The sequence below is a fragment of the Paramisgurnus dabryanus genome, chromosome 1, assembly GCF_030506205.2.
Source record: "Paramisgurnus dabryanus chromosome 1, PD_genome_1.1, whole genome shotgun sequence".
NCBI lineage: Eukaryota > Metazoa > Chordata > Actinopteri > Cypriniformes > Cobitidae > Paramisgurnus > Paramisgurnus dabryanus.
In genome coordinates, this window is record NC_133337.1 from 54,749,245 (window position 1) to 54,871,499 (window position 122,255).

A 122,255-nucleotide genomic window follows, 5' to 3' on the forward strand; every position below is an offset into this window, starting at 1 on the left:
ACGAAATAACTTGTCAATGGCGGGGAAAGAGTTAAATACTTCAACTTGTTTTTATAAGTTATGTCAACGTATCACAAGTCAAAACTACAAACAGTAGGTTGAATTGACTTGCAAACCCAAGCTGTTTTAACTTCATACAGATGATACAGATATGTACATTTGAGGTACAAACTTTAAGGTGCACTTTTTTGACAGGGTACCGCCCCAGTGACAGTGTATCTTGATGATAAGAGATATCTTATATCTTTATGTATTTTATACTCCCATGTTACTGGTACTTTTGTCTTACTATGTTCCAATGATCTTCTTGATCAAAATCCTAATCAGACTATAACTGGAAGGCAGAGAAATGTAAACTCTTGTAAAATACAAAAGTTCCAGTTTTATTGTGTGATTGTTAATCAAACAAAATGCAAACATGTGGATCAGCTCTTTATAATCAAACTCACAATAAGCAGCACATAAAAAAACGATTCTGAGAATCTGTGAGAAAAGCGACAAAGTTCCACCAGTCGGAAAGATCATAAGAACAAGACCCGCTTCCAAACCATGTTCCCATGGTGACAAGTGGGCTGGCATACAATAGAAGAGAAAAAGGAGGAGTGCAAAACAGAAAGGAAAAATAGAGAGAAGGGCCGAGGGGCACACGGGAAAGGAACGTGGGATAGGGGGTATAATGAGCTGTTCTGGTGAAATTTAAGTGAGAAAAAGTGCGATTGAAGCAACTTTTTCTCTCATCGGGTGCCCTGCTCTCTGTAGATTCTTCCAATCAATCCATGCCTTGGCATCATTTTGCTATAGATTTCGTTAATAGGCAGAGTTTTTAGCAGCTCAGTTTTAGTCCTCCAAACACAATGAAATAAAAATGTATGGTTTAAATTCAGCTATAGATTGAAGTGATGTGACATATAAGTAAGTAATAGGTAAGGTGAACAGATTTTTAAGATGAAAAGCAGGGACAGTTCTTGGTCAAAATATCATTGAAATCTTATTTGTTTTTATCTATGAAAAAACCCGGGACAAAAGCTTTTTGAATGTTTTAATCTTTTTATTGTTGTGGGTTTGTGTTTGACTGTCCCTGGAAAGTGGGACATCTGGTCACCATAATATAAGGTCAGTTTCCCAGACAATATTTAGATTAATCCAGGACTAGGCCTTAGTTATATTAGGACATTTAAGTAGTTTTTACAAACATACCTTATGAAAAACAATACTGGTGTGCATCTTGGGACAAATGGCACTGATATATTTTAAGATTTTTTTTGCAGTGCAAACATGCTTATAGTCTGGGAAGATAAGTTGTGTCTGGGAAACCACCCCATAGACAACATTATAGACTATAGACTGACAAACTGACAGGCTTTCTAAGAATTCTCAGTAAGAGACACTTCAAGCAAAAGTGATCATGGATAAATTTGATGATTGAGTCCATACAGACATATTTGACTTTTTATTGCAAACTTTGTAGTCTAAGCAAAGTTTGAGACCTTATTCTTACTGAAACTGTATCGATGCAATTGCTACACCTGTGAATTTACTATGGCCTGTGAAGAAATACATATGCAAAGGTCTCAGTTTGTTCTCTATCCAATCTCAGTGCCAAGAACCAACTGAGATACCAATGAGATCTTATATGAATTTATCTTTCCAATAAGTTAATTTGGCGACAAAAAGCAGGGCACAGTGAACGTTTGTCCAACGCTTACAGCTTTGATTCTTTGTGTAATAGTGTGAAGGCCAAATCTGTTACAGAGGACAGTCTGACAAGCTTCTGGCTTCTCGTTCGGTCAAAGACGTCAAATGTTTACTCGTCTTTTCCACTGTCTCTCTCGTGTCTTTGGTCAACGCAGTAAAGGGTAGAGAAAATGTGAACCAAAATGCATGCCGTTACCCTTCTCTTTGATCTCTCTTTTGCCTACCTGCCTTATTTAAAGAGTTTCACCCAACTATCTCTCTCTCTCTCTCTCTCTCTCTCTCTCTCGTTCCACTCCACTCCTCTCTCATGCTCTTTATCTCTTTCTCCTCCATGTCTCTATGCCCAAAGTTTTTTTTCTTTTGGCATGGCTCCTGTTTGTTTTCAGCCATTTTGGGGACTGGCAGTGCTCGTAACAAACTGCTTAAATGGCGTCCTCTCACTCGCACATTCTCTCCCTCGCTCTGACTCTCCCTCCCTTCCTTTCTATCATCAGACTTGGTGTATGTAGACAGTGTGCATGGTGTAAGTGTGTGTTTTATTCTAATGAATGCAAACGTGAAATAAAAAGAGAACTGGAATTAAAATGAGCCTGAGAATGGAGGGGTGTGGATGAGTTAGGCTGTGGGAGATAAAAAATGCAAAAACAGCCCAGAATCATGTATCAGTGGCGAAGTGAAGTGTGAGTGAGAGAGAGAGAGAGAGAGAGAGAGAGAGAGAGAGAGAGAGAGAGAGAGAGAGAGAGAGAGAGAGAGAGGAGGGGGGCGAGTCAGAGTGCGAAACAGTCGATCCTGCCCTCTGTCTCTACATAACGCTGCCCGTGTGCACGAGCGCGCCTTTCCCTGTGTTCTCTCCCTCTCTCACTCACGCACGCACACGGGAACACACAGACCAGGACACACAGACCGAGGGTGGGAGAGTGAGAGAGTGAGAGAGAGAGAACACATCGCAGCCGAGATGCAGCACAAGGTTTTTCAAGGTACGTTGTTGTGGTGCGCTTGCCTAGCAGAGAATGAGAGACTTTTTCCTCTGAGCTATCTCTGTCTTCTTCTCTTCCTGCTTCTTGTACGTCTGTACCACTCTTGTGTCATGTCGATGTTGTTTTGATCCCATGTAATCACTAGAAATGAGTGCGTTTGCGTGTAGGTTTGTGTGCTTGCTAATCGAGGCCTGTCTCCCTTATCCTCGGCTGTTGTGGGTGAACCACGCAGTTCTTTTTCAGGGCTGGCGAGTCGCTCGGAGATGACTGTAAAATAGTGCGAATAAAGCTTTATGGAGTTTTGTATCATAATATCTACCTGTTGGTTGTAAATACGATATTGTGGAAAGTTCATATGATGAAATTATATAAATAATGAAGGACTTGGTTTTAAGATGGATCTCAGGCCAGTTTGTTTGAAACCAAGTGATGCCTTGGATTATGGAGTTTGTCCAGTTACCTTAAACCAGCATCCATCTATGTTTTGTTTAGGCACAGTGGATGATATTAACAACATACGGATTTATTAAAATGGTAAAGTGTTAATGTCTTTTTTAAGGGGTTGCCATACTTAATTGTACACCACAGCCCCAGCAAGGCCGTAGGGTCAGAGGTCATTAGAAGTAAAACAGCCAAGTTGCATGATCTTACTGAAGTGAGTTTGTTTAAATGGCAGAATCGAATTAAATGACTGTCACCACTCAAGAGTTTAAATTAGTTAGACTGGATTATTTGCTATTCATACGTTCAATGGATTGAACACGTAGAGCAATGTTTTTGATAACAAAAAATCATACATGTTTAACTCTTCCTAACCAAATGGGTTAGAAACTCTTCAGCGACATGGAAGCAGGTTCAGACACGTCTTGAGAAAGCAACTTTAGCCAGGTCACCATGGGACTATTCCCATTGCTTCTGTGTATGCAATTTCTCTTGATCATATTACAGCAACAGATTTATAGCAATCACTTGTCGAATTTAAACTCAGCGGACCATGTCAAAGACAGGATGTAATACAGGCAGACTCACTCGTGCATGGCATGTCATGCCAAATCACTGAGATACCATAAAATGTTCAGGGAAAGCAGGAAAATTAGGAAACTAGGAAGAAGACTGGAAGCTACAATGATCCCAAACTCGCACCATCCGCCCTCCATCTCCCAACTGCTTCCCTCACTCTTCCAAAACGGCCTACTTTTGCACTTTTCCCCTCCCCTCATCTCTCCTCTGGCTGGCTTCACCATGCTTTTGGCCGGAGGTTGTGCAGAGTTCAGTATCCAGCGACAGCCCCCTTCTCACAGTCCGTCTTACCCCGATGGGCCCCGTCATGGCCACACGGAAACAGGCGGCCTTCACTGCTAACCTTTTGCACTGCCAGTTAGTCCTCAGCCTGAACCAAATGAAGACCTTTAGCCCATTGTCCAACTTCCTTAGTGATTCATCTGAGTTTGTAACCTGCACGGATTACATTTTGATTTACATTTATGCATCTGGCAGACGCTTTTATTCAAAGCGACTTACAAGGTACATTACACAAGGGATCAAACATGCAACCTTTTGTGCTACAAACGCAATGCGCTACCACTGAGCCACACAGATGAGCACATACAAAAACCCATCCAAATAATGAGAATCTCCACCTGGAAATCACTCATTTAAAAATGTACTCTGTTTGGAAGAAAGCAGAATAGCAAGTTGGGATGTTTACAAGGAGTCTTTTACATTTTACTCTATTTTGAGGGATGCAGACCCTTCAGCTCCAACTCTTTCAGTGGTATGTTTGAGTAGAGGGGGCAGCAGAGGGGGAGGCAAAGGCCCTGTAACGCTTGGCCAGCCTCTTGCGCCAGGGACTGTTTGTTAAGAGGCAGTGTGTGCGTCATACGCGAAGAGAAAAGGAGGGCGAGGGGGAGAGATAAATAGGGACAGACATAGAGAAGAAGAGGGGCTGGCAGATGTGTTTGTCCATTCACTATGTGAATGCCATGCAAAATTGTGTCATTCTTAGGCCTTGTTGTGTCAACTGATTTGACGCCATAGCAGTGTTTGCCTTAACAAGTGCGGGACAAATTTAAATAGTGTTTATCTTGGATAGCTGCTACTTCATTATCAGGACAGTTATTTAGGCTCTTCCTATATACTTCCTGTCTGTCTAAATGTACTCTTATGTAACATCTATTATTATACATGTTTTTTGCTATGCTTCCTTTGCACGCTCCTAGCAGCTGCATTTGTTGTGTGCTGGGTAAAGCTAGCCGTCAAGCTGCTTGTTTACAGACCAACCAGCTCATATGTGCCTGCACGCCTGCAAATGTGTTTGCACGTTGAGGGGAGTGTGCATGCGGCCGGTTGACTGCCTGTCAGTGTGTGTTTCTGTGCGTGTGTGTGCGTGTTAGTGGCTGTTCATGTCTCTAGGCCTGGATCTCTCTTTCTTCTCCACCTCTCTCCACTGCTCTGCCTGTCTCACGCTCACTCTCTCTCCCTCCTCCTCTTCTCTTTCTCTCTCTGCAATAACAGTGCTGACCTAGTTTCAGTGTGTTCAGGGCTGCTTGTGGAATTTTACAGAGGCCTGCCTGCCTAACTAAAACGCAGACGGAAAACCATGACTGTGGATTTTCACTGGTGTCGCATCATTACTGCTAACTAAGAACAACTCTCTTAAGCGAAACAGGCAGAGCAAAAGACCTGGTTATTAAATAAAGCTATATGTATAAACACTTATTCATTTTTTACTATAAAACCCCTGGACAGTATGAACCATATGGCTGAATGCATTCAAAATCTATAGTTGCCAAAGATCAAGTTCGGGAACCCTTTTAGATGCAACATGTATGGGGCACTTTAATGAGTTTTGACAATATATATTACATTTTGTTGGGAAATTCTTGCATAAATCTTAATCATTTAAGCTCCACACTTTCAGATTTTGCTGGTTTGGCATAAATCCAGAAAACAAAAATGACTGCAACTCACCTTTTAAAATAAAGTTGCTTGTGTCTGCGTACCATAATATCTAGCTTATTACGAGCTGGCTGTATTTTATAGACAGTAAATCTGTTTTCAATCCTGATTTGCCAGCTGGCAATACATATTTTCTGTCACTTGCTTTCATTCTAATACTTTCTTCTGTGGTTGTGGATGTCTAATAGCTACAATGTGACATAAACAATTATTTCAAGACAATTCTTTTCTGTTCTCTTACAGGATTAATAGCGAGGTTATGGTGTCGGGAGAGGATGGCTGAAACCCTCTCCACATCTGCACAGCACTGTTGGAGCTGAATGTGCGTAGCAACCCTGTCCTGTTTCATAACAAGATAATCAAGGACGCACAATGTCACATACATCTGAGAGTCATTGTTTCTGGACTTGATCTCTTTGAACTGCCGTCTTCTTGATCTGACACTCCTGTTTCTATCAATCATCAACTTCTGTGGTGAATATATATCTAAAACGGACACACTTTTCACGGACATTTCTTGGCCTTTGCTTGACTAGAGCCACACCTTATTTTCTAGGGCTCTGTTATAGACAAACTTCAGCCTTGAAGAGGATCTCAGAGGTCTTTGGATAAGGATTCAATGAAACACAGAAATAAACACATGAGAGGAGGCAGGATGGGAGAGGGCACGGATGAGGTAGATGATGGCAAAACTACGAGGATATCTCTCAGTTTTCCTCTCAGCACTGGATTGCCTGGCTTTTCTGCACAGAGGCGTTGCTCTTCATCCCAATCCCCTTCTTCTTCCGATGTTTGTGAAAGAGATGGTTCTGATGGCGCAGCATGGATAGGGGAATCATTTAGAGACAAACAGTTATCCAGAACAACATCAAAAACTGACCATCTGGCATGTTCTTCCTCATCCTCCTTCCCTGTTGATCTAGCTTCCCCAGTCAGTAAAAACTGCAAGTCATCTCTGTCATTTTCTGTTGATGGTAGCGGTTCCCGATACCCAACACCTCCGTTACAACACTCCAATAAAATGGACTATTCAAAAGAGACAGCTGGGGCTAGTCTCAATAATGGGTATAAAGAGCATTCGACAACAGAAACAGCACACATCCTTTTCAACCTCAGTGCAAGAGCATATCAAGACCAGAGTATGAAGGATACAGAGAGTTCAAAAGGCAAAAAACGGAAGGCCAACAGCCTCCATGTTGAACTTAGCCTTCCGCTCCCTAGCATTAACCCTCATTCTTCCTCATCAACACCTCCTCCTTCCCCTTCCCCTGTCTGTCTTACATCCTCCCCCTTGACTCTCCCTGCTCCCTCTTTCCATGACTCCTTTAGGGCAGTGCGGAAGCCAGAACTACTATGTGGGGTGTGTCACCGTCTGTTCAGTACTGCCTCGTCCCTCACTGTCCACATGCGTCTCCATCGGGGGGGACGAGTACTCAGCTGCCGCCACTGTGGCAAAGCCTTCATCCATAATAAAAGACTGCAATCCCACGAGGCCACCTGCAGGCAAGGGCTGCCAGCTTTTCCAGTACAACCCAAAGAGGAGCCCCTGGAAGGGGGTGAAGTGGAGGGGGAGACAGCAGATGAGGTTGCAGAGCCAGAACAGCTTGGACAAGGAACAAGGCCTGGCCGACCCATAAAGAAAGTACGAGACCTTCATGACCATCATGCTGAAGCATTGAATTGCGAGGATACCCTAGGGGAAGAGGATCACTTTGTAAAAGTGGTGGATGGACATATCATTTACTTTTGCTCTGTGTGTGAGCGCTCTTACATGACTTTGTCCAGCCTAAAGCGACACTCCAATGTGCATTCATGGCGACGAAAGTACCCTTGCCACTACTGTGATAAGGTGTTTGCTCTGGCTGAATACCGCACCAAACATGAGGTGTGGCACACTGGTGAAAGGCGCTACCAGTGCATATTTTGCTGGGAGGCGTTTCCTACCTACTACAACCTTAAAACTCACCAAAAGGCTTTCCATGGCATCAACCCTGGACTGATTTCGAGTGAGAAAACAGCTAATGGGGGCTACAAACAAAAGGTCAATGGTCTTAAGCTGTACCACTTGCTGCCCATGCGCTCTCTAAAGCGACCTTACAAAACCTATACTGAGCCAATGGCTGATGGGCTACTTGCATCAGGTTCATCAGTTAGCCTGCCTTTATCTCTGGATGGCAATCTGCCCTCACCTCTGGACACAGAGAAATTGGAATCTTTCCTTAAAGATCTTCAAACGACAGACATAAAGACTGAACTTGAGGGATTTCCTATTAGGGTGGGTGTAGAGCAGGGTAAAAAGCTCGGGGCTTCCCTAACAGATATGGAAGCACAAACAAGACAGACAGAGGGGTCAGATTTACGGCTTTCATGTAGTAGCAAAAGCAAAACCCTGGAGTGCCCAGAAGGAGCTGTCTCATCAGTCATTACGTTTGCACACAGCAAACCCTCGGTTATCATGCACAGTACTGCAGTTTCTTCCTCTGTTATTGTACACAGAAACAAAACGTCCTCTGATGAGAGAAAAAGAAGTCCAGAGAATAATGCAATTACAAAGAAAGCTCCAAAACAGATAAAAAAACAGAGAGAACACACTGAAGCATATAAAGAGTGGAATGCTGCCAGTTTAGATCCAGAGGTTCCAAAAATCAGACAGTCAACAGAGAAACTTCACAAGGGACGAAAAACTCATAATAAAACTGAGTCAAGTAAGACAATACCAATAGCAGTGGGATCAGATGTCAAAGGCAGTGGACCACTTTGTCAGATTACTGTGCGTATAGGGGAGGAGGCCATTGTCAAACGGAGCATTTCGGAAACAGACCTAATGAGAGACAAAAGCGCTACACGGAGCAAAGGCAAAAAGAGTAACCTCTCACAGGACGATAAGAGAGAACAAAGGCACACCCATCATCATCAACGTAAACACCGCAACTCTAGCCAGGAAGGAAAGGAGGGGGAGCCCAAATGGAAAAAAACTAAACTGAAAAGCAAGGTGAGGAAATATTTCTTCCGCCAGGAGGTCAGAGAGGATAGAAATGACCATGATGTGGAGGACAACCTGTGGAGGCCGTACTACACGTACAAGCCCAAGCGGAAAGCCCTTCATATGCAGGGGACTAAAGCTTGGAAGCGTAAAATACACTTCAAACGGTCCCTGAGGCCTATAAGAAAAGCTGAGAGGTTCCTGAAAAATATGAATAACGAAGTTGATGGGCAAGATGGAGATGACAAAGAAAGACAAGAAATAAAAAAAGAGCAAAGGAAAGTTAATGATCTACAGAAAGGTGAAAGTGAAACACCCCACTTTTTTCCTGTCCTTTCAAAAACAGAACATAAAGAGAAAGAAAAGGCAACTCATGGAAAATCTGATCTCTCGCTTACTTCAACTGTTCCTCAAACTACACTTAATCCTCAATACACAACATCTTCTATCATCAAGCAACGGTGGTCAGAAAGTCAGGCCTCTGAGTGTGGAACATGTGGCTGTTGGTTCTCCAGCCCAAGGAAGCGAGATAAACATGAGCTGACACATCTATTTGAGTTTGTTTGCATGTTTTGTAGAGCTCCTTTCTCCTCACAGTCAAAGTTAGAGGAACATCAGAGAACTCAGCATCCCAAAAACAAGCCCCCGTCTGGTCCTACTTTATTTACTTCCCAGTCAACAAGAAAGGTAGGGGAAATGAAAGATGATACAAATGGAATGGACCGACAGCACATAGAAAAAGGCAGCCCAGTTCGCTTTGGCAGAAAGCCTCTGATCAGATATACATGTTCACAATGTGATAAGGTCTGCAAAACCTCTGCTGCACTCAACTGCCATCTCAAGCGACACGAGCTAGGCAGTTTAACTGAGGTTGAAGACTCAGAGAAAAAGCAAGACATACCAAGTTATACACCTTCAGTAGCAGAGTCTACACCAAGCAAAGATTTCAATACCAATACTGAACAAGTGCAGCCTGTGTCTGTCATATATTTTTCAAAACAAGACTATCATATCCCTGACAACCAACTTGGTGAGAAGATGCAAGAACACCAAAGAGTCAGCAATTGTGAAAGCCCTGAATTGGCATCCACTGAAAAATCCCACAGTCCACAGTGTGCACAGTTCTCGCAAGTTATACACAGACCCACTTTAGACAGGTTTGAGGCCATCTCTCCAAACCCCCCTAGTGTACTAGTAATGAATAGCTCAGAGTGCATAGACTACAGGACACCAGAGAAACAACATTTAGACACATTAGATCAACAGAATAGAAGTCCAGTGCCGAATGATAGGCAAATGCTGCCAGACCCTCAGATTAGAAGAGAAACAAGTCCAACCGGGCCCATATCTTTAAAAACAGTCAGATGTGGTGTGCTTAGCCAAGGAGTGGGAACAGTCACAAAGAGAAATTGTGGCGTTATTCAGAATGAAGATTTCAGTGATTCACAAGATGCTCAGGATCTAAGAATATTTTCTCAATCCAGTAACCAAGCCCAAGATTTATCCATGCCAACAATACTAGCAAAAAAGAGGGAGCTTGATCAAAAGATTACACATTCATCCAACCTCTCAAAAGAGCAATCGCGCAATAAGGAGGTATCATTGCTAGTGCCCAAAGAGGAACCACTCAGTCCTGTACCATCTCCTACATGCTCTGTTATTCAAACCACTCCAAAAAGACCTTCTCAAAGGCACTCAAAGTCGCCGTGTCACTCCCCAGGACCTTTAGACCTACAGTTGCGGCCTCAGCTTGACCAATCCCAATCACACAGAGGAAGGCACAATACAGCAATGCAGGATCTTATTCTGCCTGTAAATTCAGCTGGGGCAGGTGATCCTCCTTCTTCTCAAGCGCTGCTGCATTCACAAGTGCCCACAGCAGAGCCTGAAGCAAAGGACTATACCTCTGTCACTCCCACAGAACACCACAGGGCCTCAGGCTATCCGGTCCAGGAATTTACTCTTCCCTTAATTATCCCGGGTGGGTACTGCTCTGGTAAGAAACAGGAGGATCAAATCCTGATGTCTTACCCAGCTGGACCCTTACCATTTCCACCACTTGGAAAGATGGTACCCCATTCCGACTCAACTAAACTGCCCTTTTACCATGACCCCTATCACCTACTATATGGCCCACAGCTACTGCCGTACCCCTACAACCTTGCTGCCCTTCCAATGGCTCTAAATATGATGGCATCAGGAGACAAAGAGCCTTTGCCTTTCTTGCCTTTTTTCAACTACGCCGCTGCTGCTGCTGCACCTCTAACAGGGACAGTGCCCCATCCTTTAGTGTTGAACCCCAGCCTGTACAACAGTGGTGGCAGCAGTAGCACAAAGCAGGACAACCCATAAGTGAGTACACAAAGGCAGCAAGGGAATACATCTGCGACAGATCTTGGATATTTGTTTTCTGTTTGTTAACTGAACACTCTAGCACAGCTCTTATCTTTTGTAAAGCGACAAACGCATAGGCATAAATAGGAATCAAATGTGGTGGAAAGATGGAGAGGTGTCTTGATGACAGAAAGAAGGATGTAAGGGGGTAAGGAACAAAAGATACAACAACCCCTTTAGGCACTGCAAACAAAGATGCACCTCCAACACACCACTTTCTGTCTCCCCTGTAGAGTTTAGAGCTCGGATTTCCATCCTCTTGGAGTCATTATGATATGAAATGTGAACAATAACAGCTAACAGGATTTGTGTTTTGCAAAATAAGTTGGGCCTGCTTTCCATAATAGAGACAGTATAACAATAATGATTATAGTAATAGTTATGTTAATAATACTGCTTAAAGTAATTAAAAGGGGAGCTTTCTACTGAAAGTAAAATGCTATTACCGAAGAGGCTAAACACATTCAAGACACAGTAAAAGAAGAGGCAGCAGCAGTTTTGTGTGTGTGTGTGTATTTGTATGTGTGTGCATGCATGAGTGTGTCCAGTGTGTGACTGCGTAATGCAATTTGGGGTAGATCATAGTGTCACACAATTACAAAATCAGTACTTCAGTCATGTGTTTCAGTATTTTGCTTATGTGTGCCTGCAGGTTTTTGTATGTGTTTTTTGTGGGATGTGTTGGGGGTGTAGGCATGCACAGTTGAAGTCATGTGCGCTGCATTAGCCTTGGTCAGTTCCATGGAAGTTCACATAAAAACATCATTCCTGGATAAATGTTATAATCTTAATAGGTCAGTAAATAGAGAACATAGATAAAGCTCTTCTTTCGTCAGTCATAGCATAGCATCTTGATGGTGTAGCTACGTGTCATTTGGATTAAAACATATTCTTATGTAATGCCTTCACTAGCCAGGATCATCATGACAGGGTCGAAAATATGGTGATGAAGAATCCACCATACACTTCACCTGGTTGTGTACAGTACAGTATAGAGGCAGATTGTGCTTCAAATAGTTTGGTTTGTAGGATGTGGGTATATTAATCCTTTTCGATAATCACTCATCAAACGCTTACGAAATATGTCTGTGTACTTCCGATACTCCTGCCAACCGTTTCATCTCTTCCAGCAACATACAAGAAATGTACAAGTCGACTTCATGTTTAGTGGCCTTCTCCTCCCCACTGCCCCCTTGTGTCCACCAAAGACACTTCATTCACTTGACTCGATTTGAGACAAAGCGAGAGAAACCAAGTGAGATAACGAAACTGAGTAAGAGAGCATGATGAAATGGGAGCAAAATGAAAGGCAGTATGATAGCATGAATGAAGCTTCCTTCATAAAGACAGGGAGAAAAGTAGTTTTGTAAGAGTCAGTAAATGTTAGTTTTAAAAAGACATGGTTTAAAGAGATGTATTACAAAGTAGATTCTCTCTCCTCCCCAGCAGAAAGAAGAGAGGAAGAGGATGTAAGTTAGTTTTGATGCCCATGCAGGGCCTGCACTATGGGACTTATAGCACTGGAGTGACTTAAACACTCCCTTGTACTTTCTTGTTTTTTCTATATCTTTTGTTTTTCACAATATTATTTGTTTGATTGACATATTTTTCCCTTTTGGTAGAGTGAGACGAGGCTTGCGCTTGAAGATTCTCGTTCGAGCGCAAATATGAATGTACTTTTAGTCATGAGGTTAAAATACAGTAAAGACAGTATAGTAGATCATTTCTGTACGCTGACTTGAAAAATAACATGTAATATTGAACCGCTATGAGGTATACATATATATATACTGTAGTCTTAGGGACATGTCAAGGAAGTTGGTTTCAATATAACCACAACGCATGAGCAACAATAGCTTCTTCAGTATCTGCAGGTGTTGTGTCACAAAACTCTCAGTTTTCCTACATACTTCATTTGACTCTGTTTCTTTTCTCCCGGAGGCATGTCCTCAAGAGAAGCCCTCAATAGCAAAATTTCAGACCTAAAACCAAAAAGAAAAGCTTCTGTGTTGCCTTATTTCTTTTCCCCAAGCACTACAGATGTTTTCCAACAAGCATCTCTTTCTTGTCCACACACCCTTTCCCATGCTATCTCAATATTTTACCTTATCCCCTTGAAGTCTGTCTGAAATTGTGCAATGTAGCAATAGCACTGTTCATTTCCTAAGGGTAAAACACAATGCAATGAACAGTTGTGGATTATGTAGCTGCACTCGGGTGTGTGTGTGTGTGAGAGAGAGAGAGAGAGAGAGAGGGTGTTTGGTGGTAAAAGAAACCAAAACACTACAAATCCCCCTTGATGGTTTACATCTTGTGTTCAGCTTATTTTTGCTGTATTTATTCCCCCATGACATCATGCTATAACTCAATTAGCTATAATGATGAGGTATGAAATAAAATGTTACATTTATTAATTTGAAAACTACATTGACAAAATTCTAAATTTTGGAAAGTTTTGATCTTTAGACAGCATGTTAACCAAACAAATGACCAAATCCAAAATTCATCAGCTGATGTTTACATAAAAGATGCCTTTTTATTTAAATAAGCTAAATAGAATATGCACATAATCTGAATGCACCTTAGAAAGCAAATTTTTGTGATACCATTTTCTATAAAAACATTCTTAAAAGTAACATCATAATAGGTTTTTGTGTTTCTTGTCAATTCATGAGAAAACATCCAGACGTTCAGTGGATAGTATTCAGCCCTACATTTTAAATATTTCATCAGCATCTGGATAGACTACTGAATATTTGCACAGGACTATGAATAAGAAGTTATGCTTAGAGCCAGATGTTTTGAAAGATGTACAGCAGATCTGTCCACTGGGTTTATTACACTACCTGAACTATAAGAAACACCATCCACCCAGAATAAAGTCTTCAAAAGAGGCTTTAATTGTGAATTAAAATGGGTAAATTCTACCAGCTGCATATGTTCTGCACTTGATCATAGTTGTAGGCATGTGACCAAATTGGTATTTTGTGAAAATGTAATATTGTGCCATTGTTTTAGAGGTCCACATTATATTTGGGCAGTTAAAAAAGTGAAATGTTCGAAGTTTCTTTGTGTCTTGTTGACTTTGTGACCATTTAATACTGACGTTTGTTGGCACACATTGCCAATTCAAGTATACAATTTACAGTTAATTTCTTTGCTCCTGTTCTCTTTACTCCCTCTGTCCACGCTACAACAATACAAATAAAGTATTAACCTGATGACGTGCAAAACAGCTTCGAATCCTTTATTTATGTGCAGTGGACGATATTAAAAACAACTAGAAGAGATTGTTAAAGGGCACATATTTCATGGCTAAGAAACAACGTTATTTTGTGTATTTTGTATAATACAGTGTTTTTGCGTGGTTTTTGGTTAAAAACTGCCATCATTTTTGTAGCTTCAGATATTCTGCATTCCCCAAACGCATTGCTTTTGTACAAAACTCATCGATCTGAAAAGCGCAGTATCCCTGATTGGCCAGCTAATCTATGCGTAACGATTGTCCTGAATTCCTCTGACATAAGCCGGAAATGTGACGCTCCTTACCATGTTTGAAAGATTCGCTAACAATGCAATGCTAACAGGAGTTAATTTACAAGCTGTCCAAGCAGGAGGAATTGGTTGAATTATGATAATGTCGGTCTTGTCTATACGTCAACATGCCCCAGGAAGTAAATTATTACCTATAATCCGTTTGTTTGTTGTAGTCCAAGAAAACAGATTTACGTTGGAGACGATAACTCGCGTCTTCGTTTACTTTGGGGTTTGTACCTTTTGCATATCGTTAACATGTACTAATACACAGTTACACACCAAATGAAATGAAATGAAATCGTGAATCGGACCATAGTTGCTCTTTAAAATTCACAGAGTGGGCCTATAAAATCATATTTTTATATAAACAACAGCTTTTAAAATTTGAGATGATTTTGAAAAGTGCATTATGGGATTTGCGTAAAGCATGCAAATCATTTATCAAAATAAAAAAAGCAATTGAATCGATTTAGAAGATTACATAATAAAAAATTATTTAACTATGTAAAACTGTGCTTTTCTGAATCGTTAATTCATATTAAGTTTTAATTTAATTTTTTCATGTTTCATGAAACACTGCAGCTGATGATTTAGAATTTCGAAATGATTTGTGTTTAAATCAACACTTAAGCACAGACAAAAACACCTCAAGGTTTCTCTGTACCGGACAAACAAATATTATTCAGCTTTCAAAGTTCATTTGTTATGTAATCAGACACTTCGGTGAATTTAGGCAGGGGACAGATGAAGTCTAATCTTAATACTTCACCTATTACAGAATAATATTTATAAACTTTGCTAGAAATTTTCCTGTAATAAAATTTTAGTTATGTACTATGAGAGACAATGTGGTCACAAAATTTATTTGGTAATTTGGATACTTATAATTTGCAAAGTTTTACATTGTGTGCTAAAAAACTAAAACAGAAATGCCTAGCATAGCCTCATTTTTACTTTCAATTTTGCCTATAAATATATTCACGAATGCTGGGTATTGGTAGAAAATTGGTAGTGTTTCCTAATCCTGGTCCTGGAGTGTCCCAACACTGTATATGTCAATGCCTCCCGTTTCTGACACACCGAATATATACTTTTGGTAATAGATTCAATTAAAAAGGTCATGGGTTTGATTCCTAGGGAACACATATACTGATGTGTAGATTGAATGCATTGTAAGTTTCTGAAAGCATCTATATGAAGAGTTTTGTTGCAAAACGAGATAATTGGTTGTGCATTCCAACTAATATCAATTCAACTGCAGTTGGTTTGTTTTGATTTAAACCTTCATAACTTAAAAAATACAGCTAAGTAGCACCATAAAACAAAATAATAACATGATAACATAATAATAAACATGTTTTGACAAAAATGTTAAAAACTGAGTTATCTCGTTTTGCAACGAAACTCTTCATATATACATATGGGCATTCAAACATAACAAACATATAATGAAATACCAAAAATATTACTTACATAAAATAAATCACCATGTAATCAGCACACAAACCTCCCACGCTCAAAAAAAAGTGGTGAATCGATATTTTGAGCTGTGATGACATTCTCATTCTCTGATACTCTCACTTCACAGAGAGCGAGAGCGAGAGCGAGAGAGAGAGAGAGCGAGAGAGAGAGAGAGAGAGAGAGAGAGAGAGAGAGAGAGAGAGAGAGAGAGAGAGGTTGGCTAAAGCGAAGCCATCTAGTTTAGCCTTTGATTCCATCCCCTTGTTCCTCTACTTATGGTCTAATCTCTGGAGTTAACTAAAAATGAACTATCTAAAGGAAGTTGTGGTTGTGCTGCTGTTAGGTCCGTACCTGATTTTACTAGCCAGGGGAGTGACAGGTGGTCAGGTATGACATCTTTTTAATTTCAACTAGTTACAGTGCACTCAGAAGTTAAAAAAGGAAGACTAGGGGGCAGTTTCCCAGACAGGGCTTATCCAAGTCCTAGACTAAAATGGCTAATCGAACTGCCTTAATTTAAAACACCTTGTACTGATCTTAACATATATTAGTGCCATTGTTTTGTCTCAAGATGCATGGCCTTGTCCTGGATTAATCTAAACCATGTCCGGGAAACCATCCCTAGAAGTTTTGAACTTATTATGGCTGAAGTTTCTATGTGTACTTATACTGTATGAGCCTATCAATCAATCACCTTTTTCAATAACATAAACTCTCAAATGAAAGTGAGTAAAACTGAAAGTTTTAACCATTTAAAAATATTTGATAATATTATAAAGCAGAAATTTGTTTTTCCTAGCTTCGTAAAAATAAACCAGTTTATCTCATTTGAAAAACTTTTTTTTTAATCACACATGATAACATGCATGACCCTGAACCGGTATTGGCATGTTAAGTGAAGTACTGTACCTGCTAAAGGCATGAGTCCAAATTCATCATTATAGATCAGAGATGTTTTTTTTATATATTTATCAAGTATATGTACTATATCAGAGTACTTTACTTTTACTTCACTATTCTAAATCACAATATCATACTTTTACTTTACTGCATTTCATATTAAATTAAGTTTAATACCTAATTACATTCAAATAAGAGTACCTAATTACTCATGTAAAACTAATTAAACATTTTATTCAAGTGTGAATAAGAAAGTACTAAATTGTAATATAAAGTTAAAAAACAACTTGTTCATCAGTTGTTATGCATCAAAATGTAGTAAAGTAAAAGTTTTCCAAAGAAAAACAGTGTTAAAGTACAAATACTTGAGTAATAAGTAAAAACACTTCACTACAACTTTATTACAGATCACAATTTTATACCCGGTAATCAATAATATTAACTGACTGGTCGGTTTGGAAGAATTTTAGCTGACAAAGTATTTGCAGGATTGGCTTATATGACATTCGATTCGCTGAATCCTAGTTCCACATTTGCTTAGTGTGGCGATATTTACACTAGCGACTCGTCTGGGATATAGCAAACGCTTGTGTTTACCTAGACTTTAGATACAGAATCAGAGATAAGTGTAAATGTATTCTGAGCATGCATGGTTTATGAGTTATGTGATGTTTGCTGTATGATGTCAAAACTATTTCTTGACTATTGTGCTGACTGTGACAGATATCTGGCAGGGGAGTCATCAATCTCGCACACAGACAGACGGCATGGACTCCCGTAGTACAGACAAGCGCAAATCTCAGTGAAGTCACAAGGTCAGTCGACTCGAAATCTGAGGATTTCACCTCGCTGTCTAACTCATTATTTCCTGGTACTTGTGATGTGGTTCATTTGAACATCCCAGTGGTGATTGTGCAATAACTTATGTAATGTCATATATCTCACTAATCGCGAATGTCTTACCTCGCCTCCAGCATCCGATCTTTCTTCGAATTCCGGACTTTTGACCCAGAAGGGGCCATCTTCTATGGAGACACAAAGGAAGGAAAGGACTGGTTTGTGCTTTCACTGCGTAATGGCATACCTGAAATGCAGATTGGGAAAGCAGACATTTTAGTTAGTATAAAAGGAGGCCGCAGACTCAATGATGGGGCCTGGCACTTGGTAAATGTTTTTGCTATTTTTCTGACGGCAGTTTAAACCTTCTGTTGTAAATAATCCACAAGCAGAAAAGCTATCCAGCATGAATGTGGCTTTTTGAGACCCGCATATTAAAGCTCTGTTTAGAATGATTATCATTTCATTATCATCCATCTGTTTAGTGCAACAAATCTTTTGAGCTTTCTCTGTTGGTTTTTGACAGCTGGAATTGCGCAGTGAAGGTAAATTTGTGGTGTTAGAGGTAAACAACGAGGAAGAACTTGTAGTCGGACTCCATTCTGAGCTGACAGAGGATGAACTTACAGGAAAAATACGTCTGGGACTCGGCGGCATGTTGGTGGACAAACAGAAGCTCTTTAATCCTGTAAGAATATTTTAGCCTTTTTGCTTTTTTTTAAAATAATGATGATCTGATTATTGGATTGTTAGTTCACATATAAAGTGCAGAATATTGTCCTTCTCTAAAATCTCTTTTTTTCTCAGTTTCACCCAGATATGGATGCTTGTATAAGGGGTGGATACTGGCTAAATCTAAGCTCCCTCTGGCATACAGACCCAATGTGGGAACCCCAACCTTGCTTCTCTGAGATCAAAAGAGGCAGTTACTTTCCAGGAACTGGGATGGTTACATTTAATACGTCCGGTGAGTGAAAAGTGTACATTTAAGGTCTAGCCGAAAACATCAAATGTTATCCTCTATGCTATCCAATGCATATGTATCAACAGATCTTCCTGGACTTAAGACGGAAGAGGCTGGTATCACAGTAAAAATCTTTGGATCTTGGACTGGGACAACCCTGAGTCTCAAAAGTACAGACTTTGACTATGTTTTGGGAGAGTTGGACGGACATAAAGATGTCAAGGTGTGCAATGCAAAAGAAAATCTGTATCAATGATCTGTTGGCAATGATAATCATCCAGTAACTTGATATACATTAACATCCGACCTTACATTTGTAAATTATGTAACAGCATTTCTCTGTGATGTCACAGGCGGTTCAGTTGGGCTTGAAAGAAGGATCAGAAACCACTGCCCTTCCCCGTGAACCTGCAGCACTTACTTTCAACATACTGAAACATTTACTTGTGGTAAACGGCAAACCAGAGCACGAAACGGAAAGTCTGGACTTTTTCTCCATGTGGAAAAATGGGATGCTTCTGACTTTTGGGGGAGTGCCAGGTACATTTGAAAGCAATGATTTCTGGATTTCTGTATTCAAGTACCTCCAGTAACCAGTGTTCTCTTAAATTTAAATTTTTCATAGTACTTTTTACCTGTTATGAAAGTGTGATATATCAGAGGGATGTTTAATAAACCATTCTACTTTATATTGAAAATGCTGTAAAGAAATGCTAGTTTGCAACAATTTTGAAATTCCCTGTATCTCTTTTTATCAGGTGAGAGTGAGGCGGCAAAAAGTTCACATCGCCTGCGTGGGTGTTTGGAGAAAATCCTTGTCCAGGACCAGGTCATTGATCTTGATCAAGCTTTATACAAACACTCAACAGTGTCATCTCATAGCTGTCCTAAAGAAGCAATGAATGAACTCAGTTAACAAAGACGAATGGCTGTCATCCTAGCGGACCAAAATTCCTCCATTACGGTCCATGCATCTTATATCTGAAATATGTATGCCTATTTAAAATGCTCAAAGATCACTGATCAGTAGATCCATAACCATCAAGATATGAGCGGATGGGCTGCCATCTATTATTTTTTACATATAATCACATTTTGAGCAATAAAAAACATTTTAAACGAACATTTTGTATTGTTAATCCATGACTGTATAAGAAAAGTTCCTTTGAACAGCATTTACAAAGACATCTTAAATCAAGATCAATTAATGTTCCAAAATAAATCAAGATCAATAAATGTTACAAAATGTATCTATTAATTAACAAAGCAAATTAAAAACAATAAAATAGTGCAGCTTCTGTACTGGACGCATGGTGTAAACAAACATTGATAGTCGAACAGTGCTTCAAAGAAACAAACCATACTCTTTTATGTAATTATACTTCAAGATTAGACAATTATAATTATACAGTTAAATATTTGTGCGCTTAATTAAATTAAACGTCATAAAAGGCCTTCAGTCTGTATTTCAAAGGACTTGTTTGACTTAATGCGGCACCTCTAAAACTGACAGGCGGATGACCTCAAAGTACCGCAAGAGCGAAACGAAATTAGACATCGTATGATTTCTCGAATCGTTCTCGCGGTACTTTCGCGTCATCCACATATCGGTTCTTGCAGCACTGCATGAAGTCGAACAAGCCTAACTTGTTTTAGACATGAGCTTCATACAACATTTCTGTAATACACTGCCATCTAGAGGAATTTTTAAACCTATGTGATTTGCTACTCGCAATTTTAAAATGTGATATTTCTTTATTAAAGCATTAAATTATTTAGCTTTCTGCTCATATATCGTTACTCTGTTTACCAAAGTACAGATATTGATAAACAGTGAAAAATAAAATAAAAAGTTAATTATAGTAAATTTTATAGTAAAATTTTTGTTCAGTGTTGTTCAATGTGATGTTATAAATGGTACTGAAGCAAGTTACATGACTACATTTAATATTACCTACCTCCTGACATCTTTCCAGTTTTGATCAGTCGTTGCTCCTTTGCTGTTGTCTTAAGCAATTTTATTTCATATGTAATGTTATTTATACGTATTATGTTTTCCATTTTCTTAAGTTAATAGCCCAAAGTATTACTGATTATTAGTTAGGTTAGCCAACAAATATACACAGAATCGGCAGCCAATCATCAATTGCCGACAAACTGCTCTCAACGGTCGCAAACCGACTCGGAGTGTCGTGCACCGCGCCGCCCGTGCAAAGATGGCGGCTGAGCTGCATCCGCGCAGCGGAAAACTGATCGGTTTGTCGAACTCAAACCGAACCGCTCAGAGAAATCAGCCGGTACAGGAATTTAATCACGGCCTGGTCCTCAGCCGGGAACCGCTGAGAGACCGCGATGTCTTCACTGTCCGCATCGACAAAAAGGTAAACAAGCATGTCCCACCAGTGCCCAAAGAGAGAGAGACCTAGAGTGGAACAGAGGGAGAGAGAGATCGAGAAAAGGGTGGGAGTGTGTGTGTCAGATCGTCTGCAGTGGTTCATCATTTTGGAGGGTGCGGGGTTTGTCAGATTTTATTCATAGGTCATTTGTGTAAGGTCTACTAATGTCCGAGGATGAATGGGTATCTGACATGATTTGTCAGTGCTGTTTATGTTTGGAGGCTGTGTGCAGTCCTGTACAGATATTCCTGGAAGAGGCTTTAAACATCAGTCGGTTCTAGTCCTACGATATAGATATATTAATATTAACTTACCATGATAACATATTTTTGTGAAATATGACACATTAGTGCACTGTGTAAACGTGTGCGTGAATATGGCTTTATGTTGCTCCAATAAACTGCTAGCACAACCACAGTTGCCTTGGCACGACAACATATACAGATATTTCTTCAGACATATGTCAGGTCCTGTCGACTGATAACCATTTCTTTATAACTTATATTTTTAAAAATCTGCTTTAGCTACACTTCAGCTTTATTTTACTATCCGTTTACTTTAATGTGGGCCACATAGTGCTAGCTTGACTAATAGTTTTAAAGCAACAGATACACTATAAGACTGCAATATCCCATCACAAAGTCATGTAACAATGAAAATACATAAAAAATGTCTAAAGAGGCAGCAGGCATGTGCTTTCCTCATATTATAACTGAGAAGGTTTTTAAATATAGCCAAAGTGTGTACCTTATTCATGCAAATGAGTTTTTAACGTTATCACACTGAGGCTATTTCACTCGATCTCCCTTAAATAAATTTAATTTGGAGGCTGGGCAGCTTTTAGTTCATGTAGATAGCCTGTAGTGTTGCATATAGATTTTTCATTAAGGGTGACCTTGCTTTCTGATCATATGACTGTACAGTAAGATATCTCTCACACTCCTGTTCTTGATGGCAGTGTGCAAATGTCTAAAAGTAGTTGTGCAATTGTGATAAAACTGCTGATTTAATGATTATTCAAGGTTACAAGAATAATTTTAGCTGCAAGCTATTTGTGCTATTTTATACTTCATGTGATGTCAGAGAAATTAACCTGGGAAATGAATGACCACCCGAGAGACGGATAGAGTTGCAGTAAATTGAAATGTACTGAATATGATTTTGTTATTTGATTTAAACTTAAAGCTTTATTTTTTATAATCCGGCTTGATTAGCTTTAATGCTTTGGGGTGCACTACTGTATGTGGTTTAGACGTGTTTTTATTCGGCGGGTTAATTGCCTGTTTCACAACTGTTTAATGATGCAGGGAAATTGCATCCTGCATCTCATTGGATCATTTGCACTTAGGAGGTTTAGGAGATAATCTTATCCCAAGTGCTTTAGCATCACATGACCATCTGCCATACTCAACAGACAGCACTTGCAGTTCAGAAAGTTAAGCAATGGTAAATCACCTACATTTTTATTTGTATATTTTGCCAGATGCTTTTATCCAAAGTGGCCTCAGTGCAGTGACGGTGCATTAAAGCTATACATTTTATTATTTATGCTCTGTTGTTTTTATTAGTTATGTAGTGTTGTGTAGTAGTTTTGTAGTTTTTGTGTGTGTGTGTGTGTTTTGACCGGTGGCCTTTTCTAGTTCCACAAATTCATGGTTCTGTAAGCGTTTAATTGAGGTTCAAAAAGGATGCTAACATCATTTATAAAATATCGTTGAATAATTTGGGTGTTTGCCTTTTAAAGGTCCTGTTCTTTCCATGTTTTTGAAGCTTTGATTGTGTTTACAGTGCACGATATAACATGTGTTCATGTTTCACGTGTAAAAAAACGCGGTATTTTACACACAATTTACTTATCTGTATAGCGCTGTTTCCACTGTGCTCAAATCAGGCTGATGTCTTCCTTGTTCTATGAAGTTCCTCCTTCAGAAATACGTAACGAGTTCTGATTGTGTAGTTTGTTTAGTGTGTTGTGATTCGATAGCAGCTTAGCTTGCCGTTAGCTTGGCTGGTTGTCTGACGTATTCCTGTGGGCGGAGTTTAGTAAAAAAAAAACATTCTAGTGACATCATTAAAGCAGGAAATAGAGGGCTGTAGTCCAAACCGGCCGTTCACTGTAGGCTTTGAAAGGCAAATCGCCTGGCAGTGAACTTTGAGCTTTATCATTTTACAGGGATTATTTATACTATTATAGCAACATTACACACTAACTAGTATTTAAAAAATGGGATCAGAAAGAACGTGACCTTTAAAATATGATTGAATACTTTTTTTGTTTGTAGTTATTAACATAATGTGCAAAGTTCATTTCTGTATTAGTAGGCCTGAGTTTTAAATTCATGTTCAATAATATTATTGAACAGGTCGTTCTCTCATGTTATTGCCTTCCTATTGCTGTTGAGTGTCAATTATTGCCGCCTTTTAGACAAAGAGGGAAAAGACAGTGAATCAGATTGCTGGTCACTTGTTTAACTAGATTAGAGAAATTACTTGATCACATTCTGTCGCCTGCTCTTCCTCTCAGTCCTCCTTAACCCAGATATACACGGCCCTGTTCCTTTGACAGTCTACATACCTTTCATATAAAGACATATGTGGAATGCAATGACAAATTTTGGCCTACTTTTCACTGAACCATGTGAGATAGAGCTCTGGTTAAAGGAATAGTTCACCCAAAAATGAAAAATCTGTCATCATTTACTCACCCTCATGTCGATCTAAATGAATGAGTTTTTTTCTTCTCATTAGGTTATTTTTAGAGCTGCAACTATCGACTATTTTTTCAACCGATTAATCTATCGATTATTTTTTCGATTAATCGAATAGTCTAATGATTTTTTATACATATAATTCCCCAACAAATAATAAATGTAACATCTGCCATTAACGCCAACATTTTATTTAAGCATTTTCTTAATTAAACAAACACACAAACCAAAATTTTCAACATGAAAAATAAAGTGGCAGTGCTCCTTTAAAAGAGGTATTATTCACCTTAAACAATAAAATAGGCATATATTAATATTTTAAACATTAGTTTATGATTAGTACATGCATTAACTCAGCATTAGTTCAGACTGAAGTAAAAATAAGTTCATTGTGATTCATGAACCCTTATATAAAATGTAATTGTTATATTATTACTGTTAATATTACTACTATTAGTAGTACTGCATTCTCATTTAACTTTAACATTTAACTTTTCTTAAGTTCCGGGTAAAAAACAAGTTCAGTTAGTATGATCTTCTAATATTTTGTAAACAGCGTTTACGCTGCTGTAACTTTAAATAAACGCATGTCAGGAATAGCTTACAAGACGAGCTTCTGTAATATCTGCGCACATATTCGCAAAAAAGACGTTCATTGGGAACTCCGCACTGCCAGCTGGCTTTCAGTGCACGCGGGCACATGCCTATCAGTTCTCAATGTGACAGTAACTTATTATTTCATAACTTCTTAATATAAAAACATGTCCTACTCTTTATTTACTGTTTCAACATACTGCCCAGAAGCGATGCAATGTCGCGTCTGTCAGGCGTCTCGCAGCTCGTATTAAACGAAGATGTAAACGCAGGTGTATTAAGCACAATATTGATTCTATTGTTTATAGAGTAAGTATAAAAACTTACTGTAATAGTTCAAATTCTTACGCTGACGTCTCGTCATTTTGAGGTCGGAGAGCCCCAGGTTTTCTTCTTTTAAGATGATCATACACAGGTGTTGCGCTGCTGTGGTATGCCATTTCAGTTTTACACAGTATGTGTTTTATTTGGTCTCTGCTTAAAGTATTCCCACACTTTTGATAGCGTTCTGTCTGTTTGGTTTTTGTATCACCCGGTCGGAGCTGAAGCCGCCTTCATTTCAAAATGTAAACAGTGCGACGCATCGACGGATTTCCGGCAAATCGACGTAATTACGTAATCGACGTAATCGACTACGTCGACGCGTCGTTCCAGCCCTAGTTATTTTGTTAAATTATGGTTACCATTCATTACCATTGGTAAGCACACAGTTGATGGTACCCATTGACTTCCATAGTAAATGGTAAAATGGTAAATGGACTGCATTTATATAGCGCTTTTAACAGACCTATGGCCATCCAAAGCGCTTTACAATTAGCCTCACATTCACCCATTCACTCCCACATTCATACATCGACGGCGGTGTCAGCCATGCAAGGCGCCAGCCAGCTCGTCGGGAGCAGCTGGGGTTAAGTGTCTTGCTCAAGGACACCTCGACACTTGGTCCGGTGGAGCCGGGGATTGAACCACCAACCTTCCGGTTTGTAGACAACCTACATGAACCACTAGGCCACTGCCGCCCCTAGTGGTTCATGTAGTCCAAGTAGGACAAACAAATACTCTAAGGGGCTGTTTACTGCTATTAAGATGCGTTTATGTGGATCGGATCACAAGTGGACGACGCTAAAGATGAGTGTAAACAGTCTTTAAAACTTTTTGAGCTCCTCCACTTTCGACCACATTCAGAGGTAGTTGAAAACACTTTCGACCGGATTGCTTTTGTGGTGATGTAAACCCGCAGTTTAATGTGTTCTGTCAGATACAAAATGCCACCTACTCTCCACCCATTCATCTAAAGTGATGTACTGAGCACAATGTTTTACATCTTTTCTGACTTCTAAACACACAGTGTACAGGGCTATCTTTAGGCTTTCTTTGATAAAACAAAGCGGCTGATGTCCGCATCTTTCATTAGTTTCATTTTGCAGGTGTGTGAAAGTTGTGCGATCTTATTTAATAAATTGCGCTGAAATATCAGAGCAAGCTCTTACATATACACGTACAAAACACCGTGCAGCATGTTTACTAACAACACAAGCAGCAGACTCTGACCTAATATTAGTTTGCATCAATTTAAACTTGTAATTTCTCCCGCTCACGTTTAAACAAAAGGAGAGGGACTCGCCCACTAAATGCACGTTTTCTGAATTGTAAAGAATTACGGTGAAATGCGGCCACATCCAAAAGCCAGAGGGCGCTCTGGTGTAGAAATTCCATCTGTGCCACAGTAGAAGTACCATTACAAAAGCTATTCCAGGAAAAAGTCTATAAGCATATTTACATCGCTGTTCTGCGAATTGTTTCAGGTATTTTCATGATAATAAAGAATATTTTGAATGATTAATTTGTGTTTGACAAGTGTTGCCTTTTTAAATGCACGTTATAAATGACTCGTAATGATTTTAGATTGATAAGGAGTTCCTATTGAACAAAGACCCTTAGTACACGCACATGAAACACAGAATCGGAGTCTTGCAATTCAGAATCGATTTCAGACAGTTATTTTTAATGGGAAATGCGATACATTGTCACAGCCCTATCGCCCACAGACCATCCCCTCACAGTAATCAAGACAGAAGTGGTTGAAAGTGGACAAATGAGACACACTTAAATACCAGGTGTAAACAGTATGTGTTTCTCTCGTCCACTTGTGACCCGATTGACGAAAACACATCTCACCAGGTGTAAACAGAAAACGCATCTTACCAGGTATAAACAGTTTCATCAACTCACTTTTTATTTACCTCTGTCCAGGTAAATTCCTGGAGTGGTTCTATAGAGATCGGTGTGACTGCGCTGGACCCAGCCGGTCTGGAATTTCCCAGCAGTGCCACAGGGCTGAAGGGAGGCTCGTGGATCGTGTCGGGCTGCTCAGTGCTGAAGGACGGCCGCTCGGTCCTGGAGGAATACGGTCGTGACCTGGACCAGCTTGTGGAAGGGGACCGTGTGGGCATCCAGCGCAATGGGAAAGGAGAGCTGCATCTGTGGGTAAATGGGCAAGACTGTGGCACGGCAGCCTGCGGACTTCCTTCACGCTTATGGGCTGTAGTGGACCTCTATGGGAAGTGTACACAAGTGACTGTGGTGAGTTGTGAACCTCCACCTGAAATGGAAGGGGAAGATGAGGAGGATGTGGAGGAGGAGATCGTGTCGACGCAAGCCGTGGCCGTAACGGCAGATGCCGGCCGTAGTCACGATGATAGGGCTGGAGCTGTTGTGTTGACAGCAACTGGTGCTTCAACAACAGGGAATAATGGATCGCCGGAGGAAGGTAAAAGTAGACAGGAAAGTAGGGCTGCAAGATATATAGAAATTAACGAAATTTTGCAAATGTACATATCGCAGTGGTTTGCAAAAGTGAATTATTTTCTTTTTCAAAAAGTCTGGTGAGAAAGAGAGAGTGATGCTTTCTTTTCCCAGAAAAGTGTAATTTTTAGTTTTTATATATAATTTACTGTCATGCAGCCATCATATTTCATATCATATATCACATTGTTAAAGGGACACTCCACTTTTTTTTGAAAATATGCTCATTTTCCAGCTCTCCTAGGGTTAAACATTTGATTTTTATCGTTTTGGAATCCATTCAGCTGATCTCTGGGTCTGGCGGTACCACTTTTAGCATAGCTTAGCATAATCCATTCAATCTGATTAGACCATTAGCATCGCGCTCAAAAATGACCAATATTTTTCCTATGTAAAACTTGACTTTTCTTCAGTTACATTGTGTACTAAAACCGACGGAAAATTAAAAGTTGCGATTTTCTAGGCCGATATGGCTAGGAACTATACTCCCATTCCGGCGTAATAATCATGGACTCTGCTGCTGTAACATGGCTGCAGCAGGTGCAATGATATTACGCAGCACCCGAAATTAGTCCCTTTTGTAACTTTTAATAGCAGCGGACTATTTCTGGGTACTGCGCAATATCATTAATAAATTATCGGAACTCTTTGGTCATTTTTGAGCGGGATGCTAATGGTCTAATCGGATTCAATGGATTATGCTAAGGTGTGCTAAATGTGTTTACCTCTAGTGTAGCTGGAAAATTAGCCTATTTTCAAAAAAGCGAACTGTACCATTAAGAAAGTTAATGCATATCACACTTTTCTTTACTATCGTGCAGCCCTACTAGAAAGGCTTGATCAATAACTGTAATGAATTTTACCTAAACTCAATTATGTTTTCTTTTCCCTTTAGTGCCTGAGGTCGCAAGGATACACAATCGGCCAGACAAGTTTCCAAACAACTTTGAGCCTGACAGTGGTGATGTTACATGCAAATTTGCCTATGATTAGTATTAAAGGTGCAGTGTGTAAATTTTAGTGGCATCTATTGGTAAGGTTGCGAATTACAACCAATGGCTCAGTCCACAGCTCATTCCTCGCTTTTGAAATGCATAGAGAAGCTACAGTAGCTGCCACCGGACAAACATGTCATCTTCGGAGACAACTTAGTAAAACAAGTTTGTCTGTTAAGGGCTTCTGTAGAAACATGGTGGCACAAAATGGCGACTTCCATGTAAGGGGACCCTCAATATGTAGATAAAAACATCTCATTCTAAGGTAATAAAAACATAACAGTTTATTATAAAAGGTCTTCATACACCTCTGATAATATAGTTTTGTAAATTATTTTGCATTTCTGTCAAGAGATTTTTCAAAAAATTACACACTGCACCTTTAATGAACATCTGAAATGTATTTAGTTAGTAATGTCTTTTAAAGTGGTAAAAATCTAGTTTTTATTGTTGTTTATATGTCTGTGTGGTGTTTTTAATTGTTTACAAAGATAGTCTCAAAACTGAGGTTTAAAATTCTATGTTTCCTAGATCACAAACACGTAACCAATCATATCATCACAGTTGAACGAGTGGATCGAAAAGTTTGTGTTGTGATGTTTTTAATCTTTTCTTTACAGTTTTGACTGAGCACCAGCTATTTGATGTTTTCAACAATGCCATCGTCTCTCTGTATCGTTCGGAGGACGAGGGTGGAGAGGACTTGGGGGTAGGAGGCGGGAGCTCTGACTCTTCCAGGGGTGGCACAGGAAATAACGGAGTAGGCAGAGGAACAGGAAGTGACAGCGGCATTGGAGGCGGAGTCACAGGTGCGGGCAGTAGCAGCAATAGCAGCCCGGGAGGGGGCTCCGGAGGGGCGACAGGACTGGGTGTGACCGCTGGCAGCATGACAACGAATGATGCGTTGCTGTTTCACGAGAAGTGTGGCACGCTGATCAAATTAAGCAACAATAATAAGACGGCAGAGAGGAGGAGACCGCTGGATGAGTTTAATAACGGAGTTGTCATGACCAACCGACCACTCCGACACAATGAAATGTTTGAGGTGTGAGGCTTTTGTGTTTCATTTCTTATTTCGGCGACAACCTTTATGACCTTTAATGTTTTAAGTGTACATTTCAGAAGGATTGCAACATGGTTTACAGAATTAATGCTGTTTATGTCTTGCAGATTCGTATTGACAAGCTAGTGGATAAATGGTCGGGGTCTATTGAGATTGGAGTGACAACACACAACCCCAATAATCTCGACTATCCTGCAACTATGACAAATTTACGCTCAGGTAAGCTGTTTATATCTTGGTAACTGTTGTATACTTGCATCAAACACACAAGTGAATATGCAATGGGATTATAAAGCCTTTGTTTAAAATAAAATAATTTCCTGTAGCTCAACTGTTAAAGCATTGCGTTAGTTATGCAAAGTTCATGTGTTAAATTCCCATGGAATATGCATTTTGGAAAAAAAAGTATAGATTGAGTAGTGCTTAAATGTAAATGTAAAAAACACAGTATTCATTGTCGTTTTCATGTATTTTTGTCTAAAGGCACAATCATGATGAGTGGCTGTGGGATTTTAACCAACGGGAAAGGGACCCGTCGGGAATACTGTGAATTCAGTCTGGATGAACTCCAGGTAAGTTGGATCTGTGAGTCTTAAAGGTGACATAGAATGATTGAACGGAGTATTTATCCTTGTTCTGTGATGTGACATGTAGACAAAAATGTTTTTTTTTGGGTCTGTAATGCCTTAGAAGCTTCCTAAAAACCTCTCTCAGATAGCTCTATTAGGGTGGGGGATTTTAAACAAGTGGTTTTGCACCTATTTGGCTCCCCCTACTGGCTTAACTTGCAATCTCATTACTGATTGGCTGACTTTGCTGCCACTCAAAAAATGTAGCCAATTATTTTAAAGTGGAGGGGCAGTGAGATGCCTGTGATGTCATAAGCATCAGTTTAAAAGATTGGGCCGTTTTCTGGCTGACATTTCTAAAAGAGGAATTTTATGAGACTGATATGTTTAGCATGTTTAGCATGTGGGTAGACTACCATTATTCAACAAAGACAAGGTAAAAATGGTTTTTCATTCTCTGTCTTTTTTTAAGATGATCTCCTGCAGGCTAATACATGAGAGGATATACTTGGTTTATTTATACACACTGTGTCTATATTGATTTGAAATGTTGACACTTCCTGTTGTCTCACAGGAAGGAGATCACATAGGTCTGATGAGGAAAGCAAGTGGAGCTCTGCACTTCTACATCAATGGCATTGATCAAGGTGAGAGTGACAGTGCAGAAGTGTGAGAAATTGGTTGGTTTTAGATCGTTTTTAAAAAAAATAGCTGTTTCTCCTAAGGCACATTCACCAAATTATTATAAATGATGTTTCGCAGGTGTTGCAGCCAGTCAGACTCCTGGTGTAGTGTATGGAGTGGTGGATCTCTATGGCATGGCTGTTAAAGTCACCATTGTCCACAACCATAATCACAGTGACCGTTTACGGCGCAATAATGCCATCATGAGGGCGCTTTCCCCCGACGTGGGCCGACCCAGGCCTGCTCTCTCAATGACCCCCGAACCTGATATCTCTGATCGCTTGCTTTTTCATTCTAACTGTGGGCAGAAGGCTGCAATCATCAGTGAGGGCCGGACTGCTTTACGACCTCAGTGAGTTTATTAAGTCTGGACTTTTTAATTGACTGACGAAAAAGGGTCCATTGGCAGTTTTTGTCAATTCCCACTTGCTGCCAAAAGATGTGCACTTAGTGTTTGTCCCTCATTTAAAGTCCCTATGAAATCAAAACTGGTAACAACATAAAAAACGGCTTTCGTTGCCCAAACTTAACTTCCAGTAAAACACTAGAATAGATTATTTTTGACAAGTAAATTACCTTATTCAAATCAAAGCTAAAGAGTATCAACTACTACATTGACTGTTACTATGTAAAATAAATGTATACAGTGTTAACAACAGGTAATCATCTTACAGGAAACTTAAACATTTTCGACAAAGTTTTTTTTTTTTGAGGTCACTACTAGCCAGACCGTTAAAGGAATATTCAATTTTCTTAAAAGAAAAATCCAGATAATTTACTCATCACCATGTCATCCAAAATGTTGATGTCTTTCTTTGTTCAGTCGAGAAGAAATTATTTTTTTTGAGGAAAACATTGCAGGATTTTTCTCATTTTAATGGACTTTAATAGACACCAACAATTAACACTTAAATCAACACGTAACAGTTTTTTTCAATGGAGTTTCAAAGGACTATAAACGATCCCAAATGAGGCATAAGGGTCTTATCTAGCAAAACGATTGTCATTTTTGACAATAAAAATAACAAATATACAACTTCTCGTCTAGATCTGGTCCAACGCGTAAATGCGTATTGACGTAGGGAGGTCACGTGTTACATATATAAAATGCACATTTGCGGACCATTGTAAACAATAAACTGACACAAAGACATTAATTAGTATCAGTTGACATACAACAATGTAGGAACGGTCCTCTTTCTAAACACTGGGGTGGAGTTTCGCGTTCGTCCTCTGTGACCTCTTGACATCATGACGTATTGCGGGGGGTCATGTTGGCGCATCACGACAGGATCTAAACGAGAAGTTGTGCTTTAAAAGTGTATATTTGTTATTTTTATTGTCAAAAATGACAATCGTTTTGCTAGATAAGACCCTTATGCCTCGTTTGGGATAGTTTATAGTCCTTTGAAACTCCGTTGAAAAAAACTGTTACGTGTTGAGTTAAGTGTTAATTGTTGGTGTCTATTAAAGTCCATTAAAATGAGAAAAATCCTGCAATGTTTTCCTCAACAAAAAAAAAATAATTTCTTCTCGACTGAACAAAGAAAGACATCAACATTTTGGATGACATGGTGGTGAGTAAATTATCTGGATTTTTCTTTTAAGAAAATGGAATATTCCTTTAAGCAAACATAGACCAGTACTTGGGGACACGCACGTTACCGTAACTGTGTGCGTCTGATGAAACGGTCTTTAACTAATTTGTCCATGTGAATTTTTTGGAAAATTCTTGTGCCCTCGTAAACTTGAACCAAAATCTGAAAATGTACTTCTGTCCTCTTCTGGTGTTTTTGAAAAATTCATTCATTTCTTCTTCTTTGGTGTTCTTATACAGTGCGACGGATGATTTTAACCACGGTGTTGTGCTTAGCAATCGTCCCTTACACTCCAATGAGGTTTTCCAGGTGCGCATTGATAAAATGGTGGACAAATGGGCGGGATCTATAGAGATCGGCGTGACAACTCATAACCCCGCCTATCTTCAGCTACCATCAACCATGACCAACCTGCGCTCAGGTAAGATATTGAGCTCTGCCACAGTTTGCAACAAAAGCACAACATCTGACTGAATAAATTGTTAATGAGATAAATCATTAGCGTAAAATGTGTGTTTGTAGATAGCAGTGTTGGGCTATATGCCCTATAGTGAGATCGTCCTATCACCAACCTGTGAGATCACATGATAGTATTGGCAATAGTTTACTCATTTATTAATTAATTTATTAATTTGTTCAACTCTATAATGACTGCAACTTTCTTAAAACTGATGCCATCAATCAGAGCACATCATTAAGCCTGAAGTTTCCTGCGTGTCAGGGAGAGGGAACAACACCCTCGCTGGTTTTAAACCCCTGCTCGCCTAACAACCTTTCTTGTGCAAGGAAATGTAAGAGCCGTGCGTTTTTCAAGCTCAGGTGCGAGGATAAGTCCGAGTCATGCGCATTATAAGTTCAGGGATGAGAAGGAGTCCATGCTGCGCCTATCCAGGTCCGAACAAGAGTCCAAGACGCTTGTATTATAAGTTCAGGTGCAAGGAGGAGTTTGTGCTGTGTGAGTTACAAGCTCTTTCGTGCCAAGTGAAGCCCACAAATGGTTTCGCATGTTAATGTGAAACCATGATGATAATAATTTAAAACTAGAATGGGCAAACATGACAACGATCATCATGAAGGCCTGCTTTCGGCCATATGATAATCTTCTAGTATCGGCTGTCGGCACAACCCTAATAGGTAGCATATCTAATTCCCTCTTTTTTCCACAGGAACCTGGATGATGACGGGAAATGGCGTTATGCACAATGGCACCACAATTCTTGATGAATATGGGCACAACTTGGACCGCTTGAAAGTGAGTTTCAGGCCCAGTTCAACATTTTACTTTTGAACGTTTATCAGTAATTACTCATAGATTTGCTATATAACTTCTTAACTCCCTTTATAAATGATTAGTTCGCCCAAAAATGGCTTTTCTAACTTTTAAAATCTTTGGGGCAGGCAGGGTTTAGATTAAGCCAGGACTAGGACATTTTAAAGGCAGGATAGGCAGGAATTATCTAAAAAACGTTTTTACAAATTAGTTTAAACTGTCTTTATATACCAATACTTAAGTAAAATGTAAGTACTCTGAAAAAGAGAGTATAAAACTCGAGTGTCTGTAGACCTCTCACGACAGCTCATTTTTCCATTCGGGACGAAACAAATGATTGGCTTGCGCGACTATCACTCTCTCTCACGACCATGGCACCACCCCTGTTGCTATGGGATCTGCCCACACATGCACACACCCGATTGATTTGAACGTGCACGAGGCACTCTAGGAAGAGCAAAAGTACGGCAGAGAAAGAGCATTCATAACTCACAGTACCTGCATATGCAGTCAGCGAAGGAAAACAAGGCAAATAAAAGTAATAAACGAAGAAATCAAACGTGAGTAAATATCGCGTGGCTTTTCCTCGAGTCGACGGTGCGGTAGCGGTATCGTCTTCGGAGTGTAGTCCTTATCAGAGTCAACAATGCTTTTATCACGGAAACTCTTCCATGCAAAACACTGTATATGTTATGAATCTTCCACGAAAATCACTTTCATCTCAGTGTAACTGATGGTAATAATAAAAAATGAGCTGTGTTTAAAACAGTTGTGAGAGGTCTACAGACACACAATTTTTATACTCTCTTTTTCAGAGTACTTACATTTTACTTATGTATTGGTATATAAAGATTTTTTTTAAACAAATTTGCTAAAAAAGGTTTTTTAGATAATTCCTGCCTATCCTGCCTTTAAGCAGTTTTTACAAACACACCTTACAAAAAACATTACAGGTGTGCATCTTCAGACAAAACAGTTTCGATAATTTTTAACACATGCCAGCGCAAGTTGTTTTTAGTTAAGTCCTGTCTGGGAAACTGCCCCTTATGTATTATCAGCAGTAGTAAAGCTTTTGTGCCTCATTGCATTAATCTTTACAGGCTGGGGATACAGTTGGAGTTGTACGTAAGGAAGACGGGAGTTTGCATTTCTTTGTGAACGGAGTGCCTCAGGGCCCCGCGGCCTGGAACGTTCCACCCAATGTGTATGCAGTTGTGGACCTTTATGGACAGGCTGCCCAGGCCACCATTATGGATGATATGGGTAAGAGAGATAAGGATAGTGTGGCAATAGAGAGAGATAAGAGGAGAGCAGGTTGTAAAATGAGCTTGAAGTTACCCAGAATTTAGTCTACAGACCTCAGATTACGTCATTTAAATCACTTTTACTGTCACATCAACAAGTGTAGTGAGAAGACTAATGGATGAGCACCAAAGAGTTCCCAGTACACATATTGCACTTTATGCACACTATACATACATTTGAAAATACACAAAAAACAGTAAACAGGGTAAAAAACATAATTCAGGAGTTTAAGCACAAAATCTCAGTAACAATGAGCATACATTTTTGTCTATTGTTAACCCTTAAGCATTCCTGAAAAGGCTAGAAAATGCCTTAAAGGGACACTTATTGTACCTGCTGTGTTGATTGTATCTTAAAATGGTTTACATCATTCGAATCACAAAAATCTTGGCTTGCCAAAGATATGTGACATGTTTAGCTTTTTGTTTTTGAGTTGTATTTGATAAAGTTTTCTGTCAGATAATGCAGTGTTCCTCCAATTGTACATTGGAACTTTAAGGGTTTTTAAAAGCAGTTTTACATTGTTAATACGATTAAAACAATTTGTTTCCTTAGCTGATCTTCCTCCCCTGCCCGACGATTGTTCTGAGGGTCCCACTGCCATGTCTCCTGGGAGCCCGTGTTCAATCTCCGGTGCCACAGCTGCCAATGACCTTCGTTTTCATCAGCTGCACGGCACCAACGCGGTCATCACCAACGGTGGCCGGACAGCACTTAGGCAAAACTGCCGCAGCGAATTTAATGACGCCATTGTTATTTCTAACAGGTTACTTTTGTTTTGGCACGAACTCCTAAGTGCTATCTTGATACAGCAATCATCCATTAAATGAATATTTTATGTTTGCATGTCTCGCTTTTTGTGAGCAGGTTCCTTCGAGATGGAGAGCTTTTCGAGATTGTAATTCAAAAGATGGTGGATCGGTGGTCAGGCTCAATAGAAGCAGGTCAGCTAACAAGTATTATGAAATAAATGAATGATGAGGGTGAGGGGAAATGTAAGGCATTTAGGTAATGGTTGTAGTTTGCATTGACATTATTTGTATTTATGTACAGGAGTGACAGCGATCAGGCCAGATGAATTGGAGTTCCCTAATACAATGACTGACATCGACTATGACACATGGATGCTGAGGTGATTTCTGTGTTCCTGTTGCTCAGCTTTGTAAAGCTGGTTTGCTAACATGCCATAGTACTGACATAAATCTTTATTTTGCATATGGGTGATTCTCACGAAATCCAGATTTAGAAGGTGTCCAGCATCAGAATTTTTTAAAAGCCCTTGAAGCCAATTTTTTTGCACATATAAGATTAAGGTTTGAACTTACTTTTTAAAGGAATTAAAAATATTTACTATAGAATTATTATTATTTTTTTAGATTATCATTATCAAAAATGATCATTACCGCAACATATTACATTAAATATATGCATTTACAAACTCATGTTTTGGTAATGAGAACTAAAAAGTTGTCTAGGTACTATGACAAACAAAATTTTAACTTTTATCTGGAGAGAAAAAATAAGAACTGCTTACCTGCTAGCCATCTTAAGTGTCACAGTCAATTTTTTTTGTGAAAATATTAGTTCCTTGAGGGCTTAAACAATGATTGAAAATTGTTGCGGAGGATGAGAAAATTGGTCTTGGATCTTTTCTTTATTATTGTCTCTACATTTACCAATGATCACCAAATTCCACACGTTTCTTAACTGTAAATGTTTATAATATAACATGCACGGAAGCTTTTTATTTTTCTGATTTTTTATTTATAAATATTTCCATGTCAAAGAACCCAAATCCAGTCATGGACACGTTGCGGTAATGAAAATTTTCCCCATTTGAAATCATGTGCAAAATAGTATAAGGGATGTTTGTAACTGTTTGCTTCTTATTTTGATACTCTTACTTTGCATTTACTTTTTATCAAAATGTTTCATGACACCTCATGAGTCTAATTTCGCGAGAATCACCCATATACATGGATATCAGCTGACGTCACTCACTTGTCTTCCGCCATTTTGAGGACCTGAAGTGGTCGCAAAAGAACTAGAAGTTATGCCTTCAATATGTTGTGAGCATCAAAATCGCTATTTTAACAACACTAAGAAGGTTCAACACAACATGATATTTTGCTCGAAGTATCACCTGTGTCTCTACATGTGAACTCGACCATTGAGAACATTGTTTGTGAACACAGAGTTAACTAAAAAGAAGGTTTTGAACAAATGACTTTGGATGATTTGGCGTCCGCTCGCTGCCTTCTTCCCAGTCAAGATGTATCGATCTCCAATTGCGACGTAAGGAGGGAGGATTGTAAAGATGGATAGCTCCTAAAGCATAGTTCCATAAAATGCACGGATAATTCGTTGTTTTGTCGCAAGTGAAAAACAATATTGACCTTCTAGTTGAAAAAGGAGCCTTATATGAGATTCATTCATTCGCATTCGGAAATCGATTATTTACGTCTGGCAGAGATGACGAGCAGACATCATTACAGCCAAAGTCAGTTGTACAAAACCTTTCTTTTTAGTAAACTCCGTGTACACAAACAATGTTCTCAATGCTGGCGTTCATGTGTAGAGATCCAGGTGATACTTCGAGCAAAGTTTCATGTTGTGTCGCGCCTTCTTATGTTGTAAAATAGTGGTAGTTCGGTAGCAGCGGACAGCGGCTGAAAGAACGCATCAGAGATCGAGTAGGCATCACACCCTAACCAAGATATATATTTTTAAAGTAGCGTTTATTTTCATGACAGTCGAGATGCGACATGTTGTCTTTCGTAGCCCTTTACTGTATCTGTAAGAATCATGGACGGTAAAAGATAAGAAATCCGAGGTAGCCAATGCTTGTCAATAACCTACTGGTACTCGGTAGGTCCTCAAGATGGCGGCATGACGTAAAAGGTCACATGACTGAAATCCATCTATAGGTTTGAATAAATGGTGTTTCTTTTTTCCTGTAGTGGCACTGCGATCATGCAGGACGGGAACACCATGAGAAACAACTACGGGTGTGACCTGGATTCCCTGACCACAGGTTCGAGGATTGGGATGATGCGTACAGCATCCGGAGACCTGCATTACTACATCAATGGGGTTGATCAGGGTGTAGCTTGTACTGGGCTACCTTCAGGTAATAGTCAAAGGAAACCGTTTACTCATCTTTATCCAGCACTGGCTGTGACCGGCATTGCCATCATGAAATCTCTCCTCGCTTCTGTTTTTAGAAGTGTATGCTGTGATTGATCTGTATGGTCAGTGTGTGCAAGTGTCAATTACGAGTTCATCCGGGCCACTAGATAACAGTCTGTGTACCAGCAACATCACAGAGAAGAGCTTCCCTATACACTCGCCAGGTATTGCTTTATCAAAGGAACAGAGCTCTTTGGGAGTCAATAAGCTCATAGGTTTTGATTTCGTATAAGATTAGCCTCTATATGGTGAAACTCTTTTTTTGGTGCTGTTGTTTGTTTTGTCTTAAAGGTCACCTAATATGTGAAATTCACTTTTCTATGTTGTTTGAACATAATTGTGTGTAGCCTGTGTGGGCACACAACCACCCTGAAATGATAAAAATCTGCCCCCATAAAACTCTTAACAATTTTATGGGACAAGCCGTTTCCGTTTTCTGATGTCAGTTTGTGCAAGCCCCGCCCACAACTGTCCAAAGACCACAGTTAGGTCATAATTTTTATTTTAAATCTTTTTTACATAATTCATTACCATACGTTCATTATATACAATTAATTAAAGATACAATTTGCAATTATGCGCCGCAAGATGGCGCCAGATCAAACAAAAACAATGATGTTGTTTACCGACGCTCTGAAGCAGCGTGGAATTATGGGATTTGTAGTCTTTAACTCAACCGCTGATGGCCATCAATCAGACGAGAACGAGAAATCAAATTGATGGATAAGGTAATCCTTATAAATTTTTATAAATGTTTTTATAAAGTCTTATAAATGTTGCTATGATGACATCGTTTATTTCATTATGTAAGTTTATATGTGATGTTCAAAACGAAATTGTTAGTCATATATATTACAGTATTAGTCCAAATTCGATGGTAAACACAGCACAGAATTAAGTTTTCAACTTACAATCTACAATGATTTTTCACATAATGTATTGACAGTACAAATCTTATTGTGAAGTGTCTTAAAATGACCATTTATATTGCTGTACAATACCTTTTGATGTGCATATCGTCCGCGGGAAGACGCGCTGATTACAGTCTACACACTAATGTTGTGATCAATATAATAGCATACGTTTTTTGAAGGGTTACGAATCAAAACAACTCACCCATCGCGTAAAACACAAGCAGGATCAGAATATCGGTCTAGTTAAATGTTGTGGTGAAGCTCTCTCCATCCAGATAATGCAACAACAAATTGTCAACAAAAATCAGCATTTGTCCACGACACTGGCTCGCTGCGTCCGAAAACTCAAGGCAGTGAGGACTTGTTGCCTCGCTGCCTCTTGAGGAAATGACTTCGGCCTCGGAGGCCTGAAGGCCGCTCAGAGAAAGGCTTTCCGACGCACTTCAAAGGCAGCGTGTTTGAAATATAAACAGAGAGCGCCTTTGTGATAACTAATCACATATTTGAAAACTACAATACTAATTTCTCGCTAGAAATGCAATTAAAATGCTTAAAAAGTGAAAATATAGGTTTATTTTCACTAAATTTGTGCTCCAGCCGCTTCCTTGGCCGCCATTTTATTTTTTCGAGCTCGACCACTGTTGTCATGTCGTTTACGTCAGTAAAGGCGGTGACAAAGGGTCACATGGATATTAACGTCATTGATAAGAGACTGCACTGCCCCGTGTCAATGTTTTGAATGGAAATTTTCTCACGATTTACAAGTAGTTGAAAACATTACAGATATTGATAGTAATCAGCTGGACAAAATATATAACACTGGCCTAGTGGTTTTTGGAGATTTTACTGCAAATATCTTACAAATTGCACCTTTAAGGTGATCGCCTTATTAAGAACATTGCATGTTTTTGGTATAGATGACAGTAAATGGGGAGGGATGCAGCTGCTCATTTGCTTTTAAAGAAACACACACACAAAAACAGCACACAAAAATTGTCCTTTTTAACATGGTGTATAAATGATCTATTGAGTATTTAGACCTGGAACTTAACAGGTACATTCTGGCGACCCGTGAGACTAATTGTATATTTTAAAAAAAAGCCATATTAGGTGACCTTTAAAGCTGTTGTGGTTTGCTATACTTTGACCTGCTTTTGCTTAACACGGTACTGGATGTATAATCCTGCTCACCACAACAAAGATTCAGATGGGACAAATAACCATTGCTCCACCCATTCACCATTCCTGTTCCTATATTCTTGTCTTTGTCGCCCTCTAGTGGCTGGGGTCGCTCATCGCCTGCATAGCAAACATGGTAAGAACGTGGTTTTATTGGGAGATGGTTGCCAAGCACTGAGGGTCGGAGGATATGCACATGGGATTGTCTTCAGTGCCAAGGAGCTCAGAACAGACGAGCTGTTTGAGGTATGACACAAGACTTGCTTTGGTGTAGTTCATGCTGTGTTAAATAAATCTGTGTCCTAAAGCGCACATCTATTTCTTTAGGTGAAGATTAACAAAGTCGATGAGAGATGGTCTGGTTCGCTTCATGTGGGTTTGACCACCCTGCAGCCCCCAGACCTGCCATCGTGCCCTCTCAGTGGGCTCTCACCTTCTCTTACCCAGCTCAGGTCGAAGGTCACCTGGGTCCTCGCCGGCTCTGAGGTCAGACGCAATGGAGTGCTGCAGAAACAAAACTATGGCTGCTCTCTGGACCGGCTCACGGTGAGAGAATTATAGAAAGTTAACATGTTATTTTTATATTGTATATGTGCTTACTTTGAGGTAAAATGCAGAAAACATGTAAACATAATGAAATGTGATGAAGTCTGTAGGCCTAGTTTTAAACGGATCTCTTTTAAAGGGACATTTCACAAGACTTTATAAAGATGTAAAATAAATCTTTGGTGTCCCCAAAGTGTGTGTATGAAGCTCTAGCTCAAAATATCATATAAATTATTTATTATGTAAAAATTCTGACATCACAAGGGGAGCCAAATTTCAATGACTTATTTTTTCACATGCTTGCAGAGAATGGTTTATCAAAACTAAGTTACTGGGTTGCTCTTATTCACATTTTCTAGGTTGATAGAAGCACTGGGGACCCAATTAGAGCACTTTAACATGGTAAAAGTCAGATTTTCATGATATGTCCCCTTTAACATTTCTATTCCTTTATTGTAATGTAGGTGGGAAATCGTGTTGGAGTAAAGAGATGCAGTGATGATACCATGCATATTATTATTGATGGAGAAGACATGGGACCAGCCGCCACCGCAGTGGCAAAGGTATTTCATATCTTGGATTATTACGTGGCTTTCAGGAATACTTGGTTCTGATTGGTTAGTCTAAGTTCAGGAGTCCCTTGGTAAAGGTAATACGAAACATTGCTCTTATAAAAAAGAATCATAAAAGAATAAAAAACCATAGAGTCGGATGAGGAAAAGTAACAATAAATAAAGATATATTATGTAGATAAATAACTTTAACTATACATTATACCTACCTAATCTGAGCTTTAACTCTTTCCCCACCAGCGCAAGTTGCCAGCCAGCACCAGCATTTTTTTTTTAGGATTTTCACAAACGTTTATGCCTTCCAGAAAATGTTCTTTTTTAATATATAAACATACAATCAATCAAATGAAAGAACAGACCCTCTGTTTAAAAAAAAAGGTTTCATCCTGTCTTCATTTGTTTTTATCACCTCTCGTATATGGGTAGGGTTTTTCATTTTTGTAAATTACTTTTTGTCCGAGATTAGATCCAGAATGATGATCAAATGTATGCTTCAGCATTTTATAAGTTGGGTAAATGCACCACCTGGTGGATAATAGCGGAAATATGGATTGCCGTCTTTGGCAGGGAAGCGTTTTCTCTTAATTGACATGATAACTTGTCAGTGGCGGGGAAATAGTTAATATAGTGAATAAATGTATAGCTTACTTACGCTCACTGCATGTTACAGAATGTGTATGCCGTTTTGGACCTGTATGGAAAGGTGACGGCCATTTCCATCGTCAGCTCTACTATGGTCGAGGACGCAGAGAGCGTAAAAGCTCCCTCGCTCTCATCTGACAGCTGCAGCGAGGGAGAAGAAGATAACACTCCTGTCAGAGAGGTGTTATTATGGATGCATGGGTTAAATCTATTTGTTGTGTTGTATTTGCATTTCAAACTTAATTTCCATTTGTTTATTTTTATCTGACTGTCAGTGTGAGAATGAACCTCCGTTGGTGCCCACGGTCATGACATTTTTGGAGAATCATGGAAAAAATATCCAGCTGTCCAATCAGAACCTGACTGCCGCCCGAGTGTCTAGCTACAACCAGGGACTGTTGGTCACAGCGCAAGCTTTGCCCCGCCAACAACTCTTCCAGGTATGTGTGTGTGTGTGTGTTTGAAAGAAACAGTGTTTGTGTTTGTGTGTGCTGATTTTTCCTCGGTCTTACTCAGTTCCAGATAGACCGCTTGAATCCATCATGGACATCCTCGCTGTCTCTGGGTGTAATTGGTCATTCACCAGATCGCCTCAACTTCCCTTCCACAGCCTGTTGCCTTAAACGCTCAGTCTGGCTTCTGCAACGAGACTCGGTTTTCCACAACTCACTAAAGGTGACATCACTTCCTGTAGCATTCTAAATCCTTTCCCCTTCTTTTTCACTTTTTACTCAGTTAAACACAGGCCATAATTTTATATTTATTTTAAATGCTGTGCAAACCAACATGGTGAAGCTCCAAAAACCATCTTAAAGAGCACCTATCGTCAGATTTACGATTTTACATTTCCTTTGGTGTGTATTAGTACATGTTAACGATATGCAAAAGGTACATACCCCAAAGTAAATGATGATGCAAGTTATCATTTCCAACGTAAATTTCTTTTCTTGGACTACAACAAATACACGGATTGTAGGCAACAGTTACTTCCTGGGCCTGTTGACGTGGACACGACTGTCATTATCATAATTCCTGCCACTTTGACTTACAGTCTGTAAGTTAACTCCTGTTAGCATTACATTGTGAGCGAATCTTTCAAACATGGTAAGGAGTGTCACATTTCCGGTTGACGCCAGAGGTATTCTAGCCAAACACAACGTACAGATTAGCTGGCCAATCAGAGACAGCGCTTTTCAAATCGATGAGTTTTGTACAAAATCAATGCGTTTAAAGAAGGCAGGATATCTAGAGCTACTAAAATATACGGTCGGTATGTGGAAAATAATGTGTTTTTTAACCATAAACCACGCAAACAAATTGTATTATACAAAATACACAAAATAGCATGTGTTTTTTTAGCAATGAAATAGGTGCACTTTAATATATGAATCATGTGTGTCTTGTAAGTATTTTTTATATGTGTGTTATATCGATGGCATTATAATATAAAATTATTAACTTGATCGAAGAAAAAAAGTCATGAGGGATGGCATGAGGGTGAGTAAATATAAGAGTTTTTATATTTTGGGGAACTATTCCTTTAACCCAGGGGTGTTCAAACTAATTTGTCATCCGAACCCCCTTTGCCTATTATTTACTTGAAATACTAAGTACTTAATATTTTTTAGTAAATATTAAATAGTTCATTTAATAGTTTACATAGTTACTGTAATTATTAACCGTTATTGGGCCTTCATCTGGTAATTTTCTATTATTGTAAAAAACATATCTGTCAATTCTGCAGTTCTCTGTTTTCTGATATATTGTAGTGTTGTTTAATGGTCACATAAGATTCAGATTAAACAAATAACAAAATATTTTAGTAAGTGTTTTATTTAGATTTTTTAATTTAATTATATATATATATAAATATATATATATATATATATATATATATATATATATATATATATATATATATATATATATATATATATATATATATATAATTATATATTATAATTATATATTATAATTATATATATTATAATTATATATATTATAATTATATATATATATATATATATATATATATATTATAATTATATATTTATTTATTTATTATTATTATTTATTTTTTAAATTTTATAATTTAATTATCTAACTCATGAACCCCAGTTTGGTAAACTATTCCTTTAACCCCATTGTCCCTTTATTTCCTCAGATTTGTGAGAACTATGGTCCTAACCTGGACACCTGTCCAGAAGGGACTGTTTTGGGGCTGTTGGTGGACAGCAGTGGCTGTCTCCACTTGTATGTTAACGGCATGGATCAGGGCGTGGCAGCCCAGGACATCCCCAGTCCCTGTTATCCAATCATTGACCTTTACGGCCAGTGCGAACAGGTCAGTACAAAGAACTGTAATGTAATGTGATTATAACATGTAATGAGGGCGATTTATATCAAATGTGTGTTTCGACTAGTAAACAAGCTTTTGGCGTCATCTTAGGTGACTATAGTGATGAACCAAGTGCCGGTGGATGGTGAGGAGAGAGGGGATATGCGATGTCAAGGCGACATGGAGAAGGCTGATATGGTGGATGGTGAGACAGATTTTGACCTCTCGTATTACAGAAGCTTTGGTCTGACTATGGTTTACTTACATGCATACATCTTTGTTGTGGCAGGCATCAAAGAAAGTGTGTGCTGGACGCCGCCTCCGGAGGTGAACCCAAATAAGATCTGCGAGTATCAGGCACTCTGCTCGCGATTCAAAGACCTGCTCACTCTGCCCGGTACACATGCATGCTGGACTGTTTGCACTCACATATATAAAACATTTATATTCACACTTAAAAATATATTCATACGGATGATTGAAAGATATTAAATATAGGAAATTATCAACAGGGCTGGGTTTTGTGTGAAAATCTGTGAATGTTGTTCTAAACCTCTTCTGTTAAACATAAAATAAGATATTTTGGTAAATGGTGGTAACCACACAGTTGATGGTACCCATTGACTTTCATAGTAGGAAAAACGAATTTCCTCATTATTTATCAAAATATCTTATTTAAAAAAATAATTAAAAATAATTATTAAAACTTTATTTTTAAATAAAAGAAATGAATTCATAAAAGGTCAGAACAACATGAGGGCAAGTAAATCATGACAGAATTTATTTTTGGGTGAACATAAGCCACAATATTGGTGAAATGGACAGAGGATTGAAATCCATGTTGTCCTGCTTGGTTATTCCAAGTCGTCTTTTAGCAGTTTTCAAATTGCTTGCATTTGTATTGCATCTGAAGTGTTCTGCTTCCTCTCTCTTTTGATCTCCCACCCCATCCTCTTTCAGACGGATACTTTAATGAAGATGCAAAGTATAACCTGTGTTACTGTGAGTCCTGTCACAAACTACGCGGGGATGAGGCCTATTACAAGCGAGGGGAGCCTCCCAGAGACTACGCCCTGCCATTCGGCTGGTGTCGTTTCGCGCTTCGGTCAGTCACCTTCATTATTGCATTTGTTATGGAAGTGGTTATCTGTGTTAACAAACGTTTTTCTTCTGTATTTCAACAGCATAAAAACGCACTGCGAAGTGTCCAACACCTTCAAGAAGTGGCACATTGCATATCACGGCACAAGTGTCGGCTCACTTAGACGCATCTTGGACCACAACCAACTCTTGTCAGGTTAGCAGCCTGATATCAACCTTTGTATAGACCCTTTTACAGTTGGTAAACATTGTGACGTATTTGTGTGGGCGGGGCTTAGCTGGAGGCAAAAAGAGCCGCAGAGGCAATGTTGACAAGCTTAAGATAGCACGTTTTAGGAGGGATTTATTAAACATGGATGCAGAAGCAGTTTTGGAAGTGTCGGAATATGTACAGTCACTGATTCTGCGGGACCGTGACAGGTATTTTTGTAAATTAACTCTTGCGATTTTAAACAGGTTTTAGATATTTCCTAGACAACATGAATTACTTTCAGGTGGTTTAGGGAATTTTGTCTAGGCTTACTGTCTTATGTAACCTATCGCTGGGCTAACTATGATTAGCAATGTGGATTATTTTAAGAGACTATTCAAACGATGGCATACACATCTATCGCTGTATGTTTGTTTAACATTTAAGTTAAACAATAGCGCGGTTGGTGACTTTTCACCTATAAAACAGAAACTTGCTGATTTGTACTAGATAAAACCAACACAACAGTACATATGCATAGATTATTTTACCTGATATGAAGTGTGCACAGCAAACACGAGCATTATTTATGATCGTCTCCGTCTAGTCTGTACGCCGTATTGCATTTAACCACAATTGTCTTCTTGATTTCTGTAAGGAAATGTCTGCCGGGATCTGGTAAAACTTTATTTTTGAACCAAAAGGGCTGTTCCTTCTAATCTGGCAGCCAAAAACACAACAAGATGACATTTTAAAGTCAAAAACTTTTAGCCGCTGGCTATGAGTTCCTACTTATTTTTTGCCTCCACCTAGAGCGGTGACGTCACAGTGACGTGGGCGATTAAGGGGTCTATATAAAAGAAGTAGGGCTGTAACGATTAATCGTGCAAATGCGCGTTTTTTCAATGAATGAATTTCAAGGAATTACGGTGAAATCCCGGCACATCCCGAAGCCAAGCCAGGGGGCGCTCTCGTGCAGAAACTCCATTTGTGCCACAGAAGAAGCAGCATTACAAACGCTATTGCAGGAAATGTCTACAGGAATATTTATATCGCTATTCTACAAATTGTTTCAGATGATAATAAAGAATATTTTGAATGATTTTGTTTAACGAGTGTTGCTTTTTTACTCCGATAATGATTTTAGATTGATAAGAACTTACTGACCAAATGCCGTAGTATATACTAGGGCTGAACGATACATCGAATTTTCATCGTCATCGCGATATGAACTCACGCGATGAACATATCGCAACAGTCAGCCTTGACACGATGAATGAAGAGAAAACGGTAAGCACATGTGATAAACATTTGACCTATCACGTTAAGTCCTGAAGACATGGTTTCCTGAAGACAAGCGCCGCGGTCGCGACTCGCACGCGGTGCGACGCGCTCGTTTTTTCCAGGCTGTTCAAAAACATTTTAACTTTTCAGAATGACACAAGCGCAGCGTGCAGGTCATGTGACAATAACCTACGTGTCTAACGTTTTCCACGCGTTTTTAGGCGCGACATGTGAATGGCCCCTAAAACATGAAAAAATATTTATCGCAACTCACATCGTCATTGCAACATTTAACAATGTCATCGCACATCGCAACTTTTCCTCACATCGTGCAACCCTAGTATATACGCACAAGCTATGCATGAAACGCAGAATAGCAGCCTTGCGATTCAGAATCGATTTAAGACAGGCATTTTTAATGGGACACACAATTAATCATTACAGCCCTAACAAGAAGTTAAAATTGAGTAAAGTGCATTTGAGATGGAACTTGACTTGACTTTGACGCAAAGGATTAGTTAACGCTCTTAAAATAAATCTTCTGTGACTATTTACTCTCCATCATGCATTTGTGTATCAGCTAAAAAGATATTATTTCAAACTTTCCTGTCTTCCCACTAGCAGAATCGTCGTCTATTTTCTCTTCGTCCTCGGTAAAGACTGAAGGTCATGGCAGCTACGGGGAGCCAGAGGAGAACAGCGCCCCAGAGCGGGAGATCCCCCGCGTGCAGCTTTCTCCAACTATGCGCTACTCCGGCCTGGAGGCCTTTGCTCCCAAAGTGCAGTAAGTTGACATAAGGACCAGAAAGTATTTCTTTGTTGTCACCTGGAAATTCCATGTCAGTTTCCGTTCTAATTAAAGATCCACTGTGTAGATTTTATCGACATCTAGTTGTGATACTGTGAATTGCGACAAGCGGATCAGTCCACTGCTCACCCCTACCTTTCGAAATGCATAGTGAAGATACGGTAGCCACCACCAGACAAACACGTCATCGTCTGAGACAATTCAGTGACAGTATAGAACAGTTTGTCTTTTAGTGCTATGGTATAGAAACATGACGGTGCAAAATGGAGACTTATAAGTAAGGGGACCCGCGGTGTATATAGATAAAAACGACTCATTCCAAGGTAATAACAAGAATACAGTTCATTATGTAAGGTCTTTATACACCAATGATAATATAGTTATGTATATTGCATTTCTTGAGATCCTTCTAAAAGTTACACAATGCACCTTTAAAAAAAGGCTACATCTATAGATTTTCCTGTTTACAGTTTATATACAAAAGCAGTAGCGGCCGGTGACTTCTTTTTTCGAGGGCGCACGATGCGAAGTTCGTCACAACATGTATGTAGCCCGTCATGTGTGTGTGGTTAGTCTTTTCAAAATATGTGTTTGGCACAAGTGAACCTGTGTGCATCACGTGTTTTGTCAAAATAAGTGCCTGCTGCAGACACATCTAAAGGGTTTATGATAAAAAAGACGCTCGGTTTGCCAGATACTCGTATAATTTCATGCATAATCAAAGTTTACTGTTAAGGGAGTGTCTTGTGTGTATTTTGTGAACGTCTCTTTTATCATAAACTGTTTTGACGCATTTGACATGGTTCACATGACGCAACAAACGCATATTTGGAAAACACGAGCAACACACGACACTACGAACACATATTTTGAATTTGCGCCCCTCGGAAGAGCAGTCGTGAGCTGCCACTGTACAAAAGTAATAAGAGATGCAAGTGATCTTTCTTATGCACTTTCTGTGCAGATTCCGGGACCCACGTTCCCTCCGCTGTCACCAGGCGCAGGTGGGCTTCCAGGTGTGCGTGCGGCCGGGCTCTTACAAAGCAGGGCCGACGTCGCTAGGAATCAGCGAGCCCCTGGATCCCCGATTCAGCAACGCAGAGATCGAATGGATCACCAAGGAGAAAGGAGGCACGCTGCTCTACGGCCTCCTCATACGGGTGGAGTAGGAAAAATCTCTATTCCCCGAACTCACAAACTCCAATATCAACCAAATTTTAAGCGCTGACTCTCGGGACGCCTCGTATCGTTTCGCTTCCCAGGCTCAAATGTCTCTGCATGTTGTTTCAGACATACTTTGTTTTTGTTTTGTTTTTTTTGAAGAAGAAGGGTGATGATATTCCCCATGGACAAAACACTGCCTGCACTTTATGTTTCAGACACTGGTGGGCGAATTTTTGTCTTTCCCATTAAATTCACTCAGCAGGCCGTCACCTCTTTTTTGCCGTCTCTTCATCTTTAAATAAACGTGTTGCCCCTGCAGTTTTTGCTCTACAGAAGCTAACTGGACTGAACAAACACAAACCACCTATTCATAGCACAACCATGGATTTATATTTGTTTGTTTTTGTAACTTGCAATAGACAAATCAACCTGGAATTAACAAAGAGACCTGTTTTAAAGAAGACCAAACGACAATGTCAAGAAACTCACAACCACAGGGGAAAACACTGTTTATATCATCGATTTTGTCGTTTCACAGATTCAACCCTATATTTGGTTTTCATTATAGCTGTGTATTCATTCAGAATTGACAGGCGGGAGAAAAAAAATTGTGTTTTAGGAAACATGCAAAGTGTACACTTAACAAAGACAGGAAGGAAGGATGTGTAATGTGTGGAATCCTTTTAATGCTGAATGTAAATGCACAGATATAACTACACCTTGTGTGGGGTGGGAATTTTTAAAAGGATAGTTCACCCAAAACTGAATGCTGGTTTAAGTTTCATATGTTTAACAAAATGTTTTTATTCAATATAATGAAGGTAAATAGGGGCTGCAGTGGTCACCATTTACTTTTATTGTGTAGAAAAAAAGCCACTTAGACATTACAGGATAACTCCTTTGTGCTCCAATTTTCATTTTTGGATGTACTATTCCTTCTAAGATTTTCCCTGTCTGAGGATAACTTGGTGTGAGATTAACGGCAACGAAGATTGTGTGTGTACAAACCTGGTCAAATGCAATCTAATAAGACCTGAAGAAGAGAGTTCATTAAGCTTAAATGTATTTATGACGTGTGTCCTCTTATAAATGCAAATCCTTGTTATCTTTACATTATGTCATATATTATTTGAACTGTCACCTGTGGAAGTTCTGATGCATTATGATAAAGTGGTTCACTTCTTGGATGTTGTTTACACGTGGGTTACGTTCTGCCCCTTTCCTCTGTTACCATATAATATATGCTGTTAACGTAAAACAAGCCCATTCGTTTACATTCTGTAGTATAAAAAAATGACATTTATTGGTGGCATGTAACAGAATAGAATTGAAAGGTCTTTTTAATGTTCTGCATTCAACATCCTGCTTAACAGGAAGTACTGTTTATTCAGGCTGTCCTGTTGAAAGCTCACGAGGAATTGAAGCTATCTTCTCGATTACCTGGGCCCAAGATTGGTGTTTACACTGTGAATGTGACTTGTTTTTAATATTGTTTACTTCATGTTAGACATGTTGCCATTTTTTGTTGTATTCTCTTATGAGTAAGATTGCACAAATCTAAGCCCTTGCTTGAAAAACTAAATCAGCTCTCTCCTGAGTGTATCTAGACGGTACCCTCTCTCTCTTTCTCTCAAGACATATCTGTCCATATATTTGATTTTCTTTGGTTGCCAAGATGACATACTTGAGTGCTTATTTTACATTAGCAATCCTGCTTTATTGCCAAGGGCGATGTCTGAATTGAATGCTTGCGATGTAAATCAAAAAAAATGTGAAACCACAGGGTTCATGTTTGGCCCATTGCTGCTTTATCTGTCATTTGTATTAGTTTACGTTTGTGTTATTTTAATGTCTTTGTGTTGTACAGCCTGTTACATAACACTAACATTACCTTCATGGTTTGTAAGAAAATAAAAACCAAAAAAAAGAGACAGTTATGCACAACATATAGAATCTGTGTCTGGGTCGTTTGTTAATACGTGTAATGAAACTTAAAGGAAAACACCACATTTTTAAATATTTTACTATGTTCTTACCTCAACTTAGACAAATTAATACATATCTTTCTTTTTTCAATGCGTGCACTTAATCTTTGTACAGCGAGTTGTGAAAGTGTTAGCATTTAGCCTAGCCCCATTCATTCCTTAGGATCCAAACAGGGATGAATTTAGAAGCCACCAAACACGGATGAATTTCGAAGCCACCAAACACTTCCATGTTTTCCCTATTTAAAGACTGTTACATGAGTAGTAGTTACATGAGTAAATATGGTGGCACAAAATAAAATGTGCAGCATTTTTTTAAGTGGATAAAAATGAGAACTATATTGTATGGCGGAAGAAAAAAGGTAGGTATGTATTAATTTTTCTAATTTGAGGTAAGAACATAGTGAAATAACGAAAAACGGTGGTGTTTTCCTTTAATAAAATAATGAATTTTTTGAATAATGAAAATTTCCCCCAAAATCAGAAAATTGCCATTGCAAATTTTGTTAAAAATGTTTAGTTTTCAAATAATTGATAAATTATTTTTACTGTAATGCAAAAAAAAAAAAATGCATTAGCATTATTGTAAAAAGATGCAAAACCCTCTAAGTGTGTCTGACATGTTTTCTTGTAAATAAGCATTTTTAGTAGGCTCTTATGTTTAGGTCCAGTAATTTCACTTTAATGGCGATGGTTATTAGTCAGTAAGTAAAATGCCATATTTCCACAAATGTCACTTTAGTCAGTTCATTGGTATTTAACAAATTTGACTCTCTTTCACTGTAAAACCCTCCAAGTACATACAAAAATCCTCTTCTAAAAGTCTCCAGTCTCACTGTCCTTTTTGAGTAAAGGTAAAAATTAAAACAATATCCTAATGTATTCAGTTAACCTCCTTTATCTAAACTCTTAGAACGGATGTGTTAAAAACATAGACTGTAAAAAAAGATGGACGACGCCTGTTCGCTACCTTCCATTGGTGAAAAGTGAAGCCGCCAGTGTCCCGATATGGCACTGACATCTTGGGTCTTGAGTCTGTGCAGAAGCGATTTCGGGACCAGGCATGCGCAGTAGTGAGCAGGAAGTGAAGCCGCGAAATCAAAACCCCGCCCTCGCTCTCGCAGAATGCGCATATCACACGATATCACAGCTGTCAATCATGACGTGACACCACCGTTTTTATATCATTAAATAACTAACTAAACACAAACTTATTTTAAAAACAAACATTGAATTTACATCAGTGTGATAAAAACGACAATAAATGCCAGAAACCAGGTTCGGAAAAAAGATAATTGAAGTGTAATTCATTTTTTTAGTTGGTCTCAAGTCCCATTGAATAACATGGGGAGGCGGGGTTTATGACCTATACTGGGACCAGTCACTGGGGGGGGGGGGGGCGATCGAGACGTTTTGGCTTCACTTTTCAGGGCTTGTGCGGCATGCTTGGTTAAAAAGAACACATTAGTGTTAGTTTGGGGACAACACACTAAATGCGTTGTCCCAGAATCCACACATCTCTGTTATTATTGAAACAACACAACTTGTGTTTTATATTAACACAAAATCAACACAAAATGACACATAATGTGTTAAAAAAAGATTAGGGTGCTTTCACACATATACTGTTTAGGTCGGCCCAAATGACGTGTCGGTCCGAGTACGGTTCGTTTGGGTCAGTGTGAATACAACAGCGGCACTCTAGTGTGCACTAAATGGCCGCTCCGAGACCGCTCTAAACAGGTGTTCTCAGAGCGGCTGTCGTCAAACTCTGGTATGAACCATCTGTGGTGTGAATCACCATATCTTGTGGTTCCTCATATCTTGCTAGCTTCACTCTTTCTGTCAGGCTGGTTGTCGTGGAAACATGGTCATGAGATGGTAAGAGCTGTCAGAGACCAATGACAGCGCTGACCGTTGTCACATGGTGCACGGTGCAGCCAGCTTTTCGACTACAGTAAAACAACATATGTGAACACGGACACTAAGAATAAAGAAATTCATACAGGTTTAGAACAACATGAGGCTGAATAAATGATAACAGAATCTTCATTTTTGGGTGAACTATCCCTTTAATGGTCCCACAATAAGCTTTTGACTTTTAATTTTTTACAATTAACCCAGGTTTGTTTTTTTATTTAGTTCTCGATTTCATTTAAAATGAATAAAAAGGCAACTTCTATTTCTTCTGAATGAGTTTTTATTTGGAGTAGGAAAGCCTCTGACATGTTATTGCAGTGTTGCATATCAATGTCATCAAATCTTGGTAAAAATATCTTATGGCAATAACATCTTAAGGCCGATAGTGTTTCTTTCTTCGGTTGTTTGTGGATGGTTCCTCACTCGGTCACGTACACAAGCATTTGCTCATACAACAATTAAACTCACAAGATGCCACTAGTCAAGGACACAAAGTGACCCTCATTAAAAAAGAGACATCAAAATTGAAATAAAGGTTTGCAAACTGAAAACCAGCAATTTGCATTCATGACAAACATGTTTTTGTGTAAACAATCAAAGGTAAGCTTTCCATATTTTACCACAACTTTCAACAGGCCAGACCTTCCATCAAAACTTATGATTAAAACACTGCTAAGTGATTGGCTTACATATCTAGGACTTTTTTCTATCATATACTAAAAAAACTATGAGGAAATGGTAATTTTTCTAAAAAAATTTGACTCTAAAAAACTGATTTAATATTCCCACTTACAGTTTTGTCTTGAAAAAATGCAACTTTATACCATCTTAACCACAAACCTGCTTTCCTACACTTCTGATGAACTGTAAAAACTACAAGTGAAGTAAAACTGACTTTACATGCAAACTGCAAATCCCTTCATAAACCTTTGACTTCAATAAACAGAAATCACATGAAGTCTTTGAAAAAACTTTGGACCACACAAAAAACTAATTTAAAAGCACAAAAAACTAAATAATACCTAAAATAGTAATCATTCATTGAGCAAAGTCGATAAATAACAGGCATATAAATACCCTAATAAATACAAAAAATATATAAACAAAAGTTCAGTATTGATCAGCCTTGAGTATTGAGAGTTTTGTAAGTGCATCTGAATCTTTTTTACAGTACATAATAAAGGCTGCTGCAGAGTGCACATTTAAAAACAGTAAAAACTATCAAGGATTTCAAAAATAAACTCATACACAGTGAACTAGGGGTCCTCTTGCCATAAATGGTTCAAGAAATAAATGTATACAAGTCACCTGACCATCAAAGTCACCCATCTTCAAATTGACTATTTACAAACAACAGGTGGATGAGGACACTGCCACTTGATGTTCTAGCTGAAGTGCGACCATCTGTGGACAGAGAAGGGTTAAAAACATCTTTCCACAAATGTTCCGGCAAAGGAAGGTGAAGGCGATCCTTCAAGGGCACCAGGAGAAGAACAAAACCAAAAAACACGGGAATGTTCTCATTTTCAAGTACCAAAGAGATGGTGAGCTCTGAAGAGACATCTAGTCAGAAAATGTCTATTCATTTTTTGGGTCCCCAAGCAGACGTCTGTTTTGGTGCTATTCCAGCTCCGAATGTTGGGAACTCCTCTGCACTGCTCATGTCAGGTGCCTGGAAGGCACAAAAAAGAAAAAAGGCCACGATTACAAGGATGCTGACAACAGTTAATCATTGTTTTGTATTTTAGATGTTGGGTTTAATGTAAAAACATTGTAGTTTAATGTATCAAGAGTGGATAAATGCATACACATTTAATAATTACACGTGCAGGATCAAAGTATAAATCTAAATCCGATTCGCACACTGTTACATTTTTCTCCCATTAAGTCATTTGAAACATTTCTGTATCAAAAACAAAATTTTGACAAAATGACATTTATGCCCTTTGTAAGAAACATTGGAAATTTGTAAGCATAAAAATAACTATGTATAGCATTTCCCATCCTATTGCCTATGACAAATTTTTGCTTTTCTCTTTCCTCACTTTTGTAAGTCGATTTGAATTAAAGCCACAATATGTAAGATTTTTGTAATAAAATGTCCAAAACCACTTCCACAGTGTGATATATTTAATGCAGTTGTGTACCTAAATATCCCAAAAGTTCCTAATGATTTTTAAGAATGATTTGAGAAATTCCTGTTTTAAACACATTCCATATAATTATTATACACAACACACACATGTACTGTATGATGTAAACAAAAACTTTTATTTTGCAAATCATTACAGTAGTTGCAATTAATTGTTATGTAGCCCTAATTTAAATACCATATTTTCCGATAAGTCTATATGTCACTCCGGAGTATAAGTCGCATCAGTCAAAAATGTGTTTTGAAGAGGAAAAACATATATAAGTTGCACTGGACTATACGTCGCGTTTATTTAGAAAATGATTTCACAAAATCCAAGCGGAAGAACAGAAATTTAATCTGGAAAGGCAAGTTATTCAACTAAACAATAGCACAGAACAGCAGCCTGAATAGATTTCCGTACATGTTAAAGTAACATAAACAGTTATTTATACACAATACGATACACATTAGCATATCAAACATACCTGCGAGGCTGTCATAAGGGTGTCACGATTTCGATTTTAAATAGAAATCGATCGAAATTAAGTCACAACCTCGAACTTCGAATAAAAAAATGGGATCGTCGATGCTGCCACGTCCCCATGTCACGTCCGGTCGGCTTGTCAAGCGGGGGAAAATAAACCTCTCAGAGGTGCCTTTAAAAACATGGGTCCAGCGGAACGCGATTTATATTTTAAACACAAGGGATGTATTGCTACAACTCCTTGTAATGCATATCATAAACAGAATTACTACCTAGTGATCTGCCTTCGGACAAAGCCCGGCTCTCTGCACGTGCGCGAGAGACCCACCAAGATGCAGCGGGTTATATTTTAAACAAAAGGGATAGTTTGCCTCAGCTCGCATGAAACGCTTACAACTGAACAAATACGTAAGGATTACTACTTTAGTTTATGTTTATACTTCGGATAGATGTGAGAGCGCGTGCACGTGAGACAGAGAGAAGCGCAGCTGCTTATGACGCACCAGTTTTATTTCAGATGCTAGAAGGAGTCCAAGACGCGTGCATTAAGTCCATGTGCGTGCAAGAAGGAAACCTCTCTCTACAAGCTCTCTCGCGTAAAGGGAAGCCCACAAACCCCCATGTGAGGAAAAGCACGCAAAGTGCATGTTAATGTGAAACTATAATAATAATAATGGCATATTTTTTTTGTCTTTCAAAAATAATAATAATTTAAAAATCGAGAATCGAATCGTGACCTTAGAATCAAAAATGTAATCAAATTGAGGATTTGGAGAATCGTGACACCCCTAGAGGCTGAATAGGGTAAATTAACACGACAAGCCAAATCAAGTTCAAAAAGGTCCTGAAGTCATCACTGAATCCATTGAATTACATAAATAAAGGAACAGCATAGAGCGGACTCTCGCAGCTGTAGACGGTAATGGTTTCTCTTGGTTCATATGAAATAATTTTGATGTATAAGTCGCACCTGACTATAAGTTCCAGTGCCCGCCAAACTATGAAAAAAGTGTTACTTAAAGTCCGGAATATACGGTAATGGCCCGTCCCTTGTCTCCCTTGTAATTGTCGCACTTTTACTGATTTAATATCTGTGCTATCCTCGGTTTCTGGTTGTAGAAACTATAGCAACACGATTGGACAAACATGTGCCGGTTATGCAGCATCTAACATCTACACGTTATAAGATAATGTGATCAAACATATCATCCAAGAACATGATTAAGCTTCGCCTTTGTTATTGTGTTAGTGTTCAAAAGTGAGCTCTATTGGTGAAAATCTTAATGTTGTGGCTTTAAAGAGTCTGCTAAATGCCTAAATGGAAATGTAATATACATTGCAAAGTTCCCCATGTTTAGTCAATTTTTATATCAGATTATCTTTAACCTTGTTTCCCTGTGCATTCCAGGGGGCGTCCCGTACAACAAAGCCTTTAGCAAGGGCTTTATCATCATCATTCCCTCCTGTCACCATCGCCTTGGACGGAGGCTTCATATAAGCTGCCATAGTCTCAGTCTCCGTGACGGTCAACATCTGAGAGACATACAATGTTTCAATGTAAAACCATCAAAGGACCACCAAATGTTATCTATCCATATTATCTATCGATTTTTCCTGGATACACTCACATATTCTTCTTCCAAGTTGAGCAAATGGTCAATGGCATTATCAACATTTTCTGGTAGACCTGTGACTGTAACCTTGTTTGGATCTTCAGAACCTGGCTGAGGAAACCGTATATCAACCTGCAATCAAGAATGTAATTAATAAGCCTTCTTTGCCATATATTGTGTAAAATTCAATACAAAAAAAATTATATCTTAAGGACATTTAAGAAGTTTTTACAAACATACCTTATTGTTTATGTAAGATATGTTTGTAAAAACTTCTTAAATGTCCTAATATAACTTAGACCTAGTCCTGGATTAATTTAAACCCTGTCCAGGAATCCGCCCCTTAGGCCCCTTGCGACCAAATTGCCAAAAAAGACAAACCACAGTGTATCAGGGAATCTAGGTTTTATTTCAAATACACAAAAAAGCTCACAGGTAATAGCATACACTGACCACAATTTTTATATTTTATTAACATTTGTTGATCCTTTTTTCGTGAAAATATTTTGTAGTGTGAAAATAATCATTTTGAATAAAGGGCATAGATGTCAACTGTTCAAAGTTGGACATCACTTTTGGCCCCTACGGTATATATTCTGTGTATTAAATGATAATATAGTCCAGATTTGTCTTTTTTCGCATTCGTATTAAATAAAACACTACCTAAAAAAGTATATTTTATACTTGCGTCACTGTTCACAAGATGCTCTTACTTTAAACTCCTCCATGACCTTCCTGATGGCCTTGCCACGTGCTCCGATGATGCGAGCGTGGACGCGCCGGTCCAGCCGGATGTCCTCACTTACCATTTCTTCCAGGGAGGCCACCAGCTGCTCTATAGCCTCCCTGGCCTCATGAGCATTCCTCTCATACCCAGAAATCACTATTATATTCTAGAGGAGAAAGAAAGACAGGTAGAGATCAAACCAGATGAAAGGTATGCTAGGTATGAGTTACAAAAAGAGCTAAAGAATGAATGAAGAACCTGTTTGAGTTAAGCATGAGGAAATGTCTCGTTCTGCCTTCAAGACACAACAGCATTACTGGAATACGCACCTGCTGTTCGTCGTTCTTGTCTGGGAATTGCACATTCACATCGTAGTCTTTGCGTATTTGGGAAATTACAGATCCTTTACGACCTATTATTTTAGGGTGATATTTGGGGTCTACCGAGAGCGTCAGCCTAAAGCTTCGTAAAGCCTATAAGCAAAAATAATCATCATTTAAAAAAAATGTACAAGATTTTCATGTGCTGTACATGAAAACTTAAAGTGCATTCATGCAGTACCCGATCCTCCTGTTCGGCCTGTAGTTCTTTGACTCTCTCCAGCAGCCCATGTCTGGCCCGCTCCACACTTGGCACCTGACCTGTGATCTTTATGATATCTGACTGTTGTTCAGGCTGAGGAACCCAAATATTCACCTATGACGGCACAATACAGACAAATTATAAAACCTTTATGATCAAAATTGCAGATGGAACGTTGAATGAATAAATAATCCAGGTTTGGATTAGATACCTCATAGTCCTCCATCATCTTTCTTATTCCACTGCCTTTCTGTCCTATAATGTAACGGTGAAGGTCATAGGAGACCTGAACATCAATCGTCACAGGAACCAGTGCCTTGAGTGTTACAGGAAGAGGATATGAGAATGATAACCAATCCTAAGTATAGTATAATAGGAAAAACAAGACCTAAGGATGTGCAAATGAATTCCTTACGAGCAAGGCTGCACGCGCCAGCTCACACTTTTCCGCCTGTCCTGTCAAGGTGATGATGTCACACTTCCGAGGGATGATGTCCGTATCACCGTTCTCTTGAGACACAGGTTCCTGAGCTGCCATCCACAATGACCAGCATTAACACTTATATAACATTTTGTCAAAATGGAACAAAAAAGCAAATGAATTTTTATTGAGACCTGCAGACTCATCTCTGTCTGGAAATTTGATCTGGACTTCATACTCTCGTGTTATTTGCTGTATCTTGCAACCTTTGGGTCCCATGATGGCCCTGTGGTACCGCTGGGGAATCACCACTTCAATGTTCACCTGCGACTCCTGATTGACATACCAGCAGCCAATAAGTATCAAATGTTTCAGACTGTATTTTGACCATATAAAACTTTCACAAGCAGCAAATAAGCCCATCCCAATGCTCGGATGTTTTGGAGGGCTCTTAAATGCATAAAATGTTAGTTGCTATTGGTGGGTTTAAGTGTGAATTTTTGTGCCACCGTCAGGATTTTCATAAAATGATAAGATTGGTCACAAGGCTTTTATAGGTCCGGTCTTTGTCTCAAGTTATGCATGCCTGTGAGCCAGAGTGACGTAAATGGTATTGAGAAAAACAGGAATGCTAACATATAATGAGGGTTTCATTACATCCCAACAATACAATCAGTATATAACCAGTCACCCAGATTGAATTCAAAACTAACCAGATCTCGAACAATCTCCTGAATGCGCTTCTTAGCAGCGTCCACACAATCTCTGGGTCCTTTGATGGTGATGCTGTCGCTGCAACTGCCTGTGCGCGGGAAGCTAACGGCCACGCCGCCATACTCCTCAGCCAACTCTCTCAGCACCTGCCCTCTGCGACAGACGAAATGACGATGATGCCGGGGGTCCACGACCATAGTGTCCTCAATGACATCATCCTGTTGTAGATCATCATAAACAGAAAGATAAGGACATATAAGCTTAATTCAAAAAGCTTGAAATTAACTCTCTCGCCGCCAACGGTTTTTTTTTTAAGTTGCCAGCCAGCGCCAGCATTTTTCATGATTTTCACAAAAGTTTAATGTCTTTCTGAAAAAAATTTTCTTCTTTAAATATATAAACATACAATATTCCAAATGAAAGAACAGACCCTCTGCTTTCAAAAAAAAAAAAACATTTCATCCTACCTTCATTAGTTCTCTTCTTATCACCTCTCAAATATGGGTAGGTTTCTTCAAAAACACAAAATTTTGATCAAACAGCTGAGATAATCAAATTTTTGTAAAGGACTTTGTTAGAGATCAGATTCAGAGGGATCCTTAAAACATACACGGACATACAGCTGCTTGCCCTAGAGCGATACTTCCAGGTTTTATAAGTTGCGGATAATAGCGGTATTCCGGAAAGCCGGAAACACTCGCCATTGGCAGAGACGCGTTATCTCTTAATTGATGAGATAACTTGTCAATGGTGGCGAAAGAGTTAAAGGAACAATCAATTTTTTACTTTTGAAAATGTAATTTTCCAGCTCCCCTAGAGTTAAACATTTAATTTTTACCGTTTGGAATCCATTCAGCCAATCTCCGGGTCTGGCACTACCACTTTAGCATAGCTTAGCACAGTCCATTGACTCTGATTAGACCATTAGCATCGTGCTAAAAAATAACCAGAGTTTCAATATTTTTCCCATTTAAAACTTGACTTTTCTGTAGTTACAACGTATACGAAGACCAACGGAAAATTAAAAGTTGTGATTTTCTAGGCCAATATGGCTAGGAACTATACTCTTATTCTGGCGTAATAATCAAGGACTTTGCTGCTGTAACATGGATGCAGGAGGCGCAAAGATATTACGCAGTGCTTGAAAATAGTCCCCTGCTATCGAAAGTTACGGATGGGACTATTTTCGGCAATTTTTTATTTTCTGTCTGTCTTAGTATACGATGTAACTACAGAAGAGTCAAGTTTTAAAAAGGAAAAATATTGAAACACTCTGGTTATTTTTGAGTGTGCATGGATTCCAAAACGGTAAAGATCAAATATTTAACTTTAGGGGAGCTGTAAAATTAGAATATTTAAAAAAGTGTAGTGTCCCTTTTAAGAAAAAGTGCTGTTTTTAAATACACAGCTTTTGTCTTACCAGGTTTTTGATGAGGATCTCCAGCTCTTTCTGGGCAAGCTGTACGGCTTCCTCTTTTCCCACAATAGTAATACGCTCCTGATCTGGCTCGTCTGGTGAGGGGAAGATAATCCGTGCTCTGGTTCGATCTCGCACGCGACGGATGTTAGCTCCTCCACGTCCTATCAGGAACTTGTGGTACTCGGGTTTGGCCTGAAGCTCCACTGAGAAGTTATTGACTTGCTGGTGGTAAAAAGACAAATGTCTTACATATTGTAGACAATTTTACAATAACAATGATCTTCCTATTCTTGTTTTTCTCAATTTTTAGGTCCACAAAGTGACTGCAGGGGCATTTGAATATATTATATTCACTCTAAGGGGCAGTTTCCCAAACAGGGTTTAGGTTACGCCCAGTGGCGGCTAGTGACTGCTCATCCGAGGGGTGCAAATTCAAAATATGTGTTCGGAGTGTCATGTGTGTTGCTCGTGTTTTCAAAATATGTGTTTGTTGCGTCATGTGAACAATGCGCATAACAATGTGTTTTGTCAGAATAAGTGCCTGCTGCACACACGTCAAAACCGTTTATGATAAAAGAAATGCTCACAATCACAAAATACACGCAAGACACTCCCTTAACAGTAAACTCTGATTACGCATGAGATTATGCGAGTATCTGGCAAACGTGAGCGTCTCTTTTATCATAACCCTTTAGATGCGTCTGCAGCAGGCACTTATTTTGACAAGACACGTGATGCACATGGGATCACTCGACGCGCAGAGCACATACTTTGAAATTAAGAACCACACACAAGACGGGCTATATACATGTTGTAACAAATTTCGCATAGATCGCCCTCGAAAAAAGAAGTCACCGGCCACCACTGGTTAAGCCAAGACTAGGCCTAACTTATATTAGGAGATTTAAGTAGTTTTTATAAACATACCTTACCAAAAACATGACTGGTGTGCATCTTGAGACAAATCAATGGCAGTGACATATTTCAGGCAAGATTTAAGGCAGCTCAAACATAATCCCTGTCTTGGAAACCACCCCTAGATCTCTAAATGTGGTTATTTGGCATTGCCAATAAAATCTGAAATTTTTTAATTACTGGATCAAAGTTTTCATGGAGGGGTTCTCTAAATAACTTCAATTCACCTTCTCTTCCGCCAGCTGCAATAACTGTCTCTTTGCTCGCTCCACTTCTTCTGCAGGACCGCGAATGGTGACCTTGTCCAACCCTGAGCCCTCTGCAGGGAAGTGGATGTGGACACCACCACAATCTTCCATCACTGACCGCACCAGACTGCCCTTCGATCCGATCAGAGAGTTATGCAGCTTGGCTGGGATGGAAACTTCTGTCTCCTTGTGGTTGGCCTGGGAAGACCAATTTAAAGTATGAGAAGAAAAGAAAGACTGAGAATAACATCACTGCTTTCCAGCATTTTCTTTTTCTTACAAGCTCGTTCTTTATGCTCAGGACTCTGTCCCGTGCAGTTTCACAGTTACTCTTCTTCCCCGTGATCACAATCATTTCAGAGTTGCTGTTCTCTGTTGGGAGGTCGATCTTTGTGTTGGTCTCCTCACGTATCTATACAGAAACACGTTACCATTAGCACAATGTTTAACCTTGGAGAACCCATGGGGTCAAATTTGTCCGCTGTTAATTGCTGCTACCCAAAATCTTCTTGGGTTCTCCAGGGTTAAGGTAACAAAACAGATATGATGAGCTTAGAAGAACCAAAATGGTAAGATTAAAAATCTCCTTACTTTTTTGATGTTGGCACCTCCTTTGCCAATGATGTTTTTGTGAAACTGCTTGGGGATGGGTACAGATATTGAAAAGCTGTTCTCAACCTGATAAACATAAAAACATATAATTACACACTGAAAGTCAATGTCAAATATCTTTAGAAACTGAAACACTATCTTAACCAGCTTTGTGTGAAAACAACACAGAAAAACTGAAAGGAATGTAAAGAGCGGGTAAAATGTGCTCTATACTTGTAGTAACTAAGGGGAGGTAATTTCTGTAAGCAGAAAAAAATATAAAGGTGGAAAGTACCAGCTCAGTGATAAGTTTCTGCAGAAACTTTGCACATTTCTCTACTTCGTTTTTGGGCCCCCGGAGCTGCACAATGTCGCTTTTCTGCTGCTGGTCTGGAAAGATGATAATGACCTGCAAAAATAAGACCAATGCATCCAAAATCAAATCTAACATTACCTGGTATATTTTAAAATGTGTGCAATGTGGTCAGCTCAAATGATTATATCTGCGCATGTCTAGTAACTATAAAATTTCCGACCTCATATTAGAAAACACACAACAAATAAAGCTGTTGTTACCTCAGGAAATTTGTCCCTCACTTCTTTGATCTTGTCTCCTTTCTGTCCAATGATTGTACGATGAAATTTCTGCTCTATTATCAGATCCTTCGTTCGTTCATTTTCCTAGAGTGCCACAAATGCCAGAAGTAAAATTAAGCCTGAAAAACGGCTTTAAAAATATGAATAGCACAATGATGGGAAACAATTCTGTATCTTAAAGAAGACATTTTTTTGGATGTCAAATAAATATTTAATGTCCCCACTCAGAGTACATATGTGAAGTTTTAGCTCAAAATACCATATAGATAATTTATTACAGCATGTTAAAAATGCCACTTTGTAGGTGTGAGTAAAATTGTGCCGGTTTTGGGTGTGTCCTTTAAAATGCAAATGAGCTGATCTCTTTACTAAATGGCAGTGTCGTGGTTGGATAGTGCAGATTAATGGGCTGTATTATCCCCTTTTGACATCACAAGGGGAGCCAAATTTCAATGACCTATTTTTCACATGCTTGAAGAGAATGGTTTACCTTTAAAACTAAGTTATAGTGATAGACCGATATATCGGCCGGCCGATATATCGGGCCGATATTTGCAAGTTTTATGTCTATCGGCATGGCTTCCGTGTTCGCAGATTTTTTTCCGGCATTATTTACAGACAGAGTGCTGGAAGCCGCAAGCGATTGCAGGTCATGTGACTAAAAACAACCAACCTTTCCATGACAACATCGAAAGCTCGGCCTAACAGCTGATCATAGCTGAACAAAGCTGGTTTTTATTTCTCATCTCTATGGGGCAGTTTCCCAGACAGGGATTAGACTAGTCCTAGACTAAAATAAATGTAAGAACTATCCAAACTAATAACATCTCTTTTTAACAACATGCCATTTTTATTTACATCATTTTTATGATGTAAATTGAGTGAGCAAAAGTAGGATCTGCTCCAAATATCGGCTCGAGAAAATCGGCAGCCTGTATCGGTCATCGGTTAAGGCTGGTGAAACAAAAATCGGTATCGGCACTGAAAAATCCATATCGGTCGATCCCTACTAAGTAACTGGGTTGATATTTTTCACATTTTCTACATTGAAAGAAGCACTAGGGACCCAATTATAACACTTAAACACGGAAAAGTCAGATTTTCATGTCCCCTTTAAACCCCAGGTGCCAAACTCCAGTGCGGTGGACCACTTTCAAGCTCCGACAACAATCAAACACACCAGATCTAGCTAAAAAAGATCTATTATTCAGAAAAAACGCAGCACCCCTGTTCACTTTTTATCCTCTCTAATATAACATATGTGACGTATGGGAGAAATGTGTCAAAGTGTTCAACCTGGGTACTGTATGTCTATGTTTAGAATTACTTGAATTACAAAAATTCCAACCAGGTGTGTTGGACCTTTACTCTGAATGATAGAGTCACCCCCTCCAGACCTGGACACTGACACCTATCCAGAACTGTAGGGTGCAATGACAAATTTACCAAAAGATAGTTTAGATATGTGTGACCCTGGACCACAAAACCAGTCATACGTAGTACGGTAATATTTCTAGCAATAGCCAACAATACATTGGATGGATCAAAATGATTGATTTTTCTTTATGCCAAAAATCATTAGGATATTAAAGATCATGTTCCATGAAGATATTTTGTAAAATACCTTTCGTAAATATCTCAAATATGTATTTATCATTAGTGCTGATAAGGACTTAATTTGGACAACTTAAAAAGCTAAATATTGTTCTTTTCTAAAAAACAAACCCATACATCAATGCAAACCTTATTTATTTTAAAAAATTGACCCTTATGACAAATGACTGTGCTTTACACATGTCTCACCATACGCTGGGCCATGTCCAATAGTTCCTTGCGAGCGAGCTGTACTCCCTGAGGATCACCCTCTATACGAACCAGACCGCAGTGTTCAGAGTCCTGAGGAATCCTTACTGACACCTTATACTGCTCCTTTATGCGATTTACTGGAAAGAGCACCAAATGCTTCATTTATCAATAAATTGTACTTTTCTGTTAAAAACTGTATTGATCCTTTTTGAACAGATTGGATTGGATAAGGTAATATAATGGGACAAATTGGAACATAAACAATTGTCATGTGAAGATCTGTGAAATATATATTTATTTGAATAGGGAGTAGAACATTTGCAACTGTGGCATGTAGACAATTCCGTGCTGCCTTTTATCTAATAAGGTGTGAAACTACAATTTGACTATTTAAACACAATTTTCTCTAGCTGTGTCAGATTCCCTGTGTTTCGTGTTTTAACTATTCAAACGATGCAGAACAGGTTTTGACTTACTGTTGGCTCCATTCTTGCCAATGAGATGTCTGTGAAACCGCTGGTCAATGTTAATTTCTGCGTAGTCCATTTTTGCCATCTAAACAAACAAAATGGTATTCTTACATTTTAAAAATTCAGTTTTAAGCTGCAGAGTAAACATCATAAAGCTTATGTGATTCAGATTAAGTTCTTATCATACATAGCTTAGTCTTAAAGGGACACTTCACCCATTTGCATTAAGCTTTGTATAGTTAGAACCCCAGTCATGTTTTTGAATGGTCATGCATCATTTTCTCAGTTGGCGCTGAGACAGGAGAAATACAGATTTCAGTGTTGCACTTCCTTCTTTCAATGATGTAAAAATCATCATTTTGCATCATTGAAAGAAGGAAGTCCTATTTCTTTGTTGAAGGGGTGAGACTACAAACACCCCTTTTCTCGGTCAAATATGCACCATATTTTATAAGTATGTTACATTTCGACTACAAATATGACACACTTTCAATAAAGATTAATGTTTCTACGCGTGAAATGCTCCTTTAAGTTTTTCTTGAACTGATAATGAGAGATATGAAGTTCTCTGACCAGATCTTTGATGATCTCCTGCATCTGAGCCTGGGCTTGTTCTACCTCTTCTGTTGGACCCTCCAAACTGATACGTTCCTCTCCATCAGTAAACTCTATATGCACCTAGTGATGACACAATATCACATAATGATGCCTGCGAAATTTTTTCATAATCAGGGCCAAAAAGGCTGCCTTTATTTATTAAGTGCAAGTTTAGCCAATACAATATTTTACACTGTCAGAATTAAAAAAAAAAAAGGTCCTTACTGTAGCTGTCACTCGGGCAGGACCCGTGAAAAAGTCCTAATATGTTTCAATTAGATATAGTTATGTATACATTTGGCACCAATATGCATCTTTGGGGTACAGTACTAATATAAGGGTCAGAGACAAAAACGGTTTGGCAAGATGAGAAATTCAAAAATCTTTTTAAAAAACTTGTTTTAAAAGCACGCATCAGGTTTATTTTAATGCACATAGTGTATTCCGTTAATTTTATGCAATAAAAAATTACATTTGCATAATTTTTATGACAGTTAAGACTGAATGGACCTGAAAATGTCAACTGGTGTAACCGCCAATTGTGCCAAAGAATGAGAAATATTAAATATTTTATCCACCTTGATGGCATGTAAGTGTAACCATTAAAATAATCATTTTAAAATATCATTTTATTAGTTATTTCTAAATGTAAATCTTAATGCGTTTTTGTAATATTTGTCCTGACATATGCCGAGTGAAAACAGCTCTGTTTTCTAAATAATCTTTGACAAATTATGTAAAAATGTATGGAAAAAATAATTTTACACTAAACTAGATGATTATATTTTGTTCCACATTTTTTATATATATTTATATGTTCATTTAAAAAAATACTAGTTAACATCAATCGACACAGACCGGTTACACCACATTGACATTTTTGCAATTTTTACCTCAAATATTCTTTTTAAAATGAAACAAAACCAGAAATTTTAAACTTGCTCCTAAAAAAAAGAGAATGTATACAAGTAATCTGCAAATTAATTTTGAAATTTTAATCCTTTTACATTTAATTGAACCATACGGACACAAAATAATTAATGTCACTTCATTGACCCATAAACTCTTTAGATGCAAAAATTTACTTTTTCAAAGGGTACCGCCCCAGTGACAGCTAGGCAGCATTTTTTGACTATTTTTCTGACAGTGTAAATACGTAGCATATTTCATGTTGACACATCATTTCACTTTCCCTACCTTAGGTAATTGCTGCGTAATGCGGCCGATGTTCTGTCCTTTCTTTCCAATAATGAATCGATGGAGCCAGGCCGGAGCAATCACCTCCACCACTATTGCACTTTTAGCCTGCGAAACAGCCAAAATACTCTGTAAACAGCTGCCTATGCTGGTTTTCTTTGAAAACATTTAGCTCTGCCCAAACTAAATAGCTTTCATACATCCATCTTCTGACCTTGGCGTACACCTGTGTGAGGGCTGGTCCCAGCTTATCAGGTTCCCCCCTGAGGATGATGGTCTCAGAGGCGGACTCAAGAGGAGGCATCTCAACAGACACCCCCGTGTTCTCCAAGATTTCCTGAATGGTGTTGCCTTTCGGGCCTACTATGTACTTATGTTGGGACTTTTTTACTTCGACTGAAATTGTGGTCGTTTTTCGCTTCTGGTTGTGGAGAATAAAAGGACTGTCATGAATGTCAGGTCAAAAATATCAGAACATGCATGTTTCTGTGTTATGTAACTTAAAAAAATGAAATCACCTTGTCATCGTAGATGGCCTGTATACGGGTGACAGCCATGGCGACCGCTTCCTTCTCGCCGGTGATAACAATCTCATCTTTAGGAAGGCTGGGAGGTGGGATGCTTATACGAGCCCCGGTTTCTTGAGTTAGCTCTTGAACGAGTCGATTATATGCACCAGCAATGAATGGATGAAAAGCTTTCTCAAAAGATATACGTTCCACTGCACGCTTATCCTAAGGCAGGTTATAAAGAGGCTTATGTTTGAAGAATGTGTTCTTGGTCGGTATTTGGTTTTCATCTCATTTTACCTCACAATAATGCTTACCTGCTCTGCAGAGATGAGCTGGATTTCATGGCGAGCTTTCTCAATGCCCTCCTTGGTACCAGTGATGCGGATGTTGCCGTTGGGATCGTCGGAGCGGGGGATAGTGATCTTGGTGGCTGTTTTTAGCTCTAGTTCCTGTAACTTCTCACCGTTCTTTCCGATCACAAACCGATGGTGTTCTTTCGGGATAAGCACAGTCGCTGAGGCCTGCACAGAGACATTTATAATTTATAATTTACTACTACACTGTCAGAGAAAATGGTCAAAAAATTGTCCCGAGCTATCACTGGATTGATACCCTTTCAAAAAGTACACCTTTGCACCTAAAGAGTTCATATCAGTACTTTAAAAATTCAAATTTGTACCTCAAAAGTACAAATTAGTATCTTAAAGGTACATATTAGAACAAAATGTGTCCCTATATGTATCTTAATGGTATATAGTACAAACTTTTTAAAGGGTACTGCCCCAGTGGCAGCTTGGGCCAATTTTTTTCTGACAGCGTACTAAACAGAAAAACAAGTTTATTAAGAAAAGCAAATATCCGGCACCTGAGTCTGCAATCGGGCAACAATCTCTTTCCTTGCTTTCATAACTGACTCTAGTTTTCCAGTCACCATGATAGAGAGACCCTGGTCCTTGGCTAGAGAAAGCTCAATGTGTGCCCCAGTCTTCTGCATGATATCCAGGCACACCTTCGCCTCCTCACCCTCACCAAACTGACTGTTGTCTTTATACCGCCGCTCTTCCAATGGGACATGAAACACCTGATAGGGCAGACAGGCAACAAAGAAGGGAGTGAATCATTGAGGGAGTAAATGATCAAAAGATATGGCCTGGCATGAAGAACATTTACCCGACCTATAGTTGCACAAACCATCCACGTTGTTACCTGAGTGATGACAGAGGCTTTGATAGGTCGGATTTTGCTCCAGGCACCTGAAGGCTCACCAGTCCTTTCTCCTGGAGAACCCTTGTCCGGTAATGGGGGAAAGGCTTCCAGATAGGTGGGTACATATGCTTCATCTTCTGGGACAATACCTAAGCACAGACAAAACCAAATATTTTGGTTTCAATACTGACTTCTTTTCATTTACAATTCATTCAGATAAATGTAAATTGTGTGTATCATTAAAAAGTGTTGGTAATTAAATAGTTGTAAATTAAGTAACAAAACAAGAACTTTCTAAATGACGCAGCCAGCATGTGAGTCAGTTGACTCATTCAAACAGCTTACACAAGTCTTAGTGACTCTTTTTGAATGATTCTGATTCATTAAAAGAATCTGTTCATAAGAGTAATGCTATTTGCATGTCAGACTATTTTGAAAGGTACTGTATGTTGTCTATTATCTTTGCATTATTTCATGACACACTCTCTTGAGAATAAAACTGCTCCAGTGTTATTTATTTTCTTTTAAAGTTCCCCTGTGATGAAAATCAAGCTTTTATTGCTGCTTTTTACCTGTATGTCTTTGTGATGTTTTAATATTCTTTAAGACAAACCATGTGCAAATTCATCATTCAACACAATTGGTAAATATTTTCTCCATAAATTTGGTCTAAAAACTGCTGCACAAACATGTAACCAGTCACATCATCACAGTTGAACGAGTGGATCAGTGGTTCGATCCATAAATATCATCGGCACTTAAAACGATTGCAGCAGAGCTGCTTTAGTTTTGCTTCTGTGATGCTCACATATGCAGTGTGAATGCTCCACCTGTTAACATCAGCGCTAAAAATAGTGCTGCAAACACACAGTTCACAGATGCATTGCGTGAAACCGGACTTTTATGTCCCTGAAACTGCTGAATGTAGCATCTATTTACATATATATCTATTCACATATTTTTATGGTCCGAGCTGTGCAACTGAGTAGAGGCGGGGACTAATCAGCATATAGACCCGAGTATACTAAATAAGGCGAGGGTGTACAAGGGGGCATTCAAGCTGTTTTAAAGGAAAACACCACCGCATTTTACTATGTTCAACAAATTAATACATACCTTTCTTTATTCAATGCGTGCACTTAATCTTTGTACAGCATGTCGTGAATGTGTTAGCATTTAGCCTAGCCTCATTTATTCCTTAAGATCCAAAAAGGGATAAAGCACTTCGACCTCTGCACTCTAAAAACAAACGGTGCTAAATAGCACTAAAAGTGGTTCTTGGCTCGTAATCATAGAGGAACCATTTTAAGTGCTTTATAGCACCTATGTAGAACCATGTGTGGTGCTACAGTGGTGCTATATGACCCCTGTATGGTTCTTCATAGGTGCTATATACGAATAAAAATGATTCCTCTATGATTACGAGCCAAGAAGCACATTTAGTGCTATTTAGCAACGTTTGTTTTTAGAGTGTAGCGCAGTATTGACGAAAGTTTGAGCGAGAGGTGGAGCAGTCAGGAGTGATACTGTTACTGCGAGCCGAAGTCAAAGTGCTGCAAACTCTAAGTGCTCTTCCGCCATACAATATAGTTCTCATTTTTTATCCGTTTAAAAATCGACATGTTTTATTTTGTGCCACCATACTTACTCGTGTAACTACTCATGTCTTTAAATAGGGAAAACGTGGAACATGTTTGGTGGCTTCTAAATTCATCCCTGTTTGGATCCTAAGGAATGAATGGGGCTAGGCTAAATGCTAACACATTCACGGCACGCTGTAAAAAGATTAAATCCACACATTGAAAAAAGATACATATGTATTAATTAATCTAAGTTAAGGTAAGAACATAGTAAAATATTGAAAAACTGTGGTGTTTTCCTTTAAAGCATGAAGAAATTACTGTTATTATGATGCTCAAAGAGTAGTTTTAAATGATAAACTTATCAACTACAGGAGGACTTTAAAGGATTCCCAGTGTATACACAACAACACATTTTTAATAACAACAGTACAAAATATGAGTTTTTCCATCATAAAGATTTAATGATTTTATAATAATTGTGATTAATAAAAGAACTACTCATCCAGAAAATATAGCAGCACAAATAACCACTGCCAAGCCAATTCATGAAGATGAAGGTATCAACTAGCTGTCATACCTGTGATCTCAATATCCTTCAGCCCACCGCGGTGCTCCGCAAAACTCTCCTGAGTCAACACTGCCACAGAGCTCATGTTTCAAGATCTGATCCGCTATCCTGCAGAGACCAAGAGGAAGAGGAGGGACAAATAGCAAACAGAAAATCCAAACACAACCTTAAAAAAAAATCACACTAAAGACAGCAAAACAGTATCAGTTTGACTGCTTTCATTTGAGTAATAAGGTCAGGCTGTATGCATGCTGAGTTCTGTATTCTCTGCGGTTCCTGAAGCCCAGCAGGGCCCGATACACACTGCCATCTCCCTGAGCCCAATAGCTCTTCTCCCCACCTGAGCTCTCCAATTAAAAACCAAACACATGATTCCTGCAGCTGTGAATTCTACACAAAAGCCTGTGTGAAGGCAACTACTGTAGCGATTATTGATCTGTGTTTACACCACTTTGAGAAGATGCAAGGATGAATCTTTTGTGTATTTTACATATTGTTTGCATAGTTAAATCAGAAAATATTTCTCTCAAAGCTAAAATGTATTATAGATTATACAATATGATGCTATTGTGACATGCATTAATGAGAAGTTTCCATGCATGTGAAATACACCTTAATACCCCTCCATACCGAAATGTGAGAGAGACATCCCAGAGTCTGCCACTTAGAAATCAAATGAAATTTTAACTCACCAGCAAAGGGTCGAAAACCAGAAAGTCCGTCCAGGTGGATGCTACCGAATGCTCTTCAGTGTCAGTCTGTTTGTTCAGCCCTGTGTGGGTGAGGTTAGAGAGATCAAAACCAGGCTGGTTACATACACGGCACACAAAAAACAGCTTCTCACAGCAGGCCCTCTGAGGCTGACCAGCGAGGGGGGCAAAAACTCAGTGGTCGGTCCTGTGGGAGGCAGTAGTGAGATCGAGTGCCAAGGATAGCTTCAACAACAGTCTCCAGTGACAAAGTGTCTAATTGGTGTGCGGGTGTTTGTGCTTACTGTGGTGAGGGCAAAAATACACACATACATATGCTATTTACACATGAGATTGACACATTTTACAAATAACTTGCTAACTATCATTAGGTGTGTTTAGTTCACTAAAACATGTAATATACAACAGAGATACATACAGGCTACTAAACTGAGATTAGCCAGTCATTCTTGTTGACTTACATATCAATGAAGACAATATAGTAAACCTGTGAGTGCACCTAATTTACTTTTAATGTATTATCATTAGAGATGCATCAATGTAGCAGCCGCCGATATTTAATAGCCATTTTTTTACACTTTTACCTGCAAGCATGTGTAAACAAGTGGATCAGCTAACAACAATTTCTGAACATAATCTCTAGTTATAATCTCCAATGACAATATATGATGAAAACATGGTGAATACAAATGTATTGGAAGCCTCAGTGTAGCAGACGGCAATATTTAATAGACAAATTTTGGACAATTTTAAAACATCTGCATATTGGCTATGTCATGAGGCAGATATAACAAACTTACCCTTTTTTACGGTATTATAATTAGTAATACACTACTGCACGGCTACCGGTATTTATCAGTCAATCTTTGATCAATGTAAAACCATCTGCATATTGATTATAGCATTATAAATATAACAAATCAATAATTAATAAATACAGTATGTGAACTGTGAAGGCAGTGAGTTGTATAACGTTTTTCTTAAGGTTAAATAATTAACCCTTAAATGGATATCTAGGGTCTTTAGAAATAAAGAATGTGATTAGTGCATAATTGAAACGTTTTATATATTTGGCATTGTAACGACATATGCTTGATTTTATCATTTTGTTATTGGTAATCAAGTATTTTGGCAGTTTTATACTACTAATAACTTGTTTCACTGAATCAAGGCAAAAGCAGGACAAAATTACAACTGTAATATTTACAATAGGCTTTATGACCAGCTGCACTACTTGCTGAACTTCAGCCAGCTCCTTGTTTCTTGTCTGCCATTATTGGACAAACTGATTAATCCAGGTGTGTCTGATTATTGTTGTTGGGACTACTGAGGTCAGGCACACCTGGATTAATCAGTTTGTTTGTGACTACTGAGGTCAGGCACACCTGGATTAATCAGTTTGTCCAATAATGGCAGACAGGAAACAAGGAGCTGGCTGAAGTTCAGGAAGTAGTGCAGCTGGGCATAAAGCCTATTGTAGGAAAACAAACCTTACGCATAAAGGTTTTCATATGGGATTGTCCTTTTTCAACTTAGGTCTTCAGGGAGAAAATTTGCAAGCTATTTGAATATTTAGCAGCAAAGCTATACAAAAACAAACAAACAAGCAATGTCATCATGTTAAAGGGATAGTTCACCAAAAATGAAAACTCTCTCATATTAACTCACACTCATGTTGTTATAAACCCGTATAAACACGAAGAAAGATATTTTGAGGAATGTTTGTAACCAAATCTTTAATGAGCATTCTTTTTTTTCTACTAAGGAAGTGAATGGGGCTTATTACGGGTTTTAGTTACAAACGTTCTTGAAAATATCTTCATTTGTGTTCATCAGAACAAAGACATTTATACGGGTTTGTAACAACATGAAAGTGAGAAAATAATGACAGAATTTACATTTTTTGGGTGAACTATACCTTTAAGTCTGCATTAGCTATAAAATATCCATATATTGTGTACATCACTGTTTTCAAGGTGGAGCATTGGGGGGCACTGCCCTCCACAATCATATGGTTATTGTGTGAACTTATTATTTATGACAAAACATATTCATTTTGTGGATTTGGTTAGTCACAGTACATTTCATCAACATTTTTGTGGTTTTAGATATTGGTGCCATTATGATATTATCAAAGTTCATTCAGTTTACGCTCGAAAAGGACCTCACACGCAAATATCTACATGAGTGGACATATAAAAAATCTACATTAATGTAAAGATAAAGTTATTAAGATATTTCACACTAAGACCCACCCACCACCTTTAACCATTTCAATAGTGAGTGAGTACACTTTATGTACAGTCTTGTTTTTATAATGTAGGTTGGACAACATTGTGTTTTGGTGTTCTGCAGTAATATGGAACTAGGTCTATTTCAAATACAGGTTACCATAAGAATCATATCATAAAAAAGTGTGGCCCCCATGAAAGCTAAATGCCCCCTTTTGCCTGTTCTAGCGACGGCCCTGACTGTGTACCTACATGATGTAGGCTACATCACAACATGCAAGCATGCATCTGCAGGCTCTGTGCAGAGTAGACCTGCAAGTCTGTAAACAAATGGACCAGCTAAAAACACTTCCTGAAAGATAATCCCTAATCATAATCTCCAATGACAATATATGATGAAAACACGGTAAATATAGTAGTGATAGCCTTAGTAGAAAATAGTCCAGATTTATATGTATGACTGCATTATATCCATAGTAGTTTAGCTGGACAGCTAATCTGCTACATTTAAGAGCTCGATATCTATGGTGCTACTTTAATCTTTTCTTTACATGCAATATTCGGATAACTTAGTGGAAAATGCAGTTATTAAATCATGCCACCAAAACGTTGCGATAGGCAGCACATTTTAGAGGAAGAAAATACTGCTCACCTTATCAAAGGAAAAAGGCTAGCCGCGCTGGTCTAGGAATAGTAAACAGTGCTACGAGGAGTCGATTCGCTAATCTGATTCGATCCCCTTCATGATTCATCTGAATCAGATTCAATACAAAAAGTACAAATGGCTGATTAAGGCTCTTTTGATTTATTTATAAAACGTATTTTTCTTATAGGCTACTTTTAAGATATAGTGTAGTTTTAATTTCGCTTTCAAACGAAAAGAACATTTCCAAACACGTTTAACAAGCAAGCTATCACCTATCACATTTATTTCATCAAAAAGGCTTTGTTAAAAAAAAATAAAAGAAAGAGGCTACCCTTAATATTACTACACTTTAAACCAAAAAACAAGCTTACTGTAGTAATGGTAACCACAAAATAACCATGGTTTTGACCACCATGGTTTTCAAAAGCCATAGTTAAACCATAGTGTAGTTAAACCATTAAAAAAATTGTTTAGCTAGTAATTAATACTTAAAAAACATATACACTTTTACCACATTTGTTAATATGTTTTTTTATGGGTAATATAATGATGACTGAACCAAACAAGCCTGAATGCAATTTGCATTATCATATTTTTAAGTGATATGATTAAAGACATTACATTTACGTATACATTGCATTTGTGAGGCTATTTTATCCAACGATACGGCGCATGGTTCTATTAGTGTTTTCCTTACGCTGCTAACGCATGCTCTACCAACTGAGCTACGTTAACAGATTATATCAAATATTATGTAGCATTTAATCTATTGCATTTTTATAGATAAGCATTTGTATAGGTAGGTAATGGTGTTACGCTGCGCAGACTGAGCGGCGGATGATGTCAAAGGACCGCGAGAGCAATTCAAAAGCACGCTTTCTTATCGCTCTCGCGGTACTTTGATGTATGGTCTTCGCAGCGCTGTCTGTAGCCGAACACACCTACAGACACGCGGGTAGAATGTCCACTGGGTGGCAGCTTGAGTGCAGGCAGATGGGAATGGGAAGAATGGGAGGAATGGGATGTGATGGGATGGGAGGAGGGGAGTGTTCACAAATCACACTGTCCCTGTCCGGCTGTTCGGCAGACACGCGCTCGCAGAAAACAAAGAGGCAGAGATGCGCGTGGATTTACCGGAGAGAACAATGAACGAGCAAAGACGAGCATGACGTTTACATTTCTTGCTGTCATTTCAAAGAAAAGCATTATAGCACAATGTCATGGACGTCTGTAAACTGTCTACAAACTGTGTTCATGTGTACAGTATTAGGTTCACATAGGGGGTTCATGCGAATGTAGTTATTTTATTTTCATGAGGAAGTTGCTCTGGACGCTTTTCAGAAATTGCTTTTTATGTATGGATTATATGAGGGAGTGATTCATATGTGGTGAGTAATCTGGTGTAATATGCATTCATGTAGTAGTTGACTTCATGTTGACAGGATTTATCATTGGGAAAATATTTGTTATTGTGTGTAAATGTTTTGTACATTAAATTACGCAGACAACAGTGTGAAATGTTTAATTTGGGTTATTAATGGTTTGTGATTAAAAACTGTTCTTAAGCAAACACACAAATGTATGTTGCCACCACTGGTTGTAGTATTCAGTAGATACATTGACTTTATTTCTGACATTTTGTCATTGATCATAAATAAATATGTAAGGTGATGGGTCCCAACAAGTAAATAAGTAACTGAAAATTAAAAAAAAGAAGGAAATTACTAGTGACAGTTAATTTCCTTGTTAAATTTAGGTGGATGTCATAATGACTTTAACACATTGTGCATATTTTCTATCATAACTTCCTAGTGTTGTTTAGTAGTTCACAACAGGAAAGGGCAGGGAAATGTTTCAAGTCAATCTCAAAGCTGTTTATATATTGCAGTGGAAGTATTTACACATTTTTAGGAAAAACAAAAGTGACCCGGTATTCTCGGGTGTCCTGTTGCTTTAGGGGATGTTTATACTATAGTTAAGTTCAAAATGAGAGACAGAAATGTATATAAAAAAAAAACACTCTTCTAACAATACCCATTATAACCATAATATTTAACACAATGTAAAAGCTTACTTTCTTTCACGCAGGCGAAACTTTTATTGTGCGATGTTAAGCCATCTAGGTTTGGATTATCAAAACAAATACAAACTTGACAGACCTGCTGGGTTTGTTGAGGGGTGTCGACGGGATTAAGTGACGCCAAAGTTCAGTGTGACTGCAAAAGGAAACCATGACTAAAACACTCTGTGTTATCTAATATCCTCTTGTTATAATTTTAAGTATACAGCCTCAGAAATTAAGGTAGAAAAGTTGTCACTGGGGCAGTACCCTTTCAAAAAGGTACACATTTGTACCCAAAGAGTGCATAATTAGTACTTCAAAGGTACATATTTGCAGTTCAAAGATACATATTTGTACCTTAATGGTACATATTAGTACCTTTTTTAAAGGGGAATGCCCCAGTGACAGTTGTGTACCTTTATTTTTGAAAATGTAGTGAACCAAAAATGATATACACCAATAGATCATGCATTTAAACATATTTTGGTATGGTACTAAATGTAAACATGTTGCTACCCGTGTCCATGATTGTGTATGCTCAGCAAACTATGGTATTTCAGTAAAGAACCAGTCCGATAAGACGTTTAGCTCACATTTTTAAAGAAGTCTGAGTGATGCCTGTTAGGGCAAAGTCCGATGCAGTTAAACCTGTACTGTGTGACGGATTTCCAGCATTGTATAAAATGAGTTATTGAGTACAGAGATCACATTGACTTCAGTGAATCACTTGCTGCACATTGTCTTGACAGATATTTAAATTGTTCTGTGGACACACCTTTACCAGTAAAGGTTACAATAATAGTATTTTTGTAAGAATGTCAAAATTAAAGAAAATTTTAAATGACCTGATGTTTATAATGTTGCTTTATTCATGCAGATCTCAGCTCTCTCAGGGAGCAAACTGCCTGGCCTAATACTGTCCAGGTTGGATTAGTAAAAACATAAAAAGCAATCAAGATGTCTGCAGCTCCGGAGAATCCACAGCTATCTCCGAAGTCTGAAATTAAACAGAGACCACCAGTTCCTACCAAGCCCTCAAATAGCACCTCAGAGACATCTTCTGCAGAAACCACAGCCTCACAAACTTCTGGCAATGTAAAAAAGATAGTGGATATATTCAGCCAGCCTGAGTCTAAGATTCCATGTGGAGGTATAGCGAATAGCACCCGTTTGGAAAAGAAACCACAGCAACGTCCTATAGTAAAGCCGAGACAAAAACCTAGAAGTTCTTCCCAGACCAACACTGCTAAGGATGCACCTCCTTTACCTCCAAAGACGAGGCAAAATCAAAGTGCCCAGAAAGAGGTTGAGGAAAACAAGGAAGTCTCTGAAGCAAGTAGGCAAGACGGAGGCTTGGCTGCTGTAATGACAGATGGAGACCGATCAGGTACAATGCCTTTAGTTTCATTCTAAGGAATTTCCTCTGGAATTTGGGTTTTGCCTGGATGATGTTGTCTATCTCAGGAATTTTCATTCTCAAAGTTCAGTCACAAATATAATTATAGAGACTTGAACACATGCACACATATAAAACAAACACTTTTAACAACCTTTAACAATGTTAGATGTGGAAAACAGCATTTCTGTAATTTAATCACCTTTAATCTCTCTGGTGGTTTCTTTTAATGTTGGTAGTAATCTTGGAGGCATTAGAGGAAATGCTTCTTGTTATTGCATGGAAATTGCATGTTTGCCTTTTTGCAATATAGTTTTGAAGGCAGCTTTGAATGGGAGCTATGATATACAATACATCCAGTGTAGCTGATCTTTTTGCATACTTTATTCAACTGTCAGTGCAAGATTTGTCTTAAGTGAACAATATTTATTTTTCATGTAAACAAATCATCGTTTAGGCATACAGTTGATAACAGATCAGACATGCCTTGTGTTTATTGTCGGCCAGTAAGTGGATAATCAGGGTTATCATGGGATTGTAAAGTGTGTGCGGTCTTCTGAACAGAAAGACAGATGGGACGTGTAGACGGGATGAAACGGCTTCCCCCATCCCTCTGGAACAAATTAATTAAATGTTTATATCTAATGTAGGGTATTTAAGTAATATGATATCAGGAACAATTTAAAAGTTGTACTGTAAGAAGCACATATACTGCAAAAAAAGACTTTCTTTCTTAGTATTTTTGTCTTGTTTTCAGTAGAAATATCTAAAAATTCTTAAATTAAGATGCTTTTTCTTGATGAGCAAAATGACCTAAGAAAATAAGCCTAGTTTTACGACAAATAATATACAATTTAAGTGAAATTGTCCTTAAAACAAGCAAAATTAACTGCCAATGGGGTGAGAAAAAAATTGTGAAATAAGATTTCTTTTTTCTTAAACACTTAATTCAAGTAAAATTTTCTCACCCCATTGGCAGATAATTTTGCTTGTTTTAAGCACGAGTTCACTTAAATTGTATATTTTTTGTCTTCAAACTAGTATTATTTTCTTAGGTCATTTTGCTCATTAAGAAAATACATCTTGATTTAAGAATTTTTAGATATTTCTACTGAAAACAAGACAAAAATACTAAGTAAGAAAGTCATTTTTTGCAGTGTATTGTAAAAACATGTAAGAATTGCGTAAACCTCTGGACTCTTGCCTAATATAATGGCACCTCCTTTATTTGTGCAGTATTACATTTATACTTATTAATTTAACATACTAATTTAAGAGCCTTTATTCGGATTCCAGCAGATCTTATACTAATAGTCTTGCTAAAATGATCATTGTTTATATTAAAGTATTCTTTTATAATTATTAAAAAACCTTTATTATGTTGATAAAAAGAATGTTATTTTGCATATTTGATTTAATGCAATGTTTTTACATGATTTTAGGTTTAAAAAAACACATTATTTTCCCCATACCGTGTACATTATTGTTGCTTCTCTATGCCCTGCCTTTCTGAAACGCGTCAATTTCTACAAAGCTTATTGTTCTGAAAATGCACAGTGTGCTCCGATTGGCCAGCTATCCAGGGATTGTGATTGACTGAGTACCTCAAGCGCATTCCTGAAATGTTCTTACCATATATGGAAGATTAGCACCAATAATATTGTCTTTAATACATTATTAATACAAGCCCAAAACTTTGCCAGTGCGGCTTGAGCAGAATGTAACAGATTGGTAAGGTAAGGATCGACAACACGAAATACTCTATACTGCCCAAAATTCATGTTTGAATCATGATTTGAATAGTAGCAAATTATTTAAATTTGAAAACACAGACTCCATACAGGCTGAGAATCATAAGTGGGCGTAATTATGATAATGTGCATCAAGTTCACATCAACCAGCTGCAGCAGTAAAGTGTTGCCTACAATCCTCGCGTTCATTGTAGTCCAAGAAAAGAGAAATTAGTTGGAGACGATAACGCACATCATCGTAAACTTTGAAATTCGTAACTTTGCAGATCGTTAACACGTACTACTACACACTTACACCCCAAAATAAATGTAATATCACAAAAAGGAAAATAGGAAATAAATTATATTAAAGGTCCCGTTCTTTCCATGTTTTTGAAGCTTTGATTATGTTAACAGTGCGCAATATAACATGTGTTCATGTTTCACGTTTAAAAAACGCTGTATTTTTGACACAATTTACTTATCTGTATACCGATGTTTTCACTGTCCTCAAAGAAAAGGCTGATGTCTTCCTTGTTCTGTGAAGTCCCTTCTTCAGAAAAACGTAACCTGTTCTGATTGTGTAGTTTGTTCAGTGTGTTGTGATTCGATAGCAGCTTAGCTTGCCATTAGCTTAGCTTGCCGTTAGCTTAGCTGGCGACTGACGTTACGTATTCCTGTGGGTGGAGTTTAGTAAAAAAACTGTTTTACTGAGGGCTGTAGTCCAAACCGGCCGTTGGCTGTAGGCTTTGAAAGGCGAATACTGTTAAAGAAAATAAATCGCCTGGCAGTGAGTGAACTTTGAGCTTTATCATTTTAGGGGTATTATTTTTGCTATTATAGCAACGTTACACACTAACTAGGGTTTAAAAAATGGGATCAGAAAGAACGTGACCTTTAAAGGGGATGTCAAAGTACGTCCCTGCCAATGACGCTTTCCTGATGAGTTTTTGCAGTAATCTGTTATTCCGCTATTATCCGCTAGATAACCCAATTTACCCAATTTATAAAAAACTAAAGCAAAAATGAATTTTTAAACATTTTAAATTCCATGTATGTTTTGATAATCATTCTGAATCTGATCTCTAAAAAAAATTTGTTTACGAAAATGCAATTATTTCAGCTTTTTGCTAAATTTGTTTTTATTTTTGAAGAAACCTATATTTAAGAGATTATAAAAAGAGAACAAATGAATATAGAATGCAATATTTTTTTCCCCGTTTTGTTTGTTTGAAAGCAGAGGATCTGTTCTTTAATTTGATTTGTATGTATATTTATAGAAGAAAATTTTCCTGGAAGGCATTTTGTGAAACTTTTATGAAAATCACAAACCATGCTGGCGGCAACTTTTTTATAAAAGACTGGCGGGGAATGATTTAAACTGCCATTTGAAAGCATCAAATTACATAAAACTTTTATATAAATGTTAAGTGAAGTAATACAATTGTTTTCAGATATTGCTGAGGTGGTGTTTTGCGGTTTGTTACTGTGTTTTGATTTACTGCTGTCATAATAACAGATGCCCCACCTTTAACCTGCCATGTAATTTCAAATATACTAGTCCAGCCTTAAGGCGACAGTGTCAGAAAAGCAGATAACTTTAGTGAAATGGCACAAGTGCTACAACAAGCATTTAGTAAGATCAAGCTAAATGTATTTGAGACTGTCGAAGAGCTGCGAAGTAAAGAAGGGGAGGAGGGGCCATCGGAGCGCAAAGGTTCTGTACAGAGGTTGACGCCAATGATAACAACAGGTTCAAAGACTAAGGTGGAGCCTAAATCCAGAAAAAAAACAGGGAACAAAGAGAGACGGTAATCTAAGATCTACTACTGCAGAAAAAATAAATCCTTCAAAGTGATTGTTTGGAGTAGGGCATTGACATACATTCATAGTTCTGCTTTGCAAGAGTTCAGTCAGTCTTTGTTTACATTTATGAACTTTTGCAGACATTGTAACTGATAGTGACCTAAAGTAAACTCAGTCTCTTTCTTTTATTGTTATGTGTGTTCCTGGTATCAAACCCATGACCTTTATGTTGCTAACACAATGCTGAGCTACAGGAACACTTAGTTTTTCATTTTATTTAACTAAATCACGTTATAGCTTTGAATGATTATTTATTATATTATATTATTTATTATTCATTTCATTTAAGTTGTCTTTAGAGATGGGTTGGAAAATTAGGAGGACTAAATTTTGGGAATAAAAGTGTTTTATGGCGAAATTAAAGATGCACAATGAAAATCACCCTCGGTGTATCAAGGTGGCATATTTTTAGAGTGCTTTATTTTTACTGAAAAGCTGCACAAACAATAGTTCATCAGTATTTTCAAACAACCTTAAACTCTACCCATAACCATTTTTTAGCTCCTGATGGGAAAGAATGTGGTAAACGGGATTCAGAACGGGATTCAAGCCCTCTCCCAGACCTTCAGTGTGAGAGGAATTGCGGCTGCGTGTGTCATCTACAGAGGCCTGGCATGAAGCTTGTATGGGTGCCTTTAAGTGAAAAAGAGGATGAGGTTGAGGATGATGAGGTTGAGGATGATGATACTGGGACAAATCCTGAGACACAGATCAGCGACGTGGAGGATCAGAATGAAATCGAAGAAGAGACTGAAGCAGAGGAAAAAGAAAATCCAAAAATAGAAGTGGAGTCTGTAGATATAGATGCCAACAAATGCGAGGAATCTCTTATTAAAAAAGACAAGTTTGAGGAGACACGCAGCCTTATAGAGCAGCAGCTGAGGAGAAAATCAGACCCCGGACCTCCGTCAGTGATCACCTCTGTTGTCCCGTTTCCCTACACTCCTCTGAATGTCCCAAAAGCCCAATCTTTGGAGGAAGAATCCGAATATGAAATGAACCTGGACGTGGTCACTCCAGCCAGACCTCCAAAGACCTCATACATTGGAACAAGCAAAAACTCCCCTCCACTCATTCCTCCTCGAATGCCTTTAGACAACAGGTGTCCACCTCGGCTTAGTCTGCTCCAGCCTCCAGGTCACCCTACATTACCTCTGATGCCCCCTAACAAATGCAGCCCACCTGCCAGTCCTCGACTTCAAAGAGGTCCACCACCACCACCAGTCAAGACCTATGAGAATACAAGAAGACTAAGTGCTCTCTCTGTGCAGTCTGCAGGTGTGTAAATGCATCAACATTAAATTTAAATGGACCCAATTTACATAATATGAACTAATTGTGCATAGGTCACATTATTAGATGTATAATTTTTGTCCTGTATCACATTACAGAGGTAAAATAAGTCACACAGACATCTGTACTTAATTGTTGGTTTCTTTCCCTGCCATCAACAGATGAGACTGACTGTGCAGGGGCTGATGAGAAAACATGTGGATCCAACGAGAAGTAATTTATTTATAATTTGTATTTAATTTATTTAGATACATTTTAGCATTTCTATAAGTGGTTGACCCATATGGGTTTTTATTGGCCGATGGTGATACTGATATTAAAGGGGACAGAGAATAAAAAACCATTTTTACCTTGTCTTTGTTGAATAATGGTAGTCTACCCGCATTCACGAACATACAAAAAGTGCTAGACATGCTAAACATCTCAGTCTCATAGAAATTCCTCTTTTAGAAATGTCAGCCAGAAAACGGCCCAATCTGAAAAACTGATGCTTATGACATCACAGGCATCTCACTGCCCCTCCCCTTTAAAATAATTGGCTACATGTTTTGAGTGGCAGCAAAGTCAGCCAATCAGTAATGAGATTGCAAGTTAAGCCAGTAGGGGGAGCCAAATAGGTGCAAAACCACTTGTTTAAAATCCCCTACCCTAATAGAGCTATCTGAGAGAGGTTTTTAGGAAGCTTCTAAGGCATTACAGACCCAAACAAAAACAAATTGTCTACATGTCACATCACAGAACAAAGATAAATACTCCGTTCAATCATTCTATGTCACCTTTAAGAAAGCACCATGGCCGATTGGATGATATGAGGCTGTTATGACACAAATGTAATTACAGTAAATAAGAGACAAACAGAAAATTGTTGAAACTAAATAAACATTTGTTATTCATAATATTTACAAATATACTCTTTTTAAAATACTTAAATTAAATCATATTTACAAGACATAATTAATTTGGATTTGACTGTCTGTTAGACTTTAGCTTTACATCTGAGTGTCTTTGTATTACAAACAACAACAGAAACAAAAAAAATTCTGGCCGATTGAAGAGATTTATTAGCCGATGCTATTTATAATGCAATATATCAGTCTATCTCTAATTTCTATGCTTTAATACTGTAGTGATAACACAATATCATTTGTCTTTAATATCTATTTAGCTCCATCTCTAGACCTCCACGAGTCCTTCCACGTCGGGAACAATCTTTTAATTCGGATATTGGAGTAGTTGAGGGTAAACTATTTTTGATTTTGAAGAATTATTGATGTTATTTCAAAAATTTCATAATAAGAATTTAATTTAAATAATCAGACATAGACTTTGATTGAATTATGTCATCTTAATCTATTTTAATTTAGATATCTAATTTGTCTGTTCCTTACAGAGTACTATCAGGTTTACACCAAAAGATTTATAATGAAGGAGATCAGGAAGACCATGTGTCGTGATGTGGATGACCTTCCAAAAAGCTTAGATAAAAGAGCTGAAGGTCCCAGATCCAGTCCTGCTTTAAAACTAAAACAGAGCAATTTGTGGCAGGACCAGCAGCGGGTACGAGACAGTGGTGTCCTGGAGACTTTAACCCCAGAGGACTGCAAGTACCAAGAGGTGAGCAGAAACCTTTACGAAATGTGCCAGAGACTCAGGATCTTGTATTAAGAACCCGTATTCTTGTTGTGAGGCTTTAAGAGGAACCTCACAAAAATAGTAAGATGGTACGAATGGACACAGTAATATGAACAGCCATTGATATAGTGTTTAACCTCCTAAGACCCAAGCTTTTTCCGATTTCTTAAATATATGTTATTATTATTTCACATTTATTTTACTTAAACTTAAAGCATTATTTTATCTCTTACAACACATGGCTGTTGAATGCTTTATTCTGGTTGAGAAATGATCCACGGGTATGCATTATTTTGCGATAAACGCACACCTGACCTGTAGTATGTGTTAAAATAACCACCAGAGCAATGTCTATGGTAGCTGTGGTATAAGCCATAAGTCCGCTATATCACCTTGGGTGTGCATTATTTTCGAATAATTCAACGGTTCGTCGTCAGCTATTCCTTACATGATATAACACTTCATGGATGTTTGCCTTTTTGTAAAATCTGAATTATTTTAACAAATATCAGGATAAAGATATTAAATAGATGACTACAGTGTATCTAAAACATGTATGTGTTTTTCTTTGCACCCAGAGCATGTTCGAAGTGATTACATCTGAAAGGTCATACTTGCGCTCTCTGCGTGTGCTAACAGAGCATTTTATGGAGTCAAGTGCATTAAATGAAACTCTCATTATAATGGAAAAAAAAACTCTTTTCTCAAACACTCCACGCATCCAAGAGGTCAGCGAGAGGTAAGCGTTCATGCGTGTATGTATGTCTGTATACATCCATGTGTTTGTATAGGAGAAAGATGTTTACAGTTAATAATAACTGCGGAAACGGCACTGCCTGCACCCCAGTAATAAACTGTTCATTTTTATATATAAGTGATTACCACATTCTACTCCCATTTAGCTTGCCATGTATTAGTTATACATTAGGATTCCCTGAGATAGTAATTTGAACTAATTACAATTATCATTAGCATAAATTATGAAAACCTAAATGGTAATAGATAAATGTATCATCAGCTTTTCAACAGATTTATGCCCCAGAAGTGCATTGCAGTGTCAATTTTGCCTAGTTACAGATACGTCTGTTTATTCTCATTTGACTATATCTTTTTTTGCAGATTTCTAAAGGACCTGGAAGAGCGACTAGATGAGAGCATTATCATTACAGACATCTGTGACATCATCCACTATCACGCTCAACATAATTTCCCTGCGTATATTGACTATGTTCGAAATCAGATTTATCAGGAAAAAACCTTCGCCACACTAATGTAAGAGAAATCATCTGTTGCTCAATTTTATGTTCTTATTTGATAGCCTGTTTAATGTATTTAATACTCTTAATGTGTATCACAGGCAGAATAATGCCCAGTTTTCGACTGTAATCGGCCGACTACAGGAGTCTCCCAAGTGTCAGCGCCTGCCCTTAATATCTTTCCTTTTACTGCCTTTCCAGCGAATCACACGCATTAAAATGTTGCTCGAGGTGGGTGAACAATACATACTGTACGTGTATAACATAGTTAAAATCACAAATTAAATGAACTATCTTCCTAGTAACACCCATGATATTTAGCTTTAGTGAATTAACTTTTGGGAACAGTGTGATTTAAGAGTATGAAACAAATTGTATAATGTCACAGTTAAAGGGAAAAAGTAGGAAAAAATATTTTGGAAGTATTGTGATAAATGATGAAGAAAAAATTCTGATAAGCACACAGTTGACGGTACCCATTAAATTCCATCACATTTTTTAATCCTACTATGGAAGTCAATGGTCACTTACTGCTGTGTGTTTACTATCATTTCTCAAAATATCTTCTTTTGTGTTCATCAGAAAAAAGAAATTCATACAGGTTTAGAACAACATGAGGATGAGTAAATGATTTTAAAGTGAACTATCCCTTTAATGCTTGCTTATTTGAAAAAAGTATATAGTATAGTATTAAGCATTATTGACTGGATTGCCTTGAGAATACAGTATCATAGTTTAACATGATACTCCAATACGTTGTAAATTATTATAATCCAGCCGTTAACTTCAAGTTATCCAGCTATAATAAATAAAATCCAAATGTTTTTAATTTAAAGAATGTTTCTGTTTTTCATCAGAACATCCTGAAAAGAACGGCTGTTGGGACAGATAAGGAACAAACAGCATCTAAGGCTTTGGACTCAGTGTCTAAGGTAAACATCCTTAAAATGACACGGTTAATAATGCAGCCTGTTTTTCTGTCATAAAAAGTTACATCTTACCCGCCATTTCATACTCACCACATACTGGAGTGGAGCCCATTGTTCCCAGAATAGTACATTAGAGAGGAAGACTATAGAAAAAAGAGAAGGTGGGGGGATTGCATTGGAAAATAAGAACCAATGAAGGTCAGTTTGTGGGTAAATAAGTTCTAAGATTCAGTGAAATGTATATAAGCTTAGCTTGCCATTGTTTTATTCTGGAATTAAGAGATAACTAATAAATTGAATCTTATAGCACAGACTAGGTTTGTATTTGTAGTAGGTGTTTTACTGTGTGTGTGTGTGTGTGTGTGTGTGTGTGTGTGTGTGTGTGTGTGTGTGTATCTCAGTAACGTTTAAGAAAAATGGGAGGCATCTGAGCTAAATTTAAAGTGTTGTTGCAAAGGAGGATATAGAAAAGTAAAAAAAACAAACATTTACAGACATTTCTAAAATTCAGTTTCTGTTTGTCATTATGGGGTACTGAGTTTAGATTGTGAATTAATGAGAAACAAAAATTAAATTTAACAATTAAACAAAATAGTAAAAAGTGAAGGTGGCCTGAATACTTTTTAAATGCAGTGTATTTATTTATATTAGTGGTCAAAATTTTTAAATACTTCACTGAAATGATAAATATGATCTTAAAAATCATTTAATCTGAAGGTGTATGGTTTAATGCATGAAATTAAATTTGTAGACAAAAATATACCTGTGCCAAACAGATTAATTTCTGTTATTAAAAAACTAACATTTTATTTTAAAATATTATTTTTTAAATAGATGAGTGAATATTAAAGAAAAAAGCAGCCAATAAAAGCCTAGATCAAATGTGAACTCCTTTGATTTTTTTTTTAAATTTATCCTAAGGTAATACTTTAACAAGCACTTAATAAAATGGCACGAGTACGGTTTTGCAATTTAAGGTGACTGCACTTCAGATGATAAAATATAACACGAGTTTTCATTTCGTTTGAATGCTTTTAGTCACCAACATAGTTCCCACATTTACATTTGTTTTATGCCATAGTTTGGATGAGTTTATTAGTAATTTGTAATGTGGAAAACATATATAAATAAAGAACGAGTGCGTGTTTCAAAAATTTTTATATAAGTGAAGAGCTCAGATGCAAAAGCCTCTATATGCCACCTCCATCAAACATGAGATAATGATATTGACCGAATGCTCTCTGCACGTATTATGCGTTCATCAAATACTTTTGTTTCAAATTTGCTTAATCCCGGTGTCCTTAGATTATTCAGAAAAACTGGTTTGTTTGCAGAATCCATTAAGTGTCGGATATAAAATGCTCATTTATAAGAAGGTTATGCATCTGACCAATTAACTAATATACTAATAAATAAATAAATAAATATATAAAATAACTTGTAGGATGATGATGATATTAGTTTAAATACAAAAATATTATTAATGGCTGTTCTTGTGTTTTCTCTAAATTTTACAACACACACAGATCATAGAGGAATGTAATGTTCAGGTGGGAAAAATGAAGCAGATGGAAGAACTCATTGAGATTAATGGCATGCTGGAGTTTGACAAACTGAAGGTGAGCATTGCTTTTTGTTTTAATTATAAATTAATTAATTTATTTTACATATATTTTGATTCATTGTTAAATCATTTCTTCAGGCGGTGCCAATAATCTCTCAAACACGTTTCTTGGAGAAACGCGGAGAGTTCCAGGAAGTAAATAAAATGGGAGGATTCCTCAGCCTAAGATTCGCTCCCAAATTCGCTTCAGTCTACCTGTTTCTTTTCAATGACCTGCTTGTTATTGCAAAAAAAAGGTAGGAGGCTGAAAAACCAGTTTATGACATGACTCAGGGTTACAAAACAGTATATTTAAATTAAGCAATAGTAGAAAACGACTCTATATAATAATCACATTTTCTGTAAGCATGTGATTTTACTGGATGTGATCAAATATGTTTAAGTTATGCTGAATCAGACTTATTCTGTATTGTTTCTGTATCTCTCTCCCTGTGCTGCAGTTCTGAGCGCTATGTAGTCCTAGATTATGCTCATCGCTCCCTGATCCAGGTGCAGCTTTTGGGGGAGGACGCATCTGTTCCCACCCTAGAGAACTGTTTCTGTCTGAGCCTTCTGGAGAATCACCAGGGACGCCATGTGGAGAAACATTTAAAAGCACTCAAAAAGTGAGTGAAATACAAATTAACCTCATACTTTTTTATTTGACTCCTTACAATGTTTATACGCAAATGTACTTGAAATGTTTATTTCTGTTATTTGTATGATTGTAACCCTTGAGTATTACGATTATCAAATTAGCCTGGAAAGTCAAAGAGGTAAAGTAAACTTGACGAGGCCCTTCTGCTGCATTTAAGGATGTTTTCTCTATACTGTATCTCCACTCAGATCTGACCTACATAGGTGGTTGGCCGCATTCCCGAATCCAAACGATCTCAACAAAGATGAAGAAGAAGTCATATATGAGGACTGGGGTAAGTGAGGCTGTTTATTTTTTAGTTGATCATGGTTATGCATGTTTGTACTTGCTTGTAATTTTGTTTTTTTTTAACATCTTATCCTACATTTCTAACTTCTATGTGTGTGACTTTGTGGATCAGATTGTCCTCAAGTGCAGTGTGTGGAGCAGTATGTGGCAAATCAAGCAGATGAGATAAATCTGGAACCTACAGAGATTATTAACGTCCTACGCAAAACCAATGAAGGTGAGCCATGCTGTACCTGTCAATCACCTTGACATGTTAATCAATAATACATTTGAGGAGGGAATTAATTTATTAATTAATGATTAGGTAATTAAGTAAATAACATGTATTTATAAATGTATTCTTTTTTAATAAATCATTTAATTAAATAATTTATTTAATAGTATTTTTAATAGTAGTCCAACCCTCTTTTGTTTACCAATTTTCCCTTTGTTTCACTTCTTTAGGATGGTATGAGGGAATGCGCCTGTCAGATGGACAGAAAGGCTGGTTCCCCGCGGCAAACGTATTGGAAATCACCAATGAGCACGTCCGACGCCGCAACCTCAGAGAGCGATACCGTGTTATTCAGGCCGCCAGCATTGTCTCCAGCAAGAATTCGACTCTGCCTAAAGGAAATGCATCCTAGCAGACTGGAAATTCCTAAAAATAGGAATAGTCTTTTAAACTGTTGAACTTCAATACAGACATTTTATGGATGAAAAGTGTTTTGATGGGTCTCAAACATCCTTTTTAGGATCAAACAAGTCATTTGGAATTTTAAACTGAGAACCTGGGAATGTCAACACTGTACTGTGTACTAGAGTGCACTTGTATAACACAAAAGCTGCTTTTGCCCGTTGAAGAAATATTTTACTAAATCTATTTTAGCTATACCCATTATCTTGCAATGTTCAATTGTTTTGTTAAGGATCCATGTATGGAAAGTGTGTGTGTGTGTGTGTGTGTGTGTGTGTGTGTGTGTGTGTGTGTGTGTGTGTGTGTGTGTGTGTGTGTGTGTGTGTGTGTGTGTGCGTTTGTGTGTGTGTGTGTGCGTGCCTATAATGTTTAGCACTTGTTTTAGGAAAGTCAAATTACTGAAATTCCAGATAAGCAAAGGTGAGCTAAATGATGCAGAATAGTAAAAATATCACATGGTGACACATTCCTTGTAAACCTGCATGGCTAGTTTTACATTTTTAAACATTCAATGTGTACAATTCATCTTGTGTTGACTATAAACACAAATGCTGTTGTACTATGGTACATTTAAATGGGATACGTTTTTAAATTGCCTGTTCATTTGGAAAACTCAACCAGAATAGTACTGTACATATTGTTTTATAGTAACAGATAAAAAAGTTGTCATGTCATATACAACGTCCTGTTGTGAGTCATACTAATAATTACGTTGTAAAGAATTACACACTCTACTGTGTGTAGACTTTTTCAGAGGATTAAATACCTTATGCGAGACTGTGTGAGATTGTGTGAATGTACAGTACCACATTCAATTTTGATATGTAAAAATTTTTAAATACAGTTATTAGTTTGGTATCCTGGCTGTTTATGCCTCTCTTCTAATCTGGACCTTTAATTCTTGACACTTGAAAGACAATAAAATATGTGCGCCTACGCTCCTTTGACGCCATCTAGTGTACACAGTGCATTGATGCTTTGATTGTGATGATACGGAGGTAGAAAGTAGAGAAATAATTAAAATACAAGCTAATATATGGAGACGTAGGCAATAAAATTAAGCCAATAATGTAATTATGCCCTCTTTCACGACCTATGTATTTATTTATTAATTACTTAGCTTAAAGGTATAAACATTTATTTGATAAAAACAAGGTAAAAGATGGATAAAGTAAAGCAAACCCTAAACATATTTATACATGGGCGTGTATATTTATTTAAGCCAAAATATTTATTATGTACTTATAACAAAATGTTTCTTTTTAATTATTTTCCGACGGCTAGATAGAAGATAGACAAAATTTACTCTTTTATAGTCGTGCTTTTATTTTGATAGCGAAAGCTTCCGGCTTTCGTTACATGTCATAGCTGAGAGTACCCGCTAGAGGCAGCGTCGACACAATTTCTCGCTCTTGCGGAATTACTTTTGATTACCTGATAAACTCAAAGATGGCTGGCCGGGTGAGTATTTCTTTATGAATAAAGTTGCTTTTAGTCGCACTTTAATCATTCATTATTTAGAGACATTTTCACCGTCCACAAAGTTTCATTCAAACGCGTTGTGTTGGTCAGTGAGCAGTACACGTCATTCACATTCAGCGTACCGGAAGACGAGTGCAACATCGCATCTCATGACTCTTTTAGTGGGGAAACTTAGTGCAGTGTTGTAAACAAAACATTCACGGGGTATTTAACGTTTAAAATGTGGAAATAAAAATGTTACTTTCTTCGAACGAGTGTAAAAACTTACTTTGTCAAAGCGGTCGTTAGATATTTTTAGCTAAGTTACTGTCATAGCAGATGACTGAATCAAAGGATGAATGAGAGTTAATAATAAAAAGTAATGAAAAGATGCTTCTGAATATTAACCCTCCTATAGATAGCAGGACTTTTCCTGACAAACACAATAAATCTGATAAATAAACATACGGAAGGCATACTAACTAAAACTAACTAGTTTGCTTTTGTTTATGTCATCATTTCTTGTTTGTGTTAAATGGTCTGTAAAGTAACGTTACCAGGTCCAGAAGATTAACAAGAAAACTAAGGGAATGTTTTCGTTTTGTATTTTTCATAATTAATATTTTGCAATTATAAATGATCTCACCTGCATAATAATTAGGTGAACATTTTTGGTGAAACATGTACATGAATTGCAGCCTTGGTTTGTCCCCACATAGTCAAAGTTTAAGTTTGTATGAGATCTACATTGTCTAGTGCATTCCAATTCATAATTAGTTAGTCATATGAATCATTTATATAGTGCTTCTAATATCTGGGTTTGGGTGTTTAAGCATTTCATGTTCACTTTACTCCAGAGAAATCCCTGAATAGCTGAATGGTTTCATTAAAGGCAGGGTCCATGATCTCTGAAAGCCAATGTTGAGATTTAAAATCACCTAAACAAACACGCCTCTACCCCAATAGAATCTGGACCATTTTTTGATATACCCGCCCCAAACATAAGCAGCCCAGGCAAAGATGTCATTTAGTAGACACACACCTTACTGCTGATTGGCTACAAGTGTGTTTCGGTAGTCGGCCTGACTCCCTTTTTCCAAAGCGTTTTTCAGAAATCGTGCACTCCGGCTTTAAAGTCCCTATTAATGGATGAAGTATGCCGTCACCTATCTCGTCCATCAGGTTTAAAGCTTGAAATGCAGGAATGAGAACAAACACCTTTCCCATTAAATGATCATTGTTACCCTAATGGAACAATGAGTATTTGAAGCATCTGACTGCCTAATGCAGAATGACAGCAATGGAAGTGAGTGGTTTAGGAACTGGGAATAACTAATCTAAAGATCAGCGTCTGTTTTGTTCATCATTTTGTACATCATGTAACCCAAATCATCTACAAGTCTGAGACCTGTAGTGCTTTGTTTCAGAATCTGTGGTTTGCGACCACTTATCACCTGTTCACTCCTATGGTGTTTTTATTTTTCTGTTTCTTGCAAAGTTAATGAAAGCAGCGAGATGTCCAACAGATGAACTGTCTCTCACTAACTGTGCGGTTGCAAGTGAAAAGGACTTCAAAAGTGGACAGTAAGTATTTGATTAGAAATAAGATCTGTAAGATGAAGTATAACCAGTGTCCAAATTTGATGTTTGCCAAGCACTATATACAAGTAATAAATTGCTGGTAACTTGTATTGCCGGAATGCAACAATGACAGTCTGGCCATAACTGTTTTTGCATGTGTTGAAAGTCACGTGAATGATTCAGATATGCTGAGTTTACAGACACATGCATGCAAATATTTTTTTTTCTATAAAGCTCCACACATACACTACCGGTCAAAAGTTTTGAAACACTCACTCATTCTTTATTTATATATGTTTTCCACATTGCAGAATACATCCAAACTATGGCATAAAACAAATGTAACTGTGGGTGACTAAAAGCATTCAAAATAAATCAAAACTCTTTTATATTTTATCATCTGAAGTAGGGATGCTAAACAATTAATCGTGATTAATCGTTAGCAGAATAAAAGTTTTTGTTTACATCACATATGTGTGTAAACTGTGTATAATAAATATGTATATATATAAATGTGAACACATTCAAGTATAATTTTAAGAAAAAAAAGTATATATTAATTTATATTTATATATAATATAAATTATACATAAATATATTTCTAAAACATATACATGCATGTGTGTACATTTATTTATACAAATTCATTATACACAGTTCACACACATATATGATGTAAACAAAAACTTTTATTCTGCTAACGATTAATCACGATTAATCGTTAAGCATCCCTAATCTGAAGTGCTTGCCTGGAAATTGCAAAACTGTACTTGTGTTATTTTATCAAGAAGTTTCACCTTAGAATGAGTTTTAAAGAATATTGAAGGAGTTCACATATAATCTGGGCTCTTATTGGCTGCTTTTTCTTCGAAATTCGGTAATTAAGTCATCTATTTCAAAAATAATATTTCAAAATAAAATTGTAGTTTTCTAATAACACAAATTAATCTGTTTGGCACAGGTATATTTTTGTCTACAAAAATAATTCAAGCATTTAACCATAAACCTTCAGATAAATATATATTTTTAAAATCATAGTTAACGTTTCAGTCAAGTGTTTTAAAATGTTTGACTGGTAGTGTATGTTAAAGTGAGCCACCAAAATAAACATAATGGAACCAAATCGCACAAATCAAACCGAAAATGAAAAAATAATTCAATAATAAAAGATATATTTTTAAACAAAACCAATTAAAGTTCAATGTCTGGTAAGATATAGACCCTTTTACTGTTGGTACACCATTATAATGTGGCAATATATGCGCGCGCATATTGGCAACGGAATTACGGCAAGAATCAAAAGTTAAGCAACACAGACAGAGAAAGTTATTTAAAAAAAATAACTTTATCAACTTTTTCAACACAGCTACCAGATCCGTGTACTATAGTGGAGTGGATGACGTTATCAGATGGCCAAACATAAAGTGGCCAGATACATATATACGTATCTTAGTATATTATATTAGTGCAACCAAACGCAACAACCAGACATTTTGATGCGGGGAAATTGTTTTGATAAACCTTCTGAGTTGCTAACACGTTAGAATCACTGGGGAACAACACCACTTCTGTTGCCAAACTGCGTGCGCAGGCTATTTGATCAAGTGGGCTGTAAAAGGGTCTATATATGCCTGTATACATATATTTTTTGTATATTGTGTACTTGAGTATATTGTGAATGTCTAATGTGACTATGTTTAATGTATACTGTGTATATTTCATGTTATCTTTTAAACATTGCTATTTGTACCTGACTGTTACGGAGCACGCTCCTAAGAATTTCACTCAACACAGCATTTCTGCTGCTGCTGGTGATGTGACAAAACAAGGGTGTAACTCTTAAAATAACACAGCGACTTTTTGGGACTTTAGCTTATTCCCTGTATCCCCCAGAGTTAGATAAGTCCATATATACCTTTATCATCTCTGTGTGTGCCGTAAAACTGTCTGACACACCCACCCGCTAGCCTAGCTAAGCACAAAGACTGGCAGTAAATGGCTCCAGGTAGCATACTGCTCCCAATAAGTGACAAAATAACGCCACCAATTCTGCTTCTCAACCCTCTGCTCCTCACTACAGGGTTGCTGATTTGCTGCGAGCAAATGACTTTGCCCAAGTAGCAGTGCTTCGTATATGAGTGTGTCTCATATACCTTGTTATTTGTACACACTGTGACTATACAAATCACAACATATAAAAATGGAATTTTGTCACTTATTGGGAGCAGTATGCTAGCTGGAGCCATTTACTTTCTCTCTTTGTGCTAAGCTAGGTTAGCGGGGGGTGCGTCAGACAAAGTTACGGGATGCACGGAGATGAAATGAGTGTGTATGGACTTATCTAAGTCTGGGGGATACGTTGAATAAGCTAAAGTCCCAAAAAGTCGGTGGTTCCTTTAAATAAAGATAATATAGATTTATAAAAAAACTGTTAGTTTGTGTAAAAACCTTCGTATGCTTTTCTCTCAAGGCATGTAATGATTAAAACCACACCCACTCAGAAGTTCGTATTCACCGTAAAAACCCACCCAAGCATTGTACCTGGAACCATTGCCTTCAGTCTACCTCAGGTACACACCATTCAGTTTCATTGTTGTACTACGAAACACAATATGCATAAAGTATACATCTACATAACTTTTTTCTGCTTCATGACATATAGAGAACTAAGTGCATAGATTATACTCTCTTTAAGCTTTCTATCCAGTCTGAAAGGACATGGTCCTGTTTCTGAACTTTGGGACAGTGTGCTATTGCCAGCTGTCAAGCATGCTGCTTTCTTAATGTCTGTCACTTGCATTGTTTTTTTCCTGCTTCCCCTTCATCTTTTAACTTGGCAACAGCGAGGCTTCTCAGGTACAACAGTAACTTCCTTACATTGGTCTTATTTTATGGCTTGATGTGATATTGAATAATCGAGATAAAAAGACATTGGAGCCAAGAAATCAAACACTGACAGAACTATGTCAATTTTTAAGTGGGCTAAATGTCTGTTTCAGTATTAATGTGCTATACAATAAGGCCATCTATAAAAAGAAAGTTAAATAGATGTATTTGTGTCATGTTTAGCAATAAAATGTTCAAACTAATTGGTATATGTCTAGATGTAGACAGTTTGAAAACTAACGGTATTGATTTTACCTGAAACATTATACAACTCTGATGCAAGTAAACAAAGTTTCAATAATATGCTCTTTTTGTTTTAGAGAAAATGGGCTGGACTCTCACTTAACCAGGATGTAGAAGGTACGACATTTGCTTTTGTAATATTAATTATAGTAGAGTATGATAAAGTTGTGGTTAGGTTAGATAGATGAGGAGATAAATCAGGTTCATATTCAAGAATCAAGTTTGTATTTGTCACATGCACAGTTATAACTGTATAACTAGTAGTAATAAAGCAGTAAAAATGTAAATCTGGCTTACTCTGTAGACTTATACTGTGACAATACATACTGAATTATATGAAGTATATACTGTTATAATGTTAAAACAGTACACTTTATATAGTATGTGTGGGTGCAGTATGAATACATTAAACACAGACATTATATACGTAGACGATTCCTGACGTGCTGGAACGTAATCCAACATTGCGGCCATATTGGTTAGGTCTCCTCACTCTACGCTAGCACCAGAGTCAACGGGGAGCGAGCAACTATGCCCGTATTTTGTGTAGCTTATAGTTGCAATAACCGGTGCAGTATTGATACCAGATGGCATGGGATTACCTTTCGCACGTAAGATCAAGGCTTTGAACTGGTTCACGGAACGAAAACCAGAAACTTTTGATCTTTTGCAAGGAATGGAAACGAAACCAGAAACTTTCAAAAAATAAATGTTCCGGAACAGAAATGTTTATTTAAAATAATGGTAACTGGTTAATAACGTTATTTTTTTCGTTCTATGACAAGATATTTTTTTCGTTCTTTGATAAAACTTTATTTTTTTGTTCTAACCGGTTCAGGAACGTCAACTTTAGAGTTGAACCGAAAACCGGAAACGTTAAAATACTGTTTCTGTTCGGAACGAACCAATTGGGAAAAAATTCAGGTTCAAAGCCCTGCGTAAGATTGAACAATAATTTTTGGTTATTTTACCATTTATAATATTATGTCGCGTAACCAAACCAAACTTATGCGTAACCAAACCGAATGAAAATATAGTAAATAATCAGGGAGTTATGATTATTGTAGTTGGGGATACATCTTCCTCAGTAGAAATAAATTCAGGGGTGTCGCATTCGGCATTATTATACATAATAAAGGCTAGATGTCTCGTCCGTGCTGCTGGTCATTGGAGGTCCACGTCTGCACCTGGCAGCCATCTTGTCACAGTCAGCTTGCTCACTTGGGGCATGTACTTTGAAAATAGCCATAACTTGCTCAATTTTCTACCGATATTCAAACTATTTGTTTTGGGATAAACCTCAGAAATGTACTCATGACACTGCATACTTATGAATAATGTTCATGAAACATGTTTAAGCATCCAGAATTAAAGCCACGTTAATAACGTTTGTAAGAAACCAAACCATTTGTAAATCCGTCAAGATTTCAGTGAGATAAGAGTATTTGTGTTAGTGCAGATCACTCACCTTACATCAGGTACCACAGAGCCTGTGACAAGATGGCCGCCGGTGATGGCATTAGAAACTCTGCCGTAAGACATATAGTCTTTATTATGTATATCTATGGCATTGGGGACCCATCCAAGATGGCGGACGCGCTGATACATCAGCTCCAATAGGCAGCGTCAGTCTATGTGGCGTCTACGTATATAATGTCTATGACGTTAGAGACATACTGCCAAGTGTTTAAGTGAATATTCTTCTTTAAAAATCTTTTTCTATCATATTTTTATGTTTTTATTTGCAGTCAGTGTTTATAACTTTGACACATCAAGACAGTATGTGGGAACAGTGACGTTAGAAATTGACTTCCTGCAAAAGAAAAACATCGACAGCAACCCGTATGACTCTGATAAAATGGCCATTGAATTTATTCAGTTCTTCAATGCGCAGGCCTTTAGCATGGGCCAGCAGGTAAGATATTAAAGACTTTTTAAGTTTTTCTACTGGACTGAGGGATGCATTTTTCTTTTAAAACTGAAGTTTGACTACATCAGCACAGACATTTATTATCATCTTTCTTACAGTTTGCGTTCAGTTACTGTGATAGGCTCTTTGGGCTGGTCATAAAAGACATTGAGGCCATGGATCCCAGCATCCTCAGGGGTGAGCAAAGCTCCAACAAAAAACAGAAGGTATCTGTTTACTTTTTTACTTAACCTCCAATCACAACTCTTTTTGATTTTTCAAGTCAGTCCTGTTCATGTTGGCTCTAATAATGCTTTGAATCCTTTTTCCTTGTTTCAGATTGAGATTGGTCTGTTGCATGGCAACAGTCAGGTGATTTTTGAAAAAGCTGAAAGCTCATCTATCAATTTGATTGGTTAGTGTTGCACAGACACACACAAGCTCACACAACTCCATATCACAGGCTCAAGGTCAGAATTAGGGGTAGGGTCTTGTAAGCCTGTCAGATACATATCAGAGCAACATACAACTTTGGCTGATGAGTCCTGTCACACTGTGGGATCTTAGTTGTCATTAATGTCAGATTGCACAACGGTAACGAAAGACACTCACAAGAAGACTTGTGCAGCATTTCTATGTTATATGTTGTCATAGGAGAAGTCACACTGCAGAATCATGTCTCGAAATTTCTGACACTAGCGATCGAAGAAAGCAGATTTTAGCATAGGATTCCAGGAATCTTTTAGGATTTTCAAAATTTGTCCCATACAGTAAAATTGTGGCCAAACATCCACAGTGTGCACCCAGCTTAACGCGATAGTCCACCATTATTTAATCATCCTAATGTTGTATAAAACCTGTATTTCGTTTTTTTTTTTTTAACACAAAAGAATATATAATGATAAATGATTGTAAACATACAGTTGATGGTACCTGTTGACTTCCATAGTATTCATTTTTCCCACTATGGAAATCAACAGGGGCCTGTGTGGGTTACCATCATTTATCAAAAATTCATCTTTGTTTTCAATAGAATGAAGTGGCTTAAACCACATTAGGAGTAAGAAAAAAATTACAGAATTTCCTTTTTTGGGTGAACTATTCCTGTAACTTGATGTAACAACAAAGGTTACCACAAGATGGCAGTCAGATCATTGGTTAAAAAGACCTCACCATGTCTTTTCTTGATTGGCTTGATCATAAATCAAAGAAAATTCTTTAAAAAATTCTTAGTAATGTAATCTTATTTGTTTGTGCCAGGAAAAGCAAAGGCCAGGGGTTCTCGGCAGTCCATCATCAACCCGGACTGGAACTTTGAGCGCATGGGCATCGGAGGGCTGGACAAGGAGTTCTCAGCCATCTTCCGCCGGGCCTTCGCCTCTAGAGTCTTTCCTCCAGATATAGTGGAGCAGATGGGTTAGTCACCTTTGTCCCTTTCACACTTTCTCTCTTTAAGGTAACATCTCTGTCACATTAGAATCACAATTATAGACATATACACATTTAACTAATCTAATAACACAATAAGCATACTTTTTATTAAAAGCAGCAGAAGTCTTGGCTCATCACGTGTCCATTATTAGAAAAACATACTATAGGAAAAATATTATGTTCAACTTTTTTCTTTCTTTTATTGTTTGATTGGCATTGAGACAGACAGCTTTAACTCTTTCCCCGCCATTGACGAGATATCTCGTCAATTAAGAGAAAACGCTTTCCCGCCAATGACGAGATTTTCCGTCTTTCCGCAATACCGCTATTATCCACCAGGTGGCGCCCTTCCGCAACTTTTTAAAACCGGAAGTATTGCCCTATGGCAAGCTGCTGCATGTCCGTGTCTGTTTTAAAGATCGCTCTGAATCAGATCTCTATGAAAAGTCCGTCATAAAAATGGAATTATCTCTGCTTTTTGCTCAAAATATGGTGTTTTTGCAAAAACCTACCCATATTCAAAAGCTGATTGCAAAAGAACCACTAAAGGTAGGATCAAACGGTTTTTTTTGTTTGAAAGCAGAGGGTCTGTTCTTTCATTTGGTATATTGCATGTTTATATATTTAAAGAAGAACATTTTCTGGAAGGCATTAAACTTTGGTGAAAATCATGAAAAACGCTGGCGCTGGCTGGCAACTTTTTTTTTAAACGATGGCGGTGAAAGAGTTAAGACTACTGTAATGCAAGGATCTAATAAAATGTTCACATCAGATATTTTCCCCAATATTCACTTATGACATAACATATTATATCTACACAAATTCTTTTCAAAACAGATATTTTTAAATTCTGTGTATATGTGTGTGTGTGTGTGTGTGTGTGTGTGTGTGTATGTGTGTGTATATATATATATATATATATATATATATATATATATATATATATATATATATATATATATATATATATATATATATATATCAAGGTCATGTGCTTGCTCGTCTGTGTAGAAGCTTCAGATGTGTCAGTCAGTGCGAGAAAGATTGTTTTCAAGTCTCGTCTTTCTTAAAAACTCTTAACATAAATCATTCCTGAACTTTATCTCTCTTAAAGCAACACCAAAGAGTTTTTTTTACCTTAAAATAACGTTTCCAAAAAAGTTTCAGTGGTTCATCCACTCAAAACCGGGTGAGTGGCACTTTCACATTCACTTTGCAGCCCTCTATCGGCCAAAACCGCACTAAAGAAGTTTCCAACCGTCGGGTAGTGGTCCTGTAGTCCGAGTGAAAACTACAAAAACTTGCTTTACGGCAGACCTACAATCCAATCAGAGCCAGCTATGCTGCAGTATTTACGTCAGTGGTAATGAACAATTACGCTTCTAACCTGTAGGGGGAGCAAAGAGCAATAAGTCTTTAGTGTTGCTTTAATAACTATTTTAACATCAAGCAATTCCTGCACTTTATTTTTTCATTCCTCTATGTTTTAAAACCAAAATGTTGTGCATATGGATAGACATGCATGTTTGAATTTGATAAAGCATTTAGAATGGTTCACCTCTCAGAAAATGTGCAAATAAGGATAATTTTAAATGTTTAATGACTATTTAGAGCAGCAGTCTTCAACCTTTTTGTGAGCAAGGGCTACCACAATGGAGAAAACAATCTGGAGGGCTACTTTTTTTATATAGTCTACTCAAAACTTTTTTGTTTTACTTGTTGATTTTATTTTATTTTACTTGTGTTGATATGTTTCATCAATGTTTAAAAGACCAATATGGCTAGGAACTGTATTCTAATTCTGTCATAATAATCAAGGACTTTGCTGCCGTGACATGGGTGCAGCAGGTGCAATGATATTACACAGCGCCCGGAAATAGTCCGCTTGGTAACCTTCAATAGCTGGGGACTATTTTCGGGCACTGTGTAATATCATTGCGCCTCCTGCAGCCATGTTACAGCAGCAAAGTCCTTGATTATTAAGCCTGAATGAGAGTATAGTTCCTAGCCATATCAGCCTAGAAAATCACAACTTTTAATTTTCCATCTGTTTATGTACACAATGTAACTGCAGACGAGTCAAGTTTTAAATAGGAAAAATATTGAAACGCTTTGGTTGTTTTTGGGTGTGATGCTAATTAGGGGTGCACCGAAATTTCGGTCGCCGAAAATTTCGGCCGAAAATGGCATTATCGGTTTCGGGCCGAAATAAAAAATCCAGCCGAAAATGTAAACCGAAAATGAATGTCAACCGCGCCCCTCCCATCTGTGCGCTAGCGCTTGGGTTTCACTCACGGTGATCAGTCGTCTCCCACCCCTCCCCTTCGTGCTCAAGCAGGTTTCACTCACGGTCGAGCTGTTTGCACGCGTCTGCAAAGATTAAGCATGTCTTCATGTGTAAACTTTAGAGAGAGTCGCGTTAATGTGTCTCATACTGTAATCCATTAACATACATTTGGCGAATAAAGCAATGAAACACAACGTAACGTTTTTATGTGGAGCGACTGTTGCGCTGTTTGGGATTCACCCTCGGTCTCTGTATGTGCATGCGTTTAAGTGCCCTCGGTAGTGCACATAAGAGAGAAACGCGTTTAAAAAAAAAACAAGCAAACATAAAATCTCGCTGTTATTGACAGGGCACATATAAACAAAATTCTCTCCACAGTATTCTTTTTCTAATAAAAACATTTGTTTATGTCTTAAGTGTATGTATAGATTACAGTCAGATTAACCTACTTAAATCTGTGTCATTAATGTTAATCAAACAACCCATGACAAAGAGACAAATAGGTCTAAAAATAATATATATATTGTGTTATGATTCATTTAATTTGATTTCTGTACCTAATGCTAATTTCAGACCTTATTAATGTACAACTTTGTTCTCTTTTATAAATGTTTGCAATTTCTTTATTGTTTATTAGATTTTTCCCACCTGCTTTTTGCTGATCCGAAAAATAATCTGATCTGTGCCTCAAAAACTGTAATGTGATCCGAACTGTGAGTTTTTTTTATTCGTCACACACCCCTAGTAAAGTTAGTACACAGTGATGGCCATAAATGCAATTGTACTAATAATTGGCATAATCATTTATTTCGGTTTCGGTTTTTCGGCCTTGGCTTCCTTTTTTCGGTTTTCGGTTTCGGCCAAGAATTTTCATTTCGGTGCATCACTAATGCTAATGGTCTAATCAGATTTAATGGATTATGCTAAGCTACGCTAAAAGGGGTACCGCCACACTTTGAGATTGGCTGAATGGATTCCAAAACGGTAAAACTCAATTGTCTAAATCTAGGGGAGCTGAAAAATGAGCATATTTTCCAAAAAAGTGGAGTGTCCCTTTAATAATGTGTGCAGACACACACGGGTATCAGTGCATTGTGTGTAAGAGAGATGACCTTTCTGGGTGGTGATGGCTGCAGGAGTTGGCCTCTGGCTCAAGCAGCTGGCTGCTCTAATGAGATGGCGGGCCTTGATAGCGCAAAGGTGAAGACCTAATTGGGGTTGGTTTTGGATGCCAGGTGCTGAAGAAAGGTATGCATGTCTCTGAGTATGTTTTTGTCCGATGCCTTTGTGGGAGTTTACACCAACGCACTCGGTATCTCCCAAAACTCCCACCACCTAAAGGTCATTTCAACCTGCCCAGCCACAGCCTCCTTTTCTCCTCTGGACTCATGCCCTCTCTCAACCCGAGTCTGTCATCAGCTGTAAATGGCCATACTGATTCCCATCTCAAGATTCCTGGTTATCTACAGCCTTCCCGCTCTCTCCAAATGGCATCCAGCAGATGTTGCTAAACCAAAGACATGGCTGAAAACGGTCCTTTATTTGACCAAAATGCCATTTATATCAAAAAGCCCACTGTGCTACTGCGGGCAAGTTGTAATAGACACTATGATGGTTACTTTTTATATGCCTTTTTTATGCTCTTGGGAAGCCTCTAACCCAAAGGCAGCCTTGTGTTTATACAGCAGATTTTGTTCTTACAATCCACAATTATTTGTTCTATCCACAGGCTGTAAACATGTAAAGGGTATCTTGTTGTTTGGGCCGCCTGGCTGTGGTAAAACCCTTATGGCACGTCAGATCGGTAAGATGCTGAATGCCAGAGAGCCCAAGGTGGTTAACGGGCCAGAGATCCTGAACAAATATGTGGGCGAGTCAGAGGCCAACATCAGAAAGCTGTTTGCGGATGCAGAGGAGGAACAGAAGAGGGTAAGAACACAGGAGATCTTTATGATTTTTCGCACTTTAGAAATCAGTGCTTTGAATAACTATACAAGACATTTCACTCACCCATCCTTTATCCGGCTGTTTGACTAAAGCCACTGATATTCAATGTTTTGAAAGAACTAGTCTGCCAACAGTCAAAATTTCATGGCAGGACAATTTCGGTTTGCAGTTTGCACAAAGGTCGTCGTTCTTTTACAGCTCCGCTCCTGGTTTTGAGCCCTTTAGCAGCTCTACAAATAACTCCAAATTGTTGAAATATACTTACTGAATTACCATAAGTGCCCTCGTGTTTGCTTAGGATGTAATTATAGTATCACAGTGTTTCCAAGGGTGTCGTGTAATGAAGCTTTGGCAGTGAACTGCTGGCTATGAAAGAGATGTTGTTGTGGTGGTAGACTGTGTGACTACATGACATTGAAGAGCTCACTCATCGCCTCTTAATGAGAGTTTTCGGCTATCTCCGACCCCTCACCCTGACTCACGGGAGGCCATACAGACTCATTGCGGTCTCCCATCTGTGCTAAATGTTACAGCGCAGCCCCTGACAGCTTTAGAGATGAGGAAGATAAGTCTTAATTGTGGACCATTGTCACGCCGTTCATGCAGCATTTGTGCGGTCACAGTCCATTCACCTGCCTGGCATTAAACCATAACTGAGAGCTCACTATAGAAAAAAAAGAGAGAGGCCGTTTTCACATTGGGCTCGTGGCCGTGGATTTGTGCTTGAGTGTTGAGTGTTGGTCTGGTTTTCTAATCACTTGATTCAATCAAACTCCGGTTCACTTCCATAATCTCACGTCATCGCCAACCTACAGGAGGAGGTAAATCACAACGCAACTCTGTTGGTGCTGTCATGCACAGCAGAGAGAGCGACAGCTGCGCATACGTTATATTTTGGAATGCGAAATTCATCAGTTCGTCCCCTTGGAATTATAAGGTTCTAACTGACATTTTTGTCAAAATTAAGTTATTCACATATTCTTATTCTGTGACAACTTATTTACATTATGTGATGTTTTTTTTAAGTTGTGTACATTTTGGGATGTTTTATTAAAAAACAAAAAGGTTCTATCTACAAAGTCGAACTCTAACTTGGCTCTATAAGGTTCTATCTGCGTGAGCTAATCAGCACTTCGAATGCACAGAAGAGGACCAATCAGGATCAACTTTATGGGGTGGTTTATCAGACAGGGATTAGTTTAAGCCAGAACTAGACCTTAGTTCCACTGGGAAATATAACTAGTTTTAACAAACATGCCTTACTAAAAACATTACTTGTGTGCATTTTGAGGCAAAACAAAGGGCACTGATGTATTTTAAAGCAACACCAAAGAGTTTTTTTTACCAAAATAACGTTTCCAAAAAAGTTTCAGTGGTTCATCCACTCAAAACAGGGTGAATGGCACTTTCACATTCGCTTTGCAGCCCTCTATCGGCCAAAAGCGCACTAAAGAAGTTTCCAACCGTCGGGTATTGATCCTGTAGTTCGAGTGAAAACTACAAAAACTTGCTTTACGGCAGACCTACAATCCAATCAGAGCCAGCTATGCTGCAGTATTTACGACAGTGCTAATGAACAATTACGCGTCTAACCTGTAGGGGGAGCAAAGAGCAATAACTCTTTAGTGTTGCTTTAAGATAATGCCATGCGTTGTGGAAACAAATGATCAATGTCAACACATAAGCTGGTTACTTTGCTTCCTGGACAAGTGCATTAGTCAGTCAGTGTGCATTAGATTTATGTTTTAGTGCACTCCTAATAAGGGAATACACACCAACGTGAATTCAACGATTTGCGTGAGTAGAATACATACATAGTAAATGCAAAGACGCAAATACATGCAAACTCGTGCGGGGGTGAAACGAATGACGCAAGTTGGGCTGCGCGATTGCCACGAAAACAGGTGCTATTTGCCTAAAACGCGTCTTTGCGCAAGTTGAAAATATTCAAGGCAGGTGAAAAATTAGCATGACACGAAGTTAAATCCAACGAGTAATCTAGAGCAAGGATGCAATGCTTCGTGTTTGCTGTGTACGCAGCTTAATAGATTGCAAAATTATCTTTCAGCAGATATCCTGTATAGACAGTTTCGGCAGTAACAACATAAACACGCGGCTTTCGTGGTCATCACGTAACTTCCGGTAAACTCTGCAAAGAATAAACAATGTCCTTTTAAAGTAGTTTATTTATATAACAAGCAAAATAAACAACACATAGATTACATAGGAACCCAAAACATTTGTTATTTTCGACGAGGTATTTTTTTTAAGAGTTCAGTTTCAGCAACTTGTCAGACCATAAAACAAACAGAAACCGGAAGTAAAGTTCGGACCAGACGCTTATTGAGTGTTTCATTAGGGTTGGAGCTACACTTTGCAGGACAGTGGTCATCCAGGACCAGGAATGCCCACCCCTGCTGTATACATTTATTTACAGTGTACAGTATTTCAAAACATATAAATATTCATGATTTTTTTTCTTGTACTCATGGGTATATTCAAAGTTTTGGCCAATTACATGATCTCTTAAAGAGTATGTTCCTTCCACTTCAAACTGTTTACAGGGAAAACTATAACAAAATGTAAGATTTACATTTATATTCATGCATTTGACAGATACTTCAATCCCAAAGTGACCTTTTATAGTGCATTTAAGTGGCATTTTGTGATTTTTTTTTTCCTGAGGTGAAACCCATAACCTTTACGTTGCTCAAATGATGTGCCAGTTAAGCTAGAGGAACAATTTATGTAACCCTGTAATGTTTAATACTTTTCTTTGTTCGCTTTTAAAGTTGGGGGCCAACAGCGGACTGCACATAATAATATTTGATGAAATCGATGCCATCTGTAAGCAACGTGGCAGCATGGCGGGAAGCACAGGGGTCCATGACACTGTAGTCAACCAGCTCCTGTCCAAGATCGATGGTGTGGAGCAGCTTAACAACATCTTGGTTATTGGTAAGAACTTCCTGTGAGAACAAACAGTAGTAATGTAAAGCTCTGTGCACACCAGCAAGGACTTTGTTGTGACTGTGTGTCACACGTCTCTTTCAATCAAGTCATCAGGAGGTGTTTCTAATTCTGGTTGTCCTGTTTATAAACAAACAAGTTATCGTCCACTGCAGTAACTGATGAGGGACAGGTGACATGAGCTTCAGTGGTTTACTCTCATTGGTAGTCACTCCCAAAAGACAGTCAATGTCGCTCATGTCGCTGGCGATGTGCACACAGCTTGTGAACATTCACATTCATGTGTTGTTCACTTACACTCAAAATTGCTGTGGATTTTGCTTTTCACCTAATCATAGTTTATTTTAGGAATGACCAACAGACCTGACCTGATCGACGAAGCTCTCTTGAGGCCGGGTAGGCTGGAGGTCAAAATGGAGATCGGTAAGAACAAGCCACCATGACTCATTTCATTAAGACGTATCAGTACATGCTGTTCTTCCAATTCAACAGCTCATTTCCTTCCAGGGAATGATTTGTGAGTTTCTGTTCTTTTCCAGGCCTGCCTGATGAGACGGGCCGCCTTCAGATCCTCAATATCCACACAGCGAAGATGAGACAGTCAAACATGTTAGGCAAAGATGTCATCATCAATGAGCTGGCTGTGGAGACCAAGAACTTCAGCGGAGCTGAGCTTGAAGGTCTTGTTCGGGCTGCCCAGTCAACTGCTATGAACCGTCATATCAAGGTATATTCTAGTGTTACAAAAAAAAACCATAAGGTAGCAATTTATTGCAGATTTTGGTATGACATGATAATGTGCTGCTATTCAGTACCATACAGAAATTGTCTAAGGTTGCACACAGTTTTGGAAAAATCGCTGATCATGAATACCAGAAAAACTACATTTTTAAACGTTATTTATCTAAACCAAAATGATGGTATGATGCAAGCGCTAGTTGACTAGTTGATCCTCTGTGTGGCAGCGCAGCTTTAACGTTGTATGGTTTATTTAAACTAAACCCATTCAGAGCTCTTCTGGGAACTCAACATCAGCTCCGCATCACAAACTGATTTATTATACAAATAAAATTCAATTAACATGAGATTACAGCAATGTATGCACCATGCTATTTGATGACAAGATTACATTAGTGCTTGATTGTAACAAAACATTATTACTAAAAAACCTCTTTCATGTCTTACAAGAAGACCCACATAATGATAATACTGATTATAAAGCAGTAGAAATTAAGTATTAGGATCATGCAACTGTGCATTGGATAGGTGTGGAGAGAGAGAGAAAGATATAACAAGCATCTTTGTGTAAATCTGCTTTTTTCCTATTAGAGATGTACTGTAGTATGATGCATGCTGTTTAAAAGCCATACATCCAAATTGTTTCAGTCCCGGTTTGTCCATCAGACGTGTTTTGATTTCTTTTGTACTTTAATTTAATCATTTGAAGGTACATTTTTGAAATGCACCTCTAAGATCAGCACCTTGTGTACTGAATGTGTGTTAACTTGGTTATAGCTCGGGGATAAAATCGGAAAGTCAAGAAACAGGTAAGCTAAATACAAAACCTCTTTAGGGGTTGTTTGTGGATTAACTCAAAGAAAAAAATATTTATAAATTAATTTTATTCAGAAAATTCATTATTATTTTAGGGTCAGTGACCAAAATGGTTTGGCATGATGAGAAATTCAAAAAAAAATTTAAAAGCATGCATCAGGTTTATTTCAATGCAAATAGTGTATTTATGTTAATTGTATGCAATAAAAAATTACATTTGCACCATTTTATGAAAGTTAAGATATTAACTTGTTAGAAATTAAGATGTTAAATATTTTTTCCACCTTGATGGCATGCAAGTAATCATCAAAAAATATCATTTTATTAGTTATTTCTAATTGTAAATTTTAATGCCTTTTTGTAATATTTGTCCTGACATATGCTGAGTGAAAACAGTGTCTGTTTTCTAAATAATCTTTGAAAAATTATGTAAAAATGTATGTAAAAAAATCATATTACACTAAACTATGGGGTGGTTTCCCGGACAGGGATTAGACTAGACCTGGACTAAAATAAATGTAAGAGCTGTTCAAACTGAAAACAACTTGCACTGACATATCTTAAAATACCTCAGTGCCCTTCGTTTTGCCTCAAAATTCACACAAGTAATGTTTTTAGTAAAGCATGTTGGTTAAAACTAGTTCTATTTCATAATTAAACTAAGCCCTAGTCCTGGCTTAAGATAATCCCTGTCGGGGAAACCACCCCTAGATGATTATATTTTATTCCAGATTTTTTATGAATATATTTTTATTTAAAAAATACTAGTTACACCAATTGACACATGACTAGGTACACCACATTGAATATTTTTGCAATTATCTCACAAATATTCTTTCAAAATGAAATAAAACCAGAAATCTTTTTCCCTCAATAAATTTCTTGTACTTCAATAAAGAGAATGTATGCAAGTAATCTGCAAATTTATTTTAAAATGTTAACCCTTTTACATTTAATTGAACCATACGGACACAAAGTAATTAGCGTCACATCATTGACCCTTTATACATTTTATATGAAAACTTAAGTCTATGGTGTGTCCTCATGTAGACAGCTGGACAAATATGTGTGTGTGTGTTTAGATGGCACAGCCCACACACTCGCATATTTGATGGTGTTGACACAATGACAGGAGCTTAAACAGGTGTAATAGGTCTCTCTCTCTCTCTCTCTCTCTCTCGCTCTCTCTCTCTCTCTCTCTCTCTCTCTCTCTCTCTCTCTCTCTCTCGCTCTCTCTCTCTCTCTCTCTCTCTCTCTCTCGCTCTCGCTCTCTCTCTCTCTCGCTCTCTCTCTCTCTCTCTCTCTCTCTCTCTCGCTCTCTCTCTCGCTCTCTCTCTCGCTCTCTCTCTCGCTCTCTCTCTCTCTCTCTCTCTCTCTCTCTCTCTCTCTCTCTCTCTCTCTCTCAGCTTCTAAATGTTTCTTATTGATTAAGTTGACAGAGTTTGATGATGAAAATGTGTGTGTTGTTGCTCCTGTAGGCCAGCGCTCAGGTGGAGGTAGACACAGAAAAAGCTCAGACTCTTCAGATCACCAGAAGTGACTTCTTGGCATCCCTGAACAATGATATTAAGCCTGTAAGTATGCATTTATTGTTGACATAATTAAACATGGTAATCAAATCCTGGACAGAAAAAAAATACATAAAAATCCAGACTATTTGTCTATCAATCAAGGTTAAATATGGCCCACACTGCAATCTCTTCTAGAACCTCATGTTAAGCAGAAATTAGCCATCTGACAAAGTTGACTGCATTTCTGACTACTTTACAGACTCACAAAAGACACAATATACAGATGCAATTAAAAGTACCCTGACTCCTTAATATCTATTGCATAGAAACCCGTCAATCAGATTAGGGTCTGCTATTCTGCAGTATCTGTGTACAGATATGCATCATGCATTTTGTGAATGTTCCTCTGGCATGTGTTGAATTATCATTTATTTTAATATCCCGTATAATATTTCTTCCTGTACAGGCTTTTGGAACTAATCAGGAGGATTACTGCAGTTACATCATGAACGGCATTGTGAAGTGGAGCAATGGTGTGTCTGACATACTGGGTGATGGAGAACTTCTGGTGCAGCAGACGAAGAACAGTGAACGCACACCACTTGTAACTGTGCTGTTGGAAGGCAAGTGTCATATACGCACACAGTACATGCATACATTACATACATAAACAACATTAAGCAGTGGTTTTCCGGACAGGGATTAGTCTAGTCCTAGACTAAAATAAGTGTAAGAGCTGTCCAAACTGAAAACAACTTGCACTGACATATCTTAAAATACCTCAGTGCCATTTGTTTTGCCTTAAAATGCACACAAGTAATGTTTTTAGCAAGGCATGTTTGTTAAAACTAGTTATATTTCCTAATTAAACTAAAGCCTAGTCCTGGTTTAAGCTAATCCCTGTCCAGGAAACAACACCACAGTCTGATTAAAACCTAGTGAGCTGCCTCTGTAAGCAGTATTTTAAGAGACCATAGGCATGCTCATGATGTTAAGGTTGTTCCAAAATCTATGCATCATAGTAGTGATAATCTAGTCTAATCCCTGTCCAGGAAACCGCCCCATAGAGATGAGAAATAAAAACCCGCTTTGTTCAGCTATAATCAGCTGTTAGGCCGAGCTTTCGATGTTGTCATGGAAAGGTTGGTTGTTTTTTTTTGTATATCGGCCGGCCGATATATCGGGCCGATATTTGCGAGTTTTATGTGTATCGGCATCGGGCGATACATGGCTGCCGTGTTCAGCGATTTCTTTTTTTACAGCATTATTTACAGACGAGCGATTGCAGTTCATGTGACTAAAAACAACCAACCTTTCCATGACAACATCGAAAGCTCGGCCTAACAGCTGATTATAGCTGAACAAAGCGGGTTTTTATTTCTCATCTCTATGGGGCGGTTTCCCGGACAGGGATAAGACTAGTCCTAGACTTAAATAAATGTAAGAACTGTCCAAACTAATAACATCTCTTTTTAACAACATGCCATTTTTTAAACATAATTTTTATGATGTAAATTGAGTGAGCAAAAGCAGTATCAGCCCCAAATATCGGCTAAAGAAAATCGGCAGCCTGTATCGGTCATCGGCTAAGGCTGATGAAACAAAAATCGGTATCGGCATCGGCAATGAAAAATCCATATCGGTCGATCCCTACATCATATTAATGCTGCCTCCTAATCCTAATAGTTTAATTAGGATTAATAAATATTTTCCAATATGTGACCCTGTCTGTGAAATCCAGGCTAAAGTCTCAATGAAATATGAGATTGGGGGATTAAAGTTTGATTTCAATCATCGATTTCAATCTTTGACATGATCTTAGTCTTACTCAGTCAGTATTAAAGATATCAAGGTTACATTTTAACAGTTTTTTTACAGTATGTAGAATGATTTTATGTAGAAAACAGTGGACTTTTTCTTACTTGCAATTATTGAATGTGCTATTTGTTGTCTATGTAGACGCAGTGTTCTTCATTGCGCGGCTCGCGAGCTGAATGCGGCTCGGCAAGCTTTAATTTGTGGCTCGCATGGCAGTAAATATTATAGTGATATGATCATGCAGGAATGCGCTTTTCTGTCTTTTCTGCTTCGGACACTAACTTTGCTAGAAAACCATACCCATTCGATCAAGATGGACGCCTAGCATGTTCAATCGCATGTAGCGCTTACACAGAGCGAATGTCAAATGACATCAAAGTACCGTAAGATCAGATTGCTTGTTATGCTTTCGAATTGCTCTCGCGGCACAGTTATGTCACTTGCTAAGCGTTCTGTGCAGCGCCGCATGAAATTATGAGAAAGGTGCCCCCCTGGTGGTTTGGGGGGCACTGCATAAGCGTATTATTATGCTTAACATTAAAATCCTGTTTTTGTCATTAAGGGAAATCATATTGTCTCTGTTACAAATTTGACTGGGAAATGATAAAGAATGATTTGCCCTTGTATTTATTGCATTGCAACAGATTGACCGATTGATAAGCAGACATGCTTCTTATGACTGGATGTAACTTTTGATACTTTGCGGTAAAGGCGGCTCTCCTATTGACCCTGACCTATCAGTGTGGCTCTCATGAAAAAAATAGTGAAGACCACAGATGTAGAGTGTTCCAAATTTTGCACTCTTTATGAAATTTCATTGTAATTAGGATGTTGCCATAGAAGTCATCTATGTAGGCTGTCGCCAATGAGGTAGCCCACTACGTTTTAGAAAAGAGCCATACATATCCACGCAAAACTTAAGAAAATAACATTCTTCCCGGTTCTTATTCTCTCGTTCACACAAGCAAACATGCAGCATAATTCTGCAATCTGATATGACTGAAAGTGTGAACGTTTTCCTCCCTCAGGCCCTCCACACAGCGGTAAGACCGCACTGGCGGCCAAGATAGCAGAAGACTCAGAGTTCCCCTTCATCAAGATCTGCTCTCCAGACAAAATGATTGGATTTTCTGAGAACGCCAAGTGTCAAGCCATCAAAAAGGTAACAACGTTGTTCTTGTAGGTTATGAAGTTTAGGTTTATCTATGGGGTATTCTAGCCGTGTCTTTTAATAATGGGTTTTTCATTTTTTTTTAGATATTTGAAGATGCCTACAAGTCCCAGCTGAGCTGTGTGTTGGTGGACGACATAGAGCGACTGTTGGGTGAGTCCAGTGTCAAACTGGTGTGAACGGCACTATTCACAGCAGCATGCATGGCTTTTTCTCTTTATCTTTGCTTTTGTAGTTGTTATCTGCTCTTTACGTTCTCATGAAGGTCTTCTCTCTTCATATGCATTATCTGCTTATTATGTTCTCATTACCGTATCTCATTATGGGCTCTCATCAGCGATCTAAAGCTGGTTTGTTGTGTGCTACCTTGAACTTTCCTGGCCAGATTTCTAGTACCAGATCATTATAATACCGGTACTGAAACTCATCAGACGTGTGAATGAAAATCCTGCTTGACAAATGAAGATGCTTCTTTTGTATTATGTGTATCCCTGCCACAGACTATGGGGGAAAGTGATGGGGACAAAATCAGAATACACTTCTGTCCATCTTTTCTCCATGTTTTTTAACGTCTGTGACATTTCTTTACAGATTTTGTTCCTATCGGTCCACGGTTCTCTAACCTGGTGCTGCAGGCTCTGCTGGTGTTATTGAAGAAACCTCCTCCTCGGGTGAGAACAGATCACACCAGGCATCCACAGACAGGGGGCAGCACCTCTTTGCCAGAAAATTCAGACCTTTGACTGCAATGGGAAGCTCACTGCATACTTATTCATAGACATTCAAGTTATTTTAGTCTTTGAGGCAAGATATTGTGGGATTATTTTACCCCACAGCTTCAAATTAGGGTCAGTAGAGCTTGCTTGAGTAAATATGTATTTTATTAAGGTTATTTTTACCTCAACCATCAATTTTAAACATCAGCACATAAATCTGCACATGAATGATAGTTCAAATCACAAAGTTTGTTTAAGGGGGTGTACTATTGTTTTTCAACTTAAAGGAAAACATCACAGTTTTTCAATATTTTACTATGTTTTTACCTCAATTTAGACAAATCAATACATACCAATCTTTTTTTAATGCGTGCATTTTATCTTTGTACAGCGTGTCGTGAATTTGTTAGCATTTAGCCTAGCCCCATTCATTCCTTAGGATCCAAACAAGGATGAATTTAGAAGTTTTTATATTTAAACACATGAGTAGTTACACAAGTAAGTATGGTGGCACAAAATTAAACATGGCAATTTTTTTAAGTGAATAAAAATAAGATTCGTATTGTACGGCGGAAGAGAACTTAGTTTGCAGCACTTCGACCTCTGCGCGCAGTAACATCATCACTCCTGACTGCTCCCCCTCTCGCTCAAACTTCAAGCAATATTACTGGGCCCTAGTTTGAATGTCACGTTTTATTTTGTGCCACCATACTTACTCGTGTAACTGCTCATGTAACAGTTTTTAAATAGGAGTTAAACAAGTATGCATCAGTCAACAAATGTAAAAATCTAAGTTATACTTATGGGCAATGACATGCCCCTCCGCATTTTTGTGCTGCGGTAGTGTTATGCATTTTTCACGGTGCACAGGTTCCCCAAGCTACTGTTGTGTGGGCTTAAAATTTCATTAGGAAACAGCAGTGTGTCTGTATGTCAATCAGGAATAGGTGTTGTGCTGTGTTTGTAAGGTGTTTTGAATAGCGCTTCGGATCAGGGCTGTATAGAGCAGCGCACAGCAGGGAGTCGGGTCCTGGGTGAATCCATAGAAAGGGTTTGTGAGAGAACCGGGACCTGCCAGGCCCGCTGCCTGTGTGGCACCTCATCTGCATGCGCCAGCATATACTGTGCGCCACAGGGTGGCGACCCATAATCCCTTCTGCTTGCAGAGAGCTCTGGGAATGGCCCTGATAGGGTCTAGATAGGGTCTAGCATCTGCACATCTCAAGAGTTCCTACAGTTTATAAAAAAATCAATTTACACAAACTTATGTGTACTGTATACTGAGAGGTTTTTGTGCGTTGCTTCGCAGGGTCGTAAGTTGCTGATTATTGGCACGACCAGCAGGAAAGATGTCCTGCAGGAGATGGGAATGTTGGACACTTTCAGCACTACCATCCACATCCCCAACATCTCTAGTGGAGAACATCTCATGGAGGCTCTGGAGGTGAGGTTCTTGGAGACTTAAACGTGTGTGAAGAGTTGTAATCTTGTAAACCAGCAAGAGAAAGAAAACATCATAGGTCATAGAAGAAAACAATGGAGGAATTGTACAAAAGGTTAAATTGTCAATCGCAAGGTGCTTTCACACAAACAGCAATCTGCAGTCAAAGCAACCTTTCGGTTTTAATAAGCAGGGTTCCCGCGGGTCCTTGAAAGTTTGTGAATCTGGGGGGAAAATTCAAGGCCCTGGGAAGTTTTTTTAAATATACATGCATAGATAAAGGTCATTGAAAGTGCTTGAATCTGTTTTATGCAAGACGTTTTCTGGGAAAAAAAAATCCATATTATTCCCTGTGTAGTGTAGGAGAATTTCATAAAATTCTAGACTTTTTTAGCACAAGTGCTGAACTGTTAGTTTAAAATGTTTATATCTTCTGTATGTGAATGTTGATTCATACCAAAATGCTTTTTTGCATAGTTGTATTTGACAAATAAATACGTCTTGGGTTACGTATGTAACTGTTGTTCCCTGAGAAGGGAACGAGGCGCTGCGTCATTGCCATACGTCCTGCGTGTCTGTAACGCTGTCTTTGGCAATATTTCAGAAATCGATTTACTTCTGGCTCCTGGGTCACCCTGTCTTTGTCATTAAGCCTCACCATTGGTTGAATTTGATATACACATTCAGACACATTTACCCTTGGAGGCGTCCCCAAAGTGTCCCGCAGTGATGCAGTACGAGTTCCCTCGAAAGGTCATTGTAACAATGTACTCTCACTTGAAATGTGTCCCCACATTTAGTCCTTGAATTTGAGGGTATTGGACCTGGAAAGTCCTTGAAAGGTCCTTGAATTTGAAGTTAACTAAGGTGTGGTAAACCTGAATAAGAGTTGTCTCATTTATTCTTGTGTGATAATTGTTTCTCCTGCTCATTACATGATGTATTTAATATTGGTTGTGTCTCTTTTTTTGTGGGGTTAGCTTCTCGGCGGCTTTCAGGACAAGGAACGAGCAACTATCGCAGGAGTGGTGAAAGGAAAGGCTGTGTGGTTGGGCATTAAAAAGCTTCAGATGCTCATCGAGATGTCACTGCAGGTAAGACGCAGATAGACCTCATGACCTCAAAATCGTCTAGACGGCTCACTGACTCACAGCTGTAATGCTAAATCAACTGCGGTTTGAGTCGCTATAAAATGTAATTATTTTGTGGGGCCATAATGAAAACAAGCCCCTCCAGATGTGTCTCCTCATGAATTCAGTTCTTGACACACACGAGTAAACAAAGTCAAACTCTGTGGTCTTCATCTGTGCATACTTTGGCTCGTATGCATCACTGCTGGTGTATGTGACGTGCTTCTGGTATTGATTGAAGCCTTTCGATTTCCTTGCCAAAGCAGACTGTTCTCAAGACATTTATTTTATGAAACAGTGCTCAGATATCAAATCTAAACCCTTTAACCTTTTGTAATGATATATGACCAGTTTAATACCGTTCTTGGTCAAGATAATACATGGTTTACTTAATCGTTTGTAAACAAGGTATTACTGTAGTGTATTGTTCATCAGTTGTTGTTTTTCTGTTGGCATAACCCAAATCATAGTTGTGTTTGTGCTGGATGCCGTGTAATTGCTGTGGTATGTAGTAATGTGGCAGAGCCGAGCGCTTTCCCCACAGAGAGGAATGAGGTTGAGTCTGCCGGGACATGCTGCACACAGCCGCACTTTGCGTTCCCTCGATGCTTTCAGTAGTTTCCACCTCTTGAACGGCCGCAGGCAATTGAAAAGTTAAGTTATTGCATACACCTTCATTAATTTTCCTTCCTGGTGCCTGTCTTCTCCATGCTCAAAGCTTTCCTCCGAAAGGCCTGTCGGATTCAAGTCTGTAATGGGGCATTAACAGGACAGTTTAGTTTATGACTAAGCTTAACCCCGTAGCTCAGGCTGTAGAGCATTGTGGTAGAGGAGCAAAGGTCATGGGTTTGATAACCAGGGAACACACATACTGATGAAATGTATAGCTTTGGGGTCTGCCAAATGTAGAATTGTAAATGAGGAAAAATGAGGTAATTTTGTGTGTTGCAAAAAGCGTGTTTTTAAGCTGATTTCAATCTTTGACATGACTTTACTCAGTCAATATATCAAGGTTATATTTTTCAAAGAATGTTTGTTTGCATTATGTAGGATGATTTTATTTAGAAAAGAGTAAATCACAAAAATGACTTAAGTTGGGTTTTATGGGTTTGGATTGAATCTAATAAGATTTAAATGAGATATTTGTCTGCTTACATATAAAAAACTTCTTAGATTCATGTTTTTCTATTGTGAAATTATAAAAAAAAAACATGACAATAAATTAAAATGCCTGCTGGATTTATCACCACTCTTGTCACTTCCCCTTCTCAACAGCCATTTACTGCCGCCCCTCCTCAGCTCCTTGCAGATTCACTCAGGGCCCCTATGAGCCCTCAAGGCTTTACATAGCTGACAGGGGCTTTGTCTTTTTTTAACATCTTAGAACTTTTCAGAAAAGGGCACCCGAAAAGTTGAGCAATGTTACTGCAAAAACTATATTTTTTATATATTTTTATCATATTTTCCTGGTGTGTTATAACCTCGTACTGTATGTGTTTTTTCAGATGCCTCTTGAATACAGAGTTAACAAGTTTTTGGCGCTACTGAGAGAAGAAGGAGCGTAAGTGCATTTCTGACCTAAAATCTATTCTTTTTTTCTTCTTCATCACATTGATTTGTTCATCAAAATATTGCTTGTGTTTCCTCAGATTTGGCTCTGATAAATACGTGGCCATGTAGTCCCGCAGTGCGGGAGGATTGCCTGAACCAGGGAAATTATGGTAAGACTAAACACCAAATGTAGAAACAAACCTTTCTTTTGTCTATGTGATTAGATATTTTACCTTTAAAGGAACACGCCCATATTTTAAGAATTAAGCTTATTCACTGTATCCCCCAGAGTCCATACATACCTTTCTCATCTCAGTGCGTGCTGTAACTCTGTCTGACGCAGCCCCCGCTAGCTTAACTTTGCACAAAGCTGGAAGTGAATAGCTCCAGCTAGCAAACTGCTCCAAATAAGTGACAAAACAACTCGAACATTTTCCTATTTATGTGTTGTGCATGGATTTAAGTTCTCCGTCGTAGCGACGGATTTCCGTCGATTGCAGCGAGTCTACGACGGATTTCCGTCAGTTGCAAAATTATTAAATTAACTTTTCATAAAGACGCCGTGTATTCACCTTGTTAAGTGGAATGTGATAAAAGCCTGGAGTGGAGCGAAATCACGTTCCTCTCTCCAATGTAAGCGTTCTGTAATCATACGCACCAGATCCACTTGTAATGCAGGAAGGATCCGATGTTTTGGACATCGATAAAGGTGTATAAAACCAATGGAGATTAACTTGACTTAGCGAAATGAGGAAGATTGGCAAGCCTTTCAGTTCGTGGGCTAAGAAAATCAAACAGCCAGGTAATTTACGTGTCTTTGCACAGTAAGCCTAGGGTCCTGTATTTTGGGGGTAATTGGTTTGTCTCGTACGTGATCGTTTGTGACCGCTACGCTGATCTAACCAGTGGCTGATACAATGTGTTGTTAAACTCATTGGTAGACTTCACTTGGCGCCACAAGAACCAAGAGGCAGTCAGATGACATCAAAATCCCGTGAGAGCGAACCGAGAACTCATTAGACGAGACTGCTTCCGAAATGCTCTCGCAGTACTTTGATGTCATCCACCTGTCAGTTCTTGCAGTTGCATGTGCGCGTGGTCAAGAAATGTTGACATTTGTACATGTATCCGCATTTAAAAACAAGTGATTTTAAATTGAAACAATAACAACAGTGTTAAATGCGCTGTTTCTGTATGAGGGGAATAAGCAAGTCGCGCATTCGCTTCTCTTTGAGCTTGTGAGTATTTTTGCCGCTTTATTTACATAAGGTTATGCGTCAAAAATCCAGTCTTTGCAAGTATCCTCAAACACGACCATTTAGAGCTTAGGAGAAAGTAAACAGCAGAAAAAAGTTAACTATCACTAATGTTAATCAAACAATTAATCTCTCACTGCTCTTGACTAAATCAATTTATACCTTTACTAAGATATATACATTATTGTTTATTATCCTTATTTCATCACTGACTGTTTATACGTGAGTTTGAATTTTGTTCTTGTGTAATATACGCACGTTGCGCACAATGCGTTGTTTTAAGTGCATAACATTGCACATAAGATAGCACCTCAGCTCTGCCTCTATTGTAAAATAATAATTTGTTGATAAAGGGTACAATCATTCGATGTACAACTGTCACTATGATTACAGGCATCCTGTGCGAATTGTACACAAGTTTTATTCGAGTTGCTCGTTCAGGGTTTATATTCATACATAACTTTACTGTATTAGAGCTGTGACTGTAAGCTGTTGTGTGAGCAGAACATACCCTGGATTATTCGTTTATGTGTACTGAATAATATGATATGAAAAAGTTGTATTTGTTCACATTTTTAAATGCATTATATAACATGAACAAACTATAGAAAATATAGAGTATATAAGCATTTATTAATTCATGTTTATGTCATTAAAGTAATTGATGTTAGTTAGATTATTGAAGTAAGCAGTATGGTGCATTAACTAATGTTAACAGTTTCAACCTTGATTTAAAAAAATGTATAAGTAAATGCCAACATTAATAAGATTTACAATGAATAAATAATTAAGGTTCATTAAAGGTGGTGATATTCATATTTCTTTTTATATAGGGAGTTATTTAGCTGTTTCACCTTAATCTGAAATGCCGTGCAAACTACATTTTAAATTTTTTTAGTTTGTCACAACAAGTAGATTAACATGACGGGATAACGTTTTTAACCCTCAGTGCAGGAGTCACAAGTGTTTTGTTTTAGACAGATATTAAAGGTAATGGTTCAATTAAAGGACTGTGTTAAAAGTAAAGCTGTAAATTAACAAACTATTAATAAAGCTATCATATGTTGTAATTAAGTGTTAACACTGTTTATTCACAAAAAACATACTCGCACTGCTGCTGTATTTCATAGCAGTTGGCAACCCTATAAATGCCACAGTAGACTTTAATATGGCATTAATGGCAAAAACATCTCCCCTTAGAATGCTATTGGTCTCGCCTTTTTACAAGGAATATGACTTGGCCTGAAAAAAATTTCAGTCAGAAGAATTTTTTTCACTTTAATCCATGGTTGTGATTTGTATAGTCACACCGTGTACAAATAACAAGGTGATATGAGACATAGCGATCTTTTAACAGTATACATACAGGGAACTATATTCTCTGAAGACGACGCACTGCTACTTGGGCGGAGTGATTAGCATAACTCTGACCGAACTTTCTGCTCCTCACCAGGGGCTTCTCTGGTGCTGCGAGCAAATCACTCCACCCACGTAGCAGTGCTTCATCTTCTGAGAATATAGTTCCCAGTATGTATACTGTTAAAAGATCGCTGTGTCTCATATCACCTTGTTATTTGTACACGGTGTGACTATACAAATCACAACATATAAATAGGAAAATGTTTGCGTTATTTTGTCACTTATTGGGAGCAGTTTGCTAGCTGGAGCCATTCACTTCCAGTCTTTGTGCTAAGCTAAGTTAGCAGGGGCTGTGTCAGACAGAGTTACGGGACGCACGGAAATGAGAAAGGTGTGTATGGACTTATCTAACTCGGGGGGATACGATGAATAAGCTAAATTCCCAAAATCTGGGCGTGTTCCTTTAACCTTGCCATTGTTTAGAGATGGCCAAATACTAACAAACATAAACCAGCTTTCACAACCCATTTCACTTTGTAATGTGTCTGAGTAAAGCGTGTTCAGTGTAAAATGCTTGGACAGATATTTTAATAATTTAAATTGAATTGTATTGTAAAAAGTGCTTTTTGCTAGGTTGAAAACTTTATTGTATTTTATTGAAAGATTATGACAGTTAATCTTTTTCCTTTACGTAAATTGAATTGATAAGTAAGAATATAAACATGACTTAATAATTGTATGAGCTTTCCATATTTAATCAGAACTGTTTTATGAGGTTCCTCTTTGTTTTTGTTGCATTACCTTGCAGTAACTCTTTCAAAGAAGTCTGGACAACAATGTGTGCACTTGAGAGACTGAATGCATAAACCTGCCTTGATTGTGTCCTGCATGTTTTTATTACAACTGAGTAGTACTGTTCAACACTAGTCCTATAATACTTTAGTAAAAATGAATAAGTGTATAAGATCTCATGTTTGTACGGTGTCTTAGGTTTATCTATTTTGTTTATCGGATTCCTATTTGTAAAAGTGGATGTGTGTAAAAAAGAGTACATGGATGTACATGAAGACCTAAACGGTGTTTATGTACGTATGATATTTATATAATTTTACATAAACCATTCCTGTAAAAAAAGCCTTAGTCCTTAAATCTTTTAAATAGCCCATACTGAGGCCTGTGTCTATATATTTTTTATGATTCATACTGACTTTTGCTTCTTTGTCATTATTGACTTATTATTTTAAGAACTGATCTGCCTGTCACTGATAATAATAATAACATAATAATGGTTTTATGGTTTCTGACTACAAGAGCATTTGTTTTTTAATGAAAGGGAACTGTCTGTATTTCTGTCAGATTATATGTGAAAAAAATAGGACAGGTTAAATTTACAGAATATCATCTTAGTGTGGATTAATGAGGAAAAGTCATTAATTATTTGGGAGGTTAACAATGAAGACAAGCTTGAAAATAATAGTTGCCTTAAGCATTATACACTGGAGGTGTCCCCCCTCTATCAGTCTGCCAGGATGATTCACATAAACATTCTCCTTATATTCCTTTTTGTTATATTGAACTCTGTTTTATACCATAATATCAAAAACAGATATACAGATCTCCCCATTTCAATTTTGATGCAGAAGGATATTGATTGATATTTCTTTTTATTGAGGAATTCCTTGTTTTGGAATGGTGTCCTTGTTTTGGTTTGTCTTTGCATGCCACACACAGTTATGGAGGACCAAATATGCAATATTTAAAAATGTATAAATGTAATAACAGAAAAATAAAAATTTTCCTGAATTAATTTTTTTATTATTTTCTGTATTTAATTTAAACTAAAAAAAAAAATTTATCTGGAAAATTCTGGTAAGTAACATATTTCAGCAAAATGCGCTTAACTTTCTAACTACGGTTTGGATCTGATGTTTCTATACATGAGCTCTCAACCAATAATAAACGTAACCAAGGACCGCCTCATCCTTTCCTAGTTGAATCAATAAATACATTTAATTAAGATATTAATAAAAGTGTATGCATAGATTAATTTAAAATATATTCATGTGTTTTTATTTATTTATTTTATAAATTACATTTATTACACTTTTTTGCATGTTTGTTCCTCCATACACTGTAAAAAATAGCTG

At 38.0% G+C, this 122,255-nt stretch overlaps 6 protein-coding genes across 7 annotated transcripts; 5 read left to right on the forward strand and 1 right to left on the reverse strand.

The window, feature by feature from the left end:
• The first annotated feature begins 2,474 nt into the window (after positions 1-2,474).
• zbtb4 (zinc finger and BTB domain containing 4) lies at positions 2,475-14,240 on the forward strand. Its single transcript, XM_065242368.2, has 2 exons — positions 2,475-2,672; positions 5,874-14,240. The coding sequence occupies exon 2, from the start codon at positions 6,250-6,252 to the stop codon at positions 10,963-10,965; it is 4,716 nt and encodes a 1,571-aa protein (XP_065098440.1). The 5' UTR covers positions 2,475-2,672; positions 5,874-6,249; the 3' UTR covers positions 10,966-14,240.
• A 1,939-nt stretch (positions 14,241-16,179) lies between these two features.
• On the forward strand, positions 16,180-19,829 carry shbg (sex hormone-binding globulin). The gene is made up of 8 exons (XM_065242369.2): positions 16,180-16,392; positions 17,629-17,720; positions 17,880-18,069; positions 18,269-18,430; positions 18,550-18,709; positions 18,793-18,929; positions 19,060-19,246; positions 19,465-19,829. Exons 1-8 carry the CDS (start codon positions 16,309-16,311, stop codon positions 19,620-19,622), a joined length of 1,170 nt encoding a protein of 389 aa, XP_065098441.1. The 5' UTR covers positions 16,180-16,308; the 3' UTR covers positions 19,623-19,829.
• A 1,050-nt stretch (positions 19,830-20,879) lies between these two features.
• neurl4 (neuralized E3 ubiquitin protein ligase 4) lies at positions 20,880-50,573 on the forward strand. 2 transcript variants are annotated; one of them, XM_065242370.2, is made up of 29 exons: positions 20,880-21,087; positions 26,658-27,174; positions 28,105-28,170; positions 28,825-29,249; positions 29,375-29,486; positions 29,751-29,839; positions 30,411-30,483; positions 30,599-30,872; positions 32,358-32,539; positions 33,285-33,370; positions 34,489-34,651; positions 35,249-35,459; positions 35,561-35,637; positions 35,747-35,825; positions 37,654-37,823; positions 37,918-38,046; positions 40,076-40,221; positions 40,303-40,521; positions 40,986-41,084; positions 41,764-41,916; positions 42,011-42,175; positions 42,252-42,410; positions 43,900-44,079; positions 44,185-44,278; positions 44,363-44,470; positions 45,034-45,178; positions 45,258-45,370; positions 47,273-47,432; positions 48,421-50,573. In XM_065242370.2, the coding sequence occupies exons 1-29, from the start codon at positions 20,923-20,925 to the stop codon at positions 48,623-48,625; spliced, it is 4,764 nt and encodes a 1,587-aa protein (XP_065098442.1). In that variant the 5' UTR covers positions 20,880-20,922; the 3' UTR covers positions 48,626-50,573. The 2 variants fall into 2 exon arrangements, with proteins under 2 accessions (XP_065098442.1, XP_065098443.1); XM_065242371.1 differs by lacking the exon at positions 37,918-38,046.
• Positions 50,574-53,281: 2,708 nt separating this feature from the next.
• On the reverse strand, positions 53,282-74,567 carry hdlbpb (high density lipoprotein binding protein b). Its single transcript, XM_065242372.1, has 28 exons — positions 74,504-74,567; positions 71,603-71,682; positions 70,920-71,018; positions 68,760-68,908; positions 68,419-68,634; positions 67,868-68,074; positions 67,560-67,775; positions 67,256-67,462; positions 67,042-67,149; positions 65,821-65,925; positions 65,254-65,332; positions 64,775-64,914; positions 62,951-63,055; positions 62,670-62,783; positions 62,375-62,461; positions 62,064-62,195; positions 61,763-61,981; positions 60,621-60,842; positions 59,200-59,418; positions 58,681-58,819; positions 58,481-58,596; positions 58,277-58,381; positions 58,045-58,179; positions 57,813-57,956; positions 57,470-57,649; positions 56,772-56,888; positions 56,530-56,676; positions 53,282-54,197 (listed from the first exon to the last, which is right to left on the reverse strand). Exons 3-28 carry the CDS (start codon positions 70,993-70,995, stop codon positions 54,108-54,110), a joined length of 3,774 nt encoding a protein of 1,257 aa, XP_065098444.1. The 5' UTR covers positions 70,996-71,018; positions 71,603-71,682; positions 74,504-74,567; the 3' UTR covers positions 53,282-54,107.
• A 905-nt stretch (positions 74,568-75,472) lies between these two features.
• On the forward strand, positions 75,473-90,742 carry arhgef15b (Rho guanine nucleotide exchange factor 15b). The gene is made up of 16 exons (XM_065242373.2): positions 75,473-75,885; positions 77,437-77,946; positions 82,053-82,829; positions 83,006-83,057; positions 84,010-84,083; positions 84,235-84,458; positions 85,055-85,215; positions 85,596-85,748; positions 85,834-85,963; positions 86,590-86,664; positions 88,188-88,280; positions 88,364-88,521; positions 88,726-88,890; positions 89,111-89,196; positions 89,323-89,427; positions 89,655-90,742. Exons 2-16 carry the CDS (start codon positions 77,517-77,519, stop codon positions 89,834-89,836), a joined length of 2,865 nt encoding a protein of 954 aa, XP_065098445.1. The 5' UTR covers positions 75,473-75,885; positions 77,437-77,516; the 3' UTR covers positions 89,837-90,742.
• Positions 90,743-91,217: 475 nt separating this feature from the next.
• nsfb (N-ethylmaleimide-sensitive factor b) lies at positions 91,218-121,412 on the forward strand. Its single transcript, XM_065242374.1, has 22 exons — positions 91,218-91,347; positions 92,846-92,931; positions 95,399-95,498; positions 96,135-96,174; positions 97,806-97,972; positions 98,086-98,193; positions 98,306-98,381; positions 99,227-99,382; positions 103,414-103,613; positions 106,424-106,589; positions 106,950-107,024; positions 107,141-107,328; positions 109,634-109,729; positions 110,133-110,289; positions 112,513-112,646; positions 112,742-112,808; positions 113,247-113,326; positions 114,681-114,815; positions 115,793-115,906; positions 117,448-117,503; positions 117,592-117,663; positions 120,917-121,412. Exons 1-21 carry the CDS (start codon positions 91,336-91,338, stop codon positions 117,620-117,622), a joined length of 2,244 nt encoding a protein of 747 aa, XP_065098446.1. The 5' UTR covers positions 91,218-91,335; the 3' UTR covers positions 117,623-117,663; positions 120,917-121,412.
• The last annotated feature ends 843 nt before the right edge of the window (positions 121,413-122,255 follow it).

Bases quoted from the DNA above. Each gene is read 5' to 3' on its own strand.
- zbtb4 (XM_065242368.2), top strand. From the start codon at position 6,250: ATGAAACACAGAAATAAACACATGAGAGGAGGCAGGATGGGAGAGGGC.
- arhgef15b (XM_065242373.2), top strand. From the start codon at position 77,517: ATGTCTGCAGCTCCGGAGAATCCACAGCTATCTCCGAAGTCTGAAATT. The intron at 83,058-84,009 runs GTAATTTATTTA...ATATCTATTTAG, and splicing joins ACATGTGGATCCAACGAGAA to CTCCATCTCTAGACCTCCAC. The intron at 84,459-85,054 runs GTGAGCAGAAAC...CTTTGCACCCAG, and splicing joins AGGACTGCAAGTACCAAGAG to AGCATGTTCGAAGTGATTAC.
- neurl4 (XM_065242370.2), top strand. From the start codon at position 20,923: ATGGCGGCTGAGCTGCATCCGCGCAGCGGAAAACTGATCGGTTTGTCG. The intron at 33,371-34,488 runs GTGAGTTTCAGG...TAATCTTTACAG, and splicing joins ACAACTTGGACCGCTTGAAA to GCTGGGGATACAGTTGGAGT. The intron at 37,824-37,917 runs GTAATAGTCAAA...TTCTGTTTTTAG, and splicing joins TTGTACTGGGCTACCTTCAG to AAGTGTATGCTGTGATTGAT.
- nsfb (XM_065242374.1), top strand. The intron at 97,973-98,085 runs GTAAGATATTAA...TCTTTCTTACAG, and splicing joins CCTTTAGCATGGGCCAGCAG to TTTGCGTTCAGTTACTGTGA. The intron at 114,816-115,792 runs GTGAGGTTCTTG...TTGTGGGGTTAG, and splicing joins ATCTCATGGAGGCTCTGGAG to CTTCTCGGCGGCTTTCAGGA.
- shbg (XM_065242369.2), top strand. From the start codon at position 16,309: ATGAACTATCTAAAGGAAGTTGTGGTTGTGCTGCTGTTAGGTCCGTAC. The intron at 16,393-17,628 runs GTATGACATCTT...TGACTGTGACAG, and splicing joins GGGGAGTGACAGGTGGTCAG to ATATCTGGCAGGGGAGTCAT. The intron at 18,070-18,268 runs GTAAATGTTTTT...GGTTTTTGACAG, and splicing joins ATGATGGGGCCTGGCACTTG to CTGGAATTGCGCAGTGAAGG.
- hdlbpb (XM_065242372.1), bottom strand. From the start codon at position 70,995: ATGAGCTCTGTGGCAGTGTTGACTCAGGAGAGTTTTGCGGAGCACCGC. The intron at 68,075-68,418 runs GTGCCGGATATT...GTCTCTGTGCAG, and splicing joins TTGCCCGATTGCAGACTCAG to GCCTCAGCGACTGTGCTTAT. The intron at 60,843-61,762 runs GTGAATTGAAGT...TTTTACCACCAG, and splicing joins TGCAGCTGGCGGAAGAGAAG to CAAGTCAATAACTTCTCAGT.